The sequence below is a fragment of the Bufo bufo genome, chromosome 5, assembly GCF_905171765.1.
Source record: "Bufo bufo chromosome 5, aBufBuf1.1, whole genome shotgun sequence".
NCBI classification, from domain to species: domain Eukaryota; kingdom Metazoa; phylum Chordata; class Amphibia; order Anura; family Bufonidae; genus Bufo; species Bufo bufo.
The window spans coordinates 64362090-64506268 of NC_053393.1; the positions used below are offsets into that span (position 1 = coordinate 64362090).

At 44.1% G+C, this 144179-nt stretch overlaps 1 protein-coding gene across 2 annotated transcripts; it reads left to right on the top strand.

Annotated features, from left to right (window-relative positions):
• The first annotated feature begins 5602 nt into the window (after positions 1-5602).
• Positions 5603-109474, top strand: SLC30A8 (solute carrier family 30 member 8). Of its 2 annotated transcripts, XM_040432376.1 has the most exons (9): positions 5603-5835; positions 36261-36442; positions 40354-40500; positions 41239-41392; positions 45189-45372; positions 46730-46835; positions 58886-59020; positions 77256-77393; positions 109377-109474. In XM_040432376.1, the coding sequence occupies exons 1-9, from the start codon at positions 5765-5767 to the stop codon at positions 109388-109390; spliced, it is 1131 nt and encodes a 376-aa protein (XP_040288310.1). In that variant the 5' UTR covers positions 5603-5764; the 3' UTR covers positions 109391-109474. The 2 variants fall into 2 exon arrangements, with proteins under 2 accessions (XP_040288310.1, XP_040288311.1); XM_040432377.1 differs by lacking the exon at positions 109377-109474 and having other exon boundaries at positions 77256-78505.
• Positions 109475-144179: the final 34705 nt, after the last annotated feature.

Sequence of the window (144179 nt, forward strand, 5' to 3'; positions counted from 1 at the left end):
GCGGTATTTCAGCGGTTCGTCAATGACATTTTCCATCATTTGGTGGGGAGGTTTGTGGTGGTTTACTTGGATGACATTTTAATTTACTCTCCTGATCTGAAGACCCATTAGGATCATGTGAGACAGGTTTTGACGATCCTTCGGGAGAATAAATTATATGCCAAATTGGAGAAATGTGTGTTTTCGGTGCAGGAGCTTCAGTTTTTGGGATATCTGCTTTCTGACTCTGGTTTTCGTATGAACCCCGAAAAGGTCCGGGCGGTTCTGGAATGGGACCGACCAGAGAATCAGAAAGCTTTGATGCGGTTTTTGGGGTTTACTAATTATTATAGAAAATGTATTTCTAACTATTCTACTATTGTAAGACCTCTCACTGATATGACTAAGAAGGGCGCCGACGTCTCTGTCAGGTCGGATGAGGCATTGCAGGCCTTTTCGGCTATTAAGGAGTGTTTTGCGTCTGCTCCCATTCTGGTGCAGCCCGATGTGTCTCAGCCATTTGTGGTGGAGGTTGATGCATCAGACGTGGGGGTTGGAGCGGTGCTGTTGCAGGGTTCATCTCCTGGCAAATGGGTCCCGTGTGCTTTTTTCTCCAAGAAGCTCTCGGTCGCTGAGAAGAATTATGATGTTGGAGATAGAGAGTTGCTGGCCATCAAGTTGGCCTTTGAGGAATGGTATCACTGGTTGGAGGGGGCGTCGCACCCCGTTACAGTATATACAGATCATAAGAATTTGGCTTACCTGCAATCTGCCAAGCGTCTGAACCCTAGACAGGCCAGATGGTCACTATTTTTTACCAGGTTCAATTTTGTGGTTACCTTTCGCCCGGGGGTTAAGAACGTCAAGGCAGATGCCTTGTCTCGCAGCTTTCCTGGGGGAGGTGATTCAGAGGATCCTGCTCCGATTTTGGCTGATGGGGTGGTGGTCTCCGCTCTGTACCCTGAATTGGAGATGGAGGTGTTGGGAGCCCAGGAGGGGGCTCCTGGTTCTTGTCCCCCAGGGAGGTTGTTTGTTCCTGAAGGTCTGCAATATAAGGTATTTAAGGAACATCACGATACTGTCCTTGCTGGACATCCTGGTGGTAAGTCCACCTGTGACCTGGTGTCCCGGAGGTTCTGGTGGCCAGGGTTACGTAAGAGCATTGAGGATTACGTGGCAGCTTGTGGAACCTGTGCTTGGTCAAAGGTTGCTCATACTCGACCGGCTGGTTCACTTCTTCAATTGTCTATTCCGTCTCGTCCTTGGACGCACTTGTCTATGGACTTTATTACGGATCTGCCGAGTTCCTCCGGGAGAACATTAATTTTGGTAGTAGTTGACCGTTTCAGTAAAATGGCTCACTATATATCATTAACTAGTCTGCCTAACGCCAAGACTCTTGCGCAGATTTTTGTTGATAATATTGTGAAATTGCATGGTATTCCTTCGGATGTGGTTTCTGATAGGGGCACGCAGTTTGTCTCCAGGTTTTGGAGGGCGTTCTGTTCTCGGCTTGGCATTCAACTTTCGTTCTCTTCGGCTTTTCATCCGCAGTAGAATGGACAGACAGAGCGTACTAATCAAAACCTGGAGTCCTACTTGAGGTGCTTTGTGGCTGAGAATCAGGAGGACTGGTCCTCATTCTTGGAAAATAAGAATAGCACCGGCAGCATCTCACATCATCCAATCTTTATTGCGACCTTAAGACAAGTACAGCAGCAACGTTTCGGCTGAAGTTCAGCCTTTGTCAGGCTTGACAAAGGCTGAACTTCAGCCAAAACGTTGCTGCTGTACTTGTCTTAAGGTCGCAATAAAGATTGGATGATGTGAGATGCTGCCGGTGCCATTCTTATTTTCCACTTATTATATGGCCTGTTGGATCGTGGGTCAACGGTGAGGCTGTTGCATCGAATTGTTACATCGACCAAGGACCGTGTGGTGCTGCTTCTACCTATATTTATCACTGGTCCTCATTCTTGTCCCTAGCAGAATTTGCTTTGAATAACCATAGGCAGGAGTCCACGGGTAAGTTGCCATTTTTTGGCGCATACGGTTTTCATTCTCAGTTTGGTACCTTTTCTGGGACTAGTTCCTCTGGGATGCCAGAGGAGGAGAGATTTTCTTCTGCCTTGTCTTCTATCTGGTGGAGGATCCAAGTGAATTCGGAGAGAGGTGAGAGGTATAAGCGAATGGCTGACAAGAGACGTGTGACTGGTCCGGACCTGTGTGTGGGTGATTTGGTGTGGTTGTCTACCAAAAATATTAAACTGAGAGTGCCATCTTGGAAACTGGGTCCAAGATTTATTGGTCCGTACAAAATATCTGCGGTGATCAATCCAGTAGCGTTTCGGCTGGATCTTCCGCAGACTTCGAGGATCCATAATGTGTTCCACAGGTCTTTACTGAAAAAATACGTGAAACCGGTGGAACCATCGCCATTGCCTCCTCCTCCTGTTCTGGTCGATGGAAATTTGGAGTTCAAGATCTCCAGGGTTCTCGACTCTAGAGTTCTTCGGGGTTCCCTTCAGTACCTGGTACACTGGAGGGGATACGGCCCTGAGGAGAAGATGTGGGTTCCGGCGCCGGATGTCAGTGCCAGCCGACTGGTGAGGGCTTTTCACAGGTCCCATCCAGATAAGGTTGGTCCGAGGTGTCCGGAGGTCACCCGTAGAAGGGGGGGTACTGTCATGCCCTGCTCTGACTATGTGCTGAGGTCGGTGAGAATAGCAGCACGTGTTTAGTGTTTTGTTTTGGAGTCGTGCTAGATCCGCCTCCCTTCAGGTGCACTGGGTGGGGTCATTGGTTTAAATCTCACTCATCCCCAGTGTTCTGTGCGGGTTATAGAGATCAGTCTGGCCTTGGAAGCAAGGAAGGAAGGATTGTCTGTTCCAGCTCAGATAAGATAAGTTTGGTTTCTGTTTTTGTTGTTTGCTGTCTAGGCTGTTTGTGTGTCGTCTGTCCCCTCCAGGTTCTGAGGGAGCAGGCTGCCCCTATTCCCCTCTCACCATCTCAGGGATTCTAGGGTATTTTCAGCCCAGGCACGAGGACACATTATTCCTACCTTCAAGGTCTGAATGTGGGCTTAGCAGTGTAGGGAGAGAAGTCAGGGATTTGCTAGGAGGTGACCTTTCCCCAGCTTCTCGCCTAGATACTTGGTTGTTAGTTTATCTGTGTATCTGAGTTCCCGTCCGCCGTGACAGTGGCACAGTACATTGCACGGCGCACGCGCAGTGCTCTAAATTGGAAGTAAGAGAACCGACCAACCATCTTTTTCCATCTCCCGGTTCGTAAAATCTATTCCATACACCGGTCCCTGATAGGAGACGTAACAATGATTAAACTGATAAGAATAGTACTACTTAACACACCACTCATATAGGGTGGCACAGTACATTGCACGGCGCACGCGCAGTTCCCCAAATTGGAAGTAAGAGGACCGACCAACCATCTTTTTCCATCTCCCGGTTCCTAAAATCTATTCCATACACCGGCCCCTGATAGGGGACAAAACAGAGATTAAACTGGTAAGAACAGATTTTTTTAATAAAAAAAAAAAGAGGACAGCCTATGCGGAGCTGGGTATTTTTTGGCCGCATTACTGAACGCTCATGCACAATGGCTGTAGGCTCATGCGTCCTTTTGCGGAGGTGACAAACCTGGTCAGTCAAACCCAAGGCAACATCATCGACCTCATCCCATATGCGTTTTTTCTGGAGCGTGTCCTGCGAAGAGTGCTGGATCAGGCCGTAGATGAGCATGAAGAGGAAGAGTTGTGGTCACCATCACCACCAGAAGCAGCCTTGTCGTCGTCGATTGCTGGACCTGCGGCAACGCAGAGAGAGGAGTCTGAAGAAGAGGAGTCAGAGGAGGAAGGTGGCTTTGAGAAGGTAGAAGACCAACCACAGCAGGCGTCCCAGGGGGCTTGTTGTCACCTTTCGGGGACCCTTGGTTTTGTACATGGCTGGGTGGAGGAAGAGACCTTCAATGACGTCAGTGAGGACAAGGAACGGGACATGGCTAGCTTGGTATCCAACCTTGTGCAAATGGGGAGTTTGCGGTTGTGCAAATGGACTGTTTGCGGTTGTTTGCAGTGCGTTAAACGGGGAGTTTGGTCTGTCAGAGTTTGGTCTGTCACTGTGAAGCGGGCGTAACCCTTACACTACCTGATCGATACAACATCATACCTGATCGTATACACACACTGGATGTTTTAAAGTACGTTATTCCAAACAATTTAGGAATGTTAGGTAATTTATGCCCTTTATGGATTAAAACTTGACTCTGCGTCAACTACGTAATTTTCCATGGGAGTTTTGCCATGGATCCCCCTCCGGCATGCCACAGCCCAGGTGTTAGTCCCCTTGAAACAACTTTTCCATCACTATTGTGGCCAGAAAGAGTCCCTGTGGGTTTTAAAATTTGCCTGCCTATTGAAGTCTATGGCGGTTCGCCCGGTTCGCCCGTTCGCGAACATTTGCGGAAATTTGTGTTCGCGACATCTCTAGTTGGAATTTGCCAGACTGTGTCTGTTCTGACAGTACAGCGAAATTTTCTGAATGCATTTTGTAATAGAAACTGCATTTTGTATTGGGTGAATTAAGTTGTAACCACTGGCTGTTTATGTCGTGGGAAATATTAGGGCCCTCTAAAAACTTTAGAAATAAAAATGAACAGAATTCAACTAGTATGGAATTTCAGGTGCCACAAAATATAGTATGACGTATCTTACAAATTTGATGACAGGCTGGTGTTGAGGCTACATTTCATCTCAGTGGTGTCAACCACCATAACATTACAATCTGGGGTTCTGGCAATCCTACCCTGGGTACCACCAATACCATCTACAAAGGGGACTCCATGTTCCCGTTGCTAAACTGCAACTGGCGTCACGTTTACTTGCTCTAACAGCGGGACATATAATCGTAAAAACCTTTTAAAGGGTAAGGGATACCCCAAACGCTGAACTTGTCCGTTGCATGTGCGTGGTGGTGTCTGGTCACTTTGTGGGCCCCATTCTTTAGATAGAAGCGGATTCCAGAGGTGGACCCATACCTATTTGACATTGATGGCATATCCTAAGGAAATATTATCAATATCCCAGATAGGACAACACCTTTAATGGAGTTGTGCACCTTTGGGGATTTGGCAACCCCCCTCTTTGTCAGATCTGCGAAGAGAGCCATACTTACCTGCTTCCCGCCATTGGCTCCTGATTCCTTCTCTTCCAAGTCTTGGCTTCCCTTCTTGGCTCCCAGTATGTAAACTTCTGTTTTGACGCTGCTGCAGCCAATCGTTGGCCACAGAGATGACCTCCCCTTGTGTCACGTGACCAACTGGAGCAGGTCACCAAATTATAGTTTACAGCCTGGAAGCCGAGCGGAAAACCTGATGCCGGGAAGAACAGGAGTCGGGAGCCAATGCTGGGAAGCAGATAAGTATGTAAACCTTTGCAGGTCTGACAAACAGGAGGGAAGGGGTGCTTTTTTTCTTTCTTCTATTAGCCTATTTACTCCCCTTTGGCTCCACTTCACTGTTCAAACAAAGCCACTTGTGATTGAAGTTCCTTCTGTTCCAAATCTCTTTATGACATCAAAGTCTTTCTTGTCTTGCATCCAGACAGAAAGCACCTGAGCACTATATAGAGTGACTGATATAGATCCCATAGGGAGAATACACAGTCTCTGCAACATCCAAGGGGAAGAACGTATCAAAATATGCTGGATCTTATTTGTTTTTTATTTTTGTCCCTAAAAATTTGAAGCTTGCAATAAACCTCACCGTCGGCATGAAGGGATTAGAAAAAGCCTCCCTGGTCAGTGACAAATCAGCAAAGATGTATTCGCTAACTATCGACAGGTAACATGACTTTACTTATCTACTACTTAAATGACTAACATCAAAATATAAACACAAAAACACAAGAATTTTGGTGTCTATTTCATTTAAGAATCCATAGCGATTATGCAATCTACCATCTATTTTTGTGCACATGTTAAGATAACTTACTATATTATTATTTATTTTGTTACATTCAATATATTAGAATTTTAATTAATTTAAAAAATAAAAAGCTATTTTTAAACTGTTAATGTAATTTGATAATCATAAATCTGACTGTAAAATACCGCACGTTATATACATGCAATGTAAGTAAAACACGTTGATACAGACCAGGACCTGTTTATTCATTTAATTATTTTAAGCATTATGAAAAAAATTCCAGTCTACAATATATTTGTATGTTCAGTGTAGCTCCTCCAAGAAAACACCTCGTTACTGAGATCAGATTTCCTGTGACATTTTCAGTTCCACCATATATTAGGCATACTGACCATCTTCTGCCTATAGACTCCAGACAGACTCTGGAGCCCAGGAGCAGCCCCGCTCTCTCTTCTGCTGAGCCACCTGTGCCCCCCTCCCTTACTCCTGTAATGGTAAATTCAGTTGTATAGGAGTGAATAGTGAGACAATTTCTCCCTGTTGCACCATGGCTTTTAACAAAATATTCATCCAGATGGCACAAGGACAGTTGAAAATGGTGCAGGTTCAAAGTTTGCCCTATGGTAATCCCAGCCCTTCTTACATGTACCATTATGAAATAAAGGGAATGGAAAAATTGCCATAATCTAATATCTATACCATTCTCCACCTCTCCAAGTAGGAAAATAAAAATGGAGCAAGGAAACCCCTAATTACACGATAAGGGACAGGTGTTACCTCTCCAATAGCACCATGTACCATAGTGCACCACAAAATACCACCCAGCGGCGCCAAATAAATGCCACAGTGCAGCAAAAAATACCACCCAGCAGTGCCAAACACCACAGCTGACAGCAGCATTGTTACCCCTCACTGCTCCTCCCCCACAGACAGCAGTATTGTTACCCCTAACCACCCATCCCACACTGACAGAAGCATTGTTACCTCTAACTACTCATTCCCCACAGACAGCAGTATTGTTACCCCTAACCACTGATCCCCCACTGACAGCAGCATTGTTACCCCTAACTACTCCTCCCTCATGGACAGCAGCATTGTTACTCTAACCACCCATCCCCCACTGACAGCAGCATTGTTACTCCTAATCACTCATGAGGACTGGCAGCACTACTATACCCCTAACCACTCCTCCCAAACTGAAAGCAGCATTGTTACCCCTAACCACCCATCCCCCAGTATAAGCAGCATTATTAGCCCTAACTACTCCACCCCCACTGACAGCAGCATTGTTACCTTTCACTTGGGTGCTTCTCCCTCCAGAGTATCAGAATGGAAATGGTCAGCAACCATTTGTATTACTCAGGGTGTTCTCCATACTGGGGGTAGGGGCTAACTCAAATTTGGTGGATCTTCTGCGCAGATGGTTTGAACAGCCAGTGAGATAGGAAGGTGTCAGCGTATAAGTCCCTTAGGGCTATGCATTAGCTTGCAGCCTGTACACAGCAATGCAACTGTACTTGGAGCATTATTGTATGTCCAAATGCCACTTTAACAGTGTGGTGTAATTTGACACAGCAAAGCCGCACGTACAGTTCCTTGAGCAGGTACTTGGTGCTTTTTCTTATTTCCTGGTCCACTCCAGAACTGGATCCTACAGATACGATACTCCTGGGGTCATCGCTGCAAACCTCTCCTTCGTGCTGCCGCCAGTCTCCACCATGAGCCAGTCCATTCCTTTCCAGATTTAGCAGAGATGATTCCTTGTGGTTTCCCGCAGCACCAAGCACAGCCTCCGTCTGCTCACTTCCTGCTTCTAAAGGAACCTCCTCCCCTTATACAGGGAGAGTGTGATGCCATAAGTCATTTGCTAAGTGCAGTGTCAAACCTGTATATTCAGTTTGCTAACATACTTGTAAGGGTCCAAAACAGCCCATAAATTAGCTATTTTCCAACTTTGCAAACTAAATAAGTTATTAGTATTCCTCTGATAGACAGCATCAATGTAGACTTTTATCATCTTATCCTTTGCTGCCAAAGTGAGAAGTTGCAGTAATTATATAATTTACAACATAGCAGAGTAATACATTTAAGGTCCCTTGTCCCACATCCTCACATGAGTGCTGTACTCACCCCTCCTCCCTGGTCTCCTCTAGGCCACGCTGCACTGTTAAGGATGTAGTGGGCGCACTATGACCTGACGCTGCAGGTAGTAAGGTGGCAATGCAGTGTGGGAAGCAGAAGACCAGGCAGACATCAGGTCACACAGTGGAGGGTCAGAGTGAGGAAACAAGCAAAGTTTAGTAAATGGGCAGACAAACAGAACAGCACACCTTCACAGGAACTAGCAAGCTAGATAACCTATTGCTCAGGCAGAGAATGAGACAAATAGCATGGCATATATAACAGAAGCTGATTAACACATTTCAAACAGCCCGGCAGCTGCATGCAGAACCAAATGAGGGGTTAACCTTTGCAATACTGCAGAATGATGTGAGGGTCAATAAAGAATATCAGAATACATTTTCCCCAAAAGACACAAAAGGGACAGGTGCCTGGACTGCTACCTGAGTGCCAGACCTGTGACAGACACAGGGTGAGTGGAGTGGCTCCTGTGTCCATCTGCAGTACAGGCCACTGTCACACATTTAGGCCCCGGCACCCAGACAGAGGAGAGAGGTCCCGTAACAGAGAATGTGGCCTTATGTCAGCGCAGAATCAGTCTTCATGTCATAGCAGAGAATCAGGCTTCACGTCACCCACCACTGGAACAGGCCACTGTCACATATTTAGGCCCAGGCAGAGGAGAGAGGTCCCGTAACAGAGAATCTGGCCTTATGTCAGCACAGAATCAGTCTTCATGTCATAGCAGAGAATCAGGCTTCACGTCACCCACCACTGGAACAGGCCACTGTCACACATTTAGGCCCCGGCACCCAGACAGAGGAGAGAGGTCCCGTACCAGAGAATCAGGCCTTATGTCAGCGCAGAATCAGTCATGTCATAGCAGAGAATCAGGCTTCACGTCACCCACCACTGGAACAGGCCACTGTCACATATTTAGGCCCAGGCACCCAGGCAGAGGAGAGAGGTCCCGTAACAGAGAATCTGGCCTTATGTCAGCACAGAATCAGTCTTCATGTCATAGCAGAGAATCAGGCTTCACGTCACCCACCACTGGAACAGGCCACTGTCACACATTTAGGCCCCGGCACCCAGACAGAGGAGAGGTTCATTCAACTTTGGGTTGCCCCGCAATATAATGGTAAAATGAAAATAAAAATAGGATTAAATGAGGAAGTGCCCTGGAGTAGAATAATATATTGTTAAGGGGAGGTAGTTAATATCTAATCTGCACAAGGGATGGACAGGTCCTGTGGGATACATGCCTGGTTCATTTTTATGAACGTCAGCTTGTCCACATTGGCTGTAGACAGGCGGCTGCGTTTGTCTGTAATGACGCCCCCTGCCATGCTAAATACACGTTCAGACAAAACGCTGGCCGCCGGGCAGGCCAGCACCTCCAAGGCATAAAAGGCTAGCTCTGGCCACGTGGACAATTTGGAGACCCAGAAGTTGAATGGGGCCGAACCATCAGTCAGTACGTGGAGGGGTGTGCACAGGTACTGTTCCACCATGTTAGTGAAATGTTGCCTCCTGCTAACACGTTCCGTATCAGGTGGTGGTGCAGTTAGCTGTGGCGTGGTGACAAAACTTTTCCACATCTCTGCCATGCTAACCCTGCCCTCAGAGGAGCTGACCGTGACACAGCTCCGTTGGCGACCTCTTGCTCCTCCTCTGCCTTCGCCTTGGGCTTCCACTGGTTCCCCTGTGACATTTGGGAATGCTCTCAGTAGCGCGTCTACCAACGTGCGCTTGTACTCGCGCATCTTCCTATCACGCTCCAGTGTAGGAAGTAAGGTGGGCACATTGTCTTTGTACCGGGGATCCAGCAGGGTGGCAACCCAGTGGTCCGCACACGTTAAAATGTGGGCAACTCTGCTGTCGTTGCGCAGGCACTGCAGCATGTAGTCGCTCATGTGTGCCAGGCTGCCCAGAGGTAAGGACAAGCTGTCCTCTGTGGGAGGCGTATCGTCATCGTCCTGTGTTTCCCCCTAGCCACGCACCTGTGATGGGCCCGAGCTGCTTTGGGTGTCACTCCGCTGTGAACATGCTTCATCCTCATCCTCCTCCACCTCCTCCTCATCCTCGTCCTCCTCGTCCTCCAGTAGTGGGCCCTGTCTGGCCACATTTGTACCTGGCCTCTGCTGTTGCAAAAAACCTCCCTCTGAGTCACTTCGAAGAGACTGGCTTGAAAGTGCTAAAAATGACCCCTCTTCCTCCTCTTCCTCCTGGGCCACCTCCTCTTCCATCATCGCCCTAAGTGTTTTCTCAAGGAGACATAGAAGTGGTATTGTAACGCTGATAACGGCGTCATCGCCACTGGCCATGTTGGTGGAGTACTCGAAACAGCGCAACAGGGCACACAGGTCTCGCATGGAGGCCCAGTCATTGGTGGTGAAGTGGGGCTGATCCGCAGTGCGACAGACCCGTGCGTGCTGCAGCTGAAACTCCACTATGGCCTGCTGCTGCTCGCACAGTCTGTCCAGCATATGCAAGGTGGAGTTCCACCTGGTGGGCACGTCGCATATGAGGCGGTGAGCGGGAAGGCCGAAGTTACGCTGTAGCGCAGACAGGCGGGCAGCAGCAGGGTGTGAACGCCGGAAGCGTGAACAGACGGCCGCACTTTATGCAGTAGCTCTGACATGTCGGGGTAGTTGCGAATGAACTTCTGCACCACCAAATTCAGCACATGCGCCAGGCAAGGGATGTGCGTCAAACCGGCTAGTCCCAGAGCTGCAACGAGATTTCGCCCATTATCGCACACCACCAGGCCGGGCTTGAGGCTCACCGGCAGCAACCACTCGTCGGTCTGTTGTTCTATACCCCGCCACAACTCCTGTGCGGTGTTGGGCCTGTCCCCCAAACATATGAGTTTCAGAACGGCCTGCTGACGTTTACCCCGGGCTGTGCTGAAGTTGGTGGTGAAGGTGTGTGGCTGACTGGATGAGCAGGTGGAAGAAGAGGAGGAGGAAGCTGAGTAGGAGGAGGAGGAGACAGGAGGCAAAGAATGTTGCCCTGCGATCCTTGGCGGCGGAAGGACGTGCGCCAAACAGCTCTCCGCCTGGGGCCCAGCCGCCACTACATTTACCCAGTGTGCAGTTAGGGAGATATAGCGTCCCTGGCCGTGCTTACTGGTCCACGTATCTGTGGTTAGGTGGACCTTGCCACAGATGGCTTTGCGCAGTGCACACTTGATTTTATGGGACACTTGGTTGTGCAGGGAAGGCACAGCTCTCTTGGAGAAGTAGTGCCGGCTGGGAACAACATACTGTGGGACAGCAAGCGACATGAGCTGTTTGAAGCTGTGTGTGTCCACCAGCCTAAATGACAGCATTTCATAGGCCAGTAGTTTAGAAATACTGGCATTCAGGGCCAGGGATCGAGGGTGGCTAGGTGGGAATTTACGCTTTCTCTCAAATGTTTGTGAGATGGAGAGCTGAACGCTGCCGTGTGACATGGTTGAGATGCTTGGTGACGCAGGTGGTGGTGTTGGTGGTACATCCCATGTTTGCTGGGCGGCAGGTACCAACGTTCCTCCAGAGGCGGAGGAAGAGGCCGAGGCAGCGGCAGCAGCAGCAGAAGAGGCCGAGGCGGCGGCAGCCGCAGAAGAGGCCGAGGCGGCAGCAGCAGAAGAGGTAGCAGGGGGAGCCTGAGTGACTTCCTTGTTTTTAAGGTGTTTACTCCACTGCAGTTCATGCTTTGCATGCAGGTGCCTGGTCATGCAGGTTGTGCTAAGGTTCAGAACGTTAATGCCTCGCTTCAGGCTCTGATGGCACAGCGTGCAAACCACTCGGGTCTTGTCGTCAGCACATTGTTTGAAGAAGTGCCATGCCAGGGAACTCCTTGAAGCTGCCTTTGGGGTGCTCGGTCCCAGATGGCGGCGGTCAGTAGCAGGCGGAGTCTCTTGGCGGCGGGTGTTCTGATTTTGCCCACTGCTCCCTCTTTTGCTACGCTGTTGGTTCGGTCTCACCACTGCCTCTTCCTCCGAACTGTGAAAGTCAGTGGCACAACCTTCATTCCATGTGGGGTCTAGGACCTCATCGTCCCCTGCATCGTCTTCCACCCAGTCTTGATCCCTGACCTCCTGTTCAGTCTGCACACTGCAGAAAGACGCAGCAGTTGGCACCTGTGTTTCGTCATCATCAGAGACGTGCTGAGGTGGTATTCCCATGTCCTCAGCATCAGGAAAAATAAGTGGTTGTGCGTTAGTGCATTCTATCTCTTCCACCCCTGGGGAAGGGCTAGGTGGATGCCCTTGGGAAACCCTGGCAGCAGAGTCTTCAAACAGCATAAGAGACTGCTGCATAACTTGAGGCTCAGACAGTTTCCCTGATATGCATGGGGGTGATGTGACAGACTGATGGGCTTGGTTTTCATGCGCCATCTGTGCGCTTTCTGCAGAAGACTGGGTGGGAGATAATGTGAACGTGCTGGATCCACTGTCGGCCACCCAATTGACTAATGCCTGTACCTGCTCAGGCCTTACCATCCTTAGAACGGCATTGGGCCCCACCAAATATCGCTGTAAATTCTGCTGGCTACTGGGACCTGAGGTAGTTGGTTCACTAGGACGTGTGGCTGTGGCAGAACGGCCACGTCCTCTCCCAGCACCAGAGGGTCCACTAACACCACCACGACCATGTCCACATCCGCGTCCCTTATTAGATGTTTTCCTCATTGTTCCCGTTCACCAGAATTTTGAAAATAGCAAATTTGGGAATAGTTTTTCAACCCAGAACAAAAACTGTGCTTTTAGGGTCACTACAAATAATTTGACCAGCTAAAACAGTACAGATTTGGTTGAATAGAAATGTGAGGCCTATTTTTTTTGCGCCGTGTGACAGGTATACGTTTAATCACAGAATTAGACTTGTATCTGCACGGTAGCGTGTGTGTTAAGTTTTTCTGAATGACACTATCAGCACCTTGAATCTAAGATATCCTTTTTGGGATAGATTTAAAGTAGGCCTGATATATATAGCATAAAATACTTATTTTGAGAATGGCAAATTTTGGAATAGTTTTTCAACCCAGAACAAAAACTGTGCTTTTACGGTCACTACAAATAATTTGACCAGCTAAAACAGTACAGATTTGGTTGAATTGAAATGTGAGGCCTATTTTTTTTGCGCTGTGTGACAGGTATACGTTTAATCACAGAATTAGACTTGTATCTGCACGGTAGCGTGTGTGTTAAGTTTTTCTGAATGACACTATCAGCACCTTGAATCTAAGATATCCTTTTTGGGATCGATTTAAAGTAGGCCTGATATATATAGCATAAACTACTTATTTTGAGAATTGCAAATTTTGGAATAGTTTTTCAACCCAGAACAAAAACTGTGCTTTTACGGTCACTACAAATAATTTGACCAGCTAAAACAGTACAGATTTGGTTGAATAGAAATGTGAGGCCTATTTTTTTTGCGCTGTGTGACAGGTATACGTTTAATCACAGAATTAGACTTGTATCTGCACGGTAGCGTGTGTGTTAAGTTTTTCTGAATGACACTATCAGCACCTTGAATCTAAGATATCCTTTTTGGGATAGATTTAAAGTAGGCCTGATATAGCAGAAACTACTTATTTTGCGAATGGCAAATTTGGGAATAGTTTTTCAACCCAGAACAAAAACTGTGCTTTTACGGTCACTACAAATAACTTGACCAGCTAAAACAGTACTGATTTGGAGGAATATAAATGTCAGGTCTATTTTTTAGGCGCTGGGTGACAGGCTCAACTTGCCCCTGATGTATTATATGGCCAAAAAATAACCACACTATTGATGGTTAAATGCACTTGGGGGACACAGGCTCAGCCTGCACCTGATGTAGTATATGGCCAAAAATTAACCACACTGTTGGTGGTTAAATGCACTTGGGTGACACAGGCTCAGCCTGCACCTGATGTAGTATATGGCCAAAAATTAACCACACTGTTGATGGTTAAATGCACTTGGGTGACACAGGCTCAGCCTGCACCTGATGTAGTATATGGCCAAAAAATAACCACACTGTTGATGGTTAAATGCACTTGGGTGACACAGGCTCAGCCTGCACCTGATGTAGTATATGGCCAAAGAATAACCACACTGTTGATGGTTAAATGCACTTCGGTGACACAGGCTCAGCCTGCAGCTGATGTAGGATATAGCAAAAAATAACCACACTATTGATGGTTAAAAGCACTTGGTGGTAGCTTGTGCTGGCGCACCACAAGCCACAAAATGGCCGTAGATCACCCCAGAAAAAAAGTAATATAAAAACGCTCTGGGCAGCCTAAAAAAAGTGAGCAATTCGATATTAGCACTTCAATGATCCACAGCTGGAGATTGATCACAGAATGAAGTCTTTTAGGAGTTAATCTGCCTAATCTCGCCCTAACGTCGCAGCAGCAACCTCTCCCTATGCTTGAATCAGCAGAGTGACATGCAGCGCTACGTGACCCAAGCTTATATAGAGGCTGGGTCACATGCTGCACTGGCCAATCACAGCCATGCCAATAGTAGGCAAGGCTGTGATGGCCTCTTGGGGCAAGTAGTATGACGCTTGTTGATTGGCTGCTTTGCAGCCTTTCAAAAAGCGCCAAGAAAGCGCCGAACACCGAACCTGAACCCAGACTTTTACGAAAATGTTCGGGTACGTGTCACGGACACCCCAAAATTCGGTACGAACCCGAACTATACAGTTCGGGTTCGCTCATCCCTAATTTCTACTGGTGTGATTTATCAGTTGCCCCCCAAAAAAACAGATTGAAGTAGGGGTGCTATATACCAATAATATACTTTCTATATAGTGCATTTACAGTGGGATGCGAAAGTTTGGGCAACCTTGTTAATCGTCATGATTTTCCTGTATAAATCGTTGGTTGTTACGATAAAAAATGTCAGTTAAATATATCATATAGGAGACACACACAGTGATATTTGAGACGTGTAATGAAGTTTATTGGATTTACAGAAAGTGTGCTATAATTGTTTAAACAAAATTAGGCAGGTGAATAAATTTGGGCACCACAAAAAAGAAATGAAATCAATATTTAGTAGATCCTCCTTTTGCAGAAATGACAGCCTCTAAACGCCTCCTGTAGGTTCCAATGAGAGTCTGGATTCTGGTTGAAGGTATTTTGGACCATTCCTCTTTACAAAACATCTTTAGTTCATTCAGGTTTGATGGCTTCAGAACATGGACAGCTCTCTTTAAGTCACACCACAGATTTTCAATTATATTCAGGTCTGGGGACTGAGATGGCCATTCCAGAACGTTGTACTTGTTCCTCTGCATAAATGCCTTAGTGGATTTTGAGCAGTGTTTAGGGTCGTTGTCTTGTTGAAAGATCCAGCCCTGGCGCAGCTTCAGCTTTGTCACTGATTCCTGGACATTGGTCTCCAGAATCTGCTGATACTGAGTGGAATCCATGCGTCCCTCAACTTTGACAAGATTCCCAGTCCCTGCACTGGCCACACAACCCCACAGCATGATGGAACCAATACCATATTTTACTGTAGGTAGCAGGTGTTTTTCTTGGAATGCTGTGTTCTTTTTTCCTCCATGCATAACGCCCCTTGTTATGGCCAAATAACTCAATTTTAGTTTCATCAGTCCACAGCACCTTATTCCAAAATGAAGCTGGCTTGTCCAAATGTGCTTTAGCCCACCTCAAGCGGCACTTTTTGTGCTGTGGGCGGAGAAAAGGCTTCCTCTGCATCACTCTCGCATACAGCATCTCCTTGTGTAAAGTGCGCCGAATGGTTGAACGATGCACAGTGACTCCATCTGCAGCAAGATTATGTTGTAGGTCTTTGGTGCTGGTCTGTGGGTTGACTCTGACTGTTCTCACCGTTCGTCGCTTCTGTCTATCCGAGATCTTTCTTGGTCTGCCACTTCGAGCCTTAACTTGAACTGAGCCTGTGGTCTTCCATTTCCTCAATATGTTCCTAACTGTAGAAACAGGCAGCTGAAATCTCTGAGACAGCTTTCTGTATCCTTCCCCTAAACCGTGATGGTGAACAATCTTTGTCTTCAGGTCATTTGAGAGTTGTTTTGAGACCCCCATGTTGCTACTCTTCAGAGAAAATTAAAAGAGGAGGGAAACTTACAATTGACCCCCTTAAATACTCTTTCTCATAATTGGATTCACCTGTGTATGTAGGTCAGGGGCCACTGAGCTTACCAAGCCAATTTGAGTTCCAATAATTAGTTCTAAAGGTTTTGGAATCAATAAAATGACAATAGTGCCCACATTTATGCACCTGCCTAATTTTGTTTAAACAATTATAGCACACTTTCTGTAAATCCAATAAACTTCATTTCACTTCTCCAATATCACTGTGTGTGTCTCCTATATGATATATTTAACTGACTTTTTTTATCGTAACCACGAACGATTTATACAGGAAAATCATGACGATTAACAAGGTTGCCCAAACTTTTGCATCCCACTGTAGGTAGTGCAGCATTCAGCGCACCAGGGGGCACAGCGCAGCGCACTCGCCTAGCTCACAACAGTGTAGACTACCTCACATTTAAAAAAATTAATGAGGCATGGATCTCGGAGGAATTCAACACATGTGACGAGTCGACCACGTGTATGTCACGGGATGCTGGGGCGCTCGCTCTCCTCAGTACCGCCAGCGTCCCGTTTCTGTGCAGGAGCGAGGACGCGCACTGCGTCCTCGTCTTCTTGGTGATAGGGGGCGGGACAGACCGGCCTCGAATGTCTCCTCCGTCCGCGCGGCCGGCGTCCTCAGTTTCCCCAGCAACCTGGGGAGGTCTGAGCGCCGAGCTGGGCACTCGGTGCTCAGCTGTTCTTCCTAGTGCCGGTCATGTGGCGCTGGCCACGTCACATGACCCCAGCTAGCCAGTATTTAACAGGCAGCCTGCTGGCCACAGGTTGCCTGTTAATTTAGGTTTCTGGCGATTGTTTGATTCCTGTATGCTTACCTGATCCTGTTCCCTGACGATCCTTTGCCTGCTCCTCCTGTACTGCGCATCCCTCCTGGTATTCTGACCTCGGCTTCCACTTGACTATTCTTTGCGGACTCCTGTTGTACTTCACTACTCTCCTGGTATTTGACCCCGGCTTTTCCTGACTATTCTTTGCTTATCCGTCTGTGCTACGCTGCTCTCTTGGTATTTACCCGGTCCGTTCACTATCCATTATTTGTCTTGTCTGTTCTCCCAACGTGTATCCTAAGTTAGGGACTGCTGTCCAGTTGTCCCCTGTCATCAGGACTCGTGAGGCAAGTAGGCAGGGCCAGGGGTGAGGGTGGAGCGCAGTGGTCACTATCCTCCCCCCTGTGTGTGTGTGTACGTGACCGTTATAGTGTAATTGAATTTTCTCATGACAGCCCACAAATATCCGCCACCACCCAGAACAAATAATGGTCACTGTCTTAGGTAAATACAGCGGCATAAAAGGCCTTCTATGTCCGTTGAATGCCTAATTTTTGGGGCCTGCACTGGCCGACAGTTCCATATTTATCCTGTGACCGCCTAATGCACCTCCAGCAACAGAATCCTACAAAGTTGTGTGCTGTCAGGTGAACGCCTATTGGCTAATTTTTGGGGCCTGTACTGGAGTGGCAAATTCTCACAACAATACTTAGTGCACCAATCACTAATATCTCATGAGACCTTATAAAATGTGAAGTTGTGTGTACCATGAAAAAAAAAATGCATCACTAGGGATTTTAACAATGGCGCTTTTTTAAAGACTCGATCTGCATATACAGCGATTGTTATAACATGCATGTGAAATGTAATCAAATACACTGCTTTAATGTCAAATTACTTACGGTGAGAAGTTCTTCCTCAACGTTGCGGAAATTGTTGCCAACAATCTATTCTGATCGCATCCAACTTCGGTCTGGTGGAAACCAGTTGCTGCCTATTTTGCGCATGTGCATACGCGAAAATTACATTGCTGACATTTCGCGAAAAAAAATATTAATAGAGATCGCAAATTCGAATAATACATCTGGTATGTCACTGTCCATGTTGTGGGACTATTTCTGCACTTCTAGTAAGTATTTGGTGGCTGCAAATATGACCTGAAGGTTTTTCAGGTACGCCTACCATTCAAGTTTATGGGGCCCGCTGCGAACACACGGTTCGCGAATATTTGAACGCGCATTCGTGTTCGCGAACCGTCCCGGCCAATGTTCGTCCATCACTATTTGTGGACCCAATATTTTTTCTTGCTTAATTTTATAATATAGCTTTATAATGTTCGGAGCTCCGTTTTACTGATACAGAACTTTTAATGCTCTGCATTGACAAAAGTTTAGGGGGTTGTCTGGGATTAAATTATTTTTTTAAATGCACGGTATGTGATAAACGTAAAAAATAAGTTATATTCGCTTGTTAGAGAGCACCTGTCAACAGGATCAACCCTATTAGACCATACAGCCTTGTAGGGGTGACTCTGCTGTATAAATTGATATCTGTCTTGTGAAAATCGCTTGAGGCCGGGCCAGCACTGAAAAGCTGAGGAGTTGAGGTGTGAGCAAGGCTCGGGCCCGCCCTTTTGTGCACTAAAGGCCTCGTTTGCATAAATAATAAGAGTCTTTTTTTCTCAGAAATGCCACAACCGATTTTCCCAATGCAAGTATTTTAAAGGGGTTTTCCGAGTGTTTTACACTGATGACCTATCCTCATCAGTATCTGATTGGTGGGAGTCTGACTCCCGGCGGTGGGGGGCAAGGATGCCTGGAGTCAGGCCCTCACCAATCAGGTACTGATGACTTATCCTGAGGATAGGTCAGCAGGCTTAACCCTTCCAGACAGTTGGCTTCATTTAAAATGGCTGATCCTATGAACTGGTACTCTTCTAAATCCCCCTGCTGCTCCAGTGCTGCCACTGGTTTCCATTTACTTCCTGGTGGCAACGAAGGGCCGTACATGCAGATGTGAATACTGCCACCAATCATTAATCTTAACTGGGGTGTCTGCATACAGTATATTTAGCAGGAGACCACTGAGGCCAGTGACTGGCTGCAGCAGTCACATGCATATGTATGGTACATCATCACTGTAGGACAAGTGAACAAACAAGATTTAGCAGGTAATTATAGCTTTTTATTTTATCATACCATACTCCCTGCTGTTTCTTTTTCTTTCTTTTTTTTATTCTGAATAACCCCTTTAAAATATGTTTAATTATTATGAGGTTAACTTTGTAACAGTATGCATTAAGCTCATAGCTCCCCCTAGTGGAGGATACAGGGAGCCATATTTTACCTCTATGGAGGGAATTTATTAAGACTAGCCTTTTTTTTTTACACCAGACTTAACAAAAAATACAATGGTCCAAGGTGCCCCAAAATTATTAAGAGGAGCAAGGAGCTGGTGAAGATTTCTGTTGTAATGTACGCCAATTTTGTTCAATTGGTTAGGTACTGCCATGTAGCTCCCCTCTCACCCACCCACACTTTTTTTTTTTTTTTTTAGAAAAGTGCTAAATGCAACATACTTTAGAGGAAAGTACAAAACACAACTTGCGCCAAAATATGCATCTTTTCTAAGCTGATGCTTTACTAAATTCCCTCCTCTTATATCTATGCAACAGATTTTGATTTCAATATCATAAAAATTAAAACAATTACTACAAAATATATTAAGTCACTAATAAGGCTACTTTCACACTTGCGTTTTGGACGGATCCGTCATGGATCTACAAAAACGGATCAGTTACAATAATGCAACCACATGCCTCCGTCATGAACAGATCTGTTTGTATTATCTGTAACATAGCCAAGACGGATCCGTCTTGAACTCCATTGAAAGTCAACGGGTCCGTCACCATTGACTTACATTGTGTGCCAGGACGGATCCGTTTGGCTCAGTTTCGTGCGGCAGGCAGCGTTTTGGTGTCCGCTTCCAGAGCGGAATGGAGACTGATCGGAGGCAAACTGAGGCATTCTGAGCGGATCCTTTTCCTTTCAGAATGCATTAGGGCAAAACTGATCCGTTTTGGACCGCTAGTGAGAGCCCTGAACGGATCTCACAAACGGAAAACCAAAATGCGAGTGTGAAAGTAGCCTTACTCAAAGTGTTGGATCTTTTTTAAGTATGCAAAAAGATGGTAATGAGGGGTGGACATTCACTTTTTACTCTGCATAATGCAGGTCTTTGTCTAACTGGTATAATCAGTTTACATCATTTTGTAATGTTTTTTCATTCTTAATTGAAGGGAAATAGTTGTGTGCTTTTTCAAAAACATAAAGCAGGCATCATTCTTGTTTACATATCCGTATTTCTTAATGAGAGACTCTGCCACACAGAGAAGTGTCGGAATGTTAATTATCGAAGCTGATTGCCTAGTTATTGTTCCGGATTGTGATTTATATAAAGCTTTTTAAATCCCAACCTTCCCTTTGGAAAGTTGCCCAGGAATTTTGGTATCAAAGAAGACCACTTCCATTACTATAAATGGCTTTTGTCAAAGGATTATTCTCAATTCCATCCATAAAGTGCTTTTAAAGGGTTATTAAGAGGGTCAGAAAAACAGCCATTTAGATCATGTTCAGGAACAACACATGCAAATTAGCTCTCTTTCCAAAAAAGAAAAGAAAGCTGGTCTTCTGATGCCACCAGATGTAAGGTAACTATCCTATAAGTCAGGGTTCCTCAACTCCAGTCCTCAGTTGTCCACCTATTGGTCATGTTTTCAGGATTTCCTTAGTATTAAACATGTGATATAAGTAGTTTCAGTGCATCAGGACTTACCGCAGGTATTCATTCTATGGCATACTCTCAAATCATGACCAGTAGGTGGGCCCTAAGGACTGGAGTGGAGGAACACTGCTATAAGTCAATGCTCGACCTTTTAAATGAGAACTAAAAGCAGAATCCAAAAACAAACAAACAAAAAAACTAAATAATCAGAAATGTAACATAATCATTATATATATTTGTTATTTGCTCCTGTTTCATTAGATATCACAATTTCAGCCCATGAAAAATACTATAAAAAAGCAGTGCAGTGTTCTCTGTGGTTGCAGCTATGTCTGCTACCCCTTCTTCTCCCCCTCTCACGCTAGTGCACAAGAGCCAAGAAGTATAGGAGGAGGGGCTGGGTTTAGTCTGGATAACTTTTGTCTACACAGCGAGAGTGGCCATTTTCTTGGAAAAAAATCTCCTAGTTATTAATAGTACAAAATAGATTTGGTGTCAACCATGTGGAACTATAATAGAGTACAGAATACTAAAACTAGTATGCCCTTTCTCACTCTCACATCATGCCACAGCTAGGCAGATTAGCTTTTCAGATTCCTAGGAAAGCTGGGTTTCCACCATGTGGAAGTGTAATAGACTAGAGATTACTATATCTAACAAGATAAATCCCCCTCCTCGCTCCTAAATAGTGTCACGGCTAGGTAGATTTGCCTTTCAAGGGGTTATCCAATTTCTGAAACAGCCCCCACACGTGCCAGGCCCCTCACAGGTAATATACTTACCCCGCTCCCGGCACCACTCCTGGTCCCCGCACCGCCGGTGCTGCTTCTCCCTGTACACGGATGAAAACATCCAGTTTTGGGGGAAAGCAGCCAATGGCAGACAGGGACGCGCCTCCCTAGCGTCACCCACGAAGCTAGGGAGGCTCGTCCCCATCCCTGCCTGCCATTGGCTTCTGCCCCCCGACACCGGATGTTTTCATCCTTGTACAGGGGGAAGCAGCAGCGGCGGTGCGTGGACCTGGAGCGACGCCAGGAGCAGGGAACGGGGTAAGTATATTACCTGTGAGGGGCCCAGGACATGGGGGGGCTGTTTCAGAAATTGGATAACCCCTTTTAGATTTCTGGGAAAGGTGGGTTACTACCATATAGATTTCTAATGGAGTCTGCAGAATACTAAATCTACCAAGTAAAATCCCCCTTGTCACTCTTAAATAGTGCCACAGCTAGGCTGATTTGCCTTACAGGGTCCAGAGAAAGCAGGCATACAATCATGTGGGACTTTAATAGACTGCAGAAAACTAAATCTCCCAAACTACATTTTCATTCCCACTCTAATAAATCAAAACCTAACCCAAACAAGGGTTTGTAGTGACAGTCAATGAGAAAAAATATATTTTCTGATGGAAACTTTCCCCTTCTGTCAGAAATGTATTAGATCTTCCTCTCTAGTGATCGTCATTATTACTCAAACATGTAAGGCTGTTATTATGGGGCATCAGTGTACATTATAGGGAGATGGGTATAAGAGGAGAGAACTACAAGTCCCAGCATGCTCAGATTGTTATTATAAGACATCAGTGGACATTACATGGAGAGTGATATATGATGAGAGAACTACAACTCCTAGCATGATCAGACTGTTACTATCGGGTATCAGTGGATTTAACATGGAGAGGGATTTAAAAAAAGGAGAGAACTACAACTCTCAGAATGTCCAGACTGTTATTATGGGGCTTCAATAGCCATTACATTGACAGGGATATACGAAGAGAAAACTAAAAGTCCCAGCATTTCTATGATGTTATTATGGTAGTGAGTATAAGAAAAGTACTACTGCCTTAACCCTCGGAGGAGCAGAGCATGGGAGTTACACTGCCTCTGGCTGTAACAGTCAATCACAGTGATGCTCCCTAGGGCCAGGTCAATGTTAGGAGGGCACATCCCTTCTTTCTTCAGGGAATACAATGATGTTGGGGCTCCTGCCTGATGGTAGTTGGGATGCCCTATAGGTTTGTGCAGTAGAAGTGTAGGGTGGGATGGCCAGCGTATGATGCAGGCATCATTAACCAGGCCAGATGTGGAAAATAAACCTCTCTACTAGCGTTGAGCGAATTGAAGTATTCAAAGTGGACATTGATCCGAATTTCATTGCGATGATGCCAAATTTCCTTGTACTTCGTGGTAATGAAACAATTTTTCCTAAAATGGTGGCTGAAAAGAAAAACAAGTTATACTCACCTCAATCACATGCTTGCAGAGAGTATCATTTTTTAATTTTTAACCCCTGATTTTTCCCTGAAAGTTTAATGTGAATCACAGATGCCGTAATCAACGTTGAATGTGGCATCTGAGGGGGTTAAATGATGGAGGGGGGGGGGGGGGATAATGGCCGTTTCCTGTCATTTTGCTCCTAACATACAATGGAAAGCGATTTGTGACAAAGTAATTCGTAACAAATAAAGTTTCTTGTTGAAGTTCGGTGAAACAGCCAAATTGAATTTTTCAAAACTTCGCTCATCTCTACTCTCTACTAAAGGGCAGTATGGAAGTTGTAGTACATTCAACTGTATCAAAACACAGTACCAAATAATTCACAGTGCAAGCTTCCTAGATAGCAATGTATGGATTTGACACAGGAAGGGAATTATAGTACTCTTTCCTCTGTTTCTCTCTCTACAGAATCAATGGTGGGAAATAGGACCAGACTGTGTCCAAATGTGAAGGGTGTTTTAGCAATGTCCTTCTCACTGCAGTAAAGTCTCTATCAGCCTTAAACAGCAAATACCTTACTGACTGACTCCAATGCACGGCCATGCAGATTCTGGACCATCTTGGTCCTCTTTTCTCTCTCTTTCTGGAGTACTGTAAAAATGGTGAGGTCTTTCACTTTAGAGGATAATCCTCAAAGAATGTGATTCTCTGGAACTCTTGCCTAGTACTGCGAGGAGTGAAGCACATGTAGTCTCCATTCACTTCCTCTGCTAACTCTAGATGTATTAGACTGACTGAGCTAGTGGTGGACCTAAGTGCAAAATTAACTTCCTGCAGGGTCTAAGTCAGGATTGGTAACTCCGATAGTCAAGCAGACCGGTAACACAGGTCAACTTTGCAGTACCAGAGAAATAAACATAAGTATAGTTGGTCCAGCCAAATGGCATTAGAGTATAATGTGAGGGTAGTCAGGTGTGCTAAGGTTCCAATAATTGTGGTCAGAAAGAGCCAAGTATCCAGTAGTTTAACATAACCAGGGAAGCTGAGATACAACAGTTAAGTTCAAAATACAGAGGAAAAGCACTTACCATTTAGGAAAAATACACCCATAATGGCAAAGCGGTCAGTTTAATTTTACTATGACATTAAATATTACACCCGAGTAGCAGTCCAGCGTCTCTGCAAGGCTTGCTGAGAGACTCATTACTGCAGTTGCTGAAGGGAAAAAGATACAGTGCTGGAGTTGCAACTGTAACATCCCAGAGTTATGTTACTAAACTCTTTTTCACCACTACTATCTGTTGGTCATATGTGCCTTGTCATCCTGTGTAATTAAACATCACATTCTCACAAATGTGCATATTGAAACCCTTGTTAAATGTATTTGCTGTAACTTCCATGTATACCAGCAGGTGGCAGCAATATGTTACCAGGGCCTTAGTTCAGTTTAGCATATCTAGACTGGAATAGTACATTCCAGTTTAGCTCCCCCCTCTTTGAGCAGAGTGGGCTCGCCCATGTATTGCCTCATGGGGAGAGAAGGAAGTTCAGTGGGTGTTCCAGCTCTCCCTGCAATGGGAAGGCTGTGCAAGTAGGAGCTCCCAGAAATAGGGATCCCAAACCAGGATCTTGTCTCGGTTGAGACCAAAGATCTTCATTCCCAGTCTGAGCCCTCCAGCCTCAACTGGTAACAAGCAAGCAGCCATCTCCAGAACTCCAGGACGAACCAATCCCTGTGAGCACAACTGTGAGTAACTGTCATGGTCTTACCTTCTTGCTGTTCTCCTTCGTTTGACATGTGCTGGCGGCCATCTTGGTTTCTGGGTTTCTTGTAGCCTTCCACCCTGCGGCTCCTCCTTCCCACTGGGAGGAGCTGGATGCCTAGCTCATATATATAGGAGGTCTGTGGCTTCAGTTCCTTGCTTGGTCCTCCTGTGTTCACATGCTTCTAAGACTGCTGCTGCTTCTGGTTCCTGATCCTGGCTTCGTCTGACTACCCTGCTGGTTTCTGATCCTGGCTTCGTCTGACTACCCTGCTGGTTCCTGATCCTGGCTTCGTCTGACTACCCTTCTGGTTCCTGACCCCTGGCCTCTCAAAGACTCTGCTTTGGTTTCACCATCCGTTTGGACTTTTGCTTTACAGCTTTATTTTCAATAAAGCCTTCTTATTTTCACTTATCTCTTGTTGTACGTCTGGTTCATGGTTCCGTGACACTAGGACCAAGCCATGAATTCTGACGGTACAGGGCCATCCTCGCTACCCATGCTGGTTGCCAGACTTGATCAGCAGGATCACCTGTTGGGTCGGTTCGCTGTGGCGTTGCTAACCCTGCTTGAACGCACGGCTCATTTCGCTCCCGTTGCCGATGGGTCGGTTGTCGCTCCTACTGCCGCTCCGGTTGTTGCGCCAGAGTCTACCCCGACACCTGTTGTTGCGCCTGCAGTGTTTCGGGGTATGACCGGTTCTGCCCCTCTTCCACAGCGCTTTGGGGGAGAGCCAACTCAGTGCCGAGGTTTCCTTAACCAGGTGGGCATTTATTTCGAGTTGCTGCCACATGCCTTTCCTACTGAGAGATCAAAGGTGGGCTTCTTGATCTCGCTGCTCTCGGACAAGGCCTTGGCCTGGGCCAGCCCTTTATGGGAGAACAACAATCCGGTGGTTGCCGAGTTTTCCGGTTTTGTTGCTTCTCTTCGGAAGGTATTCGATGTGCCGGCTCGTGCTGCCTCTGCTGCGAAGCTCCTTATGTCCATCAGACAGGGTTCACGATCCGTAGCTGAATACGCCATTGAGTTTCGTACCCTGGCAGCAGAGGTGGGCTGGAATAATGAGGCTCTGGTCGCTGCTTTCTCTCATGGTCTCTCGGATGCCTTGAAGGATGAGGTTGCAGCTAAGGACCTACCAGTGGAGCTCGAGTCTCTTATTTCTTTCCTGATTTTGATTGACACCAGACTCAGGGAGAGACCTTCCTTTAAGGAGAGCCTGCGGAGGTCTTCTAACAGATTGGCGCCTACGTTTGCTGTCCCACCCGTGCCTCCCTCTCCTCCCACGCCTCCTGGGGATGACTTGTCTGGGGGTGAACCCATGCAGCTGGGGTTTGCTCGCCTGTCCGAGGGGGAGAGGGTACTCCGGAGACGCGAGGGCCGATGCATGTACTGTGGTCTCGGTGGGCATTTTCGGTTGGCATGTCCGAACCGTCCGGGAAAACGCTCGCACCTGAGATCCTGTCGGGGGCAGATCTTGGGTGGAGTCTCCTCGTCCCCGGTTTCCCGTGTTGACAAACCACTGATCACTGTTGTCCTCTCCTGGGTCGGGGGCTCGGTGACAACCCAGGCGTTGGTGGACTCTGGTGCTGGTGGTTTGTTCATTGATAGTGTGTTCGCTGCCGCCAATTCCATTCCTCTGCAGGCTCGAGGTTCCCCACTGGCTCTTGAGGCGATAGACGGCAGACCCCTTCTGCCGCCACACGTGACTCATGAGACCCTTCCAGTGGGGATAGCCATTGGTGCCGTTCACAGAGAGTCGGTCTGCCTCCAGGTTATTTCGTCTCCACACTACTCGGTGGTCTTGGGGTACCCCTGGCTCCAGAAGCATAATCCGACTTTCGATTGGAGATCGGCCGAGATCCTCTCGTGGTCACCGCAGTGTGGGGCTAGTTGCATCCATGGGTCTGTCAAGTTGCTGTGTACTTCCTCGGACTCTCTGTTGCCTCCTGAATACGAGGAGTACCGGGATGTATTCGATAAGGTGCGCGCGGTTGCCCTACCTCCGCACCGCCCATACGATTGTGCCATAGAGTTACAACCTGGTGCCGTTCCTCCTCGTGGCAAAGTCTATCCACTGTCGGTAGCGGAGAATGAGGCCATGGAGGAGTACGTGAGGGAGGCGCTTTCACGCGGACACATTCGCAAATCCTCGTCCCCGGCAGGGGCTGGATTTTTCTTTGTGAAAAAGAAGGGCGGTGAGTTGAGGCCTTGCATCGATTACAGGGGTCTCAATCGCATCACGATCAAGAACGCTTACCCGATACCCTTGATTTCCGAGCTGTTCGATCGCCTTAAAGGGGCCACGGTCTTTACCAAACTCGACCTGAGGGCGGCATATAACCTGGTAAGGATCAAGGCGGGCGATGAGTGGAAGACCGCGTTTAACACCAGGACCGGTCATTATGAATCCTTGGTTATGCCCTTTGGGTTGTGCAATGCGCCCGCAGTCTTTCAGGAATTCATCAACGATGTTTTCCGTGACCTGTTGCAGCAGTGTGTGGTGGTCTATTTGGATGACATCTTGGTATATTCTGAATCCATGGAGGCCCACATTCTGGATGTCAGACGAGTGTTGCAACGGTTACGAGAGAACAAGCTGTTCGGTAAGCTTGAGAAATGCGAATTTCACCGATCCCAGGTAACCTTCTTAGGTTACATTATTTCCGCTGAGGGGTTCTCCATGGATCCTGAGAAGGTTTCGGCTGTCTTACAGTGGCCCCAGCCCAGTGGTCTTCGTTCCCTGCAGCGCTTTTTGGGCTTCGCCAATTATTATCGAAAGTTCATCAGGGACTTTTCCATGCTGGCCAAGCCTCTCACGGATCTGACCAGGAAGGGCAGTAATTCCCAGGTCTGGCCGCTCGAGGCCATCCGAGCTTTTGAGGCCCTAAAGTCCGCTTTTGTGTCGGCTCCGATTCTGTCGCATCCCAACCCTGGGTTGCCCTTTGTCCTCGAGGTGGACGCGTCTGAGACGGGAGTAGGCGCCCTTCTGTCTCAGCGTAGAACACCAGAGGGTCCTCTGCTTCCTTGTGGGTTTTACTCCCGGAAACTGTCTTCCGCGGAGTGCAACTATCAGATTGGTGACAGGGAGTTATTGGCCATCGTGCAGGCCCTTAAAGAATGGAGGCACTTGCTCGAGGGTTCGGTGGTTCCGGTTCTCATCCTGACGGACCATAAGAATCTGACCTACCTTTCTGAGGCCAAGAGATTGACACCACGTCAGGCCAGATGGGCTCTGTTCTTGTCACGTTTTAATTACGTGGTCTCCTACCTACCCGGTTCCAAGAACATCAGGGCGGATGCCCTATCACGGCAGTACTCCGAGCTGTCCAGGGAGGAGTCGATTCCGACTTCGGTCATACCTCCGAATCAGATCCTGGCCGCCATTCGCACCAGCCTGACCTCTCCCCTGGGTGAGCAGATTTTGGCGGCTCAATCTGGTGCTCCCTCTGGGAGACCCAACGGCAGATGTTTTGTGCCTGAGGAGTTGCGCACTCGGTTGTTGCGAACCTACCATAACTCCAAGACCGCGGGGCATCCTGGAAAGAATCAGCTGTCCTGGGCTGTTTCACGTCTGTTCTGGTGGCCTTCCCTACGTTCCGACATCGCCGCATATGTAGCGGCATGCTCCGTTTGTGCCCAGAGTAAGTCCCCTCGGCACCTTCCGTTGGGCCTTCTGCAACCCATAGCCACCGGGGAGCGCCCATGGTCACACCTGGGGATGGATTTCATTGTGGACCTCCCTGCATCCCAGGGCCATACGGTCATTCTCATGATTGTGGATCGGTTTTCCAAAATGTGCTACTGTGTTCTTCTCAAGAAGTTACCCTCTGCACAAGAGTTGGCCACGATTTTTGCCAGGGAGGTCTTCCGGTTGCACGGTTTGCCCAAGGAGATTGTGTCGGATCGGGGGAGTCAGTTTGTGTCCAGGTTCTGGCGCGCCTTTTGCTCCCAGTTGGGGATTCATCTCTCCTTCTCCTCGGCCTACCACCCTCAGTCCAATGGTGCCGCAGAACGATCCAATCAGGCCTTGGAGCAATTCCTTCGTTGCTATGTCTCCGATCACCAAGACAATTGGGTTGACCTCCTGCCTTGGGCTGAGTTTGCCAGGAACACGGCGGTGAACTCTTCCTCTGGGACGTCTCCCTTCATGGCCAATTATGGGTTCCAACCTGCCGTGTTACCGGAGGTATTCTCTCCCCAGGATATTCCGGCTGTGGAGGATCACCTTTCCGTCCTACGTGCTTCTTGGGTACAGATCCAGAAGTCCCTTGAGGCCTCTGCGCAGCGCCAGAGACTCCAGGCTGATCGCAGACGAGCGCCTGCTCCTTCCTACCAGGTCGGAGACCGTGTATGGTTGTCCACCCGCAACCTCAACCTTCGAGTGCCCACTCCCAAGCTGGCGCCTCGCTTTGTTGGTCCCTTCCGAGTGCTTCGCAGGGTAAACCCGGTAGCCTATGCCCTTGCGCTTCCTCCTGGCATGCGGATCTCTAACGTGTTTCATGTCTCCCTGTTGAAGCCACTGGTGTGTAATCGTTTCACTTCCTCGGTTCCTCGGCCTCGTCCGGTCCGAGTGGGCAATCGTGAGGAGTATGAGGTGAGCAATATCCTGGACTCACGCCTGGTCCGCGGTCGGGTGCAGTTTTTGGTCCATTGGCGTGGTTATGGTCCAGAGGAGCGTTCCTGGGTTCCCTCCGCAGATGTCCATGCTCCTGCCTTGCTCCGAGCCTTCCACGCACGCTTCCCTCAGAAACCGTTTTTTGCTCCGCGGAGGAGGGGCCCTTGAGGGGGAGGTACTGTCATGGTCTTACCTTCTTGCTGTTCTCCTTCGTTTGACATGTGCTGGCGGCCATCTTGGTTTCTGGGTTTCTTGTAGCCTTCCACCCTGCGGCTCCTCCTTCCCACTGGGAGGAGCTGGATGCCTAGCTCATATATATAGGAGGTCTGTGGCTTCAGTTCCTTGCTTGGTCCTCCTGTGTTCACATGCTTCTAAGACTGCTGCTGCTTCTGGTTCCTGTTCCTGGCTTCGTCTGACTACCCTGCTGGTTCCTGATCCTGGCTTCGTCTGACTACCCTGCTGGTTCCTGATCCTGGCTTCGTCTGACTACCCTTCTGGTTCCTGACCCCTGGCCTCTCAAAGACTCTGCTTCGGTTTCACCATCCGTTTGGACTTTTGCTTTACAGCTTTATTTTCAATAAAGCCTTCTTATTTTCACTTATCTCTTGTTGTACGTCTGGTTCATGGTTCCGTGACAGTAACATCCAGAGACCAGGAGAAGCCAAATTCCTCCTCAGTTAGTCAGTTCCATACACAGCAGAAGATAGACAGAGCAGAAGATATAGATTCCTGCCATATTCTCCAGGCATATGATAGAAGCAGAAGAGATAGTAATCCCTGCCACATATTGCCAATACCTGCTGGGACCCAAGACTATTGCTGTATCTCATGTGGATTAATGCTGCCTCCAGTAAAGACAAGTTGAATTATATTCAAAGTCTGGATCTCATTCATTACTACCAAGTTCCTCAATTGCTCCTACTAGCAACACACTCATTTATTGCAAGTGAGCCAGGATCCAGGAGTCCAGCCGTACCAAGGTAGGAGACACCGTTGACACTATACCTACTACTACACAGAGACATTACCCCACTCTGGCATTCCTAACCTGGTAAGTGAGTTGCAACACCTTAAAGGGCCCTGAGACTGTACCCTGTGCACGCTGCAATTGGCGTCACGAACAAAAACTCTTAACTATCATTTACACCTGACCCAGTCAGTGCATATTATTGCGCCAGTGTGCATTAGTCCAATCCGGCTTACTGCACAATGCGTCGCCCCCCCCCCCCCCCCCCCCCCCCCCAGGGCCAATCGTGTCCCAGGTATATAGGAATGCCGAGTGGTATGGTGTGGCCCTTGATGTGGTGTGGCCCACGGTGCTCTTACCTGGATACAACTGATTAGGCTCCGAAGCAATAAGGGTTAGGCTCCGAAGCAATAAAAGGGGGAAGTTAATGGTGGAGGTCAGGGGCGTCGCTAGGTTAAAACATTCGGGGCCTGGGCCCCTGATGTTTTGTCCCATGCCCCGAATGTCCTGCCTGCCAGCCAGATACAACTGTATTGCCGTACACAGAACTGCAATACAATTGAATCTAACACACTGGGAAGAGATGAAGGACCTCTGGTGACATCACAGGTCATGTGATCAGCAAAACAGGCTGTGATAGGATGACCTGGATGATGTCACCATCATGTGACCAGTGCAGGATTGGACCAGAGTGAAGAGGAGAAGGAGCCTAATGGTGATGTCTGTACATGAGGAGAGGTAAGTGAAGGGAGATGCAGAGCAATGCTGGAAGTTGTAGTTATTTAACTGGGATGTATGTTAGGGCTAAAGGGAGGGATGTTATTGACATGGAACTGTGTGCTTGAGGTGGCTGGGGGAGGGAGTGATGTTATTTACATGGGACTGTATGTTGAAAGTGGATGGTGGGGAATGATGTTTATGTACATGGGACTTAATGTTTAGGCTACGTTCACACTTGCGTTTGGCGATCCGCTTGTGAGATCCGTTTCAAGGCTCTCACAAGCAGCCCCAAATGCATCAGTTTAACTCCAATGCATTCTGAATGGATGCGGATCCATTCAGAATGCATTCGTTCGGCTCCGTACGGCCCCCCGTTCCATTTTGGAGGCGGACCCCAAAATGCTGCAAGCAGCGTTTTTGTGTCCGCATGGCCTTGCAGAGCCAAACGGATCCGTCCTGACTTACAATGTAAGTCAATGGGGACGGATCCCTTTGCATTGACACAAAATGGTGCAATTGTAAACGGATCCATCCCCCAATGACTTTCAATGTAAGTCAGGACGGATCCGTTTTGGGACTTAGAAATTCAAATCTAATACAAACGAATCGGTCCTGAACGGATGCATTCGTTTGTATTATCGGTGCGGATCCGTCCTGTACAAGTACAGGACAGATCCGCACGAACGCAAGTGTGAAAGTAGCCTTAGGGGGTGATGTTTACATGGGATTGTGCATTGGAGGCGGCTGGGGAGGAGGTGATGTTATTTACATGGGACTGTATGGTGGATGGAGGATTATAACTGCAGGGGGCACTGCAGATCCAGAGGACATTATAGGAGTTCTTATTGGGGGCTCTATAGGAGGGTCTTATAGATCCGCCTTACTTCTACTAAGCGCACTATGGGGGCCTTATTACTACTGAGGGGTCTGTAGGGAGCTTTATTACCACTGGGGGAACAATAGGGTGCCTTATTTCTACTGGGGGCTCTGTGGGGGTGTTATTAATATGGGAGGGCTCTTCTAATAATGGGGGCATTGTTGAGGAGCATTATCACGGTTGGGGCAGTGTTACTAATGAGGGCATTCTAGAAGGGAATTACTATTGATGGTACTATGAAGAGCACTATTACTATGGGGGGCAGTAATGTTTCTTCAGGATAGTATTTGGGGGTATTGGGGGGCAGGGGCGTAACTAAAGGCTCATGGGCCCTGGTGCAAGAGTTCAGCTTGGGCCCCCCTTCCCTCAGTGCTTTGTGTGTCTTCTTATGCGGCACAAGTGTCTTTGGGCCCCTTCAGGCTTCTGGGCCCGGTAGCAACTTCTACCTCTGCACCCCCTATAGATACACCCCTGGGGGGGGGGGGGGCACAGCAAGCAGCAGGATAACACTGTGGGGACTCCAATTGGGGGATAATGATAGAATGTGAGGAAGCTAAGATGTCTGTGTGTCACACTCTGCAGAGACAAGGCGGCTGAAAGAAGTTGTCCAGACCGAGTGGAGAAGATGATGAGAGAGAAGATCTACAGAGAAGATGATGACAGAGAGCAGACGTCACCTGGAGGCCCTGGATGTGACAGGTAAGTACAGCAAAGTGTGGGGCGGGGGGGGCAACATATTTATTGGGGCTTGTGCCCCGGATCTTTTGAGACCCTAGCAACGCCCCTGGTGGAGGTGGAGAATAAATATTGAGTCCAGACCTTGATAAAGTCCAACAGCTTTACTTGGGTAAACTTGCATCTAAACAATATTCAGGATTTCTCTTGGTTCCAGCAGGTTTTGGCATAAACTGGAAGGCAAAATTGATAACTCTGCTTTCTCTGTCTGCTGGGATGGTATGCTCGCTTTATAATGCTGCTTTCTTTCTCTCTGCTGTACTAAACTCGGCTTGGGTCTGGTTATTGTTCTTTTGGTCGGTTCTGGTATCCCTGAACTTTTGTGCCTTTGGCTGTTGTCCCTCTCCTGACACCCAGTAAGTAAATTGGCAATCAGGGGGCTTTCTATTAGCTACTTCCCTTTGGAGAGATTCCTGCTGCAGCCGGAGAACATTTTTCCCTTGCTGCTACATCTTTCATGTCTTCTCAGCTCCACTATCGAGTCTAAACTAGAATAAACTAGAACTGCAACCCCTCCCTTCTGGTAGGAAGCAGGACTGGTCCACTTCTGCCCAAAGCTGTCTGAGGATAGCTCTGCCATATATGCTGCCACCTGCTGGTGAACCAGGCACATTAATGAACAAAACAGTTTCATCACAATATTATCAATGCTCAAGGTGAAGAACCTGGAAATAAATACACAGAATGACATTGGTGTTAGCAATAAAAGAAAGTAGCATGGTGAAAGAATAGTAATACCACTCTGGGGTGTTACAGAGTGAGGTAAGGTTAAGAATTTACACAGGTAATACCCAATTTCTCCTGTGCTGGAAAATCAAACACTTGCTTAAAACTGATTTGTAGGTGTCGAAGCTGCAAAGTCTCCTGTGATCTGCTTATTTTTGGAGGCTCTTCAAGCAAAGAAGTTTTGTGCATGGCAGATGACACATTTAAAGAGGTTGGCTAGTTTATATTACTAGCTGAACATGCGTTGGGAACAGCACATGCATGCAGCTACATAGTCATAAGCATTATTAAACCATCATCTCTGTTGTCCAAAGACTAATTTATATTTACATGCAGGTTTGCTCACCTGCTTCCAGATGCTTGATTCGGAACATGGCCGCTGATGGAGGGTCCCTGGTAAATGTTAACCTGCACCACCTTTATCCTCATCTTGTCTCCTGTCCTTAAACCATACCCTGACAGCAGGGGCACCCCACCTCCCACCTGGCAGGAGCCCACAACCTGGGTGTGCCCCAGTGGAGAACTACACCTATTGTCCTGCATCTGCCTCTTCGCTATAATCACCTTGGGAGTGAGGGAGAGGTACATAGCCACCATGAGCATCAGGACTGCTACCACCCTCTTCACCACTTCCACATCCATCCAGTTTTTACTGAAGAGCAAGTTCTAAACAATCATTCACATAAAATGGAGGCATGATTCTAAAACAGTTCCAATAGTTTCTGGTCTGAATCAAAGGGCTTATCTCCAGGTCCCTTTCTAAGATGCACTTGCTCACATAACACATTTCTACATTCAAATCCAGCCTAGTGGTGCAATTGCTCACAAAAATATATGTCTACAATTCCCATTGTGGGGGTGAAGAAACACATGTATGGATGGGAGAAGCCTTTTTGGTCTAGGCAATGGCTGTGAAGTCCAGTAACTATAAAAGTGCGTTACCTTCACAGACTACTTCCATGTACCCTCCTATTCAGCTGCTGAACCTTCTCAGTAGTTCTTTTTTACTCTCAGTCTCATAGGTTCTCTAGAGACCTCCCTGGGTTCCAAACTCTCCTAATAATACTCGCACACAAACTGACTAACTTTCACAAGAGTGAGGCCAAGTCTAGGTAATTGGGCCCACCCCTTCCTTGAGACAGTTGCCATGGAACTTGGATTAACCCTGTCATTTAGCCGAAAGCACTCACAACCAAAAAAATACAGTACAACACCAAGTACAACATTAAAGAACATTTCAGATATAAAACAGATATAAAAATTGGCAGTGGCCTAATGGGTCATTGCATATCTGATATCCTTTATAACTGAAGGACAATCAGATACAAGGTTCTCCTAACATGCATGTTACATGATGTAGTAGAATAATATATTTTCTTTATTCAGTCTAAATTCTAAAAATGTTTCAGGTCTGGTTAAAAAGTAGCTGGTTGCTGTTTCAGGTCTGGTTAAAAAGTGTATAGCAAAGTTTTAAGTTCTGCACAGAATTTAAGAGTCTTTTTCTCTTTCTTGTCTTATGTGTTTTAGCTACTGAGCCTCTCTATTTCAACCACCTAATGTTTGACAATTTGGTTCTACTGTATCCATTGGTCCTATTCCTGCCTTCACATTATTAATTTCGGCACAACTTGTCAACTGCAAGATCGCTAGTCACTACATTTTTTTACATTTGATTCTAACATTACTCAACAATAATCAATAACCACCCCACACTTCATGGTATTGCTTCATAAAGACGCTCTGGCAATCAACTGATCAGCTGCAGGTCGGGTTTCCAGGACTAGACCATGGTAGGACTGTCAGGCGTCACAAGCAGGAGACCCCACATTATGATGTCCACATACCCTAGGTTGTCTTTATGAGACATGCCCACAAAGTGGTTGTGCAGGGCATATACAAGTCGTCTCTTCTGGAGAAGTGGTGTAGTGTAATTACAAGTACTTGCTCCATTCAAGTGAATGGAGTGAGTACTTGTCATTACACTGCACCACCGAAACTTTCGAGATAACACAGTGTAATGAAGAGAAAGTAACGCTCGCATGACTCCCAGCATAGGCAGGCATGGGATTCAGCCAGCTCCCTCCAGTTCTCCAAATCTGGTTGTTAAAATTACAACTGGATCAGAGAACCTTGTTACCGGCTGAGTCCTGATCTGGTGCTCTGGTGGCAGCAGGGCAGCTAGAGATGTTCATTTCCATTGCTTTGCGCGCCCACTGACAGTTTAGCTCCCTAGTTGGGTGGTATGTGTGTGTAGTGTATATATGGTGTATTTATGTATGTGTACCATGTATATGGTGTATTTATGTGTATGTGTGTTGCATATATATGGTGGTTGTATATGTAAACATGTGTTGTGACGCCGCGTTCCTGCCGTTGAGTAGGAAACCTGTTGTTAAAAATTAGAATCCTACCCCTGAGCATAGGTCATCAATATATATTGCCTGCACAACCCCTTTAAGTCCTGGGGACAGCAGAGTACCAAAACCTGTGGAAAAAGTCTTTCTTTTGATATCACAAAAGCAGTTTATTATACGAATTGATGTATATGTTTGGGCAGCAGGCTATCATGGATTCATAATTCTATAGCCATCCTATACTAGAAAGTCTTTACTAGTTGTGCACGCGTTGATATTTAAGTTCTTAAAAAATAATTAAAAGCAAAAAGAACTGTCTATGTGAACCTGACCCAGTTCCTTCTCTCAATCAGTGGCACACCTGACATGTGCTTACTGGAAATCTAGGTGGGGAAAGGGGGCCCATACTAAGTTTTGCTATGAAGCCCTATGAGATCTTTGTAAGCCCTTGCCCCAATACCTCCAAACATTGCTTTTATATATGTGATCTTACAATGAACATCATGCCATTATGTTCCCTGTATATTGTGCAATTTTTTAAATTACAGTTTATACTTTTATTTTCCATCCAGTGGGGAACAGAGAAACAATAATAATGAGAAACATCAAGATGAAGAGTCCATCAACCCACACCACTGTCACAACCATAACACAAAGGCTTATGATGCCAGACAGAAAGAGCACAACATAGCCAAAAAGAAGCTCTACATTACATCAGCCATTTGCCTGGCATTTATTGTGGCTGAAATTGCAGGTAATTTTAGTGCACCTAAAATGTGTCCAGTCTCAAGTGTCCAACATGTGATATATTGTCCTGAGAAGATGGGTTGACCATTTTTCCTTATTTCCAACCAAGTTTAGACTGGCCCAGTAGAGTACCAAAGGATCGTCCAATGGGCCTATGCACTGACCCAAGAATGTGTCTCAAATTTACCAAGGTCTCAGAAGGTCCTGGAGAAGACTGACCAATTTGAAATTTACTTTGGAGCAATTAATTATCACTAGGGTCTATTTCATATGTTCTACGTGTCCAATGATAATAAGAAAGATTTCTATACAAGTAAACATGGACATGCACTGTACAGATGAGGGTGGCCCTCAGAAGCTTTTCTTCTGGTGGATAAAGGAGCCTCATTCTAACACCTGTTTTCAAGTGCAATAGTCCATAGTCATCTAAACAAAATTATTTGCCCTTTACTTCATCCATAAACTAAAGCTGATTTGTTATTAGTTTATGCACCAATTTGAAAAGACCTAATCAAGGCCTTGAACCCTATAGAGATGTCATGACAAGACCTAAAACAAGCATATCATGAATTAAAATTTAGCAATGTGTCTAAATTAAAGGGGGTGTGCACCGCTACAATTTTAAAAGCCTATCCTCAGGATAGGTCAGACAGAGGTCCTACTCCTGACAACCCCACGATCAGCTGTTTAAAGCAGTAGCCTCTTGTGCAAGCGCTCCTACCGCTTCAAAATTACCTGTGTGTCGTCTCACTTGTAGAGGCGTACCACACGACTACAGGCTGCACACATAATTTGTTTGCAGCCTGTAAGCATGGAGACACATACTGTAGAACTGCATAGGAATTGTACACACCAGACAATAGGATATTTTGAATAAATAATTTGGCTTTATAGTTTATTTAATATGCAATGCATCAATAAAAAAAAGTCACAAAATAGACCTTAGAACGTTCCTAGATAGGTTTTTATTAACCCCTTACTGACCAAGCATTTTTCTTCATTTTTTTCGGCACCTTCCAAGAGCTATAACTTTTTTATTTTTTGATCTATGTAGCTGTATGAGGGCAATATTTTTTGCAGAAGAAGTTGTAGGTTTTAATGGTGCAATTTTGAAGTACACATAACTTTCTATTAACTTTTATTAACTCTTTCTGTTATAAATTTTGCAGTGTTCATTTTTCGGCATAAATAACATAACATATCTTTATTCTCTGGGTCAATACGATTACAGAAATACCAAATACATATAATTTTTTTTACGTTACTAATTTTTGTGCAATAAAAGTTTTAAAAAGAAGGCAATCTTTTTGGTTCTCCGCATCCCAAGACCCATAACTTTTTTATTTTTCTTTCTATGGAGTTGTGTGAGAGCTTGATTTTTGTTGGACAACTTGTAGTTTTCATTAGTATCATATTGGGGTAAATAACACTTTTTGATCGCTTGTTATTAAATCTGCTTGGTGACGACTAAGCAAAAATTATCAATTGTGGCCTTTTTTTTTGTTTACCGTAGGGGATAATTTGCATGATATTTGTGTAGTGTGGGTCGTTATGGATGCGGCAATACCAAAAATGTAGTGAAGAATTTATTTTTGCTAATTTTTAATTGAAAGTGTTTTTTTTATTGGAATTTTATTTATGAATTTGTTTTTTACTTTTTTTAACCACTTAATAGTCCCACAAGGGGACTATAACAGGCAACCTTTTATATAGAGGCGACCTTGACGTGGTGAGTGGCTTATTACGCTTTGGCCAAAATGTACACCAATGCCTCATCTAGCATAGAGGCAGGGCAGAATGCTGGTTGCAGAGTGCTATTGCATTTGTATTTTGCGTTTGTATATGTATTTTTCCATAGCAATGTGCACCTGCATACAGGGTTGTGCTGACTGAATCACCCACATTTTTTCTTTGTAGTATATATTGGAGGCGTGGCGATCTCCATGCAGTCATGCACACCTGACTAGTCAATCTGTCCTGGAGGCTGGTTTTAAAGTCAGTATAAAACTGAGTCTGCTTATATAGCACCTGCCAGTAGCCATTTGGCTCCAGGAGAAGTATATAGTGGGCTCAGCATGCATGTTGGTACTTGCATCCCTGGATCAGATGAAAGCTGTAATGGCACCGGACAGGGTTAAAAGCAGAGTGTGCTTGGCGTGCATGCTGCACCTGCATTCCCTGGACTTTGTGTGGCTGTCATGGCCCATAAACAGGTAGGAACTAGTGTTAGGGACTACTCATAGAGGCGACCTTGACGTGGTGAGTGGCTTATTACACTTTGGCCAAAATTTACACCAATGCCTCATCCAGCATAGAGGCAGGGCAGAATGCTGGTTGCAGAGTGCTATTGCATTTGTATTTTGCGTTTGTATATGTATTTCGCCATAGCAATGTGCACCTGCATTTTTATGTCAGTGCTATACTGACATTGACCAGCAAACTGCGCCAGAGAGCTTTTAGCTTTTTCCAGGCTCTTGCAAGCCTGGGCCCAATCTGTGCATCCAATTTAATATATATAAAATCACATCTGTTATATACCCGGCATCTTTTCACCTTCAATTACCATCCTGGTGCAAGATACATGACGTTTTTCATAAATTATTGCTTAAGAAGAACATTCCTGTACATTCCTGTTGTGATTCCTCTACCTAAACCTCCTAAACCAGTGGTAAGTATGAGGTGGAGAAAATTCTTGACTCTCTGAGAGTTCAGTTCTCTCTGCAGTACCTAATTCATTGGAAGGGATATGGTGCTGACGAGAGAACAGGGGTATCAGCTTGGGATGTTCATACTCCTCATTTAATAAGAAAGTTTAATCTCAAATTTCCCTCAAAGCCTGCTCTCCAGGTTGAGGGTCCAGTGGCTCCTCTTAAGGAGGGGGGGAGGGTGGTAATGTCACAAACTCACCTGACTCACTTGCTGTGTTCCTGGTTCCTGTGCTTGTTCCTCTGAGCCCTACTTGTCTTCTGACCACTCTCTGTCCCCCGTTTGGTACTGTGTTGCCCGTCTGGTTCTCATCTCGGCTTGTCTTTTGGTCACTCTCCTTTGGTACTGCACAGCCTGTCTGGTTCTGACCCATTTACATATGACCTTGTTTTACTGTTGTTTTATCTCTTGGTGTTTGTCTGCCTCTGCATGTAAGTAGCACAGGGACTGTCAACCAGCTGCGGTCTTGCTACTTAGGGCTTATACGGCAAGTGGGTAGGAAAAGCGGGCTGGGTTCTAAATCAGGGCTCACTGTCTGTGTCTGTCCCTACCTACAGGTGTTACAGGTAGGTGTCCTTTCTGCTGCAGCTCTTTCCCTTTAACTGCCAAAGCTTCTAACGGTAGATCGGGATGGTGGCAATTGAAGGATGGAAATAAGCATGTGGGACCTCCACAGTGATGTGCACAGTAAAATAAACAAAGGAACAAACTGCAGGTGGCACTATACAGATAGATTTAATTGATTGACCTAGTGGCTATACTAAGTTTTTAATTACATGCAATTACAAAATTTTAAAAATATAGAATATTTTGTTGTGGGACAATCACTTTATTCTGGTTACCTAGGATCTATAATTTATTTAAAAGTCTAATTGCATAATTATTCAGCATTTCAGGCGTCTACTGTAGAAGTATGAGAATCAACATGTTGAGTCAATATTGAGTGAAATCTAACCAGATGTCGAACATTTGCTACAGACATCATACTCAGTTAATTTAGCAACATTTTTGTACTGTGAATACCAGAAAAATCAATGATCATCACATCATTGGTTTTAGAAGACTTGAAGATACTTCTCAAGTGTCATAAATATGGTGCTTCCTAAGGTACCCATGACCATTTTTGTCCAGTGACCCAGTCCACTCTCACTCTCTTTCTAAAAGATTTATATCTTTCTAACATAATCTTACATTTATCTGAATCTATTTCAGGTGGTTACATTGCAGGAAGCTTGGCTGTTGTAGCTGATGCTGCTCACCTTTTTGTGGATCTTTCTAGTTTCTTGATTAGTCTCTGCTCCCTGTGGTTGTCATCAAAGCCAGCAACAAAACGACTTACCTATGGCTGGTACAGAGCAGGTAAACAATTGTTAATGTCCATGTAAACATTACCAAAAATCTGCTTTCTTATGTCTGGGAGGCAGCTTGCTAGAGCAGAAACCTCCCTTAGGTCACTAACAGTAAAGTCCCAGAAAACTCTTTTAATCATTTAATGTTTCTACAAGTTTGTCCAGGGGTTCTCAATCTTCCTAGAATGCAACGGTACCTGTGAAGAAAACTATATTTACTTGCTTCATATGGTCCATTCCAGCTCTGTGGCTACTGGTCTGTCTTCACTGGACTTCTAGTTCCCATCTGTCAAGTTTCACACAGACGGGGTCACGTTTGCTCCTGAAGTCAATGACCGCATGTGACCTAGCACTGATGTGCCGCTTGAGGACATACCACTGCTGAGGCCAGTCATTGGTTGCAACTGGACCCCGTCCAGTCCAGTGAAGACAGCCCTGGAGCCACAGAGCCGGAACCGAGCGTCAGGGAGCAGGTAATATAGATTTCTTTGTATGTACAATCGGTGGGTGGGGGAATTAAAAAAAAACTAATTCCTGGACAACCCCTTTAATTCCTAGACATGTATTTTTGGAAGACGCCAAAATGTCAAAATCAATGCATGTTCGCTGAGAAATATATATTTTGCTAGAGCCACCAGGATCCTCTGAGAAGAGGTTTTTGAAGATGCATCGGTATATAGAATATGCAGCAGAATTTGGATTGTCCTTGGAGTTTTTTTCAAAACATTTTTATTTTTATTTTTTTTAGAAATTGTTGGTGCCTTGCTATCCATGATCACCATATGGGTAGTGACAGGAGTGCTAGTCTATCTGGCTTGCGAGAGAATCCTCCATCCTGATTACACCATTGATGGCGCTGTCATGCTTATCACATCTGCCTGTGCATTAGGCGCCAATGTAGTGTAAGTCTGTTATTGTGTTAGTTTTGTTGCTGTCATCAAAAGCAAAACTGAAAAATGCAGCTAGTTTGTTCCATAATTTTTTGAACTGTGTGCATTAAATGGGTTATCCCATAATTAAAGTAAAAAATGAAAATTAGACATTATATCGTAAATGACAATCTCTTTCTAACAAATTTCTAACCAGCCGTGTACCTCCCCATTCTTTGCTCCTATTGCTTTTGCTAGATTTATTTCAAGCTGTCTACTCAGAGGGCTTGTGTCCTTTCTGAAGAAGTGTGTCCCTTCTCAGTGGGTGTGTTATTTCTGCTGCAGCTCTTTCTCTCGGTCACAGGTTCTATTTGTAGACATGGCTGGCGATAGATGAAGGATGAAACTGAGCATGTGTGACCACCTCAGCAATATTACTGAGGTGAAGGGAGGAATAGGGTACGGACACACAGGTTTCCAGATGCAGCTTTGGAAGCTGGAGTGGATTGTAGAAGGAGAGAAAGTATAAGGCCTCTTTCACACGGGCGTTGCGGAAAAATGTCCGGGTGCGTTGCGGGAACACCTGGGATGACGTCACTCTGGTCATCACATGGTACGTCACATGATCTTTTACCATGGTGAATCACCATGGTAAAAGATCATGTGACGTACCATGTGATGACCGGAGTGACGTCATCCCAGGTCCTTAAACTATAGTTAACGCTCTCCACAGGTCCTAGACAGTAAAAGAGTCAGACGGAGATGCCGGCTACGCGAGCAAGTGGATAAAGGTGAGTTAAATGACTTTTTATTTTTTTTAACCCCCTCCAGCCCTGTTTTACTTAGCATTCTGTATTCAGAATGCTATTATTTTCCCTTATAACCATGTTATAAGGGAAAATAATAAGGTTCGGGTCTCCATCCCGATCGTCTCCTAGCAACCGTGCGTGAAAATCGCACCGCATCCGCACTTGCTTGCGGATGCTTGCGATTTTCACGCAACCCCATTCATTTCTATGGGGCCTGCGTTACGTGAAAAACGCACAAAGAGGAGCATGCTGCGATTTTCACGCAACGCAAAAGTGATGCGTGAAAATCACCGCTCGTGTGCACAGCCCCATAGAAATGAATGGGTCAGTATTCAGTGCGGGTGCAATGCGTTCACCTCCCGCATCGCATCCGCGCGGAATACTCGCTCATGTGAAAGGGGCCTAAAGGACAGACATGACTTCTTCTCTTCTTTGAATTGACCCCTGGCTTTGGTTTCCAAAACTGCATGAAGAAACCTGGCTGTGTGCCCATACCTATAAGGAAAAGGCAAGCAGCAGGTGGCGCTATACAGATACATTTTATGGAATAACTCAGTGGCTATACTAAATTCTTAACTATATGCAATGACAAAAGTATTCAGATCCAGGTGCTGGTTCAAAAAAGGTAGAATATTTGTCATGGGACAACCCCTTTAACTTGTCCTCTACTAATACTGTATATGGAAAATTTTACATTGAGGGTTCAAATCCTCCTTAAAGAAAACTCCCATTATTCTGCAAAGTATAAGGGAGACACGGGGAGCAACATGAACACAGGATTATCTAACTTTATATTACTTCATTTAACAGCATGACAACCACAGTACACTGAAAACTAAGCACACAGATCACCTTGAGCCCCCATCATTGTGAGTCTAAATTTACACAAAAAAAGTCAATTAGGTAACACGATCTAATATTTTTTTTATTAAACAGGGGTGGGACAATCTCTCTTGGTGTCGAAGGCCAAGATTTTTGAGTATTTCCCTCCCAATCCCTAAAGGAATTTTCCAGGTTCAGAAGAAATAGCTTACAGGGAGGAAATGTCATAAAATAATACAGTAATTTCCTCTAACCCTCATGCCCCTCAACATGTGAAGGGCCAGCTTACCACCCTACCAGATATCTGGAACATGGTCCAATGGCTTCTATAGCTCCTCCCTTGGCTCTGTCATTCACTTATCTCAGCATCTTTTTTTTTTATTCATAATGCACACCCCCTTCAGTGTCGCCTTAGTTGCAGCTTCCTCTGCCTATCCCTTGTTCCTCCCCTGAGGAATCTATATATATATAAAGAAGGATGTATATATGTATGTATGTATGTATGTTCCGCGATCACTCAAAAACGCAACTATCCATTTCAACGAAACTTGGCATACACATCCCTTGCTACCTGGAAAGAAATCTTGCGGGGGTCTCAGCTCTCCGGGACGTACCGTTCCTGAGATATTCCCAAAATATGACCTGCATTAGCCAATATAAGCCTGCCAGCCTTTCACTTAAACCCTAACTGCCATACACACGGTCACATGTCCCTTATCAGACAATAGAAGCTCGCAGGTCCTACTCCAGGTTGCCATAACAACTGATCACGGGTTTTAGCAGTTCGCAGGTCCTGAAATATTCAGTCATATGACATATGATGGCACAACTACACTGCTACATGCATGGGGGGCAGGAGACTGTTAAAGGGGCGGGCACTGTGGAGGTCACTGTTAAAGGGGCGGGCACCGTGGAGGTCACTGTTAAAGGGGCGATCACTGTGAAAGTCACTTTTAAAGGTGCGGTCACTGTGAAAGTCACTGTTAAAGGGGTGGTCACTGTGAAAGTCACTGTTAAAGGGGCAGTCACTGTTAAAGGGGCGATCACTGTGAAAGTCACTGTTAAAGGGGCGGCCACTGTGAAAGTCATTGTTAAAGGGGCGGCCACTGTGAAAGTCACTCTTAAAGGGGCGGTCACTGTGAAAGTTACTGTTAAAAGGCCGGTCACTGTGAAAGTCACTGTTAAAGGGGCGGTCACCATTAAAGGGGCTGCCATTGTGAAAGTCACTGTTATTTAATATAAAATTGCAATAAATAAATACCCGAGCAATGCCGGGTCATCAGCTAGTTTATATATATAGAGAAGGACGTATATATGTGTGTGTGTGTATGTATGTACGACACATATACGAACTTATTGTCACGCGACACATCTCGTCATGTAGCCCTAGCCTAAAGCTGACCTACAGCAGTGAAGAAAAATGTCTGGGTTGTTATGAAAACCTGGAGTAAAACTGTATGTGGAGATTAAGGGCCTGCGAGCTTCTATTGGCTGATAAGGGACATGTGACTGTGTGTATGGCAGTTGGAATATGAAGAGAAAGGCTGGCAGGCTTGTATTGGATAATGCAGGGGATTTTTTGGGAATATCTCAGGAACGGCAGCTGTGACCCCCACAAGATTTATTTTCAGGTAGCAAGGGATGTGTATACCAAGTTTAGTTGAAATTGATGGTTGCGTTTTTGAGTGATCGTGGAACATACATACACACATACTGTATATACATCCTTCTTTATATATATTTGTATATATATAGATTATACAAAAAGTAACTAATCATCATTACATACAGTACATCATTCCAGGGCAGAACTTTTTCAATCATCATGAAGCAGTTAAAGTGTCATTTGGAGACAAATCTTTTGGCTTTTTAGGGGGTGAATAATTTTGCAAGGCACTGTATATACCTGTATATGTACTGTATCTGTATGTGTCCTGATACTCTGTATTGCATTACATTTGTGTGTGCCTTTGTTATAAAGTTTTATTAATGTACAGAGAGACTATAAGGAAATACTAATAATAATATAGTAATAATGTAAAATGTGAATGTAGAACTAAATATTCTTACTGTTTACAAGTTCAATTTTCCAACCTGTCTAGAAACCTTTCTTCCTGCTAAATCCGATCCTGAACATGCAGCTTATAACAATTCTAGCGTTTTGCTCATGGCCGCTTCTCCTTGTTATGACTTGACAGCTTGGCTTTGGTCCTGCATAATACAGGACATGGTCACAGTCACTCAGGAGGTCAGCATCAACATATGGCACCTGATTACAAGCTTCAAACTAATGCCAGTATACGTGCCGCCTTCATCCATGTCATCGGAGACCTGTTTCAGAGCATCAGTGTGCTCATTAGCGCACTCATCATATATTTCAAGGTCAGTTTATAATAGCGCATGAAGAAAGAAAATAATTTGGAAATTATTTCTAGGTCCTGGGCGTTTCTCTACTACAGTAATACATGAAAAAGGAAGCGACATATTTCCATGCGCTTCTTCTTATAATTTAATATCACATTGGGAATTGTCTATTAGAATAGAAATCCCAAAATACCATAAAAGTGTCTATGTGTGAGTTCAATGGAAGGGGTGTGATCCTTCATTTTGGTTAAAGTGATACTCCTGCATTGTTTCCCGTACGAATTCTCAATTGTAGACATGATGTCTCATGCCAGTACTGTCTCTTCTAGGTTTCTGAATATTATAATGCCATGCAGAATGTGTCTGGGTTGTTACATAGCAATATTGGAATACAGTGGGTGACAACCCCAAATGTTCTTAGCATTGTTAACTTCTTCTGTTGTCTCTGTATCTCCTTCAGGTTGCATCCTGTAGCTGGTATAAGGCTATTGCCCAACCAGTCATATCTGTCCCTCCATATCTGCAGTGGTCTGGAGTTTGCTCATTGCCTGTGATATGCATGCTGCTGCACAGGACAGAGTCTATAGCCTCTCCTGTGCAATAGACTTGCATTTATGGTTCCTTAGCACCCGGATCAAATATGGAATGGGCTACAGAACCATTGCTCATGTTAGATGTGATCTGGCCACAGTTTCCTATGTGATGCTTAAGTAAGGCATTATGGGAACTGTAGTTAACAGAACTACTGCCAACAACCTGTGATTTCTACAAAGAAACAAAGTGGGCAGGAAACGTAATATAGTTCTAAAAAGGCAAGTTACAAGTGGCAAGAGAGAAATAGAAAAACAGTGATAATGTGGACTGGGCAGGGGCTGGTGGGAACGATTTAGTGTGAAGACAGGGAAAATCCAGCACCCAAACAGGGGTGGAGGTGGTGGACACTGATCCCCAGCCAGTCTAAGCCCAAAACAACAGTAGCAATATCAGGGACAGATCCAGCGGACTTGCTAAAACATCAGCTTTATTGTAGTATTCACATTAAGAACAGCACATCATCGCAGTGTTCTTGACGCGTTTCGACCATACAATGGTCTTAAACATAGAGATAGCCTGTGCTTAGGACCGTTGTACGGTAGAAACTTTTCAAGACTGCTCCGATGATGTACGCTTTTTAATGCGAATACTGCAATAAAGGTGATGTTTTATCAAGTCCGTTGGATCCGAATGTAATTCCAACAATTTCATGTGTCTATCAAACTTTTATATAAGTTCTATAGTATCAGAATGTATGCGTGTGAATAAAGTTTTAAAGAAATCAGAACATAATAATAATAATAATAATAGTAACAATAACAATAATAATTTTATATTTTAGCCACAGTACAAGATCGCCGACCCAATTTGCACATTTATTTTTTCCATTTTTGTGCTGGCCACAACAGTTGCCATTCTACGAGACGTTCTACTTGTGTTAATGGAAGGTAAGCGTAAACATCATTGTCCTATTTAGACAACTATAATCTTCACGAGGCAGGCATATAGATTTGTGATGCATGACAATATCAATATGGTAAGGCACAATATTCTGAGGCTTCCTTACCAGAATCTTTTTTTAAACATTTTGGGAACATCTCCCAAATCACATCCAGCACTTGAGCATTCTTGTGCTAAATGTGTCAAGCTCACTATTCTTTAGTTACTCCTCATAATACTGTTCCCAAATAAGTGCTGTTCATATGAATATGATGAATTAAAGGTCTTGCAGTTACAATCCTGTTCAAGATCGAAAACATAAATAATTTTGGTGTAATTCACTAGACGTATGTGACATCTTTCCCTTTCTTGTGCAACTCTGTGTCTAGTCTAGTCTTTATCTCATCTAACTTTACAACGTTATTACTGCTCCTATAAATTTCAGATCAATTCAGACTCATTGTACTATGCCCTGAGTGTCATCCCATTTCTGGTTGTGAACATTTCACCAGTGCTGCTACAGGTTCCTTCAAAGCACACCCACCAGATGTGCCCCATTAGTATTAGCCAAGCTCAAGCTGTTGATTCAGGCGAAGAGCAGCCAGAAGCCTATATATCCTGAACTTAAGGGCCCCATGCACTTTGGATAGCTGCTGGCTGAATGTCTGTTCAACTGATCCACAGCTATTTTTTCAATAGGGAAATGGAGACTAGCTGTAGCTAGAGAACTTTCACAGCGACATATTTAATGGAGAAAAAAACACCAGGGCATGTTAAAATTCAAGCCATCCTTTCTTCTCACATCTGCCCTTAGGTGAGTTTCAGGGGACCCCCATATACCCTTGAGAGTTGGACAACTATGATTTAGGCTACTTTCACACTTGCGGCAGAGTGATCCGGCAAGTAGTCGCCGGCAAAACGTATGCCAACTGATGGCATTTGTAAGACTGATCAGGATCCTGATCAGTCCTAAAAATGCCTGATCAGTCAGAAAAATGAAATGCCTGAGCCGTCTTTCCGGTGTCATCCGGCAAAACGGATCCGGCATTTATTTTTTTCACCTTTTTTTCGCTCTGCGCATGCGCAGACCGGAAGGACGGATCCGGCATTCCGGTATTTTGAATGCCGGATCCAGCACTAATACATTCCTATGGGAAAAATGCTGGATCCGGCATTCAGGCAAGTCTTCAGTTTTTTTCGCCAGAGATAAAACCATAGCATGCTGCGGTTTTATCTTTTGCCTGATCTGTCAAAATGACTGAACTGAAGACATCCTGATGCATCCTGAACGGATTACTCTCCATTCAGAATGCATGGGGATATGCCTGATCAGTTCTTTTCCGCATTGAGCCCTTTTGACGGAACTCAGTGCCGGAAAATAAAAACGCTAGTGTGAAAGTACCCTAAATTGAAGGGTTTGGCTGACATTTACCTGATGTGTTTGGGCACGTTTAGGTGAATAAGCACATTTTTTCACATTGTGTTATGTTGCAGCCTTGTGCTAAAATAAAAATCCAGTTTCCCCCATCATTCTGCACTCAATACCTCATCATGGCAAAGTGAAAACAGAATGGTAGAAATATTTGCTAATTCATTGAAAAGGAAAACTAAAATCTTGCACTGACATAAGTATTCAGACACTCTACATGTGAAACCACCCAAAGAATATCTTTAGTATAGATGATTGACATTAAATAGTACACAATTAACATTGACATTTTTCATAAAAACCTATTAAAAAAAAACATGATTAAAAGACTAAAGAAAAAACTAAAATAAAAACATACAAAAGTAACCACGTCCTGTGGCAATATCCTGTTATGGGTTGTATAGGTGCTGGATCCGCTGAAAACTTGTTGGGCTGTAGAGAAATTTCGTAGCAGCCGTCTAATGTTTGTATCATTGGTGTCTGTTGCTCATACAACCACTTTAAGTTCCATAATATACTGTTTGTTGTAGTTGCATATTGTTGTAATAAATGCTGAGTAATGTTTTTGCTTCCTTCTGATTGATCCCCCAAATGGTATAAATAGTTTCTGTTTTCTGTACAGATAAATAAGACTAATCGTACTTTTGCATCTGTAAATTTGTTCAATGCAAATGTGTCTGGTAATTTATTCAGTGCAGTAAGCTGGTGAAGCGATACGTAAATTTTGCTGGTTTTATATTTTATCCGTCATACAGTCAAAGTTCCATTTGACTGCTCCTGCTTTCACATATATTAGCACTGGTAAGATACTAACAGTGGTCGATGTTGGATGTTTACTGTTCGTAGTAGTAGTAGTAGTACGTAGTAACTACTAACAGTGAGTATCCAACATCGACCACTGTTGTCTTAGCTGTGTGCTTAGGGTCATTGTCTTGTTGAAAGGTTGACCTTCGGCTCAATCTGAATTCCAGAGCACTCTGGATCAGGTTTTCATTAAGAAAATCACTGCACTTTGCTCCATTCAGCTTTTCCTCAACTCTGCCCCAGCTGCTGAAAAACACTCCCACAGCATCACGTATCTTCACTGTAGAAATGGTATTGGGTAGTGCCTGGTTTCCTTCAAACATGAGGCTTAGAATTGGTGCAAAAAAGTTCAATCTTGGTTTAATCAGACCAGAGAATCTTGTTTCACACAGCCTAGATGCTTGTTTGCAGCCTTTCATGTGTTGTTTTTTTTTTATGAGGAGAAGCTTCTTTATGGCCACCCTGCCATAAATCCTAGACAGGTAAAGTGTTTCAGTGATTGTTGACCTTCTGGAAGTTTCTAATACTCGCACACAGGATCTTTGGAACTCAGCCACAGTGATCATTGGGTTCTTGGTCACTTTGTTGACTAAGGCCCTTCTCTCCAGATTACTTGGTTTAGTGGGGCTGCTAGCTCTAGGAAGAACCCTGGTTGTTCCAAACATCTTCAATCTTGGTTTAATCAGACCAGAGAATCTTGTTTCTCACAGCCTGAGGGTGTTTTGAATGCTTGTTTGCAGACTTTCATGTTTTTTTTTTACTGAGAAGCTTCTTTGTGGCCACGCTGCCATAAAGCCTAGACAGGTAGAGTGTTGCAGTGATTGTTGAACTTCTGGAAGTTTCTAATATCCGCACACAGGATCTTTGGAACTCAGCCACAGTAATCATTGGGTTCTTGGTCACCTCATTTACCAAGGCCCTTCTCTGCAGATTACTTGGTTTGGTGCGGCGGCTAGCTGTTAGGAAGAACACTGATTGTTCCAAACATCTTCCATTAAAGAATTATAGAGACTATTGTGCTACTGGGAACTTTCAGTGCAGCAGAAATTTTTTGTACCCTTCTCCAGATCTGTGCCTCCACACAATAATGTCTCTGGGCTCTACAGGCAGTTCTTTCCCACTCATGGCTTGGTTTTTGTTCTGATATGCATTGTCATTTGTTAGACCTTATATAGACAGGAGCCTGTCTTTCCAAATCATGTCCAGCCAACTGAATTTACTAGAGGTAGAGTCCAATCAAGGTGTAGAAACATCTTAAAGATGATCAAGAGAAATAGGAGGCCCACAGCTAAATTTCAAGTGTCATAACAAAGAGAGTAAATACTTTGTTACTTTGTCCATTTTAAATTTAAATTTTTCCTTTTTAATAAATTTGCAAACATTTGTAAAATTCTGATTTCACTTTGTCATTATGAGGTATTGAATCAGAATGATGCGGAAATTTAGATTTTTTTTGCAACATAAAATGTGAAAATGTCTGAAGACTTTCGGAATGCACTGTAAATAATGGGATCGTATGAAATCTAGACTAGGGTAATAGAGTTGTAAGCTAACAATCAACAAGCAGAATACTGAAGAAATAATCCTAATACATAAAACATAACATTTATTGATATGCTAATAAAATCCTAGATAATGTGTGCAACAACTGTATACTGGGATGGACAAGGAATGTAGCCACTAGTAGCAGTGGTCAATGGTCACCCCAGTAACAAATACAAAGATAATTAAAGTGCACAGCGGCACTGAGTAGGCAACCAGTGTGTCCTACCGGTACCCAGGGAAGGTCGTCAGAAGCTTCACCGCACGATGTAATAATAGTAGTTCATCCTGTATGGATAGACGGATAAATCACAGGGGTAAAGAATACAACGGCTGACAGTAGAACACATGCGTGTAGGGTCCCTAGGGTATTCCCTATAGCTGTCTAACCGTAGACCCTGATACTAAAAGTGTGGTAGCAGCCTGACCACAGGGCACTCGTCCTTGAAAGGACGACCCTGTCTGGAACCTGTCCCTAACTCTGGAAACTGTATGTCCCTAAATATGCATAGGCAAGATCCCTACATGCATGTTTCGCTGCCGGGACATGCGGCAGTTCATCAGGGGAGATGATAAGCAATCAGGCAAGTCGATCCTGGATGAAGCGGTCAAGCCTGCAGACCAAGTATGACACGGTCAGTCATATGGTCAGGAGGTGCATGATGATAGTCAACCCCTCCAAGGGCTACCTCATAGGTAAGAGGTTACAGGTAAATGCAGTATGCAGATGAGAGTGACTGCATATGGGACGCCAACTAACCTGGTGTACCCACCTTATTTAAATACACCTCGTTTCCCGCCGCTGCCGTCCATAATAGAGGCCAATGGGCGCGTCTGCCCGCTTGCACGTGAGCGCGGCGCATGCGCTCATCACAGGGTGGAAACGAGGCCTGCAGCGCAGGAAGGGTGCGTGATACGAGACGCACTCCTGAGCATGCGCGAACTCGCATTAGGTATCGCGAGATCGCGGGAGCTGTGCAGAGCAGCAAAAGAGATAGGAAGCAACATAGGTATCGATTACTTCATAATATTCGGCAAAGTACAAACGATCGGACATACGGAAGTACAGCCGAATATGTCAAACCACAATCGGATCTAATTTAAAGATATTTGTGGCTTTTAATCCTGTGTTGGATAAGTGCAGCTAGAACATAGTGGAACAAACGAAAAGACAAGTCAGAGTAGGTAGTCATGAGAGATATGTTGAAATCCCATGTGGGGTCATAGTCAATGGTGATAATAGACCTAGAGACTATTGATACAGAGTTAAGATATTAATGAATAATATCAGAAAGAGGTACAAACTACGTGCATAATGTTTTTACTACAAAAAGAAAGTACATACTGCACGTACATACTACACGTATATACAACGCCTCGGTGTACATAATAATTTACTGCTCACAGAAAGATGATTAGTAGAGAATAGTGACGGCTAGATCAATTAATGCCAGGTAGACTGGTACAGACGGCAAAAAGACTAACAAAAGGTCTATTCTACAAAAAGCAGCTATAATTCAGCTGCTCATTAAGACCATTAGGTGTAACAGTCCTCAAAAGGAATATCCAACGTGACTCCCGTTGTAGAAGGATCTTATCCCAATCACCACCTCTTTTGGGGGGACTGACAACTTCAATGCCCATGACTTTAATGGCCTTGGGATTGCCTTGGTGCAAGTCACAGACATGACGGGCCACTGGGGTATCGCGACGCTTATCAATATCCAAGAGGTGCTCTCCTATGCGTCTGCGTAACTCGCGCTTAGTCTTGCCGATGTATTCCTTTTGGCAAATACATGTGATTTTATATATCACCCCAGCTGTTCTGCATGAAATGAAATCTTTAATCTCAAAATTACGTTTGAGATTAGTGCTGTGGAAGATTTTTCCTTGGTCAATGTTGCCACAGGCCACACATCCACTGCATCTGAAAGAACCCACGGGGCGACGGCTCAGCCACGTACTAGGTCGGATTGGTGGTGCAAGATGACTATGCACCAATAAGTCCTTGAGACTTTGGCCTCTTCTGAACGTCACCTGTGGGTATTCATGCAGGACTTCTCGGACATCTGGGTCCATAAGTAGGATGGGCCAGTGTCGTGCCAAAATCTCTCTAGATTCTTTGGCAGAGCCGTCAAAAGTAGTGATGAATCTCACCTTCTTCTCACCCTCCTGTCTAGTCTTGGGGGTAAGTAAGGTCTCTCTAGCGGTGTTGACTGCTCGCTGAAAGGCTCCTCTCAGTACCTTATCAGGGTAACCCCTAGCCCTAAACCTTAGTCGAAGGTCGGCTGCCTGATGTAAGAACTCTTGTTCATCAGAACAATTCCTGCGTAAACGCAGGTATTGTCCGTAGGGTATACCTCTTTTTAGTGGCAGTGGATGGCTACTCTGCCAATGTAGGACTGAGTTAGTGGCCGTGATCTTACGAAAGACAGTTGTAGAGAGCTCACCTCCAGGCTTCTTGGAGATGCGGACATCCAAAAAAGGAATGGAACTATCATTAGCCTCATAAGTGAAACGGAGGCCAATGGTGTTTACATTGAGAAAGTCCACAAACTTTTTGAATGCCAGGGTGCCCGCATTCCAGACTATGAGGATGTCATCGATGTACCGGGCCCATAAGGTAATGGGCCCGGTCATCGGTTCTCCTTCACCAAAAACAACGGTGGCCTCCCACCAGCCCAGGAGCAGATTGGCATAGGACGGCGCACAGGAGAAACCCATGGCCGTACCCCTGAGCTGGTGGTAGAGGCGACCGTCAAAGGTGAAGAAGTTATGCGTCAGCAAGAATCTGAGCAGCTGTAAAACAAAAGTATTGTGCGCTTTGTACTGCTGCCCCCGCATACTTAGATAGTAACTGACCGCCAACAAACCAGCCTCATGTGGTATGGAGGAGTATAATGCCTCCACATCAATACTGGCTAGTAGGGAGTGATCCTCGATGCATATCCCTTCCACCCGTTTTAAGAGATCCATAGTATCACGGGTGTAAGAGGGGAGTGCAATGACAAATGGCATTAAGATTTGATCAATGTACACACCTAGATTTTGTCCAATGCTCCCGATTCCGGCCACGATTGGCCTACCCTTGAGTGGTTTCAGGCCTTTGTGGACCTTGGGGAGACTATAAAGCGTTGCCACAATCGGGTGCCTGGGGTACAAAAAATCCAGCTCATCTGCTGAGATTAGATTCGATGCTCTTCCTGCCAAAAGGATCTCCTTAAGTTCAACTAGGTATAGTGCTGTCGGGTTAGATGTTAATAACTGATAGCTATTCTTATCTTTTAGGATATGTTCACACATGGATTGGTAATCAGTTCGATTCATGATCACCGTGTTGCCACCTTTATCTGATGGTTTGATAATTATATCCTTATCCTCTTTCAAAGACCTGATAGCACGATGTTCCTCAGATGAACAATTGTTGTAATGCGGGAAATGTTGCATAGCCATCATGTCGGTACTGACAAGTTGCAGAAAGACGTCCACACACGAAATGTCGCCAGCCGGCGGCATTTTATTACTTTTATTACGCAAAGGAGTAAATGGACCGACTCCCTGCGATGTGTGGGCGTCCTCTGCGAGGCCATGCAGCAACTCCACATCCCTCAGGATGTCAGTCGGTATGCCTAACAGCTGACATTTCTTTTTTTCGGAGATCTTAAAATGTTTATGCCACCTGAGCTTTCGTATGAACAGGTGTAGGTCTTTAACCCACGTGAACATATCGTAATGGCGAGTAGGGACAAAGGACAGTCCCTTAGATAGTATCGCCATTTCGCTATGTGTGAGGATGCGGCTGGAGAGGTTAATTACTTCAGGCCCGATGGATCCCGAGTGTTGGGACGGTTCCTGAGCGGGTAGTTCACACCCTGATCTAAAAAACCGACTATGCCGGGGCCAGTTAAACCTCTACCCCTCCCCCTGCCTTTCCCTTTTTTGTTGAAATTCTTTTGTTTATTTCTATTGGGATTGCCACCAGGCTCTCTATCACTGTCTGAAACCTCAGTGTCAGTGGTGGAGATCTCTGAGGTTGCTTCCTTGGGGGCCGCTTCTCTTAAGACCAGATAGGCCTTATTCTCTTTAAATTCGGCTAGATCCTTGTTGAACTGCCTATGTTTTCGTTCACGCAAATAATACTGATATTTCTCAACCGTAGCTTGGAGTTGTTTCTCCTTGTTGAGAAAATCAGGATCACTTGAGAAGGTTTTGGTGACCTCAATTTGGTTTTTCAGTAAGACAAGTTAGATTAAGTCTTTCTTCCTCCAACAACAGTGTCATCAATTGAAGTGAATGTGTGGCCTGTGGCAACATTGACCAAGGAAAAATCTTCCACAGCACTAATCTCAAACGTAATTTTGAGATTAAAGATTTCATTTCATGCAGAACAGCTGGGGTGATATATAAAATCACATGTATTTGCCAAAAGGAATACATCGGCAAGACTAAGCGCGAGTTGCGCAGACGCATAGGAGAGCACCTCTTGGATATTGATAAGCGTCGCGATACCCCAGTGGCCCGTCATGTCTGTGACTTGCACCAAGGCAATCCCAAGGCCATTAAAGTCATGGGCATTGAAGTTGTCAGTCCCCCCAAAAGAGGTGGTGATTGGGAAAAGATCCTTCTACAACGGGAGTCACGTTGGATATTCCTTTTGAGCACTGTTACACCTAATGGTCTTAATGAGCAGCTGAATTATAGCTGCTTTTTGTAGAATAGACCTTTTGTTAGTCTTTTTGCCGTCTGTACCAGTCTACCTGGCATTAATTGATCTAGCCGTCACTATTCTGTACTAATCATCTTTCTGTGAGCAGTAAATTATTATGTACACCGAGGCATTGTATATACGTGTAGTATGTACGTGCAGTATGTACTTTCTTTTTGTAGTAAAAACATTATGCACGTAGTTTGTACCTCTTTCTGATATTATTCATTAGTATCTTAACTCTGTATCAATAGTCTCTAGGTCTATTATCACCATTGACTATGACCCCACATGGGATTTCAACATATCTCTCATGACTACCTACTCTGACTTGTCTTTTCGTTTGTTCCACTATGTTCTAGCTGCACTTATCCAACACAGGATTAAAAGCCACAAATATCTTTAAATTAGAACCGATTGTGGTTTGACATATTCGGCTGTACTTCCGTATGTCCGATCGTTTGTACTTTGCCGAATATTATGAAGTAATCGATACCTATGTTGCTTCCTATCTCTTTTGCTGCTCTGCACAGCTCCCGCGATCTCGCGATACCTAATGCGAGTTCGCGCATGCGCAGGAGTGCGTCTCGTATCACGCACCCTTCCTGCACTGCAGGCCTCGTTTCCACCCTGTGATGAGCGCATGCGCCGCGCTCACGTGCAAGCGGGCAGACGCGCCCATTGGCCTCTATTATGGACGGCAGCGGCGGGAAACGAGGTGTATTTAAATAAGGTGGGTACACCAGGTTAGTTGGCGTCCCATATGCAGTCACTCTCATCTGCATACTGCATTTACCTGTAACCTCTTACCTATGAGGTAGCCCTTGGAGGGGTTGACTATCATCATGCACCTCCTGACCATATGACTGACCGTGTCATACTTGGTCTGCAGGCTTGACCGCTTCATCCAGGATCGACTTGCCTGATTGCTTATCATCTCCCCTGATGAACTGCCGCATGTCCCGGCAGCGAAACATGCATGTAGGGATCTTGCCTATGCATATTTAGGGACATACAGTTTCCAGAGTTAGGGACAGGTTCCAGACAGGGTCGTCCTTTCAAGGACGAGTGCCCTGTGGTCAGGCTGCTACCACACTTTTAGTATCAGGGTCTACGGTTAGACAGCTATAGGGAATACCCTAGGGACCCTACACGCATGTGTTCTACTGTCAGCCGTTGTATTCTTTCCCCCTGTGATTTATCCGTCTATCCATACAGGATGAACTACTATTATTACATCGTGCGGTGAAGCTTCTGACGACCTTCCCTGGGTACCGGTAGGACACACTGGTTACCTACTCAGTGCCGCTGTGCACTTTAATTATCTTTGTATTTGTTACTGGGGTGACCATTGACCACTGCTACTAGTGGCTACATTCCTTGTCCATCCCAGTATACAGTTGTTGCACACATTATCTAGGATTTTATTAGCATATCAATAAATGTTATGTTTTATGTATTAGGATTATTTCTTCAGTATTCTGCTCCTTAATTCAGATAATCCAGAGCGCAGACACACCCTGATCTGACCTCTTTACTTTACCTTTGATTTTTAACAATCAACAAGGGCAAAAGCAGAAACCAATGGGCAGAAACCTGAAAAAAATTTAGACCATAGTCAGGATTAGGAGTCGGATTCAGTTGGTTAGATTCTAGTAGATTTCAAGTAGATTTCAAGTCTGATTTCTCTAATGATGTCATCTGTACAAGATCCTGAATTTCATATTGACAAACTGCACCAGAGAGGATAGTGATTGTGGCTGTGTAGGATATTATCAAATTTCTGCTAAAGGGATAAACCTATCTGACATTACAGGTCATGAGGGGACCTCCAGACCATCAATTATCTGACCCACCATTGCAACTGTTGATTCCAATCAGCTGGCCGCACCATATTCATTGTGGCTCTTTACTTGATCTACTGTAATACAGGGCTCCTCTACAGACATCTCCTTCAGTAGTCAGACCATTGTTTTAAGAACCTGGGTTTATACTTACATTTTGGCATGGCTGTAGCTTTAACATCTTCTCAGATCATAAGTCTGCCATAGAGAGAGAAGGCCCAATCCTGGTAAATCAGGAACCCTTTAAAGAAAAAACATTGTTAGCAAGCAAGTGGTAGAAAAATGGTTCAAGGATTATGGAAAAGGCGTTAAGGGGTAATCTACCATCAGGTCCTTATGTCTTGGGTGGCTAAACTGAACACTATCATGGGGGTGCACAATTTTGCTCTTTTCTATGGTCTCCTTTGTATATAGTGACGGTTGTAAAGTTAAAGGGCTATTTCCATCTTATAAAGCGATGGCTGTTCTGACTTGATAACAAGGCAGCAAGTGTGAGCTTCATGAGACAATATGGTTGTCTGCCTTGACCAGCGCTACTTACCCTTGATTATCTATCATGTAGGTTAAACTCCACTAAAAGACAAATATGAAGAATCCAGATGAGGTTTATTCCCATTTTGAAAAACAGGAGACGGAAAGATAGTTTTTTTGCTAAGGTTCAACAGGAGATTAGAACAGTGCAATAGCATAACATGAAATACCTGCCAGGAGTAGGAAAGAATGGAATGACTGAACGCATCAGGTTACAGGGAGATAGCAGGGACAAACTTCAAACAAGCAAAAACACTGTAATACCAGCCACAAAACTAGTGTTTAGCGAATCTAACTCCACGAAGTGGAATTTGATCCGAATTTCAGGGAAAGTTGATTTTCCTTGAATGGGGGTAAATAATAAAAAAAAAACACACTTATCTCATCTGTTTGAGTGCAAAGAGATGGCCGCCACCATCTTGATTGAAGATCTCGCACGAAATTCCGTGCATGGTGACGTATGACGCAATCAAATGGATGAGGGTAAGAATGATTTTATAAATTTTTAATTTTTTTAAACTGTTATATCAGTCTGCAATCGCCGCTCCCTGTCATTGCACCCTCTAGGTACAAAGAAATGTGCTTCGTGATGAAGTAATTCGTCACAAAGCAAACATTTTTGTAAAATTCAGCGGAACAGCCAAATATAATTTTTGAATACTTCGCTCATCACTAAATATAACCATGAGACATGGTTGGGACATGACAATGGCGTATCGTTAGGATATGCCATCACTTTTTGATCTCTGGTGTAGCACTGCACCCCTTCAGTCTTCTTCCTGCACAGCAGCACTCCTGTCCACCCAGCTGTGAAGCTAATGTTAGCTGACTTCATTCACTTAGCCGGGGTGCGGTGAAGAGGAAACAGAGCTATGTGAATGGTGTGGCTCCTTCATTCTCAGGATCAATACGGGTTAGAGCTCTGGGTAGTAGTGAAGCACTTTGTCCCCTTCATACTTTTCTTCTGCACAGTGGCTCCCCATAAAGGAGTAGAGTACCCTACCAATATACCAACATTTTTTAAGATGAGCTGTTTTGGAACTAAACTATAGATTGATTGAATTTAGTATCGGATTCTGTGTTTTGCATGGCTAAACTTACCTTGTGGAACTTTTATGGGTAGCTGATATGAAGTTCCATGACCGATCCGTTAAACATGTCATTATCAGTAAGTGTCTTACAGGACATCCTTTTGCCCTACAGGAGTCCCACGGGAGATTAATTATAGTGCAATAAAGCAGAGTATTCTTGCAGTGAAAGGGATTACATCGGTACACAGCCTTCATATTATGGCTTTAACAATGAACCAAGTCATCCTCTCAGTTCATGTTGTCACAGGTCAGTAAATGTATGTGTGTATGGAACAAAAGTTCAATTGTTGGCCAATAAAGCCATTTTTTGTGCTTTTATCCCAATGCTTTACCTGTCATTCAACCCTACCACAGCTTTCATCACAATGTGCTTTACCGCTGAGACTGGCTGCTCCGCTATAGGATTTTTCTATCAGAAAATACAATGGCTTAGGTTCTGAGTGACCTGTCTGCCACTGCAAAATGTCTGTAGCTGGCAAGCCATTACTCATATAGACGGTACATACAGTGGGGGAAATAATTATTTGACCCCTCACTGATTTTGTAAGTTTGTCCAATGACAAAGAAATGAAAAGTCTCAGAACAGTATCATTTCAATGGTAGGTTTATTGTAACAGTGGCAGATAGCACATCAAAAGGAAAATCGAAAAAATAACTTTAAATAAAAGATAGCAACTGATTTGCATTTCATTGAGTGAAATAAGTATTTGAACCCCTACCAACCATTAAGAGTTCTGGCTCCCACAGAGTGGTTAGACACTTCTACTCAATTAGTCACCCTCATTAAGGACACCTGTCTTAACTAGTCACCTGTATAAAAGACACCTGTCCACAGAATCAATCAATCAAGCAGACTCCAAACTCTCCAACATGGGAAAGACCAAAGAGCTGTCCAAGGATGTCAGAGACAAAATTGTAGACCTGCACAAGGCTGGAATAGGCTACAAAACCATTAGCAAGAAGCTGGGAGAGAAGGTGACAACTGTTGGTGCGATTGTTCGAAAATGGAAGGAGCACAAAATGACCATCAATCGACCTCGCTCTGGGGCTCCACGCAAGATCTCACCTCGTGGGGTGTCAATGGTTCTGAGAAAGGTGAAAAAGCATCCTAGAACTACACGGGAGGAGTTAGTTAATGACCTCAAATTAGCAGGGACCACAGTCACCAAGAAAACCATTGGAAACACATTACACCGCAATGGATTAAAATCCTGCAGGGCTCGCAAGGTCCCCCTGCTCAGGAAGGCACATGTGCAGGCCCGTCTGAAGTTTGCCAATGAACACCTGAATGATTCAGAGAGTGACTGGGAGAAGGTGCTGTGGTCTGATGAGACCAAAATAGAGCTCTTTGGCATTAACTCAACTCGCTGTGTTTGGAGGAAGAAAAATGCTGCCTATGACCCCCAAAACACCGTCCCCACCGTCAAGCATGGGGGTGGAAACATTTTGCTTTGGGAGTGTTTTTCTGCTAAGGGCACAGGACAACTTATTCGCATAAACGGGAAAATGGACGGAGCCATGTATCGTGAAATCCTGAGCGACAACCTCCTTCCCTCTGCCAGGAAACTGAAAATGGGTCGTGGATGGGTGTTCCAGCACGACAATGACCCAAAACATACAGCAAAGGCAACAAAGGAGTGGCTCAAGAAGAAGCACATTAAGGTCATGGAGTGGCCTAGTCAGTCTCCGGACCTTAATCCAATCGAAAACCTATGGAGGGAGCTCAAGCTCAGAGTTGCACAGAGACAGCCTCGAAACCTTAGGGATTTAGAGATGATCTGCAAAGAGGAGTGGACCAACATTCCTCCTAAAATGTGCGCAAACTTGGTCATCAATTACAAGAAACGTTTGACCTCTGTGCTTGCAAACAAGGGTTTTTCCACCAAGTATTAAGTCTTTTTTTGTTAGAGGGTTCAAATACTTATTTCACTCAATGAAATGCAAATCAGTTGCTATCTTTTATTTAAAGTTATTTTTTCGATTTTCCTTTCGATGTGCTATCTGCCACTGTTACAATAAACCTACCATTGAAATGATACTGTTCTGAGACTTTTCATTTCTTTGTCATTGGACAAACTTACAAAATCAGTGAGGGGTCAAATAATTCTTTCCCCCACTGTAAGAGGCTTTGTAGAGTCTGAAAAGGCACCACTGACTCAACAAAAAAATCCCTTTTGTTTTAATACTATATATTTGTAAAAATAAAGTATAAATAAATACGTAAAAATCAAAACATAAAAACATGCATGAATCCTGGTCCAATGATTTATCACGGGGCCCTCAGTTAACCATTACACTGGAGCTATTTACAGTGCCTTGAAAAAGTATTCATACCTCTTTTCCACCTTTTTTCACATTACACCCAGAAACATAAATGTATTTGAGATTTTATGTGATAGACTAACACAAAGAAGCAAGTGTGTGTGAAGTGAGAAGAAAAAGATACGTGGTTTTCAAAATGTTTAATAAATAAAAATCTGAAAAGTGCGACGTGCATGTGTATTCAGCCCCCTGTACTCTGATACCCCTAAATAAAATCCGGTGTGACCAATCGCCTTCAGAAGTCACCTAATTAGTAAATAGAGTCCACCTGTGTGTAATTTATTTTCAGTACTACTACAGCTGTTCTGTGATGGCCTCAGAGGTTTGTTGGAGAAATTAGTGATCAAACAGCATAGTGAAAACCAAGGAACACACCATACAGGTCAGGGATAAAGTTGGGGAGAAGTGTAAAGCAGGGTTAGGTTATAAAAAAATATCCCAAACTCTGAACATCTCACGGAGCACTGTTCGATCCATCATCTGAAAATGGAAGGGGTATGGCACAACTGCCACCTACCAAGACATGACTGTCCACCTAAACTGGCAAGGAGACCACTGATTAGAGAAACAGCCAAGATGTGCATGGTCACACTGGAGGAGCTGCAGAGATCCACAGTTCTGGTGGGAGAATCTTTCCACAGGACAACTATTAGTCATGTACTCCACAAATTTGTTTTTTATGGAAGAGTGACAAGAAGAAAGCCATTTTTGAAAGCAAGCCATAAGAAGTCCTGTTTGCATTTTGCCACATGCCATGTAGGGGACAACGCAGACATGTGAAAGAAGGTGCTCTGCTCAGAAGAGACTAAAGTTCAACTTTTTGGCCTAAATGCAAAATGCTATGTTTTTTTTAACACACCTTTTCTTCAGCATGGACAGGGAAGCTGGTTAGAGTAGATGGGAAGATGGATGGCGGTAAATACAGGGCGATCCTAGAAGAGAAGTAGTGTTGAGCGCAAATATTCTAATCACAAATTTTTATTGCGAATATCGGCACTTCGAGAATTCTAGTGCTATATCTTGGTAATCGCGAATATTCTAGATTTTTTTCCATCAGTACCCTCCTTATTCTTGCTTGTGAGCCAATGAGAAGGTTGCAATATCTTTGTCTGAGCTTAGCAACATCCCTAGCAACCAATAGGAAAGTTGCCTACCCCTTACTACAGGGAGTGCAGAATTATTAGGCAAATGAGTATTTTGACCACATCATCCTCTTTATGCATGTTGTCTTACTCCAAGCTGTATAGGCTCGAAAGCCTACTACCAATTAAGCATATTAGGTGATGTGCATCTCTGTAATGAGAAGGGGTGTGGTCTAATGACATCAACACCCTATATTAGGTGTGCATAATTATTAGGCAACTTCCTTTCCTTTGGCAAAATGGGTCAAAAGAAGGACTTGACAGGCTCAGAAAAGTCAAAAATAGTGAGATATCTTGCAGAGGGATGCAGCACTCTTAAAATTGCAAAGCTTCTGAAGCGTGATCATCGAACAATCAAGCGTTTCATTCAAAATAGTCAACAGGGTCGCAAGAAGCGTGTGGAAAAACCAAGGCGCAAAATAACTGCCCATGAACTGAGAAAAGTCAAGCGTGCAGCTGCCAAGATGCCACTTGCCACCAGTTTGGCCATATTTTAGAGCTGCAACATCACTGGAGTCCCCAAAAGCACAAGGTGTGCAATACTCAGAGACATGGCCAAGGTAAGAAAGGCTGAAAGACGACCACCACTGAACAAGACACACAAGCTGAAACGTCAAGACTGGGCCAAGAAATATCTCAAGACTGATTTTTCTAAGGTTTTATGGACTGATGAAATGAGAGTGAGTCCTGATGGGCCAGATGGATAGGCCCATGGCTGGATTGGTAAAGGGCAGAGAGCTCCAGTCCGACTCAGACGCCAGCAAGGTGGAGGTGGAGTACTGGTTTGGGCTGGTATCATCAAAGATGAGCTTGTGGGGCCTTTTCGGGTTGAGGATGGAGTCAAGCTCAACTCCCAGTCCTACTGCCAGTTTCTGGAAGACACCTTCTTCAAGCAGTGGTACAGGAAGAAGTCTGCATCCTTCAAGAAAAACATGATTTTCATGCAGGACAATGCTCCATCACACGCGTCCAAGTACTCCACAGCGTGGCTGGCAAGAAAGGGTATAAAAGAAGAAAATCTAATGACATGGCCTCCTTGTTCACCTGATCTGAACCCCATTGAGAACCTGTGGTCCATCATCAAATGTGAGATTTACAAGGAGGGAAAACAGCACACCTCTCTGAACAGTGTCTGGGAGGCTGTGGTTGCTGCTGCACGCAATGTTGATGGTGAACAGATCAAAACACTGACAGAATCCATGGATGGCAGGCTTTTGAGTGTCCTTGCAAAGAAAGGTGGCTATATTGGTCACTGATTTGTTTTTGTTTTGTTTTTGAATGTCAGAAATGTATATTTGTGAATGTTGAGATGTTATATTGGTTTCACTGGTAAAAATAAATAATTGAAATGGGTATATATTTGTTTTTTGTTAAGTTGCCAAATAATTATGCACAGTAATAGTCACCTGCACACACAGATATCCCCCTAAAATAGCTAAAACTAAAAACAAACTAAAAACTACTTCCAAAAATATTCAGCTTTGATATTAATGAGTTTTTTGGGTTCATTGAGAACATGGTTGTTGTTCAATAATAAAATGAATCCTCAAAAATACAACTTGCCTAATAATTCTGCACTCCCTGTATATAGGAAACTCCCCAGCAGCCATTTTCTGCTGTTTTTTGCAGTTGAGAGAGAGAGCAGTGTCATTGTTGTGCTCTATGCTTTGCTGAGTCATCTGGATCCTTATTCAATTACATTAGATAGTTAGTTAGCACATATATATATATATATATATATATATATATATATATATATATATATATTTATATATTTATATACAGTACAGACCAAAAGTTTGGACACACCTTCTCATTCAAAGAGTTTTCTTTATTTTCATGACTATGAAGGCATCAAAACTATGAATTAACACATGTGGAATTATATACATAACAAACAAGTGTGAAACAACTGAAAATATGTCATATTCTAGGTTCTTCAAAGTAGCCACCTTTTGCTTGATTACTGCTTTGCACACTCTTGGCATTCTCTTGATGAGCTTCAAGAGGTAGTCCCCTGAAATGGTCTTCCAACAGTCTTGAAGTAGTTCCCAGAGATGCTTAGCACTTGTTGGCCCTTTTACCTTCCCTCTGCGGTCCAGCTCACCCCAAACCATCTCAATTGGGTTCAGGTCCGGTGACTGTGGAGACCAGGTCATCTGGCGCAGCACCCCATCACTCTCCTTCATGGTCAAATAGCCCTTACTTTCAAAGTTTTCCCAATTTTTCGGCTGACTGACTGACCTTCATTTCTTAAAGTAATGATGGCCACTCGTTTTTCTTTACTTAGCTGCTTTTTTCTTGCCATAATACAAATTCTAACAGTCTATTCAGTAGGACTATCAGCTGTGTATCCACCTGACTTCTCCTCAACGCAACTGATGGTCCCAACCCCATTTAGAAGGCAAGAAATCCCATTTATTAAACCTGACAGGGCACACCTGTGAAGTGAAAACCATTTCAGGGGACTACCTCTTTAAGCTCATCAAGAGAATGCCAAGAGTGTGCAAAGCAGTAATCAAAGCAAAAGGTGGCTACTTTGAAGAACCTAGAATATGACATATTTTCAGTTGTTTCACACTTGTTTGTTATGTATATAATTCCACATGTGTTAATTCATAGTTTTGATGCCTTCAGTGTGAATCTACAATTTTCATAGTCATGAAAATAAAGAAAATTCTTTGAAAGAGAAGGTGTGTCCAAACTTTTGGTCTGTACTGTATATACCATATATAAGACGCACCTTCCCCCCCCCCCAAAGTGGGGGGAAATGGGGGGGAAATGGCAGTGCGTCTTAACACTGATACATCGCCGGCCGCGATGCTGCACAGCGCGGCCAGCTATGTATCAGTGGGGAGGGAGTCGGGGCTGGAGGCCGGAAACTGATATTGGAATGGCAGCAGGGCCCGGGGCCTGCTCCGCCTGCTTCATTCATAAAGTGGGAGGAGCAGGCGGGTGACATAGTGAGTGATGTTACGCTGCCACCCGGCCTGCCTGCTATGGGAGTTTCAAGTGAGTACTATGTGGATTTCACTACCGCTGCAGAGGATTTCTAAAGTTTAACAAAGCTCCCATGCCTACACGTTACATATAAATACTACAGTGAGCGGGGCCCGGTGTAATGGAATACAGTGACTGCACCGGTCCCCACTGCCATTCCAACACCAGTTGCCGGCTCCCACCCCCTGTATTGGGGGTCATTCATTATTTACACAGGGACACTGTTATAGGGGGATCTGTGGATGACACATATATCGCATAAGATGCTATATATGTGTCATCCACAGATCCCCCCATAGCAGTGTCATCCACAGATCCCCCCCAAAGCAGTGTTATCCACAGATCCCCCCCAAAGCAGTGTTATCCACAGATCCCCCCCAAAGCAGTGTTATCCACAGATCCCCCCCATTACAGTGTCATCCACAGATCCCCCCCATTACAGTGTCATCCACAGATCCCCCCCAAAGCAGTGTTATCCACAGATCCCCCCCAAAGCAGTGTTATCCACAGATCCCCCCCAAAGCAGTGTTATCCACAGATCCCCCCCATTACAGTGTCATCCACAGATCCCCCCATTACAGTGTCATCCACAGATCCCCCCCATTACAGTGTCATCCACAGATCCCCCCCATTACAGTGTCATCCACAGATGCCCCCATAACAGTGCCATCCACAGATGCCCCCATAACAGTGCCATCCACAGATGCCCCCATAACAGTGCCATCCACAGATGCCCCCATAACAGTGTCATCCACAGATCCCCCCATAACAGTGTCATCCACAGATCCCCTCCATAACAGTGTGATCCACAGATCCCCCATAATAGTGTCTTCCACAGACCACCATTAGTTGAAAACCCACCAAAAGCACACCTTTTGGTTAAAAATAATTTTTTTCGTATTTAACCCCTTAAGGACCGGGCTCATTTTCACCTTAAGGACCAGGCCATTTTTTGCAAATCTGACCAGTGTCACTTTAAGTGCTCATAACTTTAAAACGCTTTGACTTACCCAGGCCGTTCTGAGATTGTTTTTTCATCACATATTGTACTTCATGACACTGCTAAAATTGGGTCAAAAAAGTTAATTTTTTGGCATAAAAAAATACAATTTTTACCGTAAATTTTGAAAAATTAGCAAATTTCAAATTTTCAGTTTCTCTACCTCTGTAATACATAGTAATACCCCCAAAAATTGTGATGACTTTACATTCCCCATATGTCTACTTCATGCTTGAATTGTTTTGGGAATGATATTTTATTTTTTGGGGATGTTACAAGGCTTAGAAGTTTAGAAGCAAATTTTGAAATTTTCAGAAATCTTCAAAATCCCACTTTTTATGGACCAGTTCAGGTTTGAAGTCATATTGTGAGGCTTAGATAATAGAAACCTCCCAAAAATGACCACATTCTAGAAACTACACCCCTCAAGGTATTCAAAACTGTTTTTTCAAACTTTGTTAACCCTTTAGGTGTTCCACAAGAGTTAATGGCAGATGGAGAAACAATTTTGAAATTTATATTTTTTGGAAAATTTTCTAATATAATCAATTTTTTCCAGGAGTAAAACAAGGGTTAACTGCCAAACAACACTCAAAATGGGTTGCCCTGATTCTGTAGTTTGCAAAAACACCCCATATGTGGTCGTAAACTACTGTTTGGCCGAACGGTAGCACATAGAAGGAGGGGAACACCATATGGGTTTTGGAAGGCAGATTTGGCAGGACTGGTTTTGTTTATACCATGTCCCATTTGAAGCCCCCTGTTGCACCCCTAGAATAGAAATTTCAAAAAAGTGACTCCATCTAAGAAAGTACACCCCTCAAGGTATTCAAAACTGGGTTTACAAACTTTGTTAACCCTTTAGGTGTTCCACAAGAGTTAATGGCAGATGGAGAAACAATTTTGAAATTCATATTTTTTGGAAAATTTTCCAATATAATCAATTTTTTCCAGGAGTAAAACAAGGGTTAACTGCCAAACAACACTCAAAATGGGTTGCCCTGATTCTGTAGTTTGCAAAAACACCCCATATGTGGTCGTAAACTACTGTTTGGCCGAACGGTAGCACATAGAAGGAGGGGAACACCATATGGGTTTTGGAAGGCAGATTTGGTAGGACTGGTTTTGTTTATACCATGTCCCATTTGAAGCCCCCTGTTGCACCCCTAGAATAGAAATTTCAAAAAAGTGACTCCATCTAAGAAAGTACACCCCTCAAGGTATTCAAAACTGGGTTTACAAACTTTGTTAACCCTTTAGGTGTTCCACAAGAGTTAATGGCAGATGGAGAAACAATTTTGAAATTTATATTTTTTGGAAAATTTTCCAATATAATCAATTTTTTCCAGGAGTAAAACAAGGGTTAACTGCCAAACAACACTCAAAATGGGTTGCCCTGATTCTGTAGTTTGCAAAAACACTCCATATGTGGTCGTAAACTACTGTTTGGCCGAACGGTAGCACATAGAAGGAGGGGAACACCATATGGGTTTTGGAAGGCAGATTTGGTAGGACTGGTTTTGTTTATACCATGTCCCATTTGAAGCCCCCTGTTGCACCCCTAGAATAGAAATTTCAAAAAAGTGACTCCATCTAAGAAAGTACACCCCTCAAGGTATTCAAAACTGGGTTTACAAACTTTGTTAACCCTTTAGGTGTTCCACAAGAGTTAATGGCAGATGGAGAAACAATTTTGAAATTTATATTTTTTGGAAAATTTTCCAATATAATCAATTTTTTCCAGGAGTAAAACAAGGGTTAACTGCCAAACAACACTCAAAATGGGTTGCCCTGATTCTGTAGTTTGCAAAAACACCCCATATGTGGTCGTAAACTACTATTTGGCTAAACGGCAGGACATAGAAGAAGGGGAACGTCATTTTTGGAAGGCAGATTTTGCTGGACTGGTTTATTGACACCATGTACCCTTTCAAGCCCCCTGATGCACCCCTAGAGTAGAAACTCCATAAAAGTGACCCCATCTAGGAAACTACGGGATAAGGTGGTTGTTGTTTTGGGACTATTTTTGGGGTAAATTTGATTTTTGGTTGCTCTATATTACTCTTTTTTGAGGCAATGTAACAAAAAAATGTAATTCTAAAATTGTTTCTACATTCACTATTTGGTTTTGTGGAACACCTAAAGGGTTAACATAGTTTGTAAAGTAACTTTTGAATACCTTGAGGGGTGTAGTTTCTTAGATGGGGTCACTTTTTTGGAGTTTCTAGTCTAGGCTACATCAGGGGGGGCTTCTAATGGGACATGGTGTCAAAAAAAAAACTGTCCATCAAAATCTGCCTTCCAGAAACCATATGGAGTTCCCTTCGTTCTATGCCCTGCCGTGCGGCTATATAACCATTTACGACCACATATGGGGTGTTTCTGCAAACTACAGAATCGGGGCAATAAATATTTAGTTTTGTTTGGCTGTTAACCCTTGCTTTATTACCGGCAAAATGGATTCAAATTGAAATTTTGCCCAAAAATTGGTGTTTTGGCACAGTTTTTATTTTATATTTTTAACACCGTTCATCCGAGGCGTTTGGTCAAAAGTTATTTTTATAGCGACGACTTTTACGCACGCGACGATGCCCAATATGTATGGCTCTCAGACTTTGGAGACACTAAGCAGGCATCCTAAAACTGCGGCCCTCCAGATATTGTAAAACTACAATTCCCACCATGCCCTGCTGATGGCTGTAGGTTGTCTGGGCATGCTGGGAGTTATAGTTTTACAACATCTGGAGGGCCGCAGTTTGAGGATGCCTGCTCTAAAACTAATATTTTTTGGGGAAAGAAAAATTGTTTCCGTGTCTCCAAAGTCTGAGAGCCATAGTGTTTTATGTTCTCTAGTGGACTGTTGAGGATTATAAAAATTTAGTACTCCATGGAAGTGTGATACTCCCTGAAGCAATTGATAATGCAGAGGCCCGGATGATCGGGGCAAGTGTCACATTGAGTAGTGGTGTCCTTCCGTATCCCCCTCTTGTGACACACTCTGCACTTTTTTGGGTTCGTCCCTTCTTTCCAGTATGGGGGACCACACCTGGAAAGTGTTGGCCAGGGACGATCCGGGCGCCTCCAATTCCCGAGGTACTCCGGCCTGCTCTTTCCCGGTCCGAAAAGATCAGGTCTTTGAGGACTGCCTCATAGAACTGGAGGAATGTCCCTGTGCTGCCAGCGCTTCGGGATAGTACAAAAGAGTTGTACATGGCAACCTGTACCAAGTAGACCGCAACTTTTTTGTACCATGCCCGGGTTTTGCGCATGGCGTTATATGGCGTGAGGACTTGATCAGAGAGATCAACTCCTCCCATATACCGATTGTAGTCGACGATACAATCGGGCTTGAGGACCGTTGCCGCGGTACCTCGCACAGGGACAGGGGTGGTGCCGTTACCGTGGATTGTGGACAGCATAAGGACATCCCTCTTGTCCTTATACCTGACCAGCAACAGGTTTCCACTGGTAAGGGCACGGGTCTCACCCCTGGGGATAGGTACCTGGAGGGGGTAGGCAGGGAGGCCACGTTGATTTTTCCGCACGGTCCCACAAGCGAACGTGGATCTGGCGGCAAGGGACCTGAACAAGGGAATGCTGGTATAAAAGTTATCCACGTACAAGTGGTAACCATTATCCAGCAGTGGGTACATAAGGTCCCACACGAGTTTCCCGCTAACACCCAGAGTGGGGGGACATTCTGGGGGTTCAATACGGGAATCTCGCCCCTCGTACACACGAAATTTGTAAGTGTACCCTGAGGCACTCTCACAAATTTTGTATAGCTTCACGCCATACCTCGCCCGCTTTGTGGGAATGTATTGGCGGAAACTGAGTCTCCCCTTGAACGCAACGAGAGACTCATCAACCGCGACCTCCCTTCCAGGTACGTAGGCCTGCTGAAATGTGGCCCCAAAGTGATCGATGACCGGCCGTATCTTATACAGCCGGTCATAGGCAGGATCACTTCGGGGTGGACATGCTGCATTATCGGAATAATGCAGACATTTCCGGATGGCCTCAAACCGGTGACGTATCATGACCATACTGTACAGTGGGGTCTGGTATAGGACGTCCCCACTCCAGTATTGCCTGACACTGGGTTTTTGGACTAGACCCATATGCAGCACGAGGCCCCAAAATGTCCTCATTTCGGCTGCACTGACCGGCGTCCAGCCACCGGGTCTAGCCAAAACTGAGCCTGGGTTTTGAGCGACGAACTGTTGGGCGTACAGATTCGTCTGCTCCACCATCAAATTCACCAGTGAGTTACTGAAAAAAAAACTAAAATAGTCTATTTCAGTAAACCCCACTGTGGGAATCTGGATTCCAGGATTGCCAGCAAAATCCGGAATCTCAGGCTCAAAGTCCACTGGGGGACACCAGCTAAGTTCATCGGCAGGGGGCTCCGGTGGACTTATTTGGTGGGCCGGGAAACCAGTACGAACCCCAGGGCGGCTCGTACTAGGGTGGGCCACAGGATCCCTAGCATGTGGGGCCCCTGGCTCCGCCTGGCGGCGTCTCCGCCGCCTTGGTGGCTCATCGTCATCAGATGATGATGAGGAGGATGCGGATGATAAAAGGAATGTGGGGTCATCCTCATCCTCACTGGGGCTCTCAGAGTCGGAGGCAATCTGGGCGTATGCCTCCTCGGCCGAGAACATCCGGCGGGCCATGGGTGTGTGTGCGTGTAGGTGTGCGTGTGTGGCAAACTTTATTATATGTGCGTGTGTGTGGGGGCAACGGGTGTTCGCGTACTAAAAAGTCCAGGCAAAAAAATGGGCAAGTGTTAGAAAAAAAAAACCGCTGATCAGCGGTCGGTGGGGTGGTGGGGCGGGCGATGCGCTAACAGTGGACGGACGCTAAAAAGTGCCGGCCAGTCAGCGCACGCAGAAAAAAAAAAGTGGTGGTGAGTGGGGGGGGCTGGTGGGGGGGGGGTGGGGGGGGGGGGGCAGGTGGGGGGGGGGGGAAAGTGGCTGGTGGGGGGTGGGTGGAGGGGGGGAAGGTGGGGGGGGGCAAGTGGCAGGAGGGGTCTGGGTTAGGGTTAGATGGAAGTTTGGAAGTTTGGAATAAAAGTACTTTTTTTTTTTTTTCTAACTTACTTTTCCCTTCTTTCCCTGCCTAACGGTGCCTCTCCCTCACTGACCCTAACCTACCTGGGTGGCGATGGGTGCAGGAGGGTGATGGATTCCGATTAGGGGGACACAGGAGCTGGTGCTGGACGATGCTGCACGGTCAGGGTGCTGGACAGGAAGAGGAGGGGAGAGAGGAGCGCAGGAAGTTTGAATCTCGCGCCTCTCTCCCCTGCACCAATCAGCACCCTGGACAGCGGCATTCAGCACCAGGGCTAGCACCGCCTCTCCAAATCCTCGGACTGCGATAGGTGGTGTATAATTACGCCACCGATCGCAGTCTTTTTCCGGTTCATCGGGTCACAGGACACCCGAATGGACCGGAAACGCAGAAAACCGCAGGTCTGAATTGACCTGCGGTTTTCTGCGATCGCCGATACGGGGGGGTCAAATGACCCCCCCCTGCATTGTTACGGGATGCCGGCTGAATGATTTCAGCCGAAATCCCGTTCCGATTAACCCCTGCGGCGCCGGAGTTCCGATTTTAAGTCAGGACGTACCGGTACGTCCTCGGTCCTTAAGGACTCGGGAAATAGGGCGTACCGGTACGTCCTAGGTCCTTAAGGGGTTAAGGCGAAAAATATGGTAATACAGATAGTTAGTGGGAGATAGTCAGTGTAGGTTATATCCTGATATAGTGTAGCTGGTTCCAGTGCAGGGTGTTAGGTAGTGTGATAGGAATTACTGTACTGTGCATTTTCTCCAGTCTGAGGAAACTTCTAGCAGCTTAAAAAATGTAGCAAAAGTGAGCCACGCCTGTATTGCGTGCGCAATACCCGCATATTACATTGCTTATTTTCGCAACCAAGAAAATAATGACTGGAGATCATGAATTCTTAAATTTGCGAATTTATGGTGAATATTAGGCCAAAAATTTGAGAAATGTTGCGAAAACGAATATTGCCTATGCTGCTCATCACTGAAGAGAAGCTGGCAGAGGCTGTAAAAGACTTTAGACTGGGGCAGAGGTTCACCTTATAGCAGGACAACAACCCTAAACATCCAGCCAGAACTACAATGGAATGGTTTAGATCAAAGCATATTCATGTGTTAGAACGGCCCAGTCAAAATCCAGACCTAAATGCTATTGTGAATCTGTGGCAAGATTGGAAAATTGCTGTTCACAGACCCTCTCCATCCAATCTGACTGAGCTTTGAGGAATTTTGCAAATAAAAATAGGCAAAAATGTCAGCCTCTAGATGTGCAAAGCTGGTAGAGACATACCCCAAAAGACTTGCAGCTAAAATTGCAGCGAAAGGTGTTCCTACAAAGTGTTGACCTGGGGGTCTGAATACAAATGCACCCCACACTTTCCATATTTGTATTTATTAAACATTTTGAAAATCGTGTATCATTTTCTTTTCACTTTACACATACTGTACTTGCTACTTCTATCACATAAAATCCCAATAAAATACATTTAAATTTGTGGGTTTAATGTGAAAAAATGTAGAAAAGTTCAAGGGGTATGAATAATTTTTCAAAGCACTGTAAATAGTAAATAGTTATATTGTATTAACAGGACAATGCGTCTTCCACAGGTTATCAGTGTCCTTTGATCCTTCAATAAAACATAGGTGCGTTATTCCATAGGCTATTACAGTTTATTTAAACAATTAATTGCCAGGTACGGCATGCAAAGTGGTTTGTCTGCTCAGATATAACTCCTGTATAAAGTCCTATTCAGATGCAGCGCGTTATTTGTATGTGATCCAAATAGCTAGATGTAAGATCAGTATGTAACTGAATCGGTTAGGCTACTTTCACACTGGCGTTTCTGGGTCCGCCTGTGAGATCCGTTTCAGGGCTCTCACAAGCTGCCCAAAACGGATCAGTTTTGCCCCAGTGCATTCTGAATGAATAAGGATCCGTTCAGAATGCATCAATTTGGCTCAGTTCCGCCTCCATTCCGCTCTTGAGGCGGACACCAAAACGCTGCTTGCAGTGTTTTAGTGTCCGCCTGGCGATGCGGAGCCAAACGGATCCGTCCTGACTTACAATGTAAGTCAATTGGGACGGATCCGTTTTCACTGACACAATATGGTGCAATTGTAAACTGATCCGTCCCCCATTGACTTTCAATGGAAGTCAGGATGGATCCGTTTGACTTACACTAAGACTTAGACTTTTTTTGACAGAATAATGCAGACGGATCCGTTCTGAATGGATACCAGCGTTTGCATTATAGGTGCAGATCCGTCTGCGCAGATACCAGACGGATCCGCACCTAACGCAGGTGTGAAAGTAGCCTTATATGCAAGCAGGACACTGTGCAATATAAGAACTATTTGTCGCTATTGGTACGTCATTTCATTTGTATGATACAAGGACTGGCACACTGACTGATTCGGCTACCAAGGGATCTGAAAATCTAGCTATTTGGATCACATACATGAAATAACGCACTGCATGTGAATAGGACTTTATACAAGAGTTATATCTGACCAGGTGAACTACTCTGCATGCAATACGTGGCAATGGACTGTTTAAATAAACTGCAATCAGGGCTGGTGCAAGGATTTTTGCCACCCTAGGCAAAAGCGAATTTGACTCCGCCCATTGACCCGCCCCTTTTTTGCCGGCCACCTATTTAATGATTGTTGCATACAACATTTTACTTGACCAGCTAATTTTAGATATTATAAAGCATTCCCGTTACAATCCCCCCTCCCCCAATCAGCCTTTCGACCAAATAATAAAAATAGTAAAATAGAACAATTTAATTAAAACATTTTAATTGTAAACATTTTCTCATATGCAAAACATAAAATAGCAGCATTGCACATATATCAAGTGCCAACAAGATTTCCAAACATAACATAAAAATTTCAATATAAATAGAAATATTAAAACAGTATAGAATGGTAAAATAAATAACACAAAAATGAAAAACCTCAGATCAGCCAAAGACCCCCACTCAGCCCCCATTCAGACCTCAGATAAGCCCAAAGACCCCCGCCCCCCATCAAAACCATTAAATCATTGCGGCAGGCAGAACTAACTACATACTACAATACTTACCTAGAACACTGCAGCTCCTCTTCCTCGCACTCCCGTCTTTCCGCCAGCGATGCACTGTCACCTGACAGCGTGCAGCGTCAGGTCATAGTGCGTGCACTACATCCTGATGCTGTACACGCTCAGGAGGATAGTGCAGCGCCGGGGCCGCCACCGCCAGGGAGCTGGTACAGTGTAAGTTTAAAGGGGCGGAGCTGGCTGCAAAGGCGTGAGTATTGGGTCCGGACCGGGGGCACCCCATCAGACATGTCACCCGGTGCGGCCCGCACCCGCCGCACCCCCCTCGCAACGCCACTGCTAGTAGCAGTCTGCTACTGTTACTTCTATTGCGGCCAGAGACTCCAGAGCCTCGGCACCCCCAGCAAGAGTGCGCTCTACATGGTGGCCTACTCTTCTTATGGGTGGCACCGGCCCTGACTGCAATAGCATATGGAATAACGCACCTATGTTATGTTGAAGGATCATAGAACATTGATAACCTGTGGAAGACGCATTGTCCTATCAATACGATATAACTACCAATTTATATAGCTCCAGTGTAATATATTTTATCATTTTTATTGTTTGCTATTTATTGGTTAACTGCAAGGGCCCTGTGATAAACCATTGAACCATTTTTATGTATTTATTTATACACTTTTTACAAATATATACACTGAGCAAAAATATAAACACAACACTTTTGGTTTTGCTCCCATTTTGCATGAGCTGAACTTAAAGATCTGAAACTTTTTCTACATAAACAAAAGACCCATTACTCTCAAATATTGTTCACAAATCTGTCTAAATCTGTGTTAGTGAGCACTTCTCCTTTGCCGAAATGATCCATCCCACCTCACAGGTGTGGCATATAAAGGTGCTGATTAGACAGCATGAATATTGCACAGGTGTGCCTTAGACTGCCCACAATAAAAGGCCACTCTGAAATGTGCACAGTTTTGCCTTACTGGGGAGGGGGGGGGGGGGTTGAGAAAACCAGTCAGTATCTGGCCACCATTTGCCTCACGCAGTGAAACACATCTCCGTCGCATAGAGTTGATCAGGTTGTTGATTGTGGCCTGTGGGATGTTGGTCCACTCCTCTTCAATAGCTGTGCGAAGTTGCAGAATATTGTCAAGAACTGGAACATGCTGTCATATAAGCCGATCCAGAGCATCCCAAACATGCTCAATGGGTGACATGTCCGGTGAGTATGCTGGCCATGCAAGAACTGGGATGTGGGAATTGTGTACAGATCCTTGCAATATGGGGCCGTGCATTATCATGCTGCAACATGAGGTGATGGTCGTGGATGAATGGCACAACAATGGGCCTCAGGATCTCATCACTGTATCTCTGGGCATTCAAAATGCCATCAATAAAATGCACTCGATCCACAACGTTGACGTCAGCAAACCGCTCACCCACACGACGCCACGCACGCTGTCTGCCATCTGCCCTGAACAGTGAAAACCAAGACTCATCCATGAACAGAACGCCTCTCCAACGTGCCAGACGCCATCGAATGTGAGCATTTGCCCACTCAAGTCGGTTATGACGACGAACTGCAGTCAGGTCCAGACCCCAATGAGGACGACGAGCATGCAGATGAGCTTCCCTGAGACGGTTTCTGACAGTTTTTGCAGAACTTCTTTGGTTATGCAAACCGATAGTTGCTGCAGCTGTCCGGGTGGCTGGTCTCAGACGATCATGGAGGTGAACATGCTGGATGTGGAGGTTCTGGGCTGGTGTGGTTACATGTGGTCTGCGGTTGTGAGGCCGGTTGGATGTACTGCCGAATTCTCTAAAACGCCTTTGGAGACGGCTTATGGTAGAGAAATGAACATTCATTGCACGGGCAACAGCTCTGAAAGACATTCCTGCACTCAGCATGCCAATTGCACGCTCCCTCAAACGTTGCAAAATCTGTGGCATTGTGCTGTGTGATCAAACTGCACATTTCAGAGTGGCCTTTTATTGTGGGCAGTCTAAGGCACACCTGTGCAATATTCATGCTGTCTAATCAGCACCTTGATATTCCACACCTGTGAGGTGGATTATCTCGGCAAAGGAGAAGTGCTCACTAACACAGATTTAGATAGATTTGTGAACAATATTTGAGAGTAATGGGTCTTTTCTGTATGTAGAAAATGTTTCAGAACTTTGAGTTCAGCTCATGCAAAATGGGAGCAAAACCGAAAGTGTTGCGTTTATATTTTAGCTCAGTGTAATTAAAACAAAAGGGATTTTTTGGGTGAGCCAGTGTCTTTCGAGCTTATTTATCATTTTAATTTTGTGCACCTATAAATCCTTCCATATATCAAGTAGGATTGGTGAGCCAAGGTGGCCTGAGGAAGGGGGCGTGACCCCCTAAAAGTCATAGACTGTGTGTGTGAGCACGCTGCCTCTCCACCTGAACTGAACTGGCTCCTTGAATGGATAAATACTAATGGATTATCTTGGACTGTATTCAGATGCTTTTTTTCAATTTATATGGATAATGAATATGAATTTGTGCAATGAAACTGTGATGATGCACCTTATCTGAAGATGTAAATGCACTTTAAATTAAATAGTTGTGTCCTGTATATGGAAAGGATTGGTGAGCCGCCATCTGTTTGATTATTTTTGTCTATAGATTATCTGGAATTGAAGCTCATTCACAGATAATGTGAATGGTGCTGAGCTGTAGTACCAGATATATCCAATGAACAAGAGTGGTGCTGCTTCTGGAAAAAGGCAAGAACAGCTTACTATCTCTCTAGAGTTTAATAGTCTACAATGAATGTGTTCACACAGGCATCATAGCTTCTGTTTATCATGGCTGTGCTAATTTTTTAAACCCTATTTACTATATAATATAATCTGTGCTATTTATCATTTTTAAGATATCTGTGAAGAATCTATGAGAATTGTAAAGGATGTAACAAAGAACTTATTTGACAACTTCCCCTTCCATTCAGTCACCATTCAAGTTGAACCAGCTGAAGAACAGAATCCGGAGTGCATATTTTGCTATGAACCAGGTGAATGAACGTTGTCTTCTGTAAGCTCAACAGCTACGATTCCAATGTTCCAAGAAAACCGATATTTCTGCATCACAGGAAAATGATTTAAGATGATTAGCATGGACTCCTGCTAAGAGTGTTTATCTGATAACATTAAGTATTGGACCTACTATTAGTAGTAGTTTTATGTGGATTTAGATATAGATGATCCATTACAAATAACCCATGACTGGAAATGATCCATTGCAAATAGACTGGAGATGATCCACCACTAATAATGCTTGACTTTAGATGTTCAATTACAAAAAAAAAAAAAACGATGACTGCGCATGATCCAATACAAATAACTAATGACTGGAGATAATACATTACAAACAATCCATGACTGGAGACAATCCATTATAAATAATCCATGACTGGAGATGATCCATTACAAACAAATCCCCATGACTGGAAATTATCCATCAAAAAACCTTTGACTGGAGATGATCCATCAAATAATTCATGACTGGAGATGCTGAATTGCAAATAACCAATGACTGGAGATAATCATTTACAAATAACCAATGACTGGAGATAATCATTTACAAATAACCAATGACTGGAGATGATCCATAAAAAAACCATGACTGGAGATCATTCATCAAATAACCCATGACTGAAGATGGTTCTTTACAAATAACCCATGACTGGAGATGATTCACTACAAATAACTCATTGTTATAGGCAGTGAGTGTGCACCCACTGTGCCAACCAACTGGTTTGACTTTTGGGCTAGCCGTGAGGGTGTTATCCAGGGTGTTTTCACCCTTCAACCTCTATACTTGGATCTGGTGCTCGCTGCAGGGGAGCCGCCAGGCCGCTAACACTTTTAATAGCTCATGTATGGTTGGCTGCTGACCCATAGGAATTAGAGACAATGGTGCCAAGCGCAGAGAGATCAGGCAATACACAGTTAGGAAACAGGCAGAGTTCAGGGCTGGCAGAGTTTGTGAGAATTCTTGGAACAGTCCAAATGTCATAGCAGGCAGCTCAGGATTAGTACGATGAAAATGCACAAGTCAGGTCAGGTGGCAGACAGTCAGAAACCAGGAAACAAGCAGAAGTTGGTAAACAGACAGAAAAACAGATTAAAGCTCTTTAAAGATGTAAAGGGGGAATATTAATCACCAATATTTCTGCAAATATCGATAATTAATATTCATAAATGGGAGGAGCCATCTAGTGATAACTCCGCCCATTTATGCCTTTATATAATATCAACAATACCTTCGCTATACTTTACACTGATCACTATGCTAGCTGCATGCGCCTTACTAAACTAACTATCGCCAATAACCACACGCCACACAGATAGTTATAAACCAAACACAGTATTTATTACTAACAATACACTACGCATGCAATACTAACAATACACTACGCACGCAATACTAACAATACAGCACTAAATATACAATCCTAAACTACACTACACATTCCCAATTCCACCCATCAACTAACTACACAGTTCACACATACAAGTAATATTAACAATAACCCACCCATCTGTTCTCACTGTCCCTACGGGGTTAACGGTGGCACTGCAAGGGAGTGCAGGCCACAGACACTATAGATTCAGCACTGCAAGGGTTACTTGCAAGTGAGTGCTGAGGTTTACCAGGGGTACAGCAGGGATCAGGGACACAGCAGGGAGTGGGGGTAATCAGGGGTACTAATAGGGCCACAGGATCAGGGGTACAACAGGGGAATACAATAAGGCAAGGGTTTGGGGGATCACAGGATCAGGGGTACAAACAAGGATACAATAAGGCAAGGGTTTGGGGGATCAGGGTGTCCAGTAACCAGTGGCACAGGATCAGGGGTACAAACAAGGATACAATAAGGCAAGGGTTTGGGGGATCAGGGTGTCCAGTAATAGATACAGTGGGGGTAACCACAAATACAATCAGGGGAACCAGTGGCACAGGATCAGGGGTACAAACAAGGATACAATAAGGCAAGGGTTTGGGGGATCAGGGTGTCCAGTAACACGGCAAGGGTAAATCAGGGCCCAGGGTCACATCACATCAAGGACACAAATATAGGGGTTACAGGACCAGGGGTGATACTTAGGCCTTATCCAGGTGGTCATCATGGAGCTCCTCTCTCCTATGCGTCTCTGAATCTAGTCTGGTTGCAAGAGAGGGCACCTCTGTCCGGTTCAGGGTTTTATAGCCCAAAAGCAACCCCCTCCTCCTTTCTCAGGCATGTGACATCATAGTGTGCCTTAGTCCCCCCTCCTAGTCCCAAAAATGCTGGGAGTAATGGGCATGGCCATGGGGCAGAGGTGTGGAAAAACAGGTCTTTGATGTCTCTGATTAGAAGGTCCCCTCACAACGGTGCCACAGAGTCTGATTGCTTTGGGCCTGAACAAAAGGGGACTAGATGCTAATCAGCTGTTATCCTACAGGCTATCAGCACAAGTTTTTCTCTAAACAACTCTGTTGATAACAGTTGGAATTGCATATATGCATATATATATCCACAGATGCTTGGGGGCTCATCTATAAACACATACAAAACCGGGGGTATGAATGGGCAGCAATAAGTCCACATACATACTGTCATGCTGACATAAGTGTATATACATAGACACGTGTGCAAATACATACACACATATCTATATATACACACACCCTCGCATATATCTGGGGCCAGGAAATATATGCTAACTATAAGGGGACACATATATATACTAATATAAGGGGGATTATAAGGGGGCACAGCTTCCAGGGACCACATATTTCCCACAGGGGCCACCATGAGCCGCTGGGGATCAACATGGGCATCACCCCATGATGCGGTGGTTAATGTATGCATATATATACCATACATGCCCGCACGTGTTTGCAGGCATGCATGGATATATATGCACACGTCTCAACCGTTCCTCAACAAAAGATTAAAATAGATTAAAGCTGTTTGCCGCTGGCCCGTCACGACTAGTATCAACTTGCCTGGGCGCGGCTAAGCTCCGTTCGCTTGAATGTAGCTTAGCCCCGCCCAGGCAAGTTGATACTAGTCGTGACGTCACTGGGCCAGCGGTAAACAGTGAGAAGGCCGCGGCGCTGCTGGAGCGCTGCTGCCTTCTCAAACAGCTGATAGGCGGGGGTCCCGGGTGTCGGACCCCTGCCGATCAGATGCTGATGATCTATCCAGAGGATAGATCATCAGTTTGAACAAACTGCAGAACCCCTTTAAGCAAACTGGGCGACCTAAAGTAAATATTCACATATTCTCATTCGTTCTGCCAATTAGATCATTTTACTCTTCAAGTCACAGGCCAGTTATGTTTCACTGTTGCAGAATATCAACATTGAGAAACTGGACAATTTCTGCTTCTTTACCCCACAATAAATATGAACCAACACGAAATGGCCTGAAGTACCCCCTGAAACTTTGTTTCACCACCTAGGCATTGGTCATTAGAGGGACATAGGGGAAAACAAGGGGATGAAATTATTTACTTCTATATTAAAGATCTAACTTGTCATCATGTTATTTTTTGCCACAATTAATGGTGTCATATAATGTTAAAAACTCTGTACCCACTAAACCATGTCCAGGTCTTTTTTAAATAAATATTTGCAGGAGGTAATATTGACTGTCTGTCACATATTTTACAATTTATTTGCACTATTTTGAGACACACGAATAGGTGTTTCTTTAGGTCACTTTAGTACAGAGCTACGATTGTAGTAATGAAGTAGGGTGCAAAGAAATGTGCAATGTCAGGGGTGCAGCTATGGGAGACTGGCAGGTGGAGGACACAATAACAGCACTCAGAGGTCTGTACTAACCCTGGTAGGTCACCCTAGAATTCCCTGACAACTGCAGAGCAGGTACTCTGATAATGGTGACCCCACTCAACAGCATTGCCCTAGACATTCCTAAATTAAGCAAATTGCAAAGGTAAGGGGGGAGGGGTGTAAAAATGAAATATATATGACTAGTACTAGTTAAGTCCACTACCAACATCACAAATTCTCCATTGCATGATCAGTCTTGATATCAGTACAGTCATATCTGAAGTATACCACTAGTGTGAAAGTTCAGGAATCAGGATCAAATATCAAGGCACGTACATTTGTCCCATTCCTCAAATTATCATGGCCATGAATTTTTATTATGGTAGCCGAATAACACAGACTCCTGTTTGTGAAATGACAATATCCAAAATGCTGAAACTATGATGATGTGGATGATTCTGTTCACAGTGGAAGGTGTAGCCCAATATATCATTACTGTGGTATTTATCTTCTACCCTGCGTGTTAACCCTATTAGTTTCATCGGTTTGTCAGTAGTACAACATAGAAACTTTCTATGACTGAGAAGACCCATTCGTCAAAAAAATTGTCTGCTGATCATGTCAAACAGAAGTTAGATTACCCAGAAGTTTACAATATTGGAATACATCACCACTTGGATAGTTGAGTCAAGATGTCTGGTTCAGCCCATGATGTGGAACACCCATCCGCTTCTCATTGTAGGTTGATCTCTGATGTTTGAATTTTGATACCCTGTGGTGTTCGTGAGGATTGCTGTGTTCCTCTCATTAACCAGATTAGTAAATTATTGAATGTAATGTTAGTAAGAACTAGGTGGAAGGGAGTAACACATGATTGCTGGATCAGACTACACAGGGTTTGTTTGTAGTCTGTAACCATGGTGACACATAAACACATATAGGAGTTGCATACTTAAAACAACAGGAGATTTTTAACCAAGTCTATTTACCGTAACATTGCTTAAATTAAGTTGAGAAAATGGTTGTAAAAGTGGTAGTAGTGACTAGAGATGGCCTTGCGGTTCGCCCCGGCGGTCGTTTCGCGGCAAACTTTGCGTGTTCGCGATTTGCCGAACATGCGAGCATATGGAGAAATTTGCGCCCGCCATATTCTTCTACATTGTGAAGAACTTTGACCCATGACACATCCATCAGGTGGTACAGGACAGCCAATTGAGACGTTTCAGCACATGGACATACCCCCTACCTTATAAATAAACCTGATCTGGCCGCCATTTTACATTCAGTGTTTTGCCAGTGTAGGGAGAGGTTGCTGTGTGGAGCAGGGACAGGCTGTTAGGGACACCAAACACTAGCTAATAGGGCCACAAAAGTCTTTTTAAGCACTAGTTTAGGTGTGCTATCGATAGGTGTGATACACAGAGGGGTGCGATATACTTATAATATACTTTTACAATGAGTCAAAAACACATAGATCTATATAGTGATCACCTGGAAGTCAGGGGCCTAGGGGCTAGGGGCTTACTAGGGCCATTTTTATATAGGGTAAGGTTCCGGACGGGGTCGCTCTTATCAGGGCGGGTGGTCTGTGGTTAGGCTATCAGGGCCAGAATAGCACCCCCTGTAGTGCAATATCAGGGACAGTTCTTTGCCCACCCTGTCCTTCAATACCACATCATCATCTAGCCCAGGGATGGATGTTTTTTTTGCTTTCCCTCCAGGATTCATCGATGTGCACTGGAACCCCCGGATTGTGGTAGGACATATGGTTTCTGATTTGGTGCCGCTGAGCACTTGTTATTGCCTACCACATCTATGCTTGTTGGTTAACTTTAATAATTTAATATATTTTCATTTTGAGGGATATCTTTTCCATTCACACGTCCGCAAAATGGGCTCGCATCTGTTCCGCAATTTTGCGGAACGGGTGCAGACCCGTTCATTTTCAATGGGGCCGGAATGTGCTGTCCGCATTTGCGGATCCACATCTGCATTTGCGGATCTGTGCTTCCGTTTTCCGCAAAAAAAAAGAACATGTCCTATTATTAAAAACCAAAAACTGTTTCCCTATACTCACTGCGTAAGCAATCCAGTATCACCTTTAGCGGATCCGCAATTGCAGACAAGAGTAGGCATTTTCCATTATAGTGCCGGCGTTGTGCGGTCCACAAATTGCGGAATGCACATTGCCGGTGTCCGTGTTTTGCGGATCCGCAAAACACTTACGGACATGTGAATGGACCCTCATAGTAAAATTATCAAAGGATACGTTTTATCTTTATGTATATTCTAATGGATTGCCTTCCTTGTTCAATGTTATAATATACTTTCTATGTTAGAAAATATATTATAGTGCATTTGTATTGTGCGGCAGTTTTGTGCGGTTCTGCTGCGATACTGCAGGTATATAGAGGGACAAGCGTTATTGGAACAAATAATTTATACTGGTGTGATATACCAGTCGCCCCCCAAAAAAACTGATTGAAGCGGGGTGTTATATACCAATATACTTTCTTTATAGTGCATTTTGTTACTGTATAGTGCATTTGCGCATGCGAAAATTGAATTGCCGATATTTCGCATTGAAAAAAAAAATGAATGGAGATCGCAAATTCGAATAATACATCTGGTATGTCATTGTCCATGTTGTGGGACTATTTATGCACTTCTAGTAATTATTTCTTGGCTGCAAATATGAGCTGAAGTTTTTTCAGGTTCGCCTGCCATTAAAATGAATGGGACCCGCCGCGAACTTGCGGTTCGCAAACATTTAATCGTGTTCGCGCGATCGCGTTCGCGAACCAACCCGGCAGATGTTCGTCCATCACTAGTAGTGACTATAAACCAGACCTGACATTCAATGTAGGAAGCAAAAGAAGAAGAAGAGCTCCTGCAGGAGAGATCCCAGATGTAACTGAAATTAACATTATATCATCGAACTAATATACTGCAATACAGAAGTATTGCAATGAATTATATGAGCTCTCAGAGGATAGCATGTTCAAGTTCCCTAGTGGGACACTGAAAAAATGGCAAAAAAAAAATCATTTTTTGTTCATTTAATCACATGAAAATCTCAATAAAAAGTGGTCAAAACATTGTATGTTACCCCAAAATGGCACCAATAAAAATGCAGCTCACTCACAAAAAAAAAATTAGATGGATCTTTGAATTAGGCGAGAAAAGAAATTTTGTGCAAAAGTAGAAAAAAATAAAATAAATAAACATATATAAATTTGGTATTATATTAATCATACTGACCCATACAAATAATAAATGTTTTCTGTCACTTATAGACCATGGCAAACACCATAAAAACAAAACCCCAAAAAACTATGGTGAAATTGCTGACTTTTCTTTCTCAATCCATTAGATGTACGCGAAAATGGTGGTATTACATTACAGCCCTTCTCACAAACAAAAAGTTGATAGAAAAGTAAAACGTTGTAGCATTTGAAATGCAGAGATGAAAATCTATTCATAATGCAGTAATAATTATTAACTAATTAAAATTATAACTCAGAAGCATTTAGTGTGACAAGTATTCAATAATGATGCAGAGAGAGAGGCTGGTGACAACCCCCAGTCAGGCCAAAGAAGGCACGGGCGCCGGCCACGAGTGGTCTAGAATTCTCTTTATTGTGATGCATCTCAGATGAACCCTCTTCTTTAGATATCTCCAACTTTACTTGAAGAAGGGGGTGTCCCCGAAACGCATCAATTGTTGAATCAATAAAGTGATTTCTAAACCAGCTGCGGCCGGTGCCCGTGCCTTCTTCTGCCTGACTGGATGTTGTCACCAGCCTCCCACTCTGCATCACCGACGTGTCTGGAACCCCACTGCGATGAGATAAGATGTGACGGCCAGCCAATTTAAGGATGATCCTCACTACACGACACTCTGCCCTGTCACAATAACACAAGGTGCTCCATTACTAAATCCTGCCGTTTCACACTGACCTTTGCAATCCTAGCAATACTACTCTATGCTGCATATTTTCGGCACTGCAAATATTCCGTAATAGGGTTCACCTGGAAATCGGCACATACTTTTACTCTTTCACAGGACTAAGTATATTTTCATACTGCCTGCTCAATTTTGGATCCATAAAACACTAATAAAACAAAAACGACCCCTCACCCCCCCCCCCCCTAAAAAAAAAAAACAATAAACAAAAAAACTCTATAAACATTTTGCATCTGGATGGGATTGCTTTAGAGAAGCAGGATTGCCCCAACCTTCATAGACAATGAAGAGATAAGAATATTTTCCAATATATTAATGTAATATATAACCAAAGGAAAGTGACCTGGGTGGCGGGAACATCTGTTCCCCATATAAGTAGCTCAGAAAGGACATGGCCAGAATGAAGAGTTGCTAGGTACAACTAATTATAATTAAGTCATTAATTCAGGCGCAAAGCTTCACAAATTGCCCACAAAGTGTTCTGTTTCGCCGGCAGGAAAGCATTTAAAATTAGCAATTTAAACGGTTTGCACCAGTAGCTCAGGTCCACGTGCTTATTATCCGTACAACTGGAAGCCAGGTCAGAATCATACAAGTTGAGGTTTAATGAGCTGTATACAATTATCTAAATACAGTATATTACCGTAAAAATGCACATGACAGCTACTCTACTAATGTATATCACAGAGTCTGACATTCTTATCATCACAGGAAGGCCGTTATCTGCAGGGAGCAAAATTTCTCTCTAAAGGCCCCTTTCTATGGGCTGACTTTTCAGGCAATTATCAGGAAGGAGCCGTTCATTCTCAATAATTGCCTGACTGATCGATGATTTCTATGCATCAATCACCTCATTTGTGCGGGGACGAGTGATCGCTACTGACATTGCTGGTGCCCATACAGATTAACTGTTTCTGGGCAGTAGATCCCTGTTTTCATAGGACCATCTGATAAACAGAAATTATTATTTTGGTGCTGCAACACGGATGCTTCATTTGCTCGCTGTCGCACCTTTACACAGGTCGATAAGCGGTGAGGACAGATCACGGACCCATTCAAGTTGAATGGGTCTGCATCCGTCTGTGCCAGCCACACTGGACGGTGCGCATGCTTAGGGGACTGCAGTTTGTGGTTCCGATGCACGGAACGAGCGGCGCACCTTTGTGTGCATGAGCCATAATGCACAGGGATAAGGGACACATTGAACACGAAACATGCACATAGCGATGTAATAATAGTGGAATAATGTGCATAGTGAAGTCACATTAATGTCACAGTATTGGGCTAATGCACACAGCGATGTCACAATACAAGGATAAAGTGATGCTGCAACAATGGAATTACACAAACAGTGATGTCACATGCAAGTATAATGCATGTATGATGTCACAGTACACAAATTATGTAGGGATTTAATAGCACAAATAGTGCAAAAAGTAATAGCACGCAGAAGGGATAATGTTTCCATAGTAAAACTTACAATGGATTTGTATTAAATTTTCCATGGCACCTTATATACAGTTTACCACTAACTGCACCTTATGTTTGGATGGAAATGGGCTCCCTTAATTACTGAACCCCATATCAGCAGTTATGCCTGCAACCCTGGCAGTGACGCCTATGCAGCAGGGCAACACATATCTTCCCAACACGCCAAAATGCCAAATTTTTCGTATGTGCCCGGTGAGTGGCCAATCACCCCTTGACCTGTTTCCATCTTTCAATGTACATCTACATCTTGAACGAAAAGAAAAAAATACAGCAAGGTGATGACAGGGCCAGGATTGTAGTCTGAGTCCAGTATTAAACCCTTTAGATGCCACAGTCAATGCTGACCATGGTATCTAAGTGGTTTACAGAGGAAATGGGACTCTCTCAATCACCGGATACTAATGATTGCTATTGAAGCCAGAGGCCTACCAAGGGCCTCCAGGCCTGCTAGGTGTGAAAGCGGCCCTGCCAGGTCCAGGGTCCAATAGGCAGCCTGCCAGTGTAAAAATGAGAAGATATCAGTATACCATCAGTATAAAAAATACAGAGTTAATGCTACCTTGTATGTACCTGAAAATAATGCCTTAGAAATGTGTAAATCACTCTGCAAAAGTTAGGATTCAAAGTTACCTTAGGAAAACCTTTATAAGCACTACCAACAGAATCAGTAAGGGCAGAGTGGATCTGGTTACTTCCTTTCTATGACGGACAATAGGCTTTTCAGTAGTGCAAGGCAAGTAATCATGGATGATCAAATACTATGGACTACGGATCAAAAGCTACCAAGATACTGATCAGTAGGGCCCAAGAGTCATATGTGTCACACAAGAAAAATGACCTAGGTTTATTTAGTGTAGGTGATGATTAATAAGACATAGCCAACCTTTAACTCCAGAGACTAGGGGTCCATTTACACAGGCAGATAATGTGCACATCATGAGCGGCGATCCACAATAAAGCAAGTCTATCGGCACTTGTCTACTGCAATTTAAATATAGCAATTATCGTGTGTTTGTCAAACGAGATTTCATACACTTTGCAATATGGTTGACAGTGTATCTTTTAATTACAGAAGGAGATGTGCTACAGATACAGGTGTACCAGTGGCCCACTGCATAAGTGGTGAATAAATGTTATTATGCACTGTATACCTCTAAGGCTGTGAAGGGAGTAGGGAATCAAGTTCTAGGTGCAGGCTGGTTCCACCCCCTTCCTCTACAGAGAAGTAGTCTAGTCCTGTGTAGTTTATGAGAGAGCAGCAGAAAGCAGAGCTGAGCAGGGAAGACACCAGGAGAAAGGCAGTAGAACCCCAATGCCAGGGTGTTAACCCCGAGGGAACAAGGGTGCGACCTCCTATTCCTGCACAGCCCAAGGAGCGTCAGAACGAGGACTGCCACCGCGAGTACAGATTTATTTAACCAATCACTGGCAACAGGAGTCGTCCCAGAAGATTGGAAATTAGCAAATGTTGTGCCCATTCACAAGAAAGGTAGTAGGGAGGAATCGGGCAACTATAGACCAGTAAGCCTGACATCAATAGTGGGGAAATTAATGGAAACCATACTTAAGGAGAGGATTGTGGAACATCTAAAATCCCATGGATTGAAAGATGAAAAACCGCATGGGTTTACTTCAGGGAGATCATGTCAAACTAATCTTATTAATTTTTTTGATTGGGTGACTAAAATAATAGATGGCGGAGGTGCAGTAGACCTCGCTTATCTAGACTTTAGTAAGGCTTTTGATACTGTTCCACATAGAAGGCTTATTAATAAATTGCAGTCTTTGGGCTTGGACTCCCATATTGTTGAATGGATTAGGCAGTGGCTGAGGGACAGACAACAGAGGGTTGTAGTCAATGGAGTATATTCAGACCATGGTCTTGTTACCAGTGGGGTACCTCAGAGATCTGTTCTGGGACCCATATTGTTTAATATCTTTATCAGCGAAATTGCAGAAGGCCTCGATGGTAAGGTGTGTCTTTTTGCTGATGACACAAAGATATGTAACAGGGTTGATGTTCCTGGAGGGATACACCAAATGGAAAAGGATTTAGGAAAACTAGAGGAAAGGTCAAAAATCTAGCAACTAAAATGTAATGTTGATAAGTGCAAGATAATGCACCTGGGGCGTAAAAACCCAAGAGCAGAATATAAAATCAGTGATACAGTCCTAACCTCAGTATCTGAGGAAAGGGATTTAGGGGTCATTATTTCAGAAGACTTAAGGGTAGGCAGACAATGTCATAGAGCAGCAGGAAATGCTAGCAGAATGCTTGGGTGTATAGGGAGAGGCATTACCAGTAGAAAGAGGGAGGTGCTCATGCCGCTCTACAGAGCATTAGTGAGTCCTCATTTAGAGTATTGTGCTCAGTACTGGAGACCATATCTCCAGAAGGATATTGATACTTTGGAGAGAGTTCAGAGAAGAGCTACTAAACTAGTACATGGATTGCAGGACAAAACTTACCAGGAAAGATTAAAGGACCTTAACATGTATAGCTTGGAAGAAAGACGAGACAGAGGGGATATGATAGAAACTTTTAAATACATAAAGGGAATCAACAAGGTAAAAGAGGAGAGAATATTTAAAAGAAGAAAAACTGCTACAAGTGGACATAGTTTTAAATTAAAGGGGCAAAGGTTTAAAAGTAATATCAGGAAGTATTACTTTACTGAGAGAGTAGTGGATGCATGGAATAGCCTTTCTGCAGAAGTGGTAGCTGCAAATACAGTGAAGGAGTTTAAGCATGCATGGGATAGGCATAAGGCTATCCTTCATATAAGATAGGGCCAGGGCCTATTCATAGTATTCAGTATATTGGGCAGACTAGATGGGTCAAATGGTTCTTATCTGCTGACACATTCTATGTTTCTATACTACTACTCCTATCGTTGCCGCCACTGCCACTCTTGTCCTCCTCCTCTCCCAGGATCACTGCCTTTATGATCAGTGACACATCAGCCATTGATCCTTTGTCATTCGACTGATGAATAGGGCAATAGTTGGTAGTGAATATTCTTGTGAATTATTATTCAGGTGATCATAGCTTTGTGCAAAGGAGCTTAAATGGAACCTGTCATCAACGTTATGCTGACCGTACTGAGGGCAGTATAAATTAGTGACAGAAATGCTGATGTCAGCGGTGTGTCACACATCAGCTAAAAGTAAGTGGTTGCCGAGAACCAGTATCATAATCTTTGCAGCCCAGGCCTTAAAAAGAGTCAAATCTACTTGAGAAGAGTCCTGGTTATTATAATCTCCTGCTCTCTCACTCATCTGCTGATGATTGGCAGTTTTCTCCTAGAGAGATAGGGAGAAAACTAGGTAGAAGACTGTCAGTCATCAGCAGATGGGCAGGAGAGCAGGAATTCATGAATAACCAGGACTCTTCTCAGGTAGATTTGACTCTTTTCAAGGCCTAATCTGCAATGATTATGATGCTGGTTCTCAGCAACCACTTACTTTTAGTTCATGCTGAAATCAGCATTTCTGTCACTACTTTATACTGCCCTCAGTACGGTCAGCATAAAGTTGATGACAGGTTCCCTTTAACTCTATTGATATAAAGTGGATTGGAGAAGAGATAGGGTCGCTGTCAGTCTTCTCTACCGTGTATTGTCAGAAGTGTTGGGCCTAAGGCCCATTAGTAAAATACACATTCTGGGGGCGCGATGTACAGCTACATGTAAATATTATCTGACACCTGTTCAGTTTGTATTGTTTGTTGAATAAAGTGTACATATACACAGTACATATATAGTGTTGAGCGCAAATATTCAAAAAGCTAATTTTTATCGCAAATATCGGCACTTCCAGAATTCGAGAATATTTCGAATATAGTGCTATATATTCGTAATGACGAATATTTTTATATTTTTTTTTAAATGATTGCCACTCTTTCTTCCTACTTCCTTTTACGTTTTCTTTTTTTGTTTTTTTTTAACACAGTACACATCAGGTGGTCATCCCTCCCTTCTTCTAGCTTGTGGGCCAATGAGAAGGCTTTGTCACAGCTTAGCAACATCCCTAGCAACCAATAGAAAAGTTGCCTACCCCACGCCGGTATTTCGCCAGCATTAAGCGAATAATGCATTGCAGATTTTTGCAAAATATCGCAAAATTTAATATATTGCCCCTGCCGCTTATCACTATATATATATATATATATATATATATATATATATACACAGTCAGGTCCATAAATTTTGAGACATCGACACAATTCTAACATTTTTGGCTCTATACACCACCACAATGGATTTGAAATGAAACGAACAAGATGTGCTCTAATTGCAGACTGTCAGCTTTAATTTGAGGGTATTTACATCCAAATCAGGTGAACGGTGTAGGAATTACAACGGTTTGCATATGTGCTTCCCACTTGTTAAGGGACCAGAAGTAATGGGACAATTGGCTTCTCAGCTGTTCCATGGCCAGGTGTGTGTTATTCCCTCATTATCCCAATTACAATGAGCAGATAAAAGGTTTTTATTTGCATTTGGAATCTGTTGCTGTTAACTCTCAAGAAGAGATCCAAAGAGCTGTCACTATCAGTGAACGCAAGCCATCATTAGGCTGAAAAAAAAAAAAAAAAAAAACATCAGAGAGATAGCAAAAACATTAGGCGTGGCCAAAACAACTGTTTGGAACATTCTTAAAAAGAAGGAACGCACCGGTGAGCTCAGCAACACCAAAAGACCCGGAACACCACGGAAAACAACTGTGGTGGATGACCGAAGAATTCTTTCCCTGGTGAAGAAAACACCCTTTACAACAGTTGGCCAGATCAAGAACACTCTCCAGGAGGTAGGTGTATGTATGTCAAAGTCAACAATCAAGAGAAGACTTCACCAGAGTGAATACAAAGGGGTCACCACAAGATGTAAACCATTGGTGAGCCTCAAAAACAGGAAGGCCAGATTAAAGTTTGCCAAACGACATCTAAAAAAGCTTTGACAGTTCTGGAACAACATCCTATGAACAGATGAGACCAAGATCAACTTCTACCAGAGTGATGGGAAGAGAAGAGTATGGAGAAGGAAAGGAACTGCTCATGATCCTAAGCATACCACCTCATCAGTGAAGCATGGTGGTGGTAGTGTCATGGTGTAGGCATGTATGGTTGCCAATGGAACTGGTTCTCTTGTATTAATTGATGATGTGACTGCTGACAAAAGCAGCAGGATGAATTCTGAAGTGTTTCTGGCAATATTATCTGCTCATATTCAGCCAAAAGCAACCAAAGAGTTTTTTTAAGGGAAAGAAGTGGAATGTTATGCAATGGCCAAGTCAATCACCTGACCTGAATCCCATTGAGCATGCATTTCACTTGCTGAAGACAAAACTGAAGGGAAAATGCCCCAAGAACAAGCAGGAACTGAAGACAGTTGCAGTAGAGGCCTAGCAGAGCATCACCAGGGATGAAACCCAGCGTCTAGTGATGTCTATGCGTTCCAGACTTCAGGCTGTAATTGACTGCAAAGGATTTGCAACCAAGTATTAAAAAGTGAACGTTTGATCTAGGATTATTATTTTGTCCCATTACTTTTGGTCCCTTAACAAGTGGGAGGCACATATGCAAAAAGTTGTAATTCCTACACCGTTCACGTGATTTGGATGTAAATACTCTCAAATTAAAGCTGACAGTCTGCAGTTAAAACACATCTTGTTTGTTTCATTTCAAATCCATTGTGGTGGTTTTTTAGAGCCAAAAATCTTAGAATTGTGTCGATGTCCCAATATTTATGGACCTGACTGTATATACAGTACAGACCAAAAGTTTGGACACACCTTCTCATTCAAAGAGTTTTCTTTATTTTCATGACTATGAAAATTGTAGATTCACACTGAAGGCATCAAAACTATGAATTAACACATGTGGAATTCTATACATAACAAACAAGTGTGAAACAACTGAAAATATGTCATATTCTAGGTTCTTCAAAGTAGTCACCTTTTGCTTTGATTACTGCTTTGCACACTCTTGGCATTCTCTTGATGAGCTTCAAGAGGTAGTCCCCTGAAATGGTTTTCACTTCACAGGTGTGCCCTGTCAGGTTTAATAAGTGGGATTTCTTGCCTTATAAATGGGGTTGGGACCATCAGTTGCGTTAAGGAGAAGTCAGGTGGATACACAGCTGATAGTCCTACTGAATAGACTGTTAGAATTTGTATTATGGCAAGAAAAAAGCAGCTAAGTAAAGAAAAACGAGTGGCCATCATTACTTTAAGAAATGAAGGTCAGTCAGTCAGCCGAAAAATTGGGAAAACTTTGAAAGTAAGGGCTATTTGACCATGAAGGAGAGTGATGGGGTGCTGCGCCAGATGACCTGGCCTCCACAGACAGCGGACCTGAACCCAATCGAGATGGTTTGGGGTGAGCTGGACCGCAGAGTGAAGGCAAAAGGGCCAACAAGTGCTAAGCATCTCTGGGAACTCCTTCAAGACTGTTGGAAGACCATTTTAGGGGACTACCTCTTGAAGCTCATCAAGAGAATGCCAAGAGTGTGCAAAGCAGTAATCAAAGCAAAAGGTGGCTACTTTGAAGAACCTAGAATATGACATATTTTCAGTTGTTTCACACTTGTTTGTTATGTATATAATTCCACATGTGTTAATTCATAGTTTTTATGCCTTCATAGTCATGAAAATAAAGAAAACTCTTTGAATGAGAAGGTGTGTCCAAACTTTTGGTCTGTACTGTATATACCCGATGAGGGGTTAACTGTGACGAGCATGGTGGGAGGGTGATGGCTGCCGCTGTTTCACCTTCCCCCTTTTCTGTGCCCGTTGACGCCGGACGACAACGCATCGCAAGATGGCATGTCGCCCGACCACATACCCTGGGTGTTCTATCCGTGTACTGCCACAGAATCTCTTGTTTTGATGTTGGTTTTTACCTCTACCTACGGCATAGATATGTTATGCTGCCGTGTCACGTGACGTTTCACTGGGTGATCATGTGTTTGACTCACAGTGACGTCACGGACATGCGCAGTAGCAGTTCCGGGACGCCACTTCCATGCGGCGCATCACGCTACAGCTTATCCTCCCACCATCGAGCACGCCCTTCTCCATGTTTGGTCCTGTCAACTACACATATTCACAGGTGATAATGATTCACTATTAATTGTCACTTCTGTATTTTTATTGTATTTATGACTAATATGTATACCTGGAAGCTTCATGTATGCCGATCACGGCTTTGATCTTAACTACCTTCCGGGCCTGTCACATTTGTATTCTTTTGATATTTATTATATCTTTTGTATTTTGTATATTTTATTGATTGTCACTTGTGTATGCTAATTGACTATGACTGCATAAAATGTTCACAGTTCCCACAATGCTGTATTGCTTGAGAATGGTCCCAGTAAGCGGACCGAAACGTCGCACAGGTAAATAAAGGGTCCCACTTTTTTCACCAAACGGATGTGCTGCGGTGTCTTTCTTTATCCTATATATATATATATATATATATATACAGTCATGTGAAAAAATTAGGACACCCTTTGAAAGCATGTGGTTTTTTGTAACATTTTTAATAAATGGTTATTTCATCTCCGTTTCAACAATACAGAGAGATTAAAGTAATCCAACTAAACAAAGAAAACTGAAGAAAAGTCTTTTCAAGATCTTCTGTAAATGTCATTCTACAAAAATGCCTATTCTAACTGAGGAAAAAGATAGGACACCCTCACATGTATTCCCTCTTAAATTGGCTCAGATCTCACACAGGTATATCACACCAGGTGCACATAATTAGTAGATCGTTACTCTGCATGTTGAATGAGGCTTGCCCTATTTAAACCTCAGACATTTAGTTTGGTGTGCTCCTGACTGTTGAAGTGAGAGTGAGCACCATGGTGAGAGCAAAAGAGCTGTCAGAGGACTTCAGAAAAAAGATTGTAGCAGCCTATGAGTCTGGGAAGGGATTTAAAAAGATCTCAAAAGATTTTGAAATCAGCCATTCCACTGTCCGGAAGATAGTCTACAAGTGGAGGGCTTTCAAAACAACTGCCAACATGCCCAGGACTGGTCGCCCCAGCAAGTTCACCCCAAGAGCAGACCGCAAGATGCTAAAAGAGGTATCCAAAAACCCTAAAGTGTCATCTCGAGAACTACAGCAGGCTCTGGCTACTGTTGATGTAGAAGTACATGCCTCTACAATCAGAAAGAGACTGTACAAGTTTAACTTGCATGGGAGGTGTGCAAGGAGGAAACCTTTGCTTTCCAAGAGAAACATCGAGGCCAGACTGACATTTGCCAGCGATAAAGTTGACAAAGACCAGGACTTCTGGAATAATGTTCTTTGGACAGATGAGTCCAAAATTGAATTATTTGGACACAACAGCAGAGGACATGTTTGGCGTAAACCAAACACAGCATTCCAAGAAAAGAACCTCATACCAACTGTGAAGCATGGAGGTGGAAGTGTCATGGTTTGGGGCTGCTTTGCTGCAGCAGGACCTGGTCAGCTCACCATCATAGAATCCACGATGAATTCTACTGTGTATCAGAAGGTGCTTGAAGAACATGTGAGACCATCAGTTAGAAAATTAAAGCTGAAGCGGAACTGGACCATGCAACATGACAATGACCCAAAACATACTAGTAAATCAACCAAAGATTGGCTGAAAAAGAAGAAATGGAGAGTCCTGGAATGGCCAAGTCAAAGTCCAGATTTGAATCCCATTGAGATGCTGTGGGGTGACTTAAAAAGGGCTGTACGTGCAAGAAACCCCTCAAACATCTCACAGCTGAAAAAGTTCTGCATTGAGGAGTGGGGTAAAATTTCCTCAGACCGATGTCGAAGACTGGTAGATGGCTACAAGAACCGTCTCACTGCAGTTATTTCAGCCAAAGGAGGTAACACTCGCTATTAGGGGCAAGGGTGTCCTATCTTTTTCCTCAGTTAGAATAGGCATTTTTGTAGAATGACATTTACAGAAGATCTTGAAAAGACTTTTCTTCAGTTTTCTTTGTTTAGTCGGATTACTTTAATCTCTCTGTATTGTTGAAACGGAGATGAAATAACCATTTTTTAAAAATGTTACAAAAAACCACATGCTTTCAAAGGGTGTCCTAATTTTTTCACAAGACTGTATATATATATATATATATATATACACACACACACACACACACCGATTTATGAAAAACGTAAAAAGTTCATGCTACAGTAATATATCATGAAAGTAGGGCATTTAAATAGAAGGATGCAGTGGTTATTCCCTCATCTCAAACTATTCATTGAAACAAACAGTGGTGGGTATACCCCCACAAAAAAACGTCAATGACTCAATAACCTATCATGTGGCCTTGAGCATCAATTACAGCTTGACAATGACGTCTCATGCTGTTCACAAGTCGACTTATTGTCTGCTGAGGCATGTCATCCCACTCTTTTTGAAGGTAACCCTCAGGTCATTGAGGTTCTGGAGTACAGAGTTACTAGCCTCTACACGGCAACTCAGCTGATCCCAAAGGTTTTCAATGGGATTCAGGTCTGGAGAAAGTGCAGGCCCTTCCATTTGAGGTCCTCCCGTCTCCTGCATCTGTTCCCTAATGATGCGACCTCAATGAGCTGGCATATTGTCACCCATGAAGATGAAATTAGGCCTGTGTTGTTCATGCAGAGGCACAATGACTGGATAGATTATGTTATTCATTGTGCATTTATTTCATGTTCCACTCTTTGGAGATTCGGATGCTGTCAGATCTGTAGACAGTTCTCCTTACTGCAGCAGGAAATTGCATTTTTGAAATCTGAAATATTTAAATTATCTGTTAAACAAACTCCAGCTAGGACTGCTGCAATGCCACTGCCACAGAGGACCCCCAGAAATGGCAGATGGGTTAATGTAGGTTCTGGAAGACTTAGAGTGGTGGATAGAAGACATGTCCCACAGTCGGTGGTTCTCCATAATTCATTTGCAGCACTCTCAGAATGTAAGGACAACATGGATATGGACTCAAGCACAGAGGGTGAGAAACCATCGACTCCTATGTCTAATGTATGCAACAAAAAAGATAAAGTGAAGTCTCAAAGGAAGCAGCTGTTGCTGGGTGATTCAATCATAAGAAGTGTGGAGCTTAAAGAAAATGGGGCTACTACTAGAAGAGATAGAAGACGTATTATTAATATTGTTAAGCAAGCAAAGCATAAGGGGACGTGGATGTTCTTGTCCATCTAGGGACAAATGACCTGGCTTGCAATGAAGTGTCAGAGGTGAAAAAATCTTTTATCACACTTGGTAATGACGTACAGGATTTTGCATCCACCATTTCATTTTCTGAAGTTCTGCCTGTGCATAATGTTCAGAATGATAGGCAGAGGCGCATAAAGGAGTTCAACATATGGCTTGGTAAATGGTGTCAAGAGCAAGGATTTGGCTTTGTTTCTCATGATAGCTCTACTTGGAATAGAAAGGAACTGTACAAAAAAGATGGTTTGCATCTTTCTCTCAAAGGAACAAATGTACTTAGTGAACAACTCCAAGAATTTGCGAAAGAGTATTTAAACTAGGAAGGGGGGGCAAAAGAGTGAAAATAAAAGAGTCCAATTGCCCCCCGAAACAATGCCAGAACAGGTCAGAAGCACAGAGGTTAAGAAATGATAGGCTCAGAGTCCTGTCTACAAATGCTCGCAGTTTAGGTAAAAAAATCAATGAACTTGGGTCAATAATGGCATCTGAGAATGTAGATTTAGTGGCTGTTACGGAGACATGGTTTAATGAAAGAAATGACTGGGACATAACCATACCAGGGTACTCTTTATTCAGAAGAGACAGTGAAGGCAAGAAAGGAGGAGGAGTGGCCCTGTATGTGAAAGATAGCATTAAATCTAACCTAATACAAGTTGGTGAGGCCAACATAGAGTCAGTTTGGGTTACGTTGCAGTTTGCTAACCATGCAGTAACTCGTGTAGGTGTGATATATAGACCACCTGGTCAAGTTAAAGAACTAGATGATCTACTAGTTAAAAAAAATAGCTAAAATGACAATGAAAGGAGAAGTTATCATTATGGGAGATTTCAATCTTCCAGATATAAACTGGAAAACCAAAATAGCAAGTTCTACCAGGAGTACAGATATTCTAAATTCCCTACTGGGGTTATCTCTACAACAAGTGGTTGAGGAGCCAACCCGGAGGGAGGCCATTTTGGATTTGGTATTCACAAATGGGGATTCGGTATATGATGTCATTGTAGGCGAAACCTTAAGATCTAGTGATCACCAGTCAGTGTGGTTTAATATAAGAACTGTGAAAGAGTCCCACCACACAAAAACAAAAGTTTTAGATTTTAGAAAAACAGACTTTTCAAAAATGAAATTAGTCATAAATGAGTCCTTATCAGACTGGAACGGATTACATGGAGTCCAGGAGAAATGGGACTACTTAAAAGGTGCATTATTGAAGGCAACAGAAAATTGCATTAGACTTGTCAGTAAAAGCAAAAAAAGGAAGAGACCACTGTGGTACTCAGCAGAAGTGGCCCAAATCATTAAAAATAAAAAGCTAGCATTTTGTCATTATAAAAAAAAAACAGAGCAATGAAGATAAGGAAATCTACAAGATTAGGCAGAGAGAGGCCAAGCAAGTTATAAGAACTTCTAAAGCGCAGGCAGAAGAAAAACTAGCTCAGTCTATGAAAAAAGGGGATAAGACATTCTTCAGATATATAAATGAAAAAAGGAAATTAAAACAAGGAATAACTAAATTAAAAACAAAGGACGGAAGGTATGTAGAAGAGAATAAAGGGCTTACCGACTGCCTTAATGAATACTTCTGTTCCGTTTTTACAAAAGAAAAAGGAGAAGGACCTCCACTAGAAAGGATGACTAATAAATCATTTGATGCATGTATCTTTACAGAGGAAGATGTTCTAAGTTTGCTGTCTAAGGTGAAGACAAATAAGTCACAGGGGCCTGATGAGATACACCCAAAATTATTAAAAGAGCTTAGTGGTGAGCTGGCAAAACTGCTAACAGATTTATTTAACCAATCATTAGTAACAGGAGTCGTCCCGGAAGATTGGAAATTGGCAAATGTCGTGCCCATTCACAAGAAAGGTAGTAGGGAGGAATCGAGCAACTATAGACCAGTGAGTCTGACATCAATAGTAGGCAAATTAATGGAAACCCTATTAAAGGATAGGATTGTGGAACATCTAAAATCCCATGGATTGCAAGATGAAAAAAAACATGGGTTTACTTCAGGGAGATCATGTCAAACAAATCTTATAGATTTTTTTGACTGGGTGACTAAAATAATAGACGGTGGAGGTACAGTAGACATCGCATATCTAGATTTTAGTAAGGCTTTTGAAACTGTCCCACATAGAAGACTTATCAATAAACTGCAGTCATTGAGCATGGACTCCCATATTGTTGAGTGGATTAGGCAGTGGCTGAGTGACAGACAACAGAGGGTTGTAGTCAATGGAGAACATTCAAAACAAGGTCATGTTACCAGTGGGGTTCCACAGGGATCTGTACTGGGACCAATTTTGTTTAATATCTTCATAAGTGATATTGCAAAAGGCCTCGATGGTAAGGTTTGTCTTTTTGCTGATGACACAAAGATATGTAACAGGGTTGATGTTCCTGGAGGGAAACGCCAAATGGAAAAGGATTTAGGAAAACTAGAAGAATGGTCAGAACTCTGGCAACTGAAATTTAATGTGGATAAGTGCAAGATAATGCACCTGGGGCGTAAAAACCCAAGGGCAGAATATAGAATATTTGACACAGTCCTGACCTCAGTATCTGAGGAAAGGGATTTAGGAGTAATTATTTCAGAAGACTTAAAGGTGGGAAGACAATGTAATAGAGCAGCACGAAATGGCAGCAGAATGCTTGGATGTATAGGGAGAGGTATAAGCAGTAGAAAGAGTGAACTGCTTATGCCGCTGTACAGAACACTGGTGAGACCTCACTTGGAGTATTGTGCGCAGTACTGGAGGCCATATCTCCAGAAGGATATAGATACTCTAGAGAGAGTTCAGAGAAGAGCTACTAAACTAGTACATGGATTGCAGGATAAAACTTACCAGGAAAGGTTAAAGGACCTTAATATGTATAGCTTGGAAGAAAGAAGAGACAGAGGGGATATGATAGAAACTTTTAAATACATAAAGGGAATCAACTCGGTAAAGGAGGAGAGCATATTTAAAAGAAGAAAAACTACCACAAGAGGACACCGTTTTAAATTAGAGGGGCAAAGGTTTAAAAGTAATATAAGGAAGTATTACTTTACTGAGAGAGTAGTGGATGCATGGAATAGCCTTCCTGCAGAAGTGGTAGCTGCAAATACAGTGAAGGGGTTTAAGCATGCATGGGATAGGCATAAGGCTATCCTTCATATAAGATAGGGCCAGGGACTATTCATAGGATTCAGATATATTGGGCAGACTAGATGGGCCAAATGGTTCTTATCTGCCGACACATTCTATGTTTCTAAGTAGTATCGGCTTGTCATTGTATGATTCACAAAGTGTAGGGCAGTTCTGTATTGACTAGACACACCTGCCCAGACTGTAACACCACCACCACCTAAGACTTGTCTGGTGACAACTGTGGCTGATGCATAGCGCTCTCCCTGACGTCTCCAACATTGTTGGTGGCCATAATTTCTGCTCAGCATGAATCTACTTTCATCAGTGAACAGCACTGAGGCCCAGAGTAGATGCTCCTTGGCCCATGCAGGACACCTGTGGTCAGGTACCCTTGCAGGTCATCTAGCATGCAGACCACGCTAATGTAAACGGTTTTGAATGGTCTGACATGACACTTGGGTGCCTCCCACCTCCCTTAAATGTGCCTGGAGTTATGTGGCATCCATCATCTGGTTCCACAGGACATTGTTCACAATGAAGCGGTCATCAGTGTGGGATGTGGCCAAAGGACGTCCACTTGTATGCCTTTCTGTGACTCTTCCAGTCTCTCTGTATCTCTGTTGCAACCTACTGATAATACTCTGTGACACTCAAAGCTCAGTGGCCACTTCCATCTGAGAACACCCTGCTTGAGGCCTCGCAATGGCGAGGTACTGTTGATCAATTGTTAGGTGTTGTCTTAGAAACATAGAAACATAGAATGTATCGGCAGATAAGAACCATTTGGCCCATCTAGTCTGCCCAATATACTGAATACTATGGATAGCCCCTGGCCCTATCTTATATGAAGGTTGGCCTTATGCCTATCCCATGCATGCTTAAACTCCTTCACTGTATTTGCAGCTACCACTTCTGCAGGAAGGCTATTCCATGCATCCACTACTCTCTCAGTAAAGTAATACTTCCTGATATTACTTTTAAACCTTTGCCCCTCTAATTTAAAACTATGTCCTCTTGTAGCAGTTTTTCTTCTTTTAAATATTATCTCCTCTTTTACCTTGTTGATTCCCTTTATGTATTTAAAAGTTTCTATCATATGCCCTCTGTCTCGTCTTTCTTCCAAGCTATACATGTTAAGGTCCTTTAATCTTTCCTGGTAAGTTTTATCCTTCAATCCATGTACCAGTTTAGTAGCTCTTCCCTGAACTCTCTCCAAAGTATCAATAGCCTTCTGGAGATATGGTCTCCAGTACTGAGCACAATACTCCAAATGAGGTCTCACTAGTGCTCTGTAGAGCGGCATGAGCGCCTCCCTCTTTCTACTGGTAATTCCTCTCCATATACACCCAAGCATTCTGCTAGCATTTCCTGCTGCTCTATGACATTGTCTGCCTACCTTTAAAGGGAGTCTGTCACCAGCATTTCACTTTTTTAACCCTTCCCACAGCTCCCTAGCATGCTTACAGTTAATGAAAACGTTACCTCTGGCATCAATCCTGGACTTATAGAACCCTCAAAAACGATCTTTATAAGATATGCAAATGAGGGTTTGCAAGTGCCCAGGGCGGCGTTACTCTCTTAGGTGCCCTGCTTGCTCAGCCTTCTCATTGCGTCCCCCCGCCCCTTCCTACCCTCTGCCCGCCCATCCTTTCCCTCTGACCGCCTTTGTACTAACTTGTTATGCTGCCGATATCCCGCGTCGGCGCACTCATTCCTTTGGCCGGCACATGCGCACTGCGATGCCCATTCCTTGTACGGCATCACAGTAACTATTGCGCATGCACCGGCTAACGACGCGAAAATCGGCGCGGGATATCGGCAGCATACCAAGTTAGCACAAAGGCGGTCAGAGGGAAAGGATGGGCGGGCAGAGGGTAGGAAGGGGCGGGGGGACGCAATGAGAAGGCTGAGCAAGCAGGGCACCTAAGAGAGTAACGCCGCCCTGGGCACTTGCGAGCCCTCATTTGCATATCTTATAAAGATCGTTTTTGAGGGTTCTATAAGTCCAGGATTGATGCCAGAGGTAACGTTTTAATTTACTGTAAGCATGCTAGGGAGCTGTGGGAAAGGTGAAAAAAATGAAATGCTGGTGACAGACTCCCTTAAGTCTTCTGAAATAATGACCCCTAAATCCCTTTCCTCAGATACTGAGGTTAGGACTGTATCACTGATTTTATATTCTGCTCTTGGGTTTTTACGTCCCAGGTGCATTATCTTGCACTTATCAACATTAAATTTTAGTTGCCAGTTTTTTGACCATTCCTATAGTTTTCCTAAATCCTTTTCCATTTGGTGTATCCCTCCAGGAACATCAACCCTGTTACAAATCTTTGTGTCATCAGCAAAAAGACACACCTTACCATCGAGGCCTTCTGCAATTTCGCTGATAAAGATATTAAACAATATGGTTCCCAGAACAGATCCCTGAGGTACCCCACTGGTAACAAGACCTTGGTCTGAATATACTCCATTGACTACAACCCTCTGTTGTCTGTCCCTCAGCCACTGCCTAATCCATTCAACAATATGGAGTCCAAGCCCAAAGACTGCAATTTATTAATAAGCCTTCTATGTGGAACAGTATCAAAAGCCTTACTAAAGTCTAGATAAGCAATATCTACTGCACCTCCTCCATCTATTATTTTAGTCACCGAATCAAAAAAATCAATAAGATTAGTTTGACATGATCTCCCTGAAGTAAACCCATGCTGTTTTTCATCTTTCAATCCATGGGATTTTAGATGTTCCACAATCCTCTCCTTAAGGCCTCATGCACACGACCGTTGTGTGCATCCGTGGCCGTTGTTCCGTTTTCCGTGATTTTCTGTGGACCCATTGACTTTCGATGGGTCCGTTGAAAACTCGGAAAATGCACCGTTGTTCATCCGCAGCCGTGATCCGTGTTTCCTGTCCGTCAAAAAAATATGACCTGTCCTATTTTTTTGACGGACAACGGTTCACGGACCCATTCAAGTCAATGGGTCCGTGAAAAAACACGGATGCACACAAGATTGGCATCCACGTCCGTGATCCGTGGCCGTAGGCTACTTTCACACAGACGGATTCGTGAAAACTCAGATCCAACAGTATATTCTAACACAGAGGCGTTCCCATAGTGATGGGGACGCTTCAAGTTAGAATATACTACGAACTGTGTACATGACTGCCCCCTGCTGCCTGGCAGCACCCGATCTCTTACAGGGGGCTGTGATTCCCACAATTAACCCCTCAGGTGCCGTACCTGAGGGGTTGATTGTGCGTATCATAGCCCCCTGTAAGAGATCAGGTGCTGCCAGGCAGGAGGGGGCACACCCCCCTCCCTCCCCAGTTTTAAATTCATTGGTGGCCAGTGCGGCCCCCCCTCCCTCCCGTGTATTACTGTACATTCATTGATGGCCAGTGGGCCCCCCTCCCTCCCCTGTATTACTGTACATTCATTGGTGGCCAGTGCGGCCCCCCCCTAATTAAAATCCCCCCCATTATTGGTGGCAGCGGAGAGTTCCGATCGGAGTCCCAGTTTAATCGCTGGGGCTCCGATCGGTAACCATGGCAACCAGGACGCTACTGCAGTCCTGGTTGCCATGGTTACTTAGCAATTTTTAGAAGCATTATACTTACCTGCGATGTCTGTGACCGGCCGGGCGCTCCTCCTACTGGTAAGTGACAGGTCTGTGCTATAAGCAATGCGCCGCACAGACCTTTCACTTACCAGTAGGAGGAGCGCCCGGCCGTTCACAGACAGCGAAGGTAAGTATAATGCTTCTAAAATTGCTAAGTAACCATGGCAACCAGGACTGTAGTAGCGTCCTGTTTGCCATGGTTACCGATCGGAGTCCCAGCCACCAATGATGGGGGGGGATTTTAATTAGAAGGGGGAGGGAGGGGGGCCCACTGGCCACCAATTAATTTAATACTGGGGAGGGAGGGGGGCCGCACTGGCCACCAATGAATTTAAAACTGGGGAGGGAGGGGGGTCTGGCCCCTGCTGCCTGGCAGTACCTGATCTCTTACAGGGGGCTATGATATGCACAATTAACCCCTCAGGGGTTAATTGTGCGGATCACAGCCCCCTGTAAGAGATCGGGTGCTGCCAGGCAGCAGGGGGCAGTTATGTACACAGTTCTTAGTATATTCTAACTTGAAGCGTCCCCATCGCTATGGGAACGCCTTTGTGTTAGAATATACTGTCGGATCTGAGTTTTCACAATCTAACTCAAATCCGATGGTATATTCTAACATAGAGGCGTTCCCATGGTGATGAGGATGCTTCAAGTTAAAATATACCATCGGATTGGAGAAAACTCCGATCCGATGGTATATTAATAGGGACTCCAGACTTTACATTGAAAGTCAATGGGGGACGGATCCGTTTGCAATTGCACCATATTGTGTCAACGTCAAATGGATCCGTCCCCATTGACTTGCATTGTAAGTCAGGACGGATCCGTTTGGCTCCGCACGGCCAGGCGGACACCAAAACGACTTTTTCCTTCATGTCCGTGGATCCTCCAAAAATCAAGGAAGACCCACGGAAGAAAAAACGGACACAGATCACGGAAATACGGAACCCGCTTTTGCGGACCGCAAAAAAAAAAACGGTCATGTGCATGAGGCCTAAGTATGGTTTCCATTAATTTCCCCACTATTGATGTCAGGCTTACTGGCCTATAGTTGCCCGATTCCTCCCTAGTACCTTTCTTGTGAATGGGCACAACATTAGCTAATTTCCAATCTTCTGGGGCGACTCCTGTTGCCAGTGATTGGTCAAATAAATCTGTTAATGGTTTTGCTAGTTCACCGCTGAGCTCTTTTAATAGCTTTGGGTGTATCCCATCAGGCCCCTGTGACTTTGTATCAATTTTAGACAGCTGACTTAGAACCTCTTCCTCTGTAAAGACACATGCATCAAAAGATTCATTAGTCTTCTTTCCTAACTGAGGTCCTTTTCCTTCATTTTCCTTTGTAAAAACTGAACAGAAGTATTCATTGAGGCAGTCAGCTAGTTCTTTATCTTCTTCCATATACCTTCCTTCTTTTGTTTTTAATTTGGTAATTCCTTGTTTTAGTTTCCTTTTTTCATTTATGTATCTGAAGAATGCCTTGTCGCCTTTTTTCACTGACTGAGCTAATTTCTCTTCTGGCTGTGCTTTAGAAGCTCTTATAACTTGTTTGGCCTCTCTCTGCCTAATCTTATAAATTTGCCTGTCATCCTCGTTTTTTTTTTTTATAATTCCTAAATGCTATCTGTGAGGAATATGGATTAATATTTACTGTCAGCCATGTCCTCACACCCCCATATGCTGACAGATAGCGGAGGTAGTGAACTCCACAGGAGGGCCCTGCTTCCCTGCTTCAAAGCCCCAGGCCTCTTGGCATACTCAGTGTACATGCAAAATTAGTTTCCCCCCCCCCCCCCCCCCAGGAGGGGGTCCAGGCTTCAAGGAGAAGGTCACACCTCACCTCCACCAGTTTGGAGCCAACGGAATATTGCAGGAAAACCCCCAGCAGGGGGTATCTGCCTTTGCCCAGGATCAATGAGACCTCCCAGACATGGCACCTACCTTTCATAAGGAATTATGAACCGCCTGGCCATCGCAGGCGCAAACCGGATACATATTTGTGTCCCGGTGGCCACGAGGTACGTTCCCATGGTCTTTGTTTAATGAGACTAGGTCAGGGTAGAGAGATATCCATATCTCCCCATAGAAACCACAAAACGGTACCAGGTTTGGGCTCTACTTGTAGCCGGAACCCAGGCAGGTCCATTGGTCCCAGAACCATCTCCCTATGACCCTCTGGTCTGGAGCTATGAACCCTAAAGGGTTTTGTGGGTCATTTGCTGCCAGCCCAGAGGAGGGGGAGTGGACCCCTCCCTGAGGCCGGGAGGGGAGGGGCCGGCTACAGGTTAAAAGTCTGGTGCCAGCAAGTAGGCGCGTCTTTTCTCTGAAGAGGGGTCACATCCTACACATGTGTTTAGAGGGACCCAGGAAATAGCTGAGTTCATGGCCCTTCATGTGGACTGCAGCAAAGAACATCTCCAAGGAACTTTCATCATACTTGGTAACTGACTTTTACCCTGCTTAACCCTGTTGTAACCATATAACCTGTAATCTGTAACCTCAGACCACTGTATATATTGTCTGTGTGTATTATCTAGTGTGCCCATACGGCGATTAAATCTATAATTTAATCTTGTGCTATCTTGTATCTCGATCACGAATCCCCACGTCCGTGTTTTGGCCTAGTTATAAGCTACCGCGGGTTGGTTTCTGACCCTATATAATCCTGTTAGCGGACCGGGCTTATATCAAACTAGAACTGGTGGCAGATACCCAGGCTGAGGAGTCGCTGTTTCACTGTGGCAGTGAAAAGGCTCTCTCAGCTTGTTGCCTCTCTGTGCCCGCGTGGACAGAAGATGTGTGTAAGCTATACCAACCTGACCTTACGTGCTCCCCTGGAGGGCGTAACTTCACGTTTTTGGTAAACCCTGTGATCATACCAGGTCTCGTGAGCTCGACGTGGTTGACGTCAGCGGGCACGAGGGGTGGTATTCATCACACTATCTTTTTGTTTTTAATGATTTTGGCCACTTCTGCTGAGTACCACAGTGGTCTCTTTGTTTTTTTGCTTTTACTGACAAACCTAATGCAATTTTCTGTCACCTTCAATAGTGCCACTTTTAAGTAGTCCCATTTCTCCTGGACTCCAATGAAACTGTTCCAATCTGATAGGGAATCGTATACCACTAATCTAATTTTAGAAAAGTCAGTTTTTCTAAAATCTAAAACTTTTGTTTTTGTGTGGTGTGACTGTACTTATAGTAAACCACACTGACTGGTGATCACTAGATCCCAAGCTTTTCCCTACAGTAATATCATATACCAAATTCCCATTTGTGAATACTAAATCTAAAATGGCCTCCTTCTGGGTTGGCTCCTCAACTACTTGCTGTAGAGATAATCCCAGTAGGGAATTTAGAATATCTGTACTCCTGGCAGAACTAGCTATTTTGGTTTTCCAGTTTACATCAGGAAGATTGAAGTCTCCCATAATGATAACTTCCCCCTTCAATGTCATTTTAGCTATTTCCTCAACTAGTAGATCATCTAATTCTTTGACTTGGCTAGGTGGTCTATATATCACACCTACACGAGTTACCTTATGATTATCAAGCTGCAAGGTAACCCAAACTGACTCTAAATTGTTCTTGCTAACTTGTATCAAATTAGATTTTATGCTATCTTTCACATACAGGGCCACCCCTCCCCCCTTCTTGCCTTCTCTGTATTTCCTGTATAGAGAGAACCCTGGTATTATTATATCCCAGTCATTACTCCCCTTGAACCACATCTCAGTAACAGCCACTACATCTATATTCTCAGATGCCATTATAGCCTCAAGTTCATTGATCTTATTCCCTAAACTGCGAGCATTTGCAGACAAGAATCCGAGCATTTCATTTCTTAACCTTTGTGATACTGGCATCTTCTGGCATTGTTCCGGGGGGCAGTTGGACTGCTGGATTATCACTCTTTTGCCCCCTTTCCTAGTTTAAATGCTCCTTAGCAAATACTTGGAACTGTTCACCGAGGACATTCGTTCCCTTGAGAGAAAGATGCAAACCATCTTTCTTGTACAGTTCTTTTCCATTCCAACGAGAGCTAACATGAGACACAAAGCCAAACCCTTGGTTCAGACACCATTCACCAAGCCATACATTGAATTCCTTAATGCGCATTCTCCTGTCATGCTGAAGGTTATGCACAGGCAAAACTGCAGAGAATGAAACAGTTGATGCAACCTCCCGTATATCCTTTCCAAGTGTGTGAAAAGCTTCTTTCACCTTTGAAACCTCATTGCAAGCCAGATCGTTTGTCCCAAGATGGACAATAGCATCCACTTCCCTTTCCTGGTTTGCTTGCCTAACAATATTAAGGATCCGTCGTCTATCCCTGATAGCGGTAGCACCAGGGAGACATCTCACAACACCATTCTCCTCAAACTTCACACCTCTTATGATGGAATTGCCCACCAACAGTTGCTTACTATCAATCCTCACCTTCTCCTTTTTGTCTTTGGCTGCAGTCTTGCATACTTTAGGCATGGGAGATGATTGTTTCTCACCCACTGTGCTTGAGCCATCCTCCATGTTGCTCTTGCACTCTGAAAGTGCTGCAAATGAAATATGGAGAGCCACAGACTGTGGGACATGTCTTCTATCCACAAATCTCAGTCTACCAGAACCTACAGTAACCCATCTTCCATTTATAGGGGGCCTCTGTGGCAGTGGCATTGCAATGTTCTCAGCCTGAGTTTGTTTAATGGTTAATTTACAAATCTCATATTTCAAAAAGGTAATTTTTCCTGCTGCATTATGGAGAGCTGTCTACAGATCAGACAGTATCCAAACCTCTGAAGAGTGGAACCTGAAATAAAAGCACAACAATTCCTGCACAGAACCAGGTCTGCCATTGTAAAGAGGGGAAAGATTTTAAACAAACAAATCTTACTTGTTTAGATTGTATCCACCTCCAGATTATCTCCTAAGTATCTCCTGAATATCTCCAATTCACTTGTAAATCAGCAGTTGGAATAGTAGCCTCTTTTGAAACACAGTGTCTGAGTATCCACCAGAAACACCACTGAAGTTCTGCTACAGTGGAAAAACTCTGAGTTAGACTAAGTTAGTCTCCTGAATATCTCCAATGCACTTGTAAATCAGCACTTGGAATAGCAGCCTTGGAAAAGCATGGTCTCATGATGTCAAAATGTGAACACCATGATGAGGAGGATTGTTTAAATACCAATTCTAATTGAACCAGGAAATTTATTGGGTGATTCATGGATCAAACACCTGTTGTTAATTTTGCCATTGAGCTCCTTGTTAGAGAACAGCAAGTTGTGCAAAAAGTACTGAAACATTGAACAGTTGGACGTGCATTCAAAAGTTTAGAGAAGGTCACATTAAGTTCACCTGTCATGGTGCACTCGCAATTAATACATATAAATATATGCAGTAAATATACATGGAGGATGCATGGAGCACCTTGGAAATTTGCATTTGAGTTACCAGAGTGTATAAAATAACAGGCCTGATAAGTTAGACGACATTAGAAAGTCTTTTTTTTACTAATTAGGATTATTTGCCCTGAGTTTTACTTTCACAGCCAAGAACATATATAAATGCCACATTATCCATTAATATATAGAGTTGGAAAGTTAAAATGATTTAACCCCGCCATGTAATGAAGCGCTCTCCTCTCGCCATATAACTCAGCCTCTAATCATATTTGTATTTACTATCTCTTTTTATGCCTTCATTAGTTTATTATTTAATGCACGCTTTTTTCCTTGAGTTGCCGGATACTTTACAGAAAGTGCATATTTCATTCGGTTTATTTATTTGCAGGCAATGGAATCTAAATCTAAGTCTTCTCTACAAATCAATATCTCATTTTTAGCGCGCTCTGAGTGTAACGTGCAGATCAGAAGAGAAATCATTTACCGAACCTGCAGACTAATAACAGTAACAAAATGGCTCAGTGGGAGAATTTGTCCAGACGGCTTCAAATACACGAGTGCCATTGTGTTTTTATTCCATCTGCAAATCAGTGGCAAATGCGCTTCAATCTTCACAATGCCTCCCTGGAATATGCAGGCATTATGGTTTAATAAATTACTTTTCCCGTTCCCACATGACAAAGTTCAGAAATATATCATATAATAGGGCCATTATCATAGCTAAGATGATTCAGTGCGCTGCTGCGTTGTAATGAAATCTGGTTGAAAGATGTCTACTTCATAGTACGAGATATAAGAGATTGGCTGGATGAGTCTAAGACAGACGTACAGTCAGTTATAGAGTGTGAGACAAAAAGTTTTGGTATCTTTATATTGTCTGCCAAATTCTCGCAATGTAACAGTATCTTCCTCCATTATAACACTATGTATAGAGGAGGGGGGGGGGGAGGGGTAACGCTTCCAACTAGTGTTGAGCGAAGTGAAGCATCCGTAGCGAAATTCTAAACAAATCCGAATTTCCCTGCCGTTCATGGTAACAAATTAGTTTTCCTAAAATGGCGGCTGCACATGTTAGAAAATCACAGTAAGTGTAAAGGAGACAAGACCAGGAATGTGAGATCACCCATAATGCCGTGCAGCTAGCCACAAATAGGTAGAGCCCTATAAAACCCTTATCCTATGCAGTTCCCTAAATTTTTCTGTGAGCTTAACATAGGGAGAGATGTGACAAGACGCTCATGCACTAGGGACAGTGTTGCTGCAAACAGTTAACATAGATGGTAGTGCAGGGAGAGCGTAGGAGGCTGCTGAACTACAGACTTTGCTACAATTGATCTCCATGTACATAAATGTGCAGTGCACCGATATTCATAGTTAATCCGTTCTGTTAGCTGTAGAGTTACTGTGCGTCAGTATTACAGGTTACTTTTAGGCAGAGTGGCCAGTAGTGATGAGCGGCAGGGGCAATTTTCGAATTTGCGATATATCACAAATATTTTGGCAAATATTTGCCAAATATTCGTGATTTCGTGATATTCGTGAAATTCTTTTCGATTGCTTAATTATTTGCACACGCACGCACTATTACTGCTACTTAAGTGATGAAAATGGTTGGCAGCAACTTTCGAGATTGTGAGGAAGAACTCCTGATCATGGTAAGTAATTGTACATTACAGCACTGTTTTAGATTTAAATTCCATGCATGTCATAACATTAGCTTTATATGCAGATTGAGTTTTTATAAGTACTCGAGATCGCGCAAATCGCCACAATTGATTCAAATATTTTAGCGCAATACATGCAACTTCACTTTTAGGCCTCATGCACACGACCGTATTTTTTTGCGGTCCGCAAAACGGGGTTCCGTTTTCCCGTGATCCGTGACCGTTTTTTCGTCCGTGGGTCTTCCTTGATTTTTGGAGGATCCACGGACATGAAAAAAAAGTTGTTTTGGTGTCCGCCTGGCCGTGCGGAGCCAAACGGATCCGTCCTGAATTACAATGCAAGTCAATGGGGACGGATCCGTTTGACGTTGACACAATATGGTGCCATTTCAAACGGATCCGTCCCCATTGACTTTCAATGTAAAGTCTGGAGTCCCTTTTATACCATCGGATCTGAGTTTTCTCCAATCCGATGGTATATTTTAACTTGAAGCGTCCCCATCACCATGGTAACGCCTCTATGTTAGAATATACTGTCGGATATGAGTTAGATCGTGAAACCTCATTTCCGACAGTATATTCTAACACAGAGGCGTTCCCATGGTGATGGGGACGCTTCTAGTTAGAATATACTACAAACTGTGTACATGACTGCCCCCTGCTGCCTAGCAGCATCCGATCTCTTACAGGGGGCCGTGATCAGCACAATTAACCCCTCAGGTGCCGCACCTGAAGGGGTTAATTGTACTATCATATCCCCCTGTAAGAGATCAGGGCTGCCAGGCAGCAGGGGGCAGACCCCCCCCCCCCTCCCCAGTTTGAATATCATTGGTGGCCAGTGCAGCCCCCCCCCCTCCTCCCTCTATTGTAATAAATCGTTGGTGGTACAGTGTGCGCCCCCCCTTCCTCCCTCTATTGTAATAAATCGTTGGTGGCACAGTGTGCGCCCCCCCCCTTCCTCCCTCTATTGTAATAAATCGTTGGTGGCACAGTGTGCACCCCCCATCGGCCCCCCCTCCCTCTATAGCATTAACAACATTGGTGGCCAGTGTGCGGCCTCCCATCTCCCCCCCCCCCGATCATTGGTGGCAGCGGGTTACTAGCAATAGTACAATAGTAAAAGATTCATACTTACCTGGGAGCTGCGATGTCTGTCTCCGGCCGGGAGCTCCTCCTACTGGTAAGTGACAGTTCATTTAGCAATGCGCCGCACAGACCTGTCACTTACCAGTAGGTGGAGCTCCCGGCTGGACACGAACATCGCAGCAGCAGCCAGCAGCAGGTAAGTATGAATCTTCTACTATTGTACTATTGCTAAGTAACCATGGCAACCAGGACTGTAGTAGCGTCCTGGTTGCCATGGTTACCGATCGGAGCCCCAGCGATTAAACTGGGACTCCGATCGGAACTCCGCTGCCACCAATGATGGGAGGGGGGGGAGATGGGAGGCCACACAATGGCCACCAATGCTATAGAGGGAGGGGGGGCCGATGGGGGGCGCACACTGTGCCACCAACGAATTATTACAATAAAGGGAGGGGGGGGCCGCACTGGCCACCAACCTATTATTACAATAGAGGGGGGGGGGGGGCCGCACTGGCCACCAATGATATTCAAACTGGGGATGGGGGGGGTCTGCCCCCTGCTGCCTGGCAGCCCTGATCTCTTACAGGGGGATATGATAGTACAATTAACCCTTTCAGGTGCCGCACCTGAAGGGGTTAATTGTGCTGATCACGGCCCCCTGTAAGAGATCGGATGCTGCCAGGCAGCAGGGGGCAGTCTTGTACACAGTTTGTAGTGTATTCTAACTAGAAGCGTCCCCATCACCATGAGAACGCTTCTGTGTTAGAATATACTGTCGGATCTGAGTTTTCACGAAGTGAAAACTTAGATCTGAAAAAGCTTTTATGCAGACGGATCTTTGGATCCGTCTGTATGAAAGTAACCTACGGCCACGGATCACGGATGCCAATCTTGTTTGCATCCGTGTTCTTTCACGGACCTATTGACTTGAATGGGTCCGTGAACCGTTGTCCGTCAAAAAAATAGGACAGATCATATTTTTTTGACGGACAGGATACACGGATCACGGTCTCGGCTGCAAAACGGTGCATTTTCCGATTTTTCCACGGACCCATTGAAAGTCAATGGGTCCGCGAAAAAAAACGGAAAACGGCACAACGGCCACGGATGCACACAACGGTCGTGTGCATGAGGCCTTAATCAGGTTTGACAATATAATACTGATTGTTGAACCTAGTATTGTGTCCTCTCGAAGTGGCGATATTCGCATCGCAATAAATATTCGCATTACAAATATTCGCGCTCCACTCACTGACTCACTGACTCACTGTCAGTAATATTGGAGCCTTCTCATTTGGACCACAAGCTAGAAGCAAGGAGGGATGATCAAATATTTTTTTTACACGGTACACATCATTGTGAATCACAAAGATAAAGAATATTCGTCATTATGAATATATAGCGCTATATTAAAAATATATATTAATAATATATAAAAATTCAGGGTAATCAGCGCCTGTATTACTTACAAGCACTCAGTAGCAGAGAGGAGGGAGGAGGCAGGCTGGGAGGACGGGCGCTGGCAACGTGAGTCACTACGTCACGCGCCTGCGCCGCCCACTTTATGAATGAAGCAGGCGGCGTGGGCGCATGACGTAGTGACTCACGCTGCCAGTTCCCGTCCTCCCGGCCTGCCTCCTCCCTCCTCTCTGCTACGAGTGCTTGTAAGTAATACAGGCGCTGATTACCCTGAATTTTTATATATTAACAATGCCTACAATTATAGATAAGATTATATACAGTGAGCGGGGCCCTGAGGGACCCCACAGTGGGAAATTGCATTGAGATAGTGTCAGACATAGAGACACTTGCAGGCTTGGAGACTCGAGGGGGGCCCATATCCCGCCCTGTGGAGTCCAATGTGAATATACGTTATATAATAAATATTAGACAGTTTCCGAACCCTGATCTCCCTGAGGAATTTTAAGTAGCGAGTTCCCAAGTAGTATATGTATTTTTAAAGAGTGAATAATAAAGATAAAAAATTTATGATTACTAGTCAGAGAGGTTGCAAAAGTTATGCTAAGGTCCGAGTGACCATTTAACCCTTTTGTATAATATATATAGCGTCGCAACCTCCTGAGGGATCCTTTTGTTTGTTATTGAAAGGGTGACAAATCCTTCCCTGCCATTCCATCCGCTGCCTCGAAGGACACCTCTGCTCCGATTCTCTCTCAGTATCAGAGCATCAGGCGGTCTTCCACCATACAGACTCCCTCTAGGTGGTTAAAGACTAATGTCCACTGAGGAACCTCTCCTCCCCAGGGTTGGTATTTCCTGTAGTGGATGAAGCTCCCCTGGCGGGACCACATTTGCGCTTTAACAGTTTTTCCCACATTTCCGCTTTACTCTTTTGGCCCACATTTGGGCTTCTGTAATTTGTCCAAAATTTTCACCTCAATAATTTTTCCCTTAATTCCACTTTACTCTTCTGGCCCACATTTGGGCTTCTGTAATTTGTCAAAAATTTTCGCCTCAATAATTTTTCCCATAATTCCGCTTTACTCTTCTGGCCCACATTTGGGCTTCTGTAAATAGTCCAAAATTTTCACCTCAATAATTTTTCCCATAATTCCGCTTTACTCTTCTGGCCCACATTTGGGCTTCTTTAATTTGTCCCACATTTGCAATTTAAAAGCTTTTACCACATTTCCGCTGGATCCCAATTTTTTTAAATTAATTTATCTCCCTTAAATTTGGTCTCTTTTTCTCACGCTCCGTCTCCGGCGTGGAACCCTGATTCGCCGATAACCGTGATCAACATGGTAGGCTCAGAAGAGAACATCGAAAGTTGATAGAGAAGATATCCAAATGGATGGTGGATGTCACTGGGGCACCTCTATATAGGTGACAGAAACAGAAATTTAAAAAAATCGTCAATTACATTGTCAGGTTACATTTTTTAAATTTTGCCGGATAGAAACCCCTGCTCTGCATAGTTGACAGGGAATAAAATTGAATAAATTCTTCAGTAATTAATGCGCGACAAATCCTTTCATTCAATGCTTAAACTTTAAAAAGTTGTCACACTTTTATGCTTTAATAATTTGTCCCATAATTCAACTCTATGATTTTAAATTTGAAAAAATTAATCCTCCCTTGGATGTGGTCTCTCTTTCTCACGCTCCCTCTCCGGCGTGGAACCCTGATTCCCCGCCACTCTTGATCACCATGGTAGGTGCAGAAAAGAACATCGAAAGTTGATAGAGCAGATATCAAATTGGATCGTGAACATCAAGGAGGACGTGCAACATGGTAGGGCAGTAAGTGTGCACACGCCTACACGAACTGACTAACAGGGGTCAGCCCCTGCAACTTCTGGGTCTCCAAATTGGGCACATGGCCTGAGCTTGCTCTTTACCCCTTGGAGGTGCTGGTCGGCCCTGCACCCAGTGTATTATCTAAACGTGTGTTTAGCACGACTGGTGGGTTATATTTCCCAATGTTTCGGGGGGTACCCTAATTTAAAAAAATAAAAATAAATTTAAAACCAAAAAGCAGTGTAGGCTACCTCCTCCTCCTCCACCGCCGCTTCCACCTACACCGCCAGATCCACCGCCTCTTCAACCTCCTACTCCATATGGACCTCGTCCTCCTAGATCAAGATTATGATTTTTTTATTTTTACGTATTTCATGTTATTTAAAGTCATTTCCCTATCCACATTTGTTTGCAGAGCACTTGCCATGCTCTTAACCACATTTTGATGCCATTTGCAGCCCTCTAGCCCTTTCCATGACATTTTTACAGCCAGTGCTCCAAAGTTCGGGTCCCCATTGACTTCAATGGGGTTCGGGTTCGGAGTCAAGTTCGGGTCCCGAACTCGAACATTTTTCCAAAGTTCGGCCGAACCCGTCGAACCCGAACATCCAGGTGTCCGCTCAACTTTACTCAGAAAGCTGCAGGGGCCATGTTGGGTACCATAGCTCAGTTCCTATCAAGGAAATTGGAGATGCGCTTCAATATGCCGGTTCTGGAAACAACACAGTGTATTTATGCTTCTGCTCTATACACTGCTAGCCACCAGTGTCGCAGCAGCCCAAAACATCTTATGAGTAGGGGTGCTGGGTATTAGACCCCCACTGATCTGATACTGATGACTTATCCCAACGATGTCATCAATATCTTTAGCCCTGAGAACCCTATTAAGGTAAAACCCTGCATGTTTCACTATTTGTTTGTTCAAGGGACAGCATGATTGTTCTTTTTGACTCCCTTATACATAGTATAAGTAGTATACAAGTATGAGTAATGTGTATATATACTATGTTAAGTGGTGTGCTAGGCATTGACTGTGCACCTTGAAATCCTGGTTTTGACTAGTGGTCTGCTGTAAATGGCATCACCATGTGTTGTTACTGCTGATGGCTTCTCATCTGCTAGCTAACAGGAGGAGGTGCCAACATCAGTGTAGACCCAGGAGAAGCTGACATTGGTGTAGACTACCAAAGCACGGTGTGAACAGAGCAGCCAGAAATGCTAGCAGCTATTTTACAGAAATGAAAAGGGGAAGAGAATTGAGGAAACGCACAAAAGAGTTCTACACAAATTTAACTAGGCATCTTTAAGTCCACTTTAAGGCATAAAACTCTGGAGAGTCCACAAAGGTTCTCCATGGATGCAAATGTTGAGAAAGGCTCATGGTTCTTTGCATTCTTATCCAGAATTTGCATTGTAAAGTTTAATGTTCAATTAACAAAAAGAGGGCACTGGGTTCTCCAATGTCTACCATTAGAAAATATCCTAAAAGACAGTTTTTGACTCGATTGTTGCAAAAAGAGTGGCACTCACTTCATGCATTTCAACACTTTATTATGTACATGTATATTTGAGGAAAGCTCGTGCCTGAGCCGAAACATTGTACTCACACTGATGCGACAATAAAGTGTTGAACTACATGCAACGAATTCCGCTCTTTTTGCAACAAATGGAACTGGGATGCTTTCCTTAGACGTGAGCACAGCAAAGAACTGGTAAAATAGTGCCAACTGGATTATATACAATTTTGTTTTTGACCCGAGTCAGAGCACCCAGGAAGACTGACAGCAATGTACTCTGAATAGTATCAGGGGTTTTGTTTCCCTCAGTACTTTTGTATAATGTTTTGGATTCAATCTGAAAAGGGCTGAATGTGAGGACAGCCTGCCATATTAGAAAAATAGCATGCTTCTTTGTACTGCACCGCCAACACATTTCAGAGACTCTGACATACGATGTGCATCCACTTGGCATCAGTACTATCTGGATAGTATCTTATAATTTTGGGACATCATGCAGGAAAATACAAACCTTCAAGATGACACTTTGATCTAATGTGACATCTAGCTCCAGGGGGGCGGAGCTAGCCGCAGAGCCGAGTGGATGCAGCCTAAAAGAGCTCTGTGCATAGACGGCTTATAAAGCGTTATTACTCTGCCAAAACTGGACTGATCAATTTACAAACTTGAGATACAGACCCAGGACACTGCCAGGAACCTTATGGTACCATCCTTTTGGGGTTCTGAAGTGACCTGAAGTTGCGGCCTGCAGCACACCTTCAAGCGCCAGACTTTATTTAGGCGCTCAACCATGACTCAGGGGCCGTTCCCTGGCGGCTCCCTGTAATAGAGCCGCGCAAAAACCTGCGATCAACTCATACCGCCTCATACTAGGCAAGAACCTTTTTATTACTGAGAAACAGCGCTGCCCTCCTCGGAACCTAACATTAGCTGTGACTGGTGAAATAAGATCCAGCCGGGAGCTGAAGCCGACTTGAGGAGAGAGGGCCGCTCTAAAGTGCCAGCAATGTTCCATAGGCAGCGGGAGTCAGGGACGGACACAGGTGTCGATGCAAACTAGGTCAGCACCCAGCAAAAGGTACTAAGTGGGATCATTGTTTGCCCCTCTGGCACAGGAACTTAATCTGAGCCGGGAGCCGGGTCCCGAACTCCCAATCTGGTCCTGTCGCCGGCGCAAGACAGATCGCATTATTTAAACAGCAGCAGAGCTCAGTGCATAGCCGGAGGCTGGGCCATGCAGAAGACCGAGGCGCCATCTTGAGCACCACTAACGGTCGCAACAACTGTACCTACAGTGAACCTCTGCAACTCCGCTCAGGAGAACAGAGTACCTTGGATTGGTTTGTTCCCTCATGTTAAGTCCCTTATTTTTGCCTACGAACTTCGTTTACATATGTGACCCTTGAAAGGAATCCATGTTCTTTATTATGTCAAAATGAATTCTGCTTTTTGCTGAAGTTTTGTTTCTATGTTAGGTACTAACTCTGATTGCTGTGAAACTAATATACTGTAAGGTTTCTATTCTCTGTAACCCTGAATCTTATCTCTTTGGCACTACTCCCGGACAATATTCCTAATATGGAAGTTCAGTTTTTGTTTCTATTTCTCTGAGCGTAGAATGAAACGTGTTAATATGATAGGTTAAATACATAACATACGATGATATGCTAATAAAGAGGGTAAAGCCCCCTCTATATAACCTGTGGGCATTAAAAATAAACCTCAGAGTGTTCATTCAGTACATCACTGTTGTGTCTTTTATTACCTACTGAGTGAAGCGCTCTCCTGACGTCAGAAAAGGACTCAAACCAAGCCGATACTAGAAGTTTGGTGCCAGGGGTACCAAGTGGGACTCAGAGATTCCTATCAACCCTCACATCCGCCTGGCCGCAAATAAGGAAGGCCATATTGAAGTTATACAAGTGACACGTGTCTCATATACCAGCTAGAAACTGAACAGTGTCAACACTCATAATAGCTTATTAATACAGCACCTTCCGAGAGTCAAATCAATACAACCTGTATGATATATCTAGTGGAACTTTTGAGACATACTTAGCATTAGCTCACCACAAGGGGGCGAAAATCACTCTATAGTGAATCTACACCATCTAATTTGCTGTTCCCTACAACAGGGACAACTATAAATCTAATATAATGTTGCAATAACCACAGTACCACCTTCTACAGGATATGTGAGGAAAAGCACTTAAAATACGGGGGTCATTTAAACGCAATCTTATGGTGAAGATCAGAAGATACCCTGGTTCAAGACCAGATCCTCCTAAAAAGCGTCTACTTTCACACATGCACCAACCTGGTCTTGACAAATACATGATGAATAAATCTAACGTAAACGCTTCACACGCTAAAACTGCTGCTTCTAAACTAGCTCCTTCAAAAGCAGATAACAAAAGTGATACTGAAGAACCGATAGAAGCTACTTCTGAACTTCCCATTTCAAGATCCTTTATCTCACAAGCTCTTACCAAAGCTGTCAATCCCATTCTTGAGGAACTTGCGGATCTAAAAAGAGAAATACAGCATGTGGGTCAAAGAGTGGAGAATCTTGAAACCACTCAATCAGCATTGGTGAGCTATACAAAAACAAATTCTGATGCACTCTACACCTACCAGCAACATATCAACTACCTTTACAACCATATAGAGGACCAAGAAAATAGAGGACGGCGTAACAATATACGCTTCAGAGGTGTCCCTGAGTCTGTAGCCAATGAGGCCGTTACCAAAGCTGTTCTTGAAATATGCTCCTCCTTGATGGGCGAAGAACAGGGCACCCCAATAATACTTGAAAGAGCTCACCGTGCATTAAGACCTAAACCAAAACCAACTGACCCACCAAGGGACATTATCTGCAGGTTCCTGAACTATTCTCAGAAGGAACTAGTGTTGAAAAAAGCTAGAGAATGTGATAATCTGGAATATCAAGGTGCGAAAATAATGCTGTTCCAAGATCAGGCCCCCGCCACGCTGCAAAAAAGACGCATGCTGAAACCCTTTACTGACCACCTAAGGCACAAACATATTGCTTTTAGATGGATTTTTCCCTTTGGAATATTGATACAATGGAAAGAAAAAAGGGTGGTTATCAAAACGCATGGAGATCTTCAAGAAGCTCTGAAAATTCTAGACAATCAATGACTACTTACATCTGCATTCCACCTAAAATCACGCCTCCGACTCCATGGTAACTGGTCGGCACAGGGAAATCGTTGAAAAAGAGGCAGAAGCAAGGCAAACTGACACCCCGCCGCATGATCTCGGAGGGAGACGGTTAAAGATTCTAGCTCTTCTCTTTTGATTGGATAATATATTCCTTTTCAATACTTTACTGTTAATTTAATTGACGGTATACACTTTCTGACGGTAGAGGCCTCCTTTTGATCTATGATAGGTCACAATAGAACCTCTATAGAGGTTATATAATCTAAATTTCAGATGTGGCGTGGTTGGGGGGGGGGCTAATGCAGTCAGAAATAATAAGGTCCAATTTATCTTCTGTCTCTCCCTTCTAGAAATCTACCTCACCCTGCTTTCAGCTCAATATAACTATACTTTATTACTTACTATTTTTCTTTCCTCACATACTGTACCTATTTATCCCTGTCTACCCATTATATGTTCTACCCATCTTTCCTCCACTTGCATCGGAGTATTACATTCTGGTGTATAGACCAGATTTGAAAAAAATCATCAGGTGGTCTCTAGGACCTTAGCGTGTTTATGCAGCCTCACCGGCAGTACATTAAAACTAGTCTTTATTATTTTTACTACTAAAAGAACATGTAAGTCTAGGGATCAAAAGGATTAAAACTATCAGGAAGCGGTCATGATCGGGATGTCAGTCTCTGTGGCTAAGGTGTGTTTCACTTCTTACACCTATGTGACCCTGTGGATTTGGATCGCACACTCAGTGCCAACTTGTATTAATATAGGATCCCTGCATGGCCTTCCTGCCTAAAAACTGAAGCCTGCTTCCCTACATGTTTCGCCGAGCGATTCGGCGTCTTCAGGGGAAACTCACAGGTTCAAATGTTGGGGGCGGGGTCTGGGCATTTGACTCCTCGGTTTTCACATGCTAGCGCCGTCAGCCAATCACAGTGATTGGCTGACGGCGCTAGCATGTGAAAACCGAGGAGTCAAATGCCCAGACCCCGCCCCCAACATTTGAACCTGTGAGTTTCCCCTGAAGACGCCGAATCGCTCGGCGAAACATGTAGGGAAGCAGGCTTCAGTTTTTAGGCAGGAAGGCCATGCAGGGATCCTATATTAATACAAGTTGGCACTGAGTGTGCGATCCAAATCCACAGGGTCACATAGGTGTAAGAAGTGAAACACACCTTAGCCACAGAGACTGACATCCCGATCATGACCGCTTCCTGATAGTTTTAATCCTTTTGATCCCTAGACTTACATGTTCTTTTAGTAGTAAAAATAATAAAGACTAGTTTTAATGTACTGCCGGTGAGGCTGCATAAACACGCTAAGGTCCTAGAGACCACCTGATGATTTTTTTCTCTTTGTTTGAATTATTAGCGTGGCAACCTCCTGTGGGATCCATTTGTTTGTTAAAAATGACAGACCAGATTTGGTCTCTCCTGGAGACAAAAGATCTACCATACCTCTATCTCCTATTGAGGATACTTTCTGATATTGTTCAGTGTTTGGTTCATAATGTAGAATATTGCCAGTTAATGGTTTCTGTTTTCCCGTCCCTCTTCGACATCCTATTCCAATTTAGACTCAGAGACATCCGTACAGGCAAAATTATTCATATTCCGCACCCATCACTCAGACGTTGGGGTAAGATCCGCTCTTGCACACATCAAGCCTCCCACATTCCATGGCAAGCATACAAGTAGTGACATATAATGTCAGAGGCCTAAAATCCCAGATAAAATAAAGTCAAATTTTAAGACATTTTCACAAGGAAAAAATACAAATCGTGTTTCTTCAAGAAACACACTTTAAGCACCAGAAAGCACCTGATCTTACGCACTCCCCCTACAATTTGTGGTTTCACAGCACCTCTGCTTTTGCTAACAAACTGGGCACCAGTGTGGGCAATCATAAACATACAAACTTTTCTTTGGTAGGGACAAAAATTTACCCTGGGGGTAGATATGTTTTTATTAAGGGACACATTGATATCCAACTCTATACTCTGGCCAACTTTTACGCCCCTAATTCTTCACATAAACAATGGTACGAAACAGTGATGAGAGAGCTGGAGCTATTTAGAGAGGGATTGGTCATAAATAATAGCAGAAGATTTTAACATCTCATTACAGCCCCCTCTTGACTGTTCCACTGGGAAAACTTCAGTCCCTTTTAAATCCTTAGCCACTATCAACAAACTATTCCACAAGCAATCCCTAATAGATGTATGGCGTACCTTTCATCCCAATGCGAGAGATTACACATATTACTCAGCACCACACAATTCTTACCATAGAATCGATTATATCCTCTTTCCAGCTGCCCTCATGCACCTATGTACAGAGGTACGCATCGGTTCCATGAGCCACTCGGACCACCTCCCGGTTTTCATGTCCTTCAAAGTCCCAGACAGCCGACCCAAAGTTTTTCATTGGAGGCTGAATGAGACAGTTCTTGACAAACCAACAACCATAAAACGCAAGGCCAGCTTGAAAGAGTACTTCTTACTAAATAATGTGGAAGACATCTCTCCACATACTTTGTGGGAATCCCATAAACCGGTTATCAGAGGGGTTTTCATATCTATAGCTTCCCACTTAAACAAGGTTAAAAAAGAAAAACTGGCCTCACTATACAGTGAAATTCAGAAAATAGAATCTGCACACAAACAATCCCTGTCCGCGAAACACCTAGATGAGCTGATCAAACTGAGAGAAGAACTGAGAGACCTACTTAATACTCAATCAGCCAAATTCTATCTCTCCTTAAGACAGAAATTCTTTGCCCATGGCAATAAACCAACAAAATTTATGTTGGCCATGTTGAAACAGAGAAAGCGGAGATCTAGAATAATGGCCATTATGCAACATGATAACTCTGTTACCTCAGATGATTTTGGTATTATAAAGGCGTTTCACACCTATTACTCTGACCTTTATAATATCGATACTGTGACGGTCACGTACACTACACACAGGGGGGAGGATAGTGACCACTGCGCTCCACCCTCACCCCTGGCCCTGCCTACTTGCCTCACAAGTCCTAATCACAGGGGACAACTAGACGGCAGTCCCTAATTTAGGATACGTGCTGGGAAGACAGACAAGACAAATAAAGGAATGTGAACGGACCGGGTCAGAACCAAGAGAGCTACGCAGTACAAAGGGTTAAGCAAAGAATGGTCAGGAGAAGACGGGGTCAAATACCAGGAGAGTAGAGAAGTACCAGAGGAGTCCGCAAAGAGTAGTCAGATGGGAGCTGAGGTCACAATACCAGGAGGGATGCGCAGTACAGGAGGAGCAGGCAAAGGATCATCAGGGAACAGGATCAGGTGAGTAATCAGTAGTCCAACAAATAGCCAGGAACCTAGAATTAACAGGCAACCTGTGGCCAGCAGGCTGCCTGTATTTATAGTGAGGTCTGAGGGTCATGTGACGTGGCCAGCGTCACATGACCGACAGACAAACAAGTCGAGCACCGAGTGATCAGCTCGGCGCTCAAGGCAGACCTAGGAGCAGGGAGCCTCCCAGCTAGCAAAGCCGCCCTGGGAACGAGGTCAAACACAGATCCTCGCTCCCGAAGCTAAGCAGCAGGTCTGCAGCTGATGGGAGACCGAGTGCGGCTTTGGCGCCCCATGACAGATACTTCTGACACAGAAGCTATAAAAAAGAAAAAGAAAGAACTCACAGCTTCCTTTTTGGATAAGCTCAAACTCCCTTCTCTCTCAGCTGACCAGGCTTTATCTCTGTGTAACCCTATCACAAAAACTTAATTATTGACAACCTTGAAGAACATGGCCAAAGGGAAAGCACCTGGCCCAGATGGCCTCCCTTTATTATATTATAATACTTTCTCAGAACTTCTGGTCCCATACTTTCTAAATTCTTATAATTATGCAATTAGAGGCTCACCATTCCTACCCCAGACGTTATCAGCACATATTTCACTGATACACAAGTATAACAAATACCCTACTCTATGCTCAAACTATCGCCCCATCTCACTGTTGAACCTTGATGTGAAGGTCTTTGCAAAAATATTGGCCTCTAGGATAAAACCTCTTTTACACTCACTTATACATTCAGAAAATAAATGAATAAATAGGGGGCACTCGGCTATCTGGAACCAGTGGATATTCGATACACTATGTGATTGTATTATAATTAATTTAATCAATCAATAGTAGATACAATAAAATATAATTTCAGACACACTAAATCACATCAAATCACATTGTTATAAAAAGCGCCATATAAAATCGCATATATCTTCTACATTGATTACACACTGAATAAAACACTAAATAAGTACTATATAAAATACTCAAAAAACCTTATGTTTGCAGATAAGATAATCGCTCAGCAAACTCCAAATGGTACCACTAGTGGATAAATTGGAGGTCACAGTGGCTTGCCTCACACTATAGTTGTGATAGATAGATAGATTTCAGTCCCCAATAACGCATTTGTATGGGAGATTATTCACAATGATCTGTATTCCGGTCTGCAAATAGAGGATCAGCAGCAATATACGGCTGCAAGATATTGGTTTTGATGTTAATGTTCAACCACAATTTGTAATTGTGAACTACTACCCAATGTTCTGGTGTAGCGTTCTGCCAGTTATGTCAGGCTCCGTTTGTTAAGGAGAATCGTGTCCTGCTAGGGCATCAGCACACATATGTACAAATGTTCAAGTACATTATCCCTCCAGTACACGGTATGATTCGATCCTCCAGTCTCCATGCGGTCAGGACGCCGGAGTTGTATGCAGGACCTTCCGACCAATGTGGTTTTGTCCCCAATAGAGAAGGAAGAGACAATTGTCACAGCCACTATCTCTGGCTGTGACCTTCAGTCCTTGCTCGTTTGGCGCGCCTCGCTGCAGTTTTGTTTCTGTGTGTTCTTTGTGATTCTTTATGGGTTAACAGCCCTGTGTTCCTATCTGGAGTTAATCCTCTCTGTCTGCTCCATGGGTGTGGCCTCTCTGCTGCACCCATGGAACCTGTATTTAAGGCCTCATGCACACGGCCGTGTTCCGCGGCCGAGAGCGGTTCGTGGTAACCCGGCCGGGATTCCTTCTGACAGCAGGAGCGCACGGCGTCATTGGTTGCTATGACGTTGTGCGCTTCATGCCACCGCTGCTGTACAGTGATACACTCGTATAACTAGCATTTTTTTTTTCATTTAAAAATCTGCCTGCATCCACCTGAAAAAAAAAGCTGTAAAGTCATGGCCACTAGGAGTCTCACTTCCAACTAAATTGCTTGTTGGGCAAGATCTGGCAAGATCTGTCCCTAGTAACAGAAACGCAGAAGACGGTTCACAGAAAATGTGGCATGTCAGAGCTACCTGACTTCCAGAACTTGATAAAACCAATGCTTCTACATAGCTTATAAACATCATAGGAGCCTTCTGCCTTTTTGTAAATGTGATTCATCCTTCTTATCAGCTTTATGAGCTCCCTAGAAGAAAACAAACATAGTGGGAAGTAAGAGAAGTGAGGTCACTGCATACAGTACTGGAAGACAGGAGATATCCACTGCTTCTGAGAGAAATGCATCTGGCTGTGCAGCTAAAATAGGGAATAATATGGCTAAAATATACTTTAGGGAAGCTGAAACATAACTGTTCCTTCACAATTATGATTCTACAATGAAGCACAGCCATTATGCAAACTTTTCTTGAAAGATCAGGTATGCTTTAAAGGGAACCTGTCATGTTGAACCTGGTGTTTGAACTGCTGGCAGCATGTTAAAGAGCAGGAGGAGTTGAGCAGATTGATACATAGTTTATGGGAATAGATTCAGTAAAACTCACAATTTATTTGCTTAAATTTCTGTTCATTCTGGGCTTTGAAGTCAATGAGTTCTGTCTATGACTGTGCATACATAGATAACTGTCAGTCACTGATAGGACAGTGTCCTTCACTTCAAAGCCTAGAATGAAGAGGGATTTAAATGAATAAAATACAAGTTATAATGAATCTTTTCCCACAAAACTACAGTTTATATGAATCCCCCCGTGCTCTATAACATGCCACCTATAGTTTACATTGCATTTTCATGGTGACAGGTTCCCTTTAAATGTAATGGGGGAGATTTATCAAAACTGGTGTAAAAGTAGAACTGTCTTAGTTGCCCATAGCAACCAATCAGATTCCACTTTCATTTTCCCAAGGAGTTTTGAAAAATGAAAGGTGGAATCTGATTGGCTGCTATGGGCTGTCCATTACACCAGTTTTGACAAATCTCCCCTAATGTGCTCAAAATTAAATTCTTTGCACTTTCCACTTAACATATAAAGGAAAAACGACATTTTATTTAGAGAAAAATTATACTAAAACATAAATAAACTCCAAGAAACAAGTCCTGAGCAAAAAAGTTATGGCACTCCAAATGCAGTAAGGCAAGAATGGAAACATATGCTGCGTTGGAGGCTGACTTAAAGGGAATGCGTCGCCTATAAAAAAAATTCTGACAGTTCAAACCCGATAGTGACAGATTTTTCTAATCTTATTTTATTTTTTGATTATAGAGTTTTTTTATTCTAATTCCTGAACATGATTATGGGGGCAGCCATCTTGCCTCAGCTGTTGTTAACAACATTTAAGAGAAATTCTTTACAGCAGCCACCGTGGACCATAGACACAATGGACAGGAGGGGACCTCATTGATTTCTGTGGGATAGTTTTCTAGGCATGCTGTGTGACCTGTGCAGATGTCAGGAGGGAGGAGATAAGCTGTGATATTTTCATTTGTGATCTTGTGTTATCCATACATAGATAAATGTTCAATGGCAGGGAAAGTGTTAAAACACTAACAATATACTGACTGGTTCAAACCCCCTGTGCACCAGTGGCATTGCTCTGATCCTCCGCGCTGTTGCAGCCATTAAGTCTTGTATTCAGAAAAATACCATTGAGGTCTGTGATTGGCTGCAGAGGTCATGTTCAGTATACAGGCAACACTGTTAACACTGGAGCCACGTAAACAAAGCCCTGCAGGTAGGACTGGCGCAGCGACAATGGAGCAGAGGGAGTTTGCACCATTGAGTATAACTTTTTGTAATTTTACACCTTCCCCTTACATCCCCTTTAAAGTCTGGTAGTTAAAACTTGCACCCTGAAGTTCTACATATGAAGATTTATTTTTATTTTTTTATGATTTTTACATTTGTTAGTAGGATTTTTCTGCCTCTTTGCTTTTCAGTGTCAAAAAAGTGCCTCCTGAAAACCAGAGTGTGATTTTTCACTGGTGAATTTTTTTTTTTCAAATCTTGAAACTACGGTACCTCACCATATTGTGGTATGAAGCTCTCATCAACACTTTTTCTTCCCTAACAATCTGAAAAAGAAGATCAAGACATCTTACATCTTATTACTGGAAGCCATGACAAGAACCATTTTCTCTTCCCCTTGGGCAGCACAATAAATTGGACCACTATTGCATTTTATCTTATTTAATAGCCATGTGAACAACATTTAACTGTTAATCGGGTAATTGAAGTGACCCCTGTACTCCGCAATGTGTATTTCTATTTACATAGATTACTCTGTCTGAATCCATAAATCGATTTTACTACATATTAACTATCTAATTAAAAATAACCTCTGTTGAAAACACAGCTTAAATTTTTTTTAGGGCGTCATTAAAGTTAGATCAACAGTAAAACTGGTGTTAATTAAATTCTACCTCTTAGCGTGATAATTTAAAGGTCATTACATAACTTACATTGAGAAGTTTTACCTCTGAATACTGTAAAGGAAAATTTAGCTAATTTTGTAGATATATGCCGTTTCCATAGTTTCCAATATCACAGAAATTATCTCTGTGATACTTAACAGATAATAAACCCCAAAAAATAAAGGTTTATCACAAGTAGCCCCCCTCCCCCCTCAAAAAAACTAGCTTCATTCACAGCATGTGGTCTATATAACAACCATGTGGAACACCTTGAGCTCAGACTTGACATTAAGCTTTTCCCTCTATCTTAGCAGGAATTCCCAGCATAACCTCAACCACAAGTCAGCACAAACTAATCAAATGAATGCAAATCCTCATCTCTCTGAAGGTAAAGGCAGGGGCGTTGCTATAGGGGGTGCAGATGTAGCAGTCGCTACTGGGCCCCTGAGGGGGCCCAAAGACCCTTGTGCCACATAAGAAGACACTGGTATTATAGAAAGTGCATCCTGGTCATGTTACACCTCTGGCTGGAAGGAAGTGGTAAGGTTTCAATTTTTGGCTCAGGCAGCATGAAGGCTAGGTGCTTCCCTGCCCCTGGCCACAAAGCACTGGGGGAAGTGGTGCCCAAGCTGAACTGTTGCACCAGGGCCCATGAGACTTTAGCTACGCCCCTGGGTAAAGGGATACTCCACTTGAAAGAGTTTCTCATGTGAATTCTTAATGAAATCAGAAAGTGCTGTTTCATTTGGTTTTCTGTACAATAGGATCTCGGCATCTGATATCAATAATACAGTGTAAAATATATAAAAAAATTAATAAAATCATACCTACCCTCAACCATGGGATTACAAAGAGCTGTCCACCGCCATCTTGATTGAAGATCTAGCGCGAAATCTCACACCGCCCTTGATGATGTCATCACGTCAGCCGACGGGATTTGTGCGAGATCTTCAATCAAGATGGCGGCAGTCGGCTCTTCAAGCTCAAACGGATGAGATGAGTATGATTTTATTTTTATTTTTCACTGCCATTGAGGGAAAATTGATTTGCTGCCACGAAGCATTAGGAAATTTGCCTTTGCGGCTTTGTGGAGTTCGATTTGCTGAACACTAGTGATGTTCTTTATCAAAGCAGCAGCATTCACTTTGCACATGCACTGCATTTAAATTGCTCTTTGTCTTGGACGGCTTTATTCAAGTTCTGTGGCGCCGGGATTCATTTACGCTTTTCAGCTGGATGAAATACAAATGTAATTGTGGCACAACCCCTTTAATGATACGCTATTGAAAATAGAAAATTGTAAGACACCACGCGACCGCTTGCAACTTTTTCCCTTAGAGAACCATTGAAGTGGCAGTGTGGTAGCAATAATTCTATCATTTTACCATCAGCCGTAGCTTTATTCATTCATGTAAAGAGTTGTGTATGTTATTGCAATCTATTCATATAGAGGCCACAGGGAAGCATAGTGCGAGCCCTGATAGCACCGTTATAAACTAAACTTCATGAAGCACAACACTATAATGGATAATCCTTTCAAACTAATGGTAAAATGTGTGTGATGGAGTCATCTTCTGCATTAAATCAGAGCCTCGATGCGTTTCCCTTTATTTCCATCGTTATGAATCCTCTGACATTGGAAAATTCGAGTTAAAAAGCAAATAGGATTAAGGTGATGTTGATCCATCTGCTGAATGATGAGGGGTCATCAGTCATTTGCGGCAGGGCGATCGTGCACAGATGTTGATAGCCCACGTCTGCAGCCACCTCCAGTGATTGGGCAGACCCCATCTGCTGCCTCATTTCTACGTTTGGCTCTCACAGAACGAGATACTTTGAAGACAAAGGTCACTTTTGTACCTTGACAATCAAATTGCATATTAACTCCGCGCTATCATGTTAGGGATGTGTATCTACAGGCAGACGGGCTTGATGCAATGACTGAACAGGTCTTATGTTATAAGAATGAGAATAGACATGACGTCGGCTGATGGGAGGAAAAGAAATTCGATGTTGTCCATGTTATCACTGTAATATTATTAGTGATGGACGAACATCGGCCGGGACGGTTCGCGAATGCGATCAAATGTTCGCGAACCGCAAGTTCGCGGCGGGCTTCATTCACTTTAAAGGCAGGCAAACCTGAAATACCTTCAGGTCATATTTGCAGCCACCAAATACTTACTAGATGTGCACAAATAGTCCCACAACATGGACAGTGACATAACAGATGTATTATTCGAATTTGCTATCTCCATTCATTATTTTTTTCAATGAGAAATATTGGCAAGGTAATTTTCGCCTATGCGCAAAATATGCGCGGCCTACTACAGCAACTGGGTTTCCACCAGAACGAAGTTGGATGCCATCAGAAAAGATGGTTGGCAACAATTTTCGCGACATTGAGAAAGAATTTCTGATCACTGTAAGTAATTTGACATTAAAGCAGTGTATTTGATTACATTTCACATGCATGTTATAACAATCGCTGTATATGCAGATCGAGTGTTACACACAACTTCACATTTTATAAGGTCTCATGAGATATTAGTGATTGGTGCACTAAGTATTGTTGTGAGAACTTGCCACTCCAGTACAGGCCCCAAAAATTAGGCAATAGGCATTCACCTGACAGAACACAACTTTGTAGGATTCAGTGGCTGGAGGTACATTAGGCGGTCACAGGATAAGAATGTAACTGTCGGCCAGTGCAGGCCCCAAAAATTAGCCAATAGGCATTCACCTGACAGCAAAGAACTTTGGATTCTGTGGCTTGAGGTACATTAACCGGTCACAGGATAAATATTTAACTGTCGGCCAGTACATGCCCCAAAAATTAGCCAATGGGCGTCACCTGACAGCAAAGAACTTTGGATTCTATGGCTGGAGGTAGATTAGGCGGTTGCGGGATAAATATGTAACTGTCGACCAGTACAGGCCTAAAAAATTAGGCATTCAACGGACATAAAAGACCTTTTATGCTGCTGTATTTACCTAAGACAGGGACCATGATTTGTTCTGGCTGGTGGCGGATATTTGTGGGCTGTCATGATGAATTTCAATCAAACATGGTCGACTCGTCACATGTATTGAATTCCTCAGAGATCCATGCCTCATTCATGTTTAGAAATGTGAGGCAGTCCACACTGTCGTGAGCGAGGCAAGTGCGCTTATCGGTCACGATCCCCCCTGCTGCACTGAACGTCCTTTCGGACAGGACACTGGACGAGGGGCAAGCCAAGAGTTTCATGGCAAATTGTGCCAGCTCTGGCCACAGGTCAAGCCTGCACACCCAGTAGTCCAGGGGTTTATCGCTTCTCAGATCATCCACATCGGCCATTAACCCAATGTAGTCAGACACCTGTCGGTCTAGGCGTTCCCTGAGGCTGGATCCGGAGGAAAGCTGTCGATGGGTTGGCTGCAAGAATGATCTCATATCCAAAGTGACCAACACATCTTCAAACTGCCCTCTTCTTCCATGCGCTGTTGGATTGGTACCCGAACTGTTTCTCTGTGAGTGGAAATTCCTCTGCCAGCGCCCGCAAAAGCAGGATGCAGCATTTCTCGAAGCAAGACCTGGAAGTGCTGCATTCTGACAGCCCTCTGTGATGGTGGTAAAATTTTCGCCATTTTGTGTTTGTACCGGGGGTCTAAGTACGTTGCCACCCAGTACTGGTCCTTGCCCTTTATGCTTTTTATACGGGGGGTCTCTCTTAAAACACTGGAGCATGAAGTCCCCAATTTGCACTAAATGAAGCGGTGGAGTGGCCTGGCTCCTGCTCATCGTCCAGGATAATGTCGTCCTCGTTCTCCTCCCCCCATCCACAGACAACACCAGGGATCCTAGAAACATTTAAAGCATGCTCTTCTTGCTCCTCCTCTGCCCTGGCACCATCCTCCTCTGACTCCTCTTCAGACTCCTGTTGTTGACTTGTCTCAGATGGAGTAGCCCCCCTGGGAATTCATTCAGCATTGCGACTTCCTCATCTACCTGCTCCTCGACGGCTTGATCAAAGACACAATGCAATTCACGCTCCAGAAAGAAGGCGTAAGGTATGATGTCACTGATGGCGCCCTGGCTACGACTGACCAGTTTGTTGATCTCATCAAATGGCCGCAGAAGTCTGTATGCGTCAAGCATGAGCAGCCACTGGCGTGGTGAAAAAAAAACAAGCTCCCCAGAACCTGTCCTGCCGCAGAGCTCGTACAGGTAGTCATTAACTTCACGTTTCTGCTGGAGCAGCCTATCAAGCATATACAAGGTGGAGTTCCTTCGCGTCGGGCAGTCACAAATTAGACGTATGACGGGCAGGTGGTGTTGCCGCTGAATGTCAGCAAGGCGAGCCATGGCCGTGTAAGATCTTCTAAAATGGCCAGAGATTTTCCTGGCATGCCGCAAGACGGCACGTGTGTCATTTTGCCCTGTTTCAGCGCGCTCAGCAGATTGGCACCGTTGTCGCACACCACTTTACCAACTGTCAAATTAAGCGGGGTTAGCCACTGATCTGCCTGTGACCGTGCAGGACCAGTGTGGCTCTAGGTTCTGGGGATCTTGGGGGGCGCAGCAGAAGAGATGGTAGCAGCGGAAAAGGAGGAGTCAGCTGAGGAGGAGAGGGAGGATGGAGTAGGAGGAGGAGAAGAAGAGGCAAGCCTGCATGCAAACCGTGGCGGTGACACCAAATCAACACGGGTGCCACGGGTTGCATGCTTGACGGCCGTCAAAAGGTTCACTCAGTGGGCAGTAAAATTTATGTACCTTCCCTGCGCGTGTTTGCTAGACCATGTGTCTGTGGTCAGATGTATCTTGGCACCGACACTGTGCCAGAGATACATTCACTTGCCGCTGAATGTGGCCATATAGCTCTGGGATGCCATTCTGGGAGAAATATTTCCTTCTGGGGACCTTCCATTGCAGTGTTCCAATAGCCACAAATTTTTTCGTTCGAACATTTGCGGCAAGGAAGCCTGCCTTTTGCCAGATAAACGTGATGATGGCACAGTGGAAGGTGGAGTGGAGGATAACTGGGAGGAGAGAGGAGAAGGAGAAGGAGAAGAGGCAGGACGATGAGCGCCGGGAGTGTGGCTTTGTGGGTTCTGACGGTCTTGCCCCCACTGGGCTCAGTGATGGGAGGCCAGGTGCCTTCTTAAGGCGGTCGTCCCTAGGTGAGTATTGGGCTTACCGAGACTTATGCGTTGACAGCACAGGTTGCAGATGGCAACACTATTGTCAGCATCGGACACATAAAAAAAAGCCCACACTGCGGAGCCATGTGCCGGCATCCTGGGAGCGCCAGATGTGACCGTGCATGGCGGATGTTTCGTTCCAGATACATTAGTAGTCTGCTTTTTGCTTCCTGTGCACTGTAAGTTCTGCCTGCTTCTCCTCCCTATCTGCTGCTCTGTCTCTCCCTCTGAACTCCCCTCCTCTTCCTCTCTTGTGGGCACCCACGTGACGTCCATCGACACGTCTGCAGCGTACTAAAGTTAGGGTTAATAGTGTTCCTGGGTATTGTAGTGCAATTGCGACCACTAACCTGAGACAGCTGACTCTCTGCAAGAGTAATTTGTGAAAGGTAATGTTCGTGACGCCAGTGCCAAGTAACGGTGGCACACCGTTTGCTGATAGCAGAAATAACTGAGGAGCCACGCAATGATAAAACAGAACTTGAGCTTTACTGGATCTTTCCTATAGTCATCATACAGGGACATAGATGGAAGCGCAGTTCCTTTGAAGACAGTTGGTTTCGGTACATTTAATGCAGGCAATATATAGCAAGGTGATCTCAGAGGGTTAAAAACAGGACTTGCAGTACAGGCGGCTTGCACTCTATTCCTGACTGATCCTGGAACATGGAAACTATTCTCCAAGGTCCGATGCCCTAGCTCTGGCGTATATCCTTGGGACTGTATTCATCAAGTACCTCCTCTGCTGTCTTTAGTACCTCTTGCTTTACTAGACTTGTCTCTGCCTCCCTCAGTTTCTTCAGGCCGGTTATCTGTGATGTTCCTGCTTCTCCAAATATGGACTCAGGAGGGGAACCTTCTCCTTGGATCTGGAACCCGGTTACAGGGACTGCAATACCCTCTCCTAGTCTGCAGGCTCTAGGCCTGCTCTGCTCTCACAGGCCCATGGCCTGGCCTTTTCTCAGACACGGTCTAAACTAACTTTCCCTTCCCTGACTGGGCCTTATATAACCTAGGGCTCCCTAGCTCCCTCTAGTGACTTAGAGCTGGAATGACATCCCTAGCAGGCCTGCACATGCAAATTTCACAGTAACAGGGAAATACATAGCATTACATTATATTTTATGAAGATGACTTATACCAACCTCCCCATAAATAAGGGGAAACGACAGCACACAAGTGACCCTTCTGTAGTGACGGGCATTACAGCTCCCGTACACTACATACCCCGCTGCTTTAAGCTGAGTACGACCTCGTACTCCATCAGGGCCCGCCCAACTGGAATTTTTACCTGAAACAGAAAAAGACACATGCAGGCATACATATATGTAATTCATCTGCATATACATTCATATCAGGTCCAATTGGCAAAGGTGAAGGGTAGTGACAAGGGGCGTCGTTCTCTTCTCTCAGGATAGTGAGTGGAACTGGGGCGCTGACCTGGCACAGCGGATGTTAAGGAACCAGGATAGTCCATGACAATGAATAAGTCCATAATAAAAGCAATATCTCAGAGGCTCGCACATAGGAAGTCCATCTCTGGGCACATAGACTTGAATAACAACTGTTAATAAATACGGTCAGCAGCACACATATAAAATGACAATACAGGACTCTGATAATACCAGGGCCACGTTATCCTGGCAAGTCCTGCTTACCCTTTAAAACGGTACTGACATAAAAGAACCCTTTCAACCTGAAATGGGGGTTAACAGGGGAAAACAGTGCAAATAAAGGCACAACTGGGATTCTCAAATGCAGGCAGGGTGTCCCGAAAATAAACATGGGCAGGCTGGGAGCAGTGGTTCACAGTGGCGATTTAGCCTCACAATAATGCCACTGGCCGTGGAGAACTGGCAGAAAACTTCACCAGCCTGGCAATCATAAGGGACAGTTCCAGCCATAACGGTAATGTCTCTGTGGGGACATACAAAAGGGCCTAGCAGGCCTACTTACAGGCGTGTATCGAACTCTTCTTCAGAGGAATCATCATTGGGCTCCCACAGCAATTGTTCTGGCCTCGCAGGCCATATTTGGAATCCGTCTCCTCGCACTATCTTGATTGGAGGGGGTCTATCCAGCATAGCATCCACTTCTGCTTCGGTTCTGGGAAAAAGGACCCACTGGACACACCCAGCGTAACCGAGTCTTTCCACCCGGTATATCCTTCTCTGCAGCAATTCCACAGCCGACGGTCCGCTTGCAGGCGGCTCCAGTGTAGGGGAGTCTGGTGGAGTGGCGCCCCACTCTATCATGGGTTCTAGCTCAGGCATCTTAACGTCCGACGTCTCCATCTTTTTCCCAGCTTCCTTCAGCTCTCCCCCGGGCTCCTCCCTCTTGCTGGGCAGTTCTCTCCCCGTCACAGGCCCGCCCCCTAGGCATAACACAGTAGGGACGGCGGCCACATTATAATCCATCCAGGTGGGTGGTGTCCCAGGGCAGCTTTCTCCTCCTTCTTGGAGGGTTTTGGCGCCAAATATTCGCGCCACTGAAAACAGTGATGGCGCAGGAAGAAGTCCAACGGCGCCAGCGGCCATCTTGGGTGCCATGATGCAGCTATTCAGTGACAGCAAGCAGGATGGTAGAAAGTCCATAAAAACACACTTTGATGTGGCGATCCTCTTCTCCTTGATAGCGAAACACCGCACAGCGCTTTTTGGAGGTTTTAGGGACACTTTTTGTATGTTTTTCAGTCCACAAAGTCCACTTTAAATAAACAGGCAATTTGTCACTTCGGTCACAGGGCAAACTGGATAAGGCACAAAGTTCACGCTTCTTGCACTAGAAAGCGTGCGCATCCTGTTCGTGACGCCAAAAGAGAGCTGCAGCGTACTCAAGTTAGGGTTAATAGTGTTCCTGGGTATTGTAGTGCAATTGCGACCACTAACCTGAGACAGCTGAGTAATTAGTGAAAGGTAATGTTCGTGACGCCAGTGCCAAGTAACGGTGGCACACCGTTTGCTGATAGCAGGAATAACTGAGGAGCCACGCAATGATAAAACAGAACTTGAGCTTTACTGGATCTTTCCTATAGTCATCATACAGGGACATAGATGGAAGCGCAGTTCCTTTGAAGACAGTTGGTTTCGGTACATTTAATGCAGGCAATATATAGCAAGGTGATCTCAGAGGGTTAAAAACAGGACTTGCAGTACAAGCGGCTTGCACTCTATTCCTGACTGATCCTGGAACATGGAAACTATTCTCCAAGGTCCGATGCCCTAGCTCTGGCGTATATCCTTGGGACTGTATTCATCAAGTACCTCCTCTGCTGTCTTTAGTACCTCTTGCTTTACTAGACTTGTCTCTGCCTCCCTCAGTTTCTTCAGGCCGGTTATCTGTGATGTTCCTGCTTCTGCAAATATGGACTCAGGAGGGGAACCTTCTCCTTGGATCTGGAACCCGGTTACAGGGACTGCAATACCCTCTCCTAGTCTGCAGGCTCTAGGCCTGCTCTGCTCTCACCGGCCCATGGCCTGGCCTTTTCTCAGACACGGTCTAAACTAACTTTCCCTTCCCTGACTGGGCCTTATATAACCTAGCTCCCTCTAGTGACTTAGAGCTGGAATGACATCCCTAGCAGGCCTGCACATGCAAATTTCACAGTAACAGGGAAGTACATAGCATTACATTACATTATATTTTATGAAGATGACTTATACCAACCTCCCCATAAATAAGGGGAAACGACAGCACACAAGTGACCCTTCTGTAGTGACGGGCATTACAGCTCCCGTACACTACACGTCATCATCAGATTCGTCACCTTCACCACCACTGACATTAGAGATCTCGGAGTAGGCAGCAACAGCGGGGACCACCCTCCTTGGGCTGATCTGGGTACTGTCGTCAGACTACTCGGTGGCGACCGTTGATACCTCCTCTTCCTGATCCGATGCCAAGAATGACTGTGCATCGGTAAGGTCTTGGAATGTATGGGAAAATAATTCCTCTGACTCGAGCGGAGGGGATATGGTGGTGGTGGTGTCTTTGGGGGTGGACACAACAGAGTGAAGAGGGTGCAGATAGAGAGGATGAGGAGGGTGCAGAAGGCTGAGTGAGCCACTCAACCAAGTCTGGTGCGTCCTTTGACGTAATCACACGCACCTTCTGGGATTAGGTGTTTAGTTATGTTTTGGGCAGAGTTAGAGACGTGGCCTAGTGTGGAAAAAGTTTGACTTCTGTGCAGCACATAGTGTCCCTCTTCCTTCTTTTCAAAAGTTGGGAGGTATGCTATAAGTCAGTGTTAGACCCTTTAAATAGACCTTGAGACATGACTCGGATATTAAATAAGCCAGCACCTCATCTGTAGACAGCTGTTTCGGGGTGATTGCCCCTCATCATTTAGGGCAGAAAGTGCTCGCTTAACTGGATGATAGGCCTAAGTCAGAATTTGGGGGGTACTATCTCTCCTTGGGGAGAGAGCGCCTTAATCGTCATGAAGAGAATTATAGACCACACCGAAACAGCTGTCTGGAAATGAGATGCTGGCTTATTTAATAACCGAGTCATGTCTCAAGGCCTATTTAAAGGGTTGAACATTGACTTATAGGACAGCTGCCTTACATCCGATGACATCAGAGGCAGAGCTTGTTAAGAGCTCATTTACATCTCTTTCTATCGGTTGTGAGTTACACTTTTCTTTATTGCTAAAGATACAAACACATTGGCAGAGACGTATGAGACACTGTCTTTGTTTCCCATAGCAACCAATCACAGCGCAGCTTTTATTTCATATTCTCCTCTTTGAAAATGAAAGCTGTTCTGTGATTGGTAGCGATGGACAACACAGACCTTCTTTCTTTTAGACAGTTTCCTAAATCTGCCCCATCATTTCTACTAAAGGTCGATTACAAAATGGTGTGATTTGTAGTAAAATGGCAAATTATCGCTGATACCAGAATGTGACATCCAAATGAATAGCTCAAAATTACTTCAAAAACGAAGTAAGCGGGTGACTATGCAATGTTATTAACTCTTTAGTGATCAGGCCTGTTTGGGCCTTAATGACTAGCAGGGGCGTCGCTAGGCATGTAGATTCCGGGCTTGGGCCCCGGACTACAAGCACATTACCCGGAATCTCTGGCCGATAGCGGTATTTTTCACTGCACTGGAAGCTTCTTTTTATGGTTATATTGAGCCACCAGTGAGGGACTGCAGTGGGGCCCCAAATGACATCAGCCAGGCGCACATTAAACCTGTAAGGAGGTGCTCCATTGTGCGCCCGGCCAGCAGTCCCGCACCGGTGTCTTAGTATCAGAGCAGAAGCAGGGCTTGTGTTTAGCCCCACTTCTTACTCAGGCCTGGCAGCGGAGGACCAGACGCAGCCCTGCAGGAGAGTCAGACAGGACAATCAGATTCCCATCACCCACGTTTCAGTAAGGAGCGGTGCACGGACATCGCCGTCCTTTTCTAGATCGTGCGCCGTATAGGCGGCAATCTCTCCTTGTCAATCTGCGTGCCTTGGGACTGCTGTGCGATTCCCTAGGCCGGGGGAGTCCCATCGTTTCATCATTCTGCCAGCAGTAACTGACGGGAAGGCTGAGAGCTGATTGCTATCCCCTATTTAAAAGTGAATACTGGTCTTGTGGGAAAATGATAATAGATTATATGATTTATGATCAGAAATGGTTACTAGTCTGTGCATTGATAGGATTGCGCTGGTTTCACACCAGAGTGTGTCTGCAGGAGCTCTGTACTGCCGGGGGTCGCATAGCATTATATTGATTTATGATGCTATGTAACCCTTACAGTTCTGGAATTTATTGGATAACACTGACAGCATTATGTCCATGTTATCGCCTTGCCACTCTACCCCATAGCCCAGACATATGAAGAATACGGGAGATTGTTGTCACATCTACCACACAGTCAGTACTTGCCAGATATTCCTGCAGCTCCTTTAATGTTGCTGTAGGCCTCTTGGTAGCCTCCCAGACCAGTTTTCTTCTCGTCTTTTCATCAATTTTGGAAGGACGTCCAGTTCTTGGTAATGTCACTGTTGTGCCATATTTTCTCCACTTGATGATGACTGTCTTCACTGTGCTCCATGGTATATCTAATGCCTTGGAAATTCTTTTGTACCCTTCTCCTGACTGATACCTTTTAACAATGAGATCCCTCTGATGCTTTGGAAGCTCTCTGTGGACCGTGGCTTCTGCTGTGGGATGCGACTAATAAAATTTCAGGAAAGACCAACTAGAGCAGCTGAACTTTATTTGGGGTTAATCAGAGGCACTTTAAATGATGGCCGGTGTATGCTGACTCCTATTTAACAGGATTGTGAATGTGATTGCTTAATTCTGAACACAGCTACATCCCCAGTTATTCAACCACATTATTTTTTATTTTTTTATTTTTTTCTTCCCTCCACCTAAAAGATTTCAGTTTGTTTTTCAATTGAGTTGTACAGTTTATAGGTCACATTAAAGGTGGAAAAAGTTCTGAAATGATTTATCTTTGTCTCATTTTTTTACAGCACAGAAACCTGACATTTTAACAGGGGTGTGTAGACGTTTTATATCCACTGTGTATATATATATATATATATATATATATATAAAGAAAAAAGAAAAAAAGTGGCAGCACCGTCTATTGAGAAGACAAGGGGGTGCAGCTGGCCCAGTTGGGATTGAGCAAACCCAATATATAAAAGTTGAATAACGGGCAGCACTCCATAAAATAAAAATAGAAAAAAGTTTATTCTCCCAAGCAGGACATGCTTATTAAATGCATTAGCCAATAGAAGCCTGGTCACATGACCCTTATCAGCCAATAGAAGCTTGCAGGCCCTTAGCCTCCACATACACACAGTTTTATTCCTGGTTTCCATAACAACCCAGCCATTTTTCTTCGCTGCTGTAGGTCAGCTTTAAAGGGGCAGGAAGCTGTGGATGACACTGTTAAGGAAGCGGAGTGCTGTGGAGGTCACAGTTCAGGGGGCAGCTAGGGTGGCCATTCAGGCCACCCTCAAAAGACGGACTTATAAACCCCTGATCTGGTTAGGCCATGCCCCTCCTACTCCGCAGCCCACGGGGATTGAAAAAATGAAGGTAAAAATCGACTTCTGTCAGCTACAGGGGTGAGAGGGAGGGTGACTTTATCCCTGCAGCTCACTCTCAGACAGCCTAGTGCTGCTGTCTGAGAGTGAGCCCTCCGTCAGACGCCGGACTGTCCGGACTAAAACTGGACCTTTGGCCACCCTATGGGCAGGCTGATGTGGAGGTCACAGTTAAGGGGATGGTCCGCTATGAAGGTCAGTGTTAAGGAGCAGATTGCTGTAGAGGCCTCTGTTAAGGGGATGGGGTGTTGTGGAAATCACTGTTAACTGTGGTACTGTGGAGGTCACTAATAAAGGGGTGGCCACTGTGGAGGTCACTGTTAAAGGGGAGAGTTCTGTGGATGTTACTGTTAAGGAGGCATAAAAAGAAAAAATGTAGCAGCACAACAAAAAAATATATATATTGTTCCTTACTGTGGTGGTGCCCGCTGTGTCAGAAGCCAGTCTTGAGCTTCCCAAACTTCAGATGCAATCATAAAAGAAACTGCAGCACTCTCCAGCCTTGGTATTCCAAACTTTATTCACCAATACAATGCGACGTTTTGATCTGAAAAAGATCACACAGATCGAAACGTCGCATTGTATTGGTGAATAAAGTTTGGAATACCAAGGTTGGACAGTGCTGCAGTATCTTTTATGATTGCAACTGTTAAGGAGGCATGCCGCTGTGGAGGTCACTGTTAAAGGGGCGGGCTACTGTAGATGTCACTGTTATAGTGGATACTGTCGATATCTTTTAATGACATACACAAACATTAAATGAAATAAAGGAAATATACCCGTGAGAAGCCGGGTCCTTCTGCTAGTATATATATATATATATATATATATACACATATATACATATATACACTCACCTAATGAATTATTAGGAACACCTGTTCTATTTCTCATTAATGCAATTATCTAGTCAACCAATCACATGGCAGTTGCTTCAATGCATTTAGGGGTGTGCTCCTGGTCAAGACAATCTCCTGAACTCCAAACTGAATGTCAGAATGGGAAAGAAAGGTGATTTAAGCAATTTTGAGCGTGGCATGGTTGTTGATGCCAGACGGGCCGGTCTGAGTATTTCACAATCTGCTCAGTTACTGGGATTTTCACGCACAACCATTTCTAGGGTTTACAAAGAATGGTGTGAAAAGGGAAAAACATCCAGTATGCGGCAGTCCTGTGGGCAAAAATGCCTTGTGGATGCTAGAGGTCAGAGGAGAATGGGCCGACTGATTCAAGCTGATAGAAGAGCAACGTTGACTGAAATAACCACTCGTTACAACCAAGGTATGCAGCAAAGCATTTGTGAAGCCACAACACGCACAACCTTGAGGCGGATGGGCTACAACAGCAGAAGACCCCACCGGTACCACTCATCTCCACTACAAATAGGAAAAAGAGGCTACAATTTGCACGAGCTCACCAAAATTGGACTGTTGAAGACTGGAAAAATGTTGCCTGGTCTGATGAGTCTCGATTTCTGTTGAGATATTCAAATGGTAGAGTCCGAATTTGGCGTAAACAGAATGAAAACATGTATCCATCCTCTGATGGCTACTTCCAGCAGGATAATGCACCATGTCACAAAGCTCGAATCATTTCAAATTGGTTTCTTGAACATGACAATGAGTTCACTGTACTAAAATGGCCCCCACAGTCACCAGATCTCAACCCAATAGAGCATCTTTGGGATGTGGTGGAACGGGAGCTTCGTGCCCTGGATGTGCATCCCTCAAATCTCCATCAACTGCAAGATGCTATCCTATCAATATGGGCCAACATTTCTAAAGAATGCTATCAGCACCTTGTTGAATATATGCCACGTAGAATTAAGGCAGTTCTGAAGGCAAAAGGGGGTCCAACACCGTATTAGTATGGTTTAGGTGAGTGTATATAAAGCTGTGTATGTGGGTGTGTGTGTGTATGTCCGCTAAAGGAATCCGCACCATCGCACTTACAATCACGGAATTTGGCACACAGTTACATCAGGTGTCCGGGAAGGTTTTAGACCAGTTCTCTGCTCTCTAGGACGTACCGTTCCTGAGATATTCCCAAAAAAATGCATTAGCCAATAGAAGCTTGGTCACATGACCCTTATCAGCCAACAGAAGCTCGCAGGTCCTCCAGTCTCCACATACACAGTATTACTATTTACTGCTGTAGGAGAGCTTTAAAGGAAATCTGTCACCAGGATAATCGCTAGTAGTGACCCCCATACACATTAATGTATTGTCGGCTGACCCTACCGAGAACGGCGGTTTCGGCCAAGAGCTTAATATATGTGTGAAGAGCTTCCGACTCTCCTTCTGAAAGATGATGTTGGGGGAAAGAAGGATTGAGCAAAATGAATATTTTCGCCCCATCCTTTTGTTATACATGGAGATAAGCCACGGTCTAGCAGCAGCTTTCTCCCCTCTCCCCAATAAATGCACATTTGGCCAAGCCAAACATGTATGTATACGGGGATGCTGGGACAGAGTCAGGAGAGATAGCTGTCTGCTGAATGATCGTTTGGCCAAGCCAAACATGTATGTATATGGGGATGCTGGGACAGAGTAAGGAGAGATAGCTGTCTGCTGAACGATCATTTGTCTGAGAGCTATTCCATGTGTATGGCCCCCTATGGTAAGGTCATACACAGTTTATTGGGACATTTTCATGGCAGTTTAATTACGTTTAATTGAGACAAAATCTGAAGTTTTCCAGCAGGAAGTAGTAGTTCTTTCTTTATATTTCTCAATGACCTTCCCACCCACTTGTTGTGTTTCCATTCCTGTTCCGTTTTTCCGTATGGCATATACAGTATACAGTAATTACATAGAAAAAATTGGGCTGGGCATAAAATTTTCAATAGATGGTTCCGCAAAAACGGAACAGATACGGAAGACATACGGATGCATTTCTGTATGTGTTCCGTTTTTTTTTGCAGTCCCATTGACTTGAATGGAGCCACGGAACGTGATTTTCGGGCAATAATAGGACATGTTCTATCTTTGAACGGAACGGAAAAACAGAAATACAGAAACGGAATGCATACGGAGTACATTCCGTTTTTTTTTGTGGAACCATTGAAATAAATGGTTCCGTATCCGTATACGGAATGCAAAAAACGGCCCGTAAACAAAAAAAAAACGGTTGTGTGAAAGAGGCCTTACAAGGCATCATATTGGTCTAAGGGATCGTTCACACAAATGTTTTTTGCGTTCCGTATATATGGGCTGTTTTTTTTAGTTCCGTATGGTTCCGTATATTCAATGGTTCAGCAAAAAAAAAAACGGAATGTAACCCGTATGCATTCCGTTTCCGTATTTCCGTTTTTCGATTTTTTTCGTTCCATTCATAGATAGAACATGTCCTATTATTGCCCGCAAATCACGTTCCGTGGCTCCATTCAAGTCAATGGATCCACAAAAAAAACAGAACACATACGGAATGTACTCCGTATGTCTTCCGTATCCGTTTTTGCGGAACCATCTATTGAAAAAATTTATGCCCAGCCCAAATTTTTCTATGTAATTACTGTACACTATATATTCCATATGGAAAAACGGAACGGAACTGGAAACGCCACTGAAACAAAAAAACTGAAAAACTGATCCATTAAAAACGGCCTGCAAAACACTGAAAAAGCCATACGGTCATGTGAACAAGCCCTAAGAATGGGTTTCCTATAGGAAATAGGAAAGTGAATGGGTCCTCGATCCCCATGCGGCTGGGCCACGGTTGGTGCCCGTGCATTGCGGACCTATTAATGATCAGTTTCTTCATGTTTAAGCAAGCATCTTTTTTTTTTTTCATTCTGTGTATAGTCTTGTTTTATGCAGTAGAAATTTAATTTTTTTGGTACTTTATGACAGTACATATAAATTACGTATTAATTACTAATTAATTTATACACTTTTGTTTTAAAATATAGAAAAAGCGATTTTTGACGTAGCTTTTTTAAACTTTATTATTTACACTGTACATATTTCATGCTGAATTACCTGTTAAATGAGTTGTTCAGGTTGTTTCAGTCATGTGGATACCTAATTTGTGTAGTTTTTTTACATAATATATGTGCTATAAAATATATTTTAAAATATTCTCTTATTTATTATTTTTTGAGCTTTCTTATTTAAAAAAAATCCTGTTAAAGAATCATTGTCTTACAAAAGTATTATATACTTAAAGGGGTTGTGCAGGCTATACATATTGATGGCCTATCATCAGGATAGGTCATCAATATCTGATCGGCGAGGGTCCAACACCTGGCACCCCCTCTAATCAGCTGTTTTAAAAGGAGGTGGCGCTCTATACGAGCACTGCTTCCTGTTCATTACACTATGTGTTGTCTCTGGAGTGGTGGCGTAGGGTAATTACAATTGCTCAAGTGAATGGAGCGAGTACTTGTAATTAACCTGCACCGCCAGCGCTCGCAGTACCGCCTTATTTTCAAACAGCTTATCGGCGGGGGAGCCTGCTGTTAGACCCGCGACGATCAGATATTGATGACCTATCCTGATGATGATAATCCCATAATGTTTATTTTATTTTTTTTGTGTGACAAGGTGCCACCTATA

Bases quoted from the DNA above. Each gene is read 5' to 3' on its own strand.
- SLC30A8 (XM_040432376.1), top strand. From the start codon at position 5,765: ATGAAGGGATTAGAAAAAGCCTCCCTGGTCAGTGACAAATCAGCAAAG. The intron at 36,443-40,353 runs GTAATTTTAGTG...AATCTATTTCAG, and splicing joins TATTGTGGCTGAAATTGCAG to GTGGTTACATTGCAGGAAGC. The intron at 40,501-41,238 runs GTAAACAATTGT...TATTTTTTTTAG, and splicing joins CTATGGCTGGTACAGAGCAG to AAATTGTTGGTGCCTTGCTA.